We start from the raw sequence: 144179 nt of genomic DNA on the forward strand, positions 1-144179 counted from the left end.
AGATAGATACACTTCTTTCAGCCAGCAAGGAACGCACCGGTGTTGTCTACATGTCCTTTTTCCTCTTGCAACTCGGAACCGATTTCATGACAGTGTTGAAAACATGTCAGACCTTTATGTTATGCCAGGAGAAGAGAGCACACCCAGGGGCAAGTGCTGAAGTCTATTACATAGAGGTAGTGCAGGGATTGACCTTCATGGCCAGGACATAAAAGCGTTTTTAATTTTAATACAGTGTGTTTCAAGGCATCTTGGGAACCTACTCACAGAGAATGCTTCACACCGAGTATCTTTGATAGTTTGTCTCCTTTTTGAGCTCTAAGGTTTTCTCTTTCATCTTTCTCTAGCTTTTATTACCACTTGTTTTGTTTAAAGTATGTATATGAAAGGACAATGATGCCTTCTGAAAAAGAAAAACATGCAATATCTTCAGTTAACTATGCCACATGATCCACAGTTTGCTGTCAGTTTTTCTTCATTGTGCATTTTCCATTTTACCTGTTACATTGTTTTTTGCCATTGATCCTAGCTCAGGCAAGAATTTAAATGACTGCTAATTTAAGAATGTTGTGGGTCTCATTTACTGCAGAATAACAAACATTTGTTGAAACTAAGTATCTGCTAAGTGCTGTCGTGAAGCTGTGTTTGAGGCTGATCTCTTTGTTAGGTTTCTTTTAAATATTACCTAGGAATTCAAACATAGTTCTTTTCATGCAGAAATTTGAGAAACTAAACTCTAATAAATCCAGAATGAGCCAGTGTTCCTGGTAACATGTCTATTAAAAACAAATGGGGACTAATGGAAGCTATTCAGTATCTTAAATTCTTGATGCTAGAAGTCATGGTTTGATGACAGCTTCTGTTAGGATGAGTTTAAATAAAAATATTTATATTGTGGAACTCCCAGCATTATGAGTCCAAAGGCATTACATATATTAGTTGAAAGAAATAAAAGCGGAGAACACTTTATTTTTAAAAATACCGCCACCCACCCCCAATTCTTTCTTGTATGAAAATAGCAGAATTTAAATTTGATGCATATGTCCTATAAAACACACCATCATGTTTGTATGTAACAAGAAGATCAGGCTAGTCTGTTAGTATCATTTATTTTCATCCTCCCTAAACTATGGGATGCAAATACCATTATTCCCTTCTTGTCTTTGGCTTCAAGTGGCTCATTCAGCTTTTTATTATATATTCATTAATTTCTCAGTAAATCAAATCATTCAGTTTTGTGACCCCAGTACTCATTTTCATTCCTTATTCATGCTGTCAACTTCCATTTATCTGTTAGAGAATAGGCAATGAATCAGAAGTCATTTCACCCTTAGAAAAATGAGCCTAGTTCCTTGAGTTCATTTATGATATCTCAGATTTTGAGCAAAATTTAAAGAAGCAAGACAATTAGTGTCCTGGCAGCCAAGAAGTAATTTGAACAGAGGTTGTTTCCAGTCAGCTGGATATCTGAGAAATGCTTCATTACTTCATGACCTCACAAAGCAAGTGATAGTAGTATATTATATTATAAGGGTGTTATAAAATGGCTATTTTTCTATAGTTATTATTTGTTATTATATTAGAGAAATATTGATTTAATGATAGCAAATTTATGCAAGTGTACAAATATTTTGAAAAGGGTGGATTCTTACTACAGCATCTCAAAACTGTATCTGTCTTTATAGAACTTCCTCAAATAGTATAGGTTGCACTCAGCATTCCACTGTGCGAAGTTGATAAAAGATCTTACACTCTTTCTGTTCCTTACACATCTGGAAAGGAAGTCCTTTTGTTTGTAACTCTGCAGAATTAGATTTTAATCTTTTGAGGCAGCAACTATCTCTTACTGCACAGTGGAACTGGGACTACATATCCTGATTACTGTCTGTGAGACATACTGTGGTACAAATAATTTAATAATAAAAATGTATTTTTAATTAAAGCATCTTAATCGTATTTACCTGTACATATTCTATATCATATAAACTGTGGCCCTGAACCATTGCAAAGTGAGGTGATGGGAATGTAAGCATCTGCTAGCATAAACGTAATTCTTAGAATATTGAAACTTACTTGGATAGACTGAGTTCTTTACGCAAAACACTTCAAGCCACATTGGCTGTTCTCACACTGGCAAATAATAGGTGATGAGAACAGGCAATAAAAGGTGGAAAGACATGTGACAAGGACAAGAAAAGAGGGGGAAACAGCTGGGAATTCAATTTGTGAAGGAAAAATACAATGAAAGAGTGTTAATATGAAAGTGTAACCAAGAAAACTAGGACTATCATAGTTAATATGATGCTATGTGTATATTTTTTTATAACATTTTTAAACTTAATTTAAAATCCTTATAACCACTTTTGAAGGAACTCTTGGTCCGTTACAGTTCCACTCTGAATGCACTTGCCAACATTCATGAACGGCAACCAAACCTAATTTCATCGGGCCACATGCTGCTTACATTGAAGAATCTTGTGTTCAGGAAGTCAGTCATGCTCACAGACAAGGCTCAGCAAAAACAAAACCTTTTTTCAGTTCAGCACTGGCAGACTAGTTTTATTCCTTACCAATATATGGTGATACTCCATAAATCAGAGGCAATCAATATATGCATTTTGAGCTGTGTGCAGATCACACAGTGGAAATTTATCATAAGATGGGCATGAGGACACTAGAAAATGAAAACCAAAGCTGCTAGATTGCCTTAGATTCAGAAGCACATCTATCTCAGCCTCATCTTTCAGTGCAGCTTACAAATTTATACATTTTATACCTACAGACCTTCCTCACACACTCTTCGAAGTGCCGTCTCCTGCTTTCTGTCCTGCCAGATTGCTGAAGTATGCTGCACGTGCACTGGGATTCAGAGACGTGGAGGTTGGGACCAGCAAGGGAGAGCAGGGATTGTTTTGTGACCATTTTACTACTAGATAATTTCCTTATTCTGGGGAGGTTATGAGATGATGGACTATTTAGAGCAAGGTGGATTTATGGCAACAGAGGATAGTTTGTGTGAAGATTGTCAGCTGTGTAGATGCTACTTTACCTTGTTATCCTAATGGGGAACCAGAAGCATGAGAGTGTGTGGAAGGGACAAGGGTTCATAAGAGCGTTATTCTTAGAAGCAAAGAGTTTGCAGACAAATTGGGATAAGAAGAGTGAGGAGAGCAGCCAGAGTTCTTAGACTATTATTAATGAATAGATGGCCTATAATTATAATATGTCAGTTAACCTGCACATTGCTGTCTTTAGAAACCATGGAGGAAAGATCTGGGGAAGATAGAAAAGGGATTTGTGCATCCTTCTTTCATAGAATTATGCAGTGTCATCTGCACTATTCACTCTGCCAGCTGCCAGTTCTTGGTAGGGGATAGGGCTTTTTAACGGTCAGTTACTCCTATAGCAGCCATAAAGACGCCCTCTCTGGAACTTATTGGAACTAGGAGCGCATTGTTGGTTGGGGAAATTTGTTGTGAAGGAAAATGAAGAGATGGAGATAGACCAGAATCTGAGATGCATGATGGATACTGGGGAGGAAACTTTTACACTAAGATTTTGTCTCATTTGAAAACTTGTCATGTGAATGAGAGGGTACAATACCTTCTATACATTCAAAATAGGGCACAGTTTTAGTTCAAGGCTCCCATTAGGCAAAGCATCTCTACAAGAAAACATCTAAAGACATGCTTGAAGTACACATTCTGAATAAGAATAAACTTAAACATGTGGTTTATGTGTTTTTTTCTAAATAACAATCTAATTCAATCAGTTTTTATCGGGAAGGAAAATGCTGGTGTTTCTGTTGTTACTTAGTTCAGACTAGGCGTGCCTTATAGTATAATGGAGGTTTGAATGTAAAATGGGAAATGATGGGCATCTGCTGTGGAGGTCCCACTGGGGACAAACTCATAAGAAAGCACAGATTTCTAGCTTCTGCATCTTTCTGAGTTCATATTATAGCAGGAGTGAGAAGCCCCTGCCTTTCACAGAGCTACCAGCCTTTCTCTTTTAGAGGCAGCTGCTTTGGCTCGGAAACATTACGGACTCGAACAGGGTGAAACAAATTGATGTCTGGCCTGAGAAACCACAATGGCTTATAGCTGCAATTGTAAATCCCTTTCCCTTTCTCTCCTCTGCCTTCTGGTGCCTTTTCGTTCTGTTTAACATAGAACAGCTTTCAGAAAGAAAATATGGTGTTTCTCAGCTGAAATACCACAATTAAAGTGTGAGTACTGAGTGAAAGACACCTTTTCTGATAAACAGTCTAAGGCGGCTCTCATATAAACAATGAAACCCCTCATATTTCATTCAGTTTAGGATTCAAGTGAAAGGAAATACCTCTTCTTCAGTCCTCTGAGGTGGCTTTTTTCACTGAAAGGTGAAAAGCCAGGTAGGTTTTACTGCTTTCTTGTGTTCTTGCAGAGGTGAAGATATAGGATGTTGTGGAAAGTATGTTGTGTATGGATTTTCTCATACTACATATACAGTATTCTTATACTACTGTATGCAGTATACAATAGTATGTAGTATTGTATACTTTAGCTCTTCTTTCCTGCATCACAATATATGAAATATTTATTTCAACCTCGTATATACCTTAAAAAATGTCTATACCTGTATTTGTTTTTCTTTTAATTCAAATTCACAGCCTATTTGGAAGATACCACTTATGCAATCATATGTACATTGCATTAAACAATAGTAGATACCATGTAGAATAGGTTTTTACTTTTATAGCCAGTGGTTTTTATTGAGAGTTCAGATGGTAATTTGAGAAGTTTTCAATTTCAGGAGTATTCGGTTTCATTTTTATAGCGATACTTCCTTTTGTAAGTAATGAAGAAGATACTTGAAATTACTGTTGTAGTATTTCTGTCTTTTTTTCTTTTTCAAGGAATACTATGCACAGTTCTTTGTTCCATATAAATTGAAAGACATCCTGTTACTTTTTCATAGCCATACACTAAAGGCAACCACTTATATACATCTAAACAAAATCTATCACAACTAATATTTGTTATGATAGTGGTAGTGAACTGCAAGTGGCATGCTGTTGCAAAAAGATAGCAAGGGTAGGGGAAATGAGCTCCTCAAGACAAAGACTGCAGGGAAAAATCACTATGTAGTGCTCTGTTTCTTGTCAAATGTGTTACTAAATGAGGCTTATAGCAGAAAAGCAGCACTGATTATACGATTTTAGATGGAATTTTTTTAAGAAATAAAGAACAGAGCTAAATTCATGGAGGCTATGATGGGACTGTGGCAAGTGTATTACATGGCACACTCAGTTGTCCTGTTCCCCCAATCACCCCTAGCAAGAATGTGACCGTGCAAAGGCACTGCAGCCCCTTTACAGCTTGCTTGGCTTTCTTCTGATGGAAATCAGGTTGAGAGACAAGGTATGTGGTAGTGCATGCATGTATCTTTGCAGACATTGAGCCGTGATGCCACTGGATCTCATACCTAAATGTGGGAACTAGAAAGAGTTTCCCAGTCCTGTAGTTTAGGCATAGCTAGAGGGACGTAGTCATTGCAACATTTGTTTTAGATTCTTAACAGAATTCACAGTTGGAGTTACTAGTCCTACTCCTGTAGAAGAAATTTGGGGAGATTTGTACAACTATGACCTGGAATCATAACACCCAGCTGGCTGAACAGGGGACTTCTTTTAACCTGTAAGTAATCACAAGTCTTCTTAATGGTGAATGGTATGCTGTATATCTTACATTTAGGCTAAATGAAAGAAGCAATGAAACTCCCACGTGGAGTAAAATAGCTGAAAAAATAAACCAGAGCAAAAAGCTTCTCACAGAAATTAGAGAGAATGGTATCTGAGGAGTGAAAGAAAAGAGTAGTTTTAGTTTGTTACTGTGTTTTCCTGTATGTGTCTACGAGGCAAAAAGTAGAAAGCAAGCAAGAAAAGCCAGTCATTTGTGCTGAAAGGGGGTAAAAGACCATTTCATGTTTGTTCATCCTCTTCAAGGAAGCAGGATTTCATGATGTTTCTTTAATAACAACTGAGAGATCACCAAAAGGGAAATAACAATAACATCCCTTCTTTTTCTCTCTTCTCCAGACTAATTCCCACAGAGAACAGCCCCGCAGGATGTTGGTGGACTGAACAATACCGACCAAGGGTGAGTGCTGAAGAACATGGTTTCAGACTATGCTATCAGGGCTTTGGTCCTCTTAAAAAACCAAACAAAACCAAAACAAAAACCTGTTAATCTCTAACAGACTTATTTATTTGACCATGCTGAGTAACAGTTTATCATTTGTGTGTTCCAAAACACTGTGAAAATTTGACTCATCAGAGAATCAGTTTGATTTTAGAATATTGCAAAGTTAATGCCCCATTACACAATAAACTATAATACCATTATCTCGTTAGTATTTGCAATAAATGACTTTTTTTTTCATTACCCTATTATGAAGCATCTGGTCTCAAGTCAAGAACTTTGCCATAGTGCAAATGTAAGGACTTTTAGAGCTATGTCACACACTGACATACCAAATGTGCTCATTTTTTTATGCTGTTACAGTGAAGCATTAATCGTGTGGCTGTCAGACATCTATGGCAAAATAAGAATTTGCTCGAATAATTTAGCTGTAGTCTTGCCATAAACTGCATGGGAAAGATAGAGTGAGCTCTAAGGGATGTGGCTATTAGCTGCCACTTGTCTTCTAAGGCTAGAAGACTAAAAGAGTAGTGGGTGCTAGTAAAGGCCAGGAGAAGCTCCAGTGCTGGCTTCTGTAGAAACCTTTGGGTTTGCTTTAGGAAAGGAGCTAAACAGAACTGCATTCCAAAACACAAGGAATTGTGAGGGTGAGCCAACAGACTTTGGGTAGGAAGAGCTGAAAATGAGGTCAAAACCTTTCTTGTTTGCTTCAGTACTGATGACCAAAAGTTGTGAGGTTTTATGTCCTGTTTTCACTATACATTTTTGTTGGTTAATGACCAAGAATAGTCTTTATGAAATGGAGTCATTTGCATAGGCCATCATGTGGACCCAGGGCGAGAAACAGATGGACTTAGATACCAGCCATTTGGAGGGAACAGGGAGGCAAATTCAGGCTTGAAGAGAATGACTGTAAATCAGTGACTACTGGAGTACATTTTCGTCCAGTGCTGGAGTGGTCCTGATATACTTGAGTTAACTAAAGCTGCATATATTAGACTGTCTGATGGTAATCAGCATGAGGTTTTTAGGCAGCTGATTTAATTTTGATGTTTATGAAAATTTCTTTCGTTAGTTCATGAAAATAGCCTGCTGGATATATAAACACTTGGGTAAAAGAGTCTGGTCAATCTTCATATCTTATGCCAGAAGGGCTGTTTAATTTAAACTTAATATGAGGTTTGGTTCTGCAAAGTAATTGTGATTCTGTTCAGCAAGGCGTTTCTTTCTGTGTCACTGGAAAGAAAAGTGTATGACTTATTTTATGTTTTTATTTTTCAAGTTACCATAAAATGCCAGTTGTTAAAATACATGTTTTGAACAATAACAGATATCAAGAAGAAAAGTTAAATGCTGTGGTACTCTTCTCTCTAAGTAATTACTGTCTAACTCCAAAGGCGTCGTGTACACTACGCTGTTAGTGGGTTACGGTCCTTTTATAGTCCTAACCAATAGACTGATTCTAGATAACATCAGATTGATCTTTTGGCCTTGTGGTTGCCTTACTAAGAGTAACTAATAATCAGCACCTGATCCCCTTTATTTCTTGGTCAAGAAATTCTTGCAGTCTTTTCCTCTACAGCTTGCCCACATGGAGGGTAACAACCAGGTGTTGCTATCAGATTCCATCAGCAGGTCCACAGAACAAATGTATGAGTTCAGTCATGTTGGTGAATCATGTGGGTGTACAGATGATGCCTATGAGTGGAAAAAGAATCATAGTTTCTTTATAACTACTCAAGAAATTGTACAAGGATATTTAAAAACCCCTCTGTGTAGTATTATTTACAGATACAGGTTGTGGAGTTAACTACTGAAAATTAGGAAATGCCATCATTCAGGGTTTTCTTGATACAGTCTCTTGATATAGCTAAATGCCTTATCTTAGAACATAAATTGTAAATGTCCATCACTGCATTCTCAGTTTAGATTGACTAACACATGATTTTACTTTCCTAGCTTAGACAACGTTGGTTATGTCAAATAGCCAAAATTTTGCCAGTGAACTTTCTTTTCTTGCTACCATCAGTTAAGGTTTTGCTACTGATTTAACTCTGAACCTCTTTACTTTTAGTTAAGTCAATTCAAACAAAAAATGTGCTAGAAAAATGAGGAGCACATCTTTTCTAAATTCCAATAGCTATGCATTAGGAAAAAAAAAAAAAAAAAAAAAAAGTTGATGAAATGGATTATCCTCTATCACAGATATTCAAAAAGAAAAAAAAAAAATTACTTTCCTACTCAGTCTTCCCAAAATGCATGAATGCTTTGTTTCATTATGCAGTATTGAAAAATTAATTTGTAAGCTATATTCCTGCTTATAACAAATAAAATTTCCTTTAATATTCCAATTTTGTTCTTGACAAGATTTCTGTAGTAATATTCTGCATTTTCTGCATCATACATCAGAAAACTTTGTAACTAATATGTAAAGTTCTTTCCTCACATATATTATTTTGTTTGTAGCATTATTCCTTTTAATATTTTAAAGAGTTCTTTGCTTAATAATGGAATACAACATACCAATATAACCTAATTCACTTTATTGTAAATGCTTCTAAAAATCTGCATTTGTGTAGTTTAGTAATGATCAAATATACTATAGATTGCCTCAATACTAATTAATTTCTGCAAGTCAGAATGTATGCTATAAATCATCTTTGCTTTTCAAAGTTCTGATTCAGAAGCTATAAAAAGACTATCTTCTTATCAACTGTATAGAATGATGGTTTCTTCCAGTATTATGTCTCCTGCCTTTCAGTTCTGCTGGAAGTGATTTGTCTATGTAAATACACCCCACCCCCCCGCCCCCCCCACCTCCAATTGGGATGCCATCTGTTAGGTTAGCTAGTGATATATCACTGGACAATGCATTTATTTATGTTTAGTATATCACAGCTCTTGTGAGTATCTGTGGTGAAGCAGATATTTCAAGGAACCTGAACAAAATCAAACTGCTTCTGTTATCAATAAAGAGCTGCCATAGATCTGCAGACCAATGTGATTTTTGAGAATTCACTGGAACAATGGCCTGAATGGAGGGAAAAGTTATGACAACATCAAAGTTTCCCTTTGTGTTTTGTTATTGTACTATGACACCAGTCTCGAAGCATAGCCATAGGCATCGTGAGCAGTTGCCTAGGGCAGTAGATAGTAGTCCAGTGGCAGCCAGATGTTCCTTTTAGTGATTTTGTTAGTTTGAACTGCTTGTCTTTGCTCTATGTCCACTTTCATCTTGGGTACACACTAACATCTTTGGTGCTGGAGCCAGAGATAATACTGCAGTAATTTGCAGTCAGCACATTGATTCAAGATAATTCCTTATTTTTCCCCTTTCTTGCATAGCTAAAGCCAGAGACACATCAAGGAGGTAATAGTTTGTGAAATTCCTGGCTCATTGAGTGAGTCCATGATCTTCGGTGATGAACTGAAGTCTGGTGACTTCTTAAACCCAGCTGTTTGGCTGTCCTATGTGGTCACTCCAGCATGATCTATTGCTTTAAGTTAGCTTTTAAAAAGTATAAAACATCTCCTATCTTAAGTATGTATGAAAGACTGACCTATGTGAACATTACTGCATTTGCAGGAACAGTTTCAACTGACTATTGCAGGTGTCCTATCTTCCTATTTATCTACAGTCTGGTCTATTTTGGAGCAGCAAGCACTCGGGGAGTCTTTAGGATAGCCATATTCTCCATTCAGGATGCAGATTAATAATTGAAGCATGCAGATAATGCTTACCAATTTGTCTAGGCAGAGCAGGAGCTGCCTGGGGGACTCTCCATGACTGTAATAGTTACATCATGTGACATAGTCATGCAAAGGTGGGGAGGAATTCAGTTAATCCTGTCTCAAGTCAGTCCATTGGTTCATCTGTGCAGAAAGTAGCTGTGGAGGTCCTGGACCACCAAGTGAACTCTGGGGTAGCTCTGAGGATTCACTGAGCCTCCTAGGAGTATTCATCAGCTGGTTTATCATATATTTTTGTGCTATTTTGAAGAGCTAGTTTACATGTTGCATCTATTATAATTCTGTTTCAAATCCAGAACTCTAAACTAGCCTGCAGTGTTGGGGTATGGCACATTAAAAAAAAAAAAAAAATATATAGAGTTGCTCACATACAGAGCTACTAGAAGAGATACTCCCCCAAAAGAAGGAAACATTTTCAGTTGCCATTAGTTGAAACTGGCTGTGAAGTTCTGATTTGACATAAGGCGGAAAAATTGCCCACCTTGAACATAATTAAGCATTGGAATGCGTTGCCCGGAGAGACTGTAGAATCTCTGTGCTTGGAGGTTTTTATAGCTGAACTGGACAAAGTCCTGGACAACCTGCTCTAATTCAGTGTTGGCTCTACTTTGGGTAAAAGATTGGATGTGAGGATCTCTTGAAGTCCCTTCCAACCTGATTTATTCTATGATTCTGTGACTCTATGAGAATTGGAGAAAATAAGCATCTGAAGCAAGGAGATAGCCATCTGAAAATATGGGGAAAAAAAAGATTATTTTTAATAGGTTAAATCTAACTTCTCCCCCCACCCCCCCTTATTTTTATTTTAAAATGGGAGCAAACATCCCTGTAGATTCTCTATTATAGCCAAAACTGACTATTACCTAGAATATTGTATGCAAGACTTCTTTTATATCACCAGAGTGGAAGAATTGGTTTAGTCCTTTTTAAAGTACATGTCCACACTGTACACAATGTCATTTGCTCAAGATGAAAAGTAAAAATTAAGAACATCCATCAAAAAGGAAAGAAAAGGGACATAGAAAGTGGCAATAATGCTGTGAAAAGGTTTGACCTTTGTTTACTTCACCTACTTCACTTTAGCAACTTTTTCACAAGCAGTTTCCATGTAATGGAGTTACTTCTGCAGAAAATTGGAATAACATTACAGTGAATCTAGTTCAAAGAAGACTTTTTTATCTACTTTACAGGGCAGAATCAGGTCCATAAATCATAGCAACTCTGGGCTGAAGGGAAAAAAGATTTTCCAATGTCATACACGTTCTTAACAGAATGAATTGCCTAAGGAAGGTATTTATGAAAACAGTAACCAAAAGTGTAAGCCAGGAGAAATCTTCTGGTGAAATTGGGGTAATATATCAAAGTGACAGAAATAAGACAGTAAGGTTTCTTTTAATCAATGAGTTCTGTGTAATTAAATGTGGTGTAACCAAAGAAGACTTTTACTGCAAAGAAATGAAAATATAGACATGTTTACATATTTGTTATCATACATCTTTGGTAAGAGTGAAAAATAAAATTACAAGGGAGGGAAAAGTATACGTTTGCTTCAGAAGTAAAGCATAAAGCCAACAGCTTTGATCAGTGGATGTTGTTAGGGCCAGCCAAAGCTCTTTAAATTAGGAGTTCTCTGGTTACAAAGCAAATCAAGGTAAAGAGGGACCACATCATTTAACTTACTAGGTTATATAAATCAGAATCAGAGCCAGGAGCAGTTGGGAATTTTCACATGTATTTGCTAATTATGCTGCCATTCACAGATAATGTTAAAGTAAACAAAATACGTGGAATATTTCATAGCTACTCTTGAAAGTCAGCAACATATATGAAGAAAAAGTGATTTCCTTCAAAGTGTTAAAAATGCTATGCTTCAAATCATTGCCATTAAAAACTGAATAGTTCAATCATGAGAGCTAAATGACTGTATGGTAGGATGGCAAGCACTGCAGCAGCTGGGTAAAATAGATGCCTGATTTTTTTATAGCATGCTGTCTTGAAAGAAACACAGTTATTGAGGATGTTTCAAATATAGCTTCTTGAATTGATTGTATGCAGTGCGGAAAGTTGATTTATGTCATGAGTTAGCATGTGATATTCATTGCTGCTAAAACAACAACAACAAAACAGCAGAAACTTTTCTATATTCAATATTAAGTTTATAAACCACATTGACATATGCATGGCCCTGAAATGCCATCTGATTTTCATGGACTTCTGAATATATTTCACATCACATTCTATTGTTCTTTCAAGGATGATCTTTTAACCCTCTTTAAAATAATTTAGTTCAAAATTCAGAACTCTCTGTTCAGGGTAAATCCTCAAGTCAATAAGAATTTAGTCTGAAGACTGACTTCAAGATTGAACACCTTCCATTTTAGCTTGCTTACATTGAACACAATTAACTTTCTGCAATGCTGCTAAGTAACCTTTCCTAATTTTTTCCCTTTGCAGCTATCTGTCTGGCTCATCTTATTTTCTCTCCATTGACTTGATTTACGGTGACAAAAGGGAAGGGAGATATACAACATTTTCATGCTGATTCATAGGTAGGTAAGCAAATGTTTTAGCACATTCTCCCAAGGGTTGAAGTCTTTCACCTTTACTTATATCTAGGTCTGTTTGCTGAGTGAGATATCACCCCGGGGAAAGTAATGGTGAAAACGTGAGATAATACAGAAATATAAGCTGTAATTAGTCTGGGTAACTAGTGACAACATTCTCTATTCTGACAACTGTATCAGAATACTGTTGTTTCAGAAAGTCAGCAGTGATGGGATGCCTCTGTTTAACATCTAGCCTGGTGGTTTCTACGTATATTTATAAAGGTGACTGTAGATTTAAACTTAGGATATTATCAGCATTTGGTTGCCTCAAAGCAAACTGTATAGTTCCTGACAAAGGATCATGAAGTTTACATCTCATCAGATTAAAAATTACTTTGGGAATGCTCAAGTACGTAAAGCTGGTGTGTCTCCTACTGTTTGTTCCTTGAAAACTTCTTTATAGCTGAACAAATCCACCAGCTGGTGTGCATAATGCACAGATATAGTGTCCAGTCTCTTTGGATTACTATATGCCAGGATTGTTCATGGACTGTAAAGAGAAGACTCTCTTTAAAACAAACAAAAAAAATTCTACTTCCTGAAATAAAAATTTATGGTTTTCCAAGTCTGAGCAGCAATATCTGCTCTCACAAACATAGACATCTGAAGTAATTTTGTTAACTCTATACACCCCCTCTGGGTATATTTGATGAATGCTGAAAGAAGACTTTTACAGCTTTTAATTAAGAGAATTCTGCCCCATCGGAAAATTGTATAATCAGGTTGGAGCATTTTACCCTTTACCTTGGGACATTTGAGGGGAAAAAAGTCAAACCTTGGGCCTTGATTTAAAGACAGCATGGTCAGGTCTATCAAAAGCCCTGGGAAAGTTGAGTTTCCAGTTGTATATGACCACTAGTGGGAGCTGAACATTTTAAAAATTATATTCCATGCCACAGAAATGACTATAGGTTTTATATTACTTTTTGAGTCACCATTGTGAATCATTGCAGCTTTTTGTTTTCACCTGTGCACTTCCTGCAGCAAGTTAATTATAGCACTCGATGTCTGAATTTAGGTTGCTGTATGCCAGCTTTGCTTGTACTCAGATTTTTTAGTATTGGCATTGAACAGGTAGGTTTTTAGAATTTCATCCAAAAGTTGCATCCGGAGTGGAACTGTCCTGGAAAAAGCTGAACTTAATTATGATCAGGATATAATAGCTTATGAAAATCTCCATCATCTTCAGGTTAAAATGCTAATGTGATATTTATGGGTGATAATCCAGTTTTGCATGAACAGATGCAAAAAATGCCTCACCAGAAATTACATTATTACAGTATCATTTGAGACCACAAGGGAATCAGGATATCTCTCTCTTCTGGCTATCTACTTTGGAATCACCTTCTCTGCAAATACAAACCCAACAAAAAGCCACACAAGTATCGCATCACCACCTGAAGGATCAAATCCACCATCTGGTCAGCGGACCCTACTAACAGCCTCAAGGGAATTGCCTACCAAACCTTGCTGAGACTAGCAAAAAATCCAGAGCCCTTTATTATGTGATCTGTGTGGCAGGAGGAGTGATGCTAAAAATGGAGGAGAGACAATAAAGCAGTAAGAGAAAAGCCAGCATGATGATTTATAGGCCTGATGTGTTAGCTGATCTAAAACCATACATTTCCTTGAATTATTCTGGCAATGACATTCACAATATATTTTTTTAGTGTCTAGATTTTCACCACTTCAATCTCTACTTTAAATCTGCAGATTTTTTTCCTTAAAAAAAATTTTGTTTGTCTTAGTATGTCTACTAGTGGGAAGTTTCTGTTTAGCTGATTTAAATAATGTCATATACATTTTCATAATTGTCCTTTGGATTTAACATCTTGATAGGAAAATTCATGACTCCAAAATAAGTTTTAGTAGCATACCTGCAGGCTACAGTGATGCTTTAAAAACTTAAATCTGAGTAGAAGCATTTTAAAGCTATCAAACATACCCAGTGTCTTCAGTGTTGTCTGTTATTTCTCCTGGTAGTAATATTATGTTGACAAATCATGCAAGAAGCATGCATAAGGAGTTAGCTTCAGTTAAATAATTTAAAAAAATAATACTCTCACTAGTCAACAAAACTTCATCTTAAATTTTATTTTTAAAGAAATGTTATTTCACCCTCTGAAAGCCTAGTTGACTTTCACTAAGAAACACAGCATACTGTAAGAAAGTCTTTATAAGCTTGTTTTCATTAACTGTCACATTCATCAGAAGAGAAAGTGCTTACTGAATATATTTCCATCATAAATTATGTAAGAGGCTTGTTGAGTGTTTAGGAAAGGCGAGGTCTTATTTACTTACTTAAGAAAGCTTTTACATATCCTCAAACACAAACCATAAAAAACATAGACACAGAGGAAAGAAACTTACTTCCTTGTTTGGCACTTCATGAACAATTATTTGTTTAGGTAAGTGTCTGTGGTTCCTTAACATATAAGCATTAACATTTTTTTCTGTGATGCTGTGTGGACTACGACAGAGAAGTAGTAAACATTATCAGTGGAGATTCAAACCCTTTATTTTAAGAAAAAAAGTTTGCATATCACAATTCAGAGCTTTGATAAAGTGGCATTCAGAAAAAGAAGGTGAGATGAAGTCCTATGATGTCTTTTGCTCCCATGTGGATCCTAATCTGGGTGAGGTGGTTCATGGACTTCAGTATGGCAACTGTAGGGTAATCTGTCACAGAGCTGCTTACCTTTTCTCTCCAACAGCCGTGCCTCTGCCAGGACAACTTCAGACTCCTTTTTTCCACGGTTTTCACATCAGCAACTCTTCTCTAATTGGGTCTTCAATACAGTCCCCTTCCAGTCTGCCATTTGTCATCACAAAATCAGGAAAAGAGAGTAGATTAATTGCAGTGCCCTCTCTTGACTTATGGCTTATCCAGTTCATTGCACCGTTAAGTAATTCACACAGAGTATTCCCAGGGTAAAGCTACATATTTTATGAGTCCCTTTTCTGAGATTCCTTTAAAAACTCCTTTTATCAGATTCCTTGCTTATGCTATTTTTTCAGAGACAACAGAAAAGTCTAGATGCTCCATTGTATTCAGGCATAAAAAAAATCCCAAAGTACAATATAAGCACAGAAACGTGGCTCATGCAGATTTTCACATGGCCCAAAGCTTTACATTCTATTAATATATACAATACATGTCTTCTGTGAACATTTCATGAGTTTCATTTTAAATATAAGGCAATGTAAGAATGGCATCAGCTTGGTAGTTTGGTTTTTTTTTTGGAGGGGGGGTGTTGTGGTTTTCTTTTTTTTTTTTTTTTTTTTTTTTTTAGTATTATAGCAGTTTATCATGAATCTTGTTAAAAGTTTTGTTCTCATACAACCTTTATTACTCCCTTTTTTCTATGGTAAAATAATGCATAATAATTTCCCTTCTGTTATTGCCCTCTCTGATCTGACCTTCAAATGTCAGACTTGCTGCTTTTTGATCATGCATATAATATGCACCTTGACTCACTTATGTGAAGCTATATCAGACAAAGGTCCTTTCATGATTCAAGCTTTGAGTGAAGTAATCATATTATATCCGTCATTTACACAAAAAAAGCAGATATTTTAGCCACACAGCATCTTTCCTACTGATGTAAAATAAAATTGACACAAACACACAAAAAAACCCCAGCTTAAAGCACAAAACCAAATGTAATATATGCTTTTTTTCAGACACTAGTGGTTGAGTAAAATTGTATTGGATTGTTTAGAAGGTAAAGTAATTGTCTTACAAGCATACTTCAGTCTTTAGGCTATATTATGTTTCACTCTACAAGTATTTTCAGAACTGGTTCAATGCCTGCATAATGTACTTAGTACCATTAATCTCTCCAATTATTGCATGTAAGCATAAAAACCCCAAGCATTTTCTTCCTTATATAATTATTTAGCGCTAATGTCTGCAAATTATTAAGCAACAGGTATCTTTAATTTACTTCATTATCAGTTGCATTTCTCTTTACCAATAGAAAGCTTTATATAACCCAGTAGGAAATGTTCATTCATTCCCAGGGTAGGTCAGCATAATGTTGTTTCAGATTTTGAAAACTGGAAGACACTAAAGATAGATGGCTAACAAAGGAAACTTATGCATAAAATCCTTTTTTATGAGGAATTTAATATTTTCAGAGCCAATGAAGTCTGTTTAGAGCTCTCTAAATCAGAAAAAAAAATGAGGGAGAGCTTAGAAGGTCTCATTTTCTTCTCCCATTTAGCTATCTAGATCAGAAATTGCATGCTTTACTGAAGTCAAATGAGTTACATAGATGTAATAGGAGTGTGAATAAAACTCAGGTTTTGGAAAGATTTAGATTTGTTAGAATTTGAATTATTACTATTATTACTTCTCTTATAATTTCTTTACATGTGAAATCCATTCCATGAAAGCTTGACAGTTATATTTTTCTTTCATCAGGATGGAACATCAAATTGAAGCATTTTCACAAGTATTTCCAAGGGGACAAAACAATGCCTGAAGGTATATGATCAGTGTTACACTTTTGCCTTATTGGCAGAAAAGGAAACAAAACTTTTCCAACTCCAGTTGCTAAGAAGATTGATCACTTACTTTCTTGACAGAGAAATTGTACTTATTTTACTCTACTTTTTTACACAACTTTGCTATGGAAAAATTTCTATGAAATAAAAGTTCTTCAGCATCACCAAGCTTTACATACTGTGAGAATCCGACAAATTAAAATGCTAACTAACCATAAGAATTATTTATTTATTTATTTATTTTCATTTCAGGTAGAATGTGAGCTATATTGAGAACTGGAGTGCCCTGGGATGAGGCTACATGATGGGACAGAAATACCAGTCCCTGAGTACTTCCAGGTCATTTCCGTGTGGGAAGGAATCTGGGCTATTCACCTCTTGACAAAATCATCATCTTTCTTTTCCAATGAAGCCAAGAGATCCAGGCTGTTGTGATGTGTTTCAGGGAATCTCCTACTGAGGATGCCTGGAAGCCAAGGACTGATATAAGCATCACCCAATGCCCATTCACTACTCGGTAGTCTCTGCTTTTAATGTAGGTAACTAGTGTGCAACAGGATTTCAGAATAAACTCCTACCAGTATAGCCAGCTGATGTAATGCAAAAGTCCACTGAGGTGTAATACTCTTCTTCAACCTGTTTCTTCCAGAATTTGTTGGTTTTGTTGCTCTTTTTATTTGGAACTCTTTTATAACCAGAAACTGTTATTACAGTTGGTTCTTGCAATCTCTACCCCTTTTAAATATGAACATTTTTAAAAAGAAAAAAACAAAACCAAAAACAAATATTTGTTAAGAAGCTAGTTTATTTTGAAAGCATTTGGTATAATTTTTCATTGTTACAATCTTTATTCTTCATATTGTTAACCATTTTTCATTTACATCACTTCAACTAATTACATGCTTGGATTAATGGTCTTCATTAAGAATTATTGTTCAAGTTTTGTGAATGATGATTGATTCCTTTTTCTCTCAGGAAGGTAACTCTGATTGACTTAATCTGAATTTTTACAATCTCTTTTCAAACATATGTGAGTGCCTGTATCATAATAGATGTGTCATTACTCAGTTTGTGGCATATTTATGCTTGAGGAGGACTATGATACCCCAGTGGTTTCATTTTCTGATTCTGATTTCCCAGAATTAATGAACTTGTAAGCAATAAAGTATCTGTAACTATTCCTTTTGTCAGGAAGCCTTCTAGTGGAAGGGTAACCTTAAGGTAAATATAGGAGAAAGAGAGTCCAAATGCGTGTCCTTAGACTACCATGGAGAACTTGTCTGTTTTAAAGTTTTTGTCCTTTCAAGGTATCATGGCCAGGACATTTATTTCACCCTAAACTGGAGAACTGAATGTTTGAAATAAGAGGTGGAGACTCCTCTTTCACAATTTTGGAAACCATCTGTTTTAAAAAAATGGGATTTAGGCAATTTTCTATGAAGCCAGTTTGTAAGACTTAAAAATAACCTCTTACTTCTGATTATCACTGTAAACAGTTCAGACCTGAGTGTTTAACTGGTTTCACAACTATAAAACTAAAAAAAAATATTTGAGTAAAAGGCAGACTTTTAATTGCAACTGATCTAGTTAATCCACAAAACCCTATTTTATTCACATTGTTTCCTAGGAGTTATTAATCGATGGAAAAGAGAATTTGAGTTACACATTGATACTCCTTTTAGGAACAGAACCATGGATCACTGACCCTTGCACCTGGATAAAGCATGTGGATGCATATTTCTCACTGACAACTCACTGGCTTGCATTTTGCACCGTGTCATTTGTCATAGTTTTTTGCAAATAGCATTAGGAGGGGCTGATCTGTGCTACAGCTGCTGACTGGGGGGGGGCATCACCCCAAAACCATCTAGGATGGTGCATGCTATAGCAAACAAAGTATTTGAACACTACCCCTCGCTTGACCGGTGGAAGGTGCTACTTTACAAAAGCCAAAAGAATTGACTATGGCAATGCTTCCAAGTTTGTTATCACAGATTACAATATATATCTGTGTAGGAACATGTGAAAGGCCTGTACAATTGAGAAGGAGCAATAACAAAACAATTAATAGTGTCTCTAACACTCTGGAAATAGTGTGTTTTAATTTCAATAAAACTGGTAATAAGCAGATTGCCTCACCTGGAAAGAATAGATCTAAATCCAGTGAAGACACTGAGGTTTGTCAAACATGAAACTGCCATCTTATCTTTTGATGATGTAATTCCACTATTTGCAAGGTAAACCAGATTCACACATTATACATGCAGATTCAGTTTGCATTACTAAACGTTCAGATTAAAGTGTTACTTCCCTGCAAAATGCATGCTATTTTTAGCAGTGCTCTGAATCTGTCTGCAGGTAAATATCTGACAGGCAAAGTGACAGTAAGTGGCACTTACCTATGTGCTACTTTATTTGTGTGCTTTGTAGACTGAACAAAAATAACAAAGTTGTAAACGGCTTTTTTGGTATTTTTTTACTTTGGCTCTTTTGGAGTTGCATGGATGAGGAAAGTGTATCTGAAGTTTGAGAGACATTTTGCTACATATCTTAGCAATACTAGATGTTAGTTTTCCCTTATTATCAACTAAAAGTTTCCTGCTTTCTTGCTGTATGTGTTCTGAAAAATAATGTGTTAATTTCTTCCTCCACCTTTGATAAACTACGGGTTACACCTTATTGGACTCTATCCTGGGACCTGTCACGTCTGGGATACCATTACAGCACTTCCACTTCTTCAAGATTATTCATGTACCAGGAAGACCAGACCTCTACGTATGAAATACCTGCAGAGAAAAAGGATACCACTAACAGAAAGACACTTATTGTGACCTACAAGGTCTCCCAGGGCATCTGTACCTATAGACAGGGCTCAACAAAAAGCATTATTGGCAGTAGAAGAGGATTGATTCAGAAAGATGTTGAAAAATCTTGATCTACACGTGTGAGACCTGATGAGAGGCATCACAGAGTGCCTAAAGAGCTTTATGTTTGTTTCTTTTGGCTATTCAAACTTAGGAATTCTGGTTCCTTCCTTTGATCCGCTGCACAATGAAATCTAAGGCAAACTCAGCCTGCAGCAGCAGAGGAAATGAAGGGGCTGAGTTCAATACTTCACCTACTGCCCTTAAAGAAGCTGGACACTAAAACTGCTAAACCAAATGTGCTAGAATTCTTGGCACAGTTTTAATAGAATTCTTGTTTATTCATATAAATATGTTGGCTTTTCTTGGAAGTAGGACACTGAGATAAGAGAATTAATATCATAAAACCAGTTTTATTTTATTAAAAGCACATCAATGTGCTATAAGTATTTTTTACTTCCCATGGCAAATTTTTGTACATTGGGACAAACATTGGACAGTGAAGTCATTCATTACTCCTGTCTTACATCACACCATTGTGGATGAGAAAAGGCTTGTTTTCTTAAGCCTTGAACTTTCTATTTCCTTATTAAATAAAACAGGACCTTCAGCTTTACTAATGCAAGCAATATTTATGGCTTTTGCTTAAATGATGACTGACATTTAGAGATCCTAGCAAGTGGTTGGACCTCAAATTAGATAAGATTAGCTAGTATTAGCTAGAAATCCTGTCACATATTCACCTCCCAGTCCTAAACACTGAACAAATTAAAACAAAAATTCTGTTCTGCTCTAAAAAGCTAGTAGGAGAGGTAGACATAACAGGTATATATACACCTTGAAAAGTGCAAGAAAACAATTCTATAATGAAACAATACCTTGAAGATTTTATGTAAATTACTAAATTAGGTTAAGCATCTGTCTGATTTAAATATATTGCAGCTTTTTGGAAGGCTGTATTCTTCTACAACTCCAGTGCATATCTCATCCATATCCCTCACACTACAACATTGTTTCTGCTTTTCCAATAGACTAGTTTAAGCAACTAAAGCGTTGTGGTCTTTGAAAAAAGCCTGCTATAACACTCTCTATTTGACCATATTTTTGTTTAGTTTGGTCTCTTTGGAGGAGAAGAGAGATAAATTAATTTTGAATAATCTGAGAATCACAGGATTATAGTAATTATCTGACCACATTTTGCAGGCTTTTGTTTGAGGCTTATCCAGCAAATGAAATTAATTTTACCAGATATGAAACACATTGTTTTATTAGAACACCATAGAATTTTCCCCATCTTGACTTTCTCTTGAAATATATACGCTGTGAACCATTGATAAAGATCTGTTGGTTAAAATTACACTTTTGTTACTTATTAATCCTCTGTATTTTCAGGAAAACACAAACAATGCTGTAAATAGATATGTTTATTTGGACATAAAAAATTACACGCTGGGCAATTTTTAAGTTTAAGAGGATGCCAGTTTGAATCAAATTGTTCGATCCTTTTAATAATTAAATTTATAAATGAATGCTTAGATCCTTGCAAGCATATGGCAGCATGGGAACTGGGCTCTAATAGAAGGGGCAGCAAATGTTTGTTATGAAAATGATAGAAATGTGAGCTGGGTCAGAGTTGTGGTGCCTACCACAGTGCTTGGTCTCCAGCAGTGATAATGGGATATACTATCTCCGTAAACTCCATGAGCCTGGCCACCGGCCATAACCAGTGGCCCCATACTTCCCAGCAGGGAAGGCAGGCATTATGACTTCCATTGGAGAACTCATCCCTCAGAATAGGTGACTGGTGCTGAGCCTTAAGAATCACCTCCTGAGCTACTGCAAATACTATGCCCTGGTGTCCTGGTTTTGGCCAAGATAGAGTTAATTTTCTTTCTAGTAGCTGGTATAGTGCTGTGATTTGGATTTAGGTTGACAATAATGTTGATAACACACTGATGTTTTCAGTTGTTGCTGGGCAGTTGCAATGCCTACACCAAGTCCAGGACTGTTCAGCTTCCCCCACCCTGCCAGGCGCACAAGAAGCTGGGAGAGCACAGCCAGGACAGCTGGCCCAGGCTGGCCAGAGGGACAGTCCCTACAACAGAACATCCTGCTCCGGATATATATAACTGGGGAAGCGAGCTGGGAGGTGGAATCGCTACTCGGAAACAGACTGGGAATTGGGTTGGGTTTTTTTCCTTCTGTATGCGGTGAGCCATTGCATTTGTGCATCACTTAGGGTTGTTATTATTGTTATGCTCTTCCTTTGCTATCCTATGAAACTGTTTTTATCTCAATCTCAACCTGCAAGGATTTTTTTCTTTCCCCTGTCCTCCTCATCCCCTTTGTGGGACAGAGGGAGAGCAGCTGTGTGGTGTTTAGTTACTGGCTGAGGTTAAACCACTACACCTGATATTAAGGTAAATCAGCTTTGGCTTACATTAATATATAATTTCAGCTGTGAACTAGTAGTTCAGGGGTCAGTTGACAATCAGTTCAGATAGTCTTACATTGATGGTGGTCTTGTCATTTAGAAGGATTGATAATTGGAGGTAATATTGATAATATCTATTAATATTTCTTATGGATGTGGGATAAGCTGTTTTCAGAATACATACAGTTGTCAATGCATTAGTATTTATATCTCATAATCTTCATATGGATTTGTTTAATTTGCTGGGCAGGGTAAACCCTTGTTCAGTCAGGATTAATAAGAAAATGACATATAGGTGACATAATTTATAGTCTAGACAGAAGATTGCTTTTGTTATTACAAATGGTAAAACATTCTAAAACACATAGCCAATAATTCCATTACTATGTTGGTCAATGAATACAACACTACTTAATGAAATATTTAAATTGAAGGAAGTACAGAAAATTCTTTGAAAACACCCTTCAAATGTGTTCTCACGTGTTAATAATACTTTGTTGTCAAATGTTGAGGTCTTTTCTGAGGTGGAGTTTGCCTGAAGGTCACTTTGAAATCTGTTTTTTACATTTTAGTTAAGTATATTTTATCAGGAAGTTTCTTTTGAAGATGAATACTTATTTTGCAGTTTCATTTTTGATAGCTTTTTTCAACAAAACCATCATTTTCTGATGGTTGATGTGTTTTGAATCAATGAACAGATTAAAAAAAAAGTTTCTTTGTCAAAGTCTTGTGATTTCAAGATATCAGACAACTTTTAAACAAAAAACAAAGTAAATTACTTAGCTGGCAGAGAGAACCTTACAAAACTGTCCCAGAATTACTGCTTTTAAAAAGCTGATTAAAAATTAAGATTTTTCATTAAATGTTTCCATAATGTAACCTAATTATAACAAACCCAGACTTTTCCAAGTCCGCTGCCTCCCTCTGTCAAAGGTTTCCATGTGCTCTATGAAGAACCAAATGACACAGGTTAATTTGCAAGCATAACCAAACAACATGACGTAAGGATGAAAAATGCTTTCTTTAACATAATGATGAAGATAAAATTTAAGACACGTTTATTGTTATGTCATGATTCCGTATCATTTAGGTTATACTAAGGGGGCTAGGGTAAATTTCAGTATGGAAACCCAACTGTTAGGTAGACAGAAGCACTATAAATTAATCATCATCTAGAGAAAAACTCAACAAACTAGTCTCTTTATTAGCTGTTTCTTGCTGGTTTTAATCTGGATTTCTGAAGTAAGTGTGCATTCAGCTATCTTCTATTATCTCTGTTTTCTGAATTTTTGTTTAGTGCTTATTTGTGATGTTAGCTCTATGAAAGTTCCCCTTCCCTGTCTCCCCTTTCATCTCATTCATTAGATGACCTAGAATAGGTGAATGATTTGATGTCATTGACTACAGTAAGCCTGCCGTCTAATATGGGGATGATTGTTTGTCAAGATGATGCTGTGCGTGTTTGTTAGCATCCTGTGCGAGAGTACATATCTAGCCTTTGTGAAATAAAGCAGTAGTTAATGACTTTTTCTTTTTTTAAAAATCCAGCCTGTTTTCTAGTTGCATTAGCCCAGCTGCAAAGCTTCAAGTGCATTGATTTGTTTTGTGAGCAGTCTAGTAATTTCAGTGGTGTCCATTTCAGCTGAGATTTGTCATTAGTAGCTGATGGCTTTTTAATGTTTTTATGATCAAGCATTTGTTGGTTACAGTCACAGGCTGCCATTTAATAGAGTGCATTTCATCTTCTTGTTTGTATGCGATGGGGACCATACAGGTAGGCATTAGCCTTTTGCAGCCTTGTTCTTCTCGTAAAGGAAATATTATCTGCTCGCTCACATATTAAAAGGCATTTTATTTCTTTATATGTGCATAAATGGGTTTAAAATTAGAATTTTGAGGTTGACCTTTTCTGCTTCACTGTTTCTTCTATAATCCATCACAATCACATGCTATTTTGTCTAATATAATTTTTTCTGTTGTTCAAAGCATCACAAGTAGTTGGCCCTTGCTTTCCCCAATAACTTATTTGTTTCAGTGACCTTGCCTTTCCATATTGATTATGTGTCACAGGGACACTAAACTGCTGTCCACAGTGGAAGATTTGGATGTACAGAAAAATGAATTCATATGAGCTGAACCTAGACTGGGATTGTGAGGGCAGGAAGAAGTACTAGCAGCAATTGACCTCATCTTAATCTCTGAAGGCTTCTTCATGACTGATGGAGGAAAGAGACACAGGCACACACTCCCAAATCCATGTGCTCCTTCTCTCCATCCCCATTCCTTCTCTCACTTCCAGGAAAACACCTAAATTAGTTCCCTGCTCTGAGGTGCAGTTACAGCTGCCTCACTGACCGTTCAGAGGGCTGGACGGCCTCCTTGAACTGAGGGAGACCTTTCCCCTCCCTCTCTTCTTTTTGCTCTCTGTAGAGGAGCAAAACCTGATCTCACGGAGGCAATAGGCTTAGACCACTCCACTTAAGGCCTGAAATCTAAACACTTTTTTTGCCTTCCTGCCTTCCCTTTAAAAAAAAAAAAAATCAGTATTTTTAAAATCAGTGTTTCTGCATGTAGTCTCTTCCCATCTTCTTTCTCTAAGTATCCATCTCCCCACTGACACAGGCTTACATCTCTGGCTACTTTCCTGAAATTCATGGGAACTTGGCTGTGTTTGATCTTCTAACCTCAGCACTTTAAATGGGGTACTCCTGCCAGTAGGACCTTTTATTTAGATCTGTATTTGCAATAATTTATCTTCTGGCACTCAAGCTCTTGATGTGGGTCAAAGGAAACATACCATATACATGGGGCTAGGAATGTGTTCGTTGTTTTAAAGTAATAATATTCTAGTTAGATACTAAAAGTTTGTTGTAATTTACATTACAGCCCTGTCACTAAAATTATCTTATGTGATGAAAATTTGGGATTTTTTTTCCCCCAGTTTTTGTGTCAAAGTGTTATGAACCCTGCTCTGTGGCCATTCTGGGCTGCATGTACCTGGTTTCAGCAGCTACGCAGTCCTTAGCCTGGCTAGAACTCGGACCAAAGACTACCGAAGAAAACCAAACAATGTTATTACCAGTGATAAGAAAGGAATGAATGACAGAGGCCATGGCAAAGCCTTTGCAAATATGAGCCCACAGAAATCAGTTTAGAGGAAATATTTCATTTAACTGGCTGAGTTGTCCAGATGAGAATGAAAAATAAAAAATTGCCAATATCATAAATTCATGGCTTATGAGGATGGACTCAATTAAATATATAGCTGGTTTGGGAGGGATGGTATTTATCTTTTTTTAAACATCAGTAAATATGAGCTTTTTAATTTGTTCCATGTGATTTAAATACTTTATGTTTACTTTTGATTGAACTGAGTTTTTTTCCCCTGACATTATGACTCAGGAACTGGGACTTAAAAGGTAAGCCAAACAAAATATCTCTTACAAGATTTGAGACAATTCTCGCACTGATTGTGAGGTGGAACGAGCTGGCCTTTCAGACCCAGTTAACGCTACCATCAGTTGTTCGTGCACCTACAGCTGAAGAAAACCATTAGGTTTGGCTCTACAGGTATTTTTTTGTTCTCGTCTTTCCACCAGTTCTAAAAACAACTCCAGGAACACCCTGTGATTCCCTTTCCCCCCATGTTCAGAAGTATAATTTGAGATACAAACTGGAATTAAAATTATGGGAAGCTCTTGTTACCACAAAATCAAATATAACCAAGATTATTGCTGCTAAGGGCAACCATTGCATAGTCCTACCCCTGTATTAGTTAATGTGTATCTAAACAATGAACTAATTAAGACATGATTGTCAAGAAGTAGAAGCGTAACTAATAAAATACTAGTTTGACCAGCAAGCCTTTAAGAACCTTTTGGACTTGCCAAAAGTACCGGGGAAACTAGGGAAAAGGTAATTCTGGCAGGTGGAATCGGGACCACTGACCCTAAATATACCACCTACTCAAAAGATAAAGTCAGAGAAAAGAACTGAGCCTGCATTCTAGTTTACATGCTAGATGAAGAAATCTAAACCAATCATTGCAACTGGGAGTGTACTACCTTGTAACCTTTGTGTATAAATATAATGAAGAAACTAGCATTGGGTGTGCTTGATTTGTGGAAATCCACCAAGCATCCAGGCCTGAATAAAAAACATTATCTCTTCTGTGTGTGTGAGAATTGGCTTATTGCACACCAGGTAATGAATCCGCTTTTCAAACAACAGTCTTACCCCTGTGCAACTTCACTCAGAGCCCCATAAAAACAAACTATAGTATTAGTATATCTGCTTAGGTTTCTTTGCAACGATCTTCAAGCCTGACAAATATGGACTAGTAAAAAAAAAAAAAACCACAAAAGCTCTAGTCTCTGTGCATGGTTTTTTGATGTAGCCTGAGATGTTGACAAGCAGATATTATAATAATAAGCACTTTATTGTAACAACTGTAAAAATAACAGAGGTCTCAAATGGTGCTGCAATTGTTTATTCTCTCTATGATGGGAAACCTGGCAGCTAAACTGGGCATAACAACACTGTGCTAGTTATGTCATCAGTGATATTAACCTTATGTTTGAATAATCAGCACTACAATGTATTTCACTTTTTCTATCCTCTTATCTGTTGGCTTTTTTTTTCCAGCAAGCAAAAGTGATAGTGATAATGAAAACATTTATTCCTTACTTATTTTAAATCACAGTGAGAATGGGACACAACAGGCCAACAACTGCTGAAAATACTAATTGTAAACTATTACTACCAACCTGGTCTAAATGTGGGTAAATAAGAAGAGCTGTTGCCAATTTAATGTTTCTTTTCTGTCTTTGTAAGGAGGTGTGTGCGCTGGCAGCATCTAATTGCTTCCATCTGGTGTTCAACTAGCTGATAAGTGGGTCCAGGTGAAAACTTGGGTGGAATGGGGGTGGAGTTGGGCATGGTTGATGTATGATGTGCCATACAGCTTGTTGACTTCTGAAGGACATCAGCAGTCTCTGTGGTGCCATCAAAAGGTGACATAGTTTGTGATCACTTGGGTGCCTGGTTATTTGTCTGCAGTTAGAGGAGACAGACCTTGCAAATAATGATGTTACAAGAGGTCACATACCAGTAGGAGCTCAGCTAGCCTGGGCACGTGGCCAAGGGAAAAGCTGGGCTCCACAGAGGCGTGTCTTGGTGAAGGACAGAGGGGATGGCTCTGAAATTCTGGATTTGCAGTCTGGGACAAGAGGTTGGTTTCCTTTCTTTTTTGTCCAAGCTCCTGGGGAAAATGCTTTGTTTGTTGGGGCTGGTACTCCACCTAGCAGAAAGAGTGAAATGTACTTGCAAGGAGGTGAGTGCTGCTTTGAGGGCTAAAGGAACTGGTTTCTACATCTACATTTCACATCTATGGTTGTAATTAAGGCTTAAGCACTGGCATGTAACTATCCACGTTGCTTAATTTGTAGCATGTTAATGGATGTGATTTTGGTCCAACTAGCACTCTTGCAAACAATGTCTGGGCATGGTTTTGTGGATAACGTTGGCCTAGGATTGTTCAGGGAAGCAGTATGAACAGGACCGCTTTGAGGAGAGTTTATTGTTCACGCAGGCTCGCCTGCTGCTTGCCTTTGGGGTCAAAGAACAGGCCTGTGCCTTTTTACTTACCTGTACAGATGTAGATCCTGGGCTTGATTTTCCAGGTCTGTGTAGGGACCTAGAGGCTCAGACTCAGATACACAGATGAGAGGGGAAAAAAAATAAAAAAATTAGTTGAAGCCCTCCAAACACTTCTGTACCATTCATAGCTTCAGAATTTGATCAGGGAAACTATATCAGCTCACACATGGTGACATTTTCCAGTAATTAATATATTTCCAAGCCTGATCATTTGCCTGGAGTTGAAAGCAGTACCTTGATTACTTGTGAGCTGCACAAAAATGTTCAGGCTCTGTGAGCTGCAATCATTCCCCATGGTCAATGGGAATTCTGAGCATTGGGGTTTTTTTGGTTTGGTTTTTTTTTTTTTTTTTTTTTTTTTTTTTTTACATTTCAATGTATTGGATCAACATGTCCCTGACCTACTATCCAACATTTATATTATTGTGTTTGCTTTTAGGTAACTTGCAAATAATGCAAACACATTTTAAGAGTGCAATGGAGAGGAGGAAAAGTCTATTTTTGGATTTCTAATGCTTTGAACAGTTCTGCCAATGCCATCTGTGGTTTGTGCATTGGGATTTCAAAACTCAGCAGTGCTGATGGGGATAACTTTCTTCTCTGTTGACCATCTGTCACAGGTACAGGAACCAGAACACATATTATTAATTCTATAGATTAAAACTTCGGTTGGACTGGCATGCTGTTTTATTATTGTCTGCTTGGGCCCATGTCTCTAAATCAACTATATCCAGGGATTTTTTTGTTGTTGTTGTTTTGGGGTTTTTTTGTGACATTCAGAAATGAATTGGTGGATCTCAGTTGTGTCTCTTTAAAAGAGAAGGGAAAATGTTTCATTAGGTTCTCATTGATTTATGAAGCAGAAACGTTTGCAGGAAGAAGTCTTGAACAGCTTGTTTGTTCAGCTCAGCAGCAGGGACAGCCTGCAGACGATTAGTTCTGCTTGTGCCCATATGTGTCATGACAGTAAATACTGATTACTATAAAAGGTTTTATGGGAGATGAGGCTAATTGAGCAAAAGTTAAAAACAAATGTATACTGATTGTTTTAAAGTGTGTAAATAACAAGGGGTCTGGTTCATGTTTGTGTTATTGCCTTTAAAGGAAGCAAAGTTATGCAAATGCATGCAAAAGTCTCTCTAGAGTGTTATTGGTTATAATGTGTCACAGCTTTCCATTTTAATGAGCTGTCTCTTTAAGACAAGACTTAAGGACCCGATTTCCAAAAGTGCTATATACTAGAAAGGCCTCAAGAATGTGACAGATTCATTTCACGGTGCTCTGAGGTTTCAAAATTGTGGATTTATTCCATAATGGAACTAAAATAAAATGTGTTCCAATGCTTTTATTAAAATGGATGGCTGGGAAGAATGGTTTTGTCACCCCTGTACAGGTCCAGTTCCAGTCTCCACTTCAGAGTATTGTTCTCCATCTTTTCAAATGTCCTGAGTCAAAACAGATAGGATTTCTTAGAGAAATGTTTCTTTTCATGATTGCTGTGGTATAGTAACCAAACAACTGGTTTTTTAAGTTGCCATTTCTGTCATCATACAAACAGTCCAAGCTTAGGTATGTATGTAATTTCTAAGAGTGCTTACAATGCACAGGCAATACCTGATTTTTAATCTTTTGATCAGGGCCTTATAATGCAGACTGAAATGCATAAACTATAGAATTTTCCATTTAAAAGCTTAATGGTTTTATTAAGTATAACTACTACTCCACTGTTGTTAACAATTAGCCTTTATCAAGGGCTGAAATACTTGGTAGGAAGTGATGTTAACCTTTGCCTTCTCTCTGTAATTCTCAATAGTTACCATCGCCTTTGTTAATAAAAGGATCTTGTCTCATCACATACTTTGGGAGGATGTCCGCAGTGCAAACAGGCGAGAAGTGTAACGTGTTGCCTCTGAAAAAGTCTTTTGTGCATGTGTTATCTTGAATACTATCTTCAGAAATAGGTTTTTAAAGATGAACCCTGGAGATCTGAGTGTTTATGTCCTCCTGCACCCTCCTTAAGCAACAGAGTTGGCTTGTGTTATTCTGCCTCAGAATTTAGAGGAAAACATAGAGGTAATGTCTGCTTGAGGTCGCAGATAGATGCGTCCAGTTGTTCAGAGATGTATGCGTCCTCTTTCTCTGTGAACCTAACCAGATAATTTAAAGACCAATAACAACACAGGTAAAAGTCAACATTAATTATTTCATCATGGCTCACTTTCATTACTGACCTGGCTGTATGACGGGTTGCAAAAAAAACTAATAGCTTTTTAATAAAGCTGTGAAAAGTTAACAAATGTGTTAAGGGTCTGCAGTTTTAGTGGCTAGAATGTAGTAGCCAGTGTCTAATGGCTATGAATATGTATTAGCTCCACCAAAGATTCACAGCTCTTTCTTAAAATAAATAAATAAATTAATAATGTGGTGTCCCCTGTAACTCTGTTTAATCATATACACGAAAAAAAATCAAACTGTAAACGAGTACAAAGAAGAGTTGTTAGGGTGAATACAGAAATACAGTGTTTATTTTGTATGAGAAAACTGGAGGCACTTGCTTTGTTCAGTCCAGAAAGAAAAATGAAAGGATGAGGGGGTAAATGTCTTTTAGCTGAAAGTATAGAATATTTCCAGATATCTGAAAGAAAATTTAGCTCTTGATTCCAAAGTATTACCCTGGTGAAGAGCAAAGGGTTACCTAGAATATTTCTTAATACTATGTTGGATTGTTTTGTTTGTTTCTGATGGAAGAAACTAAGATTTAATTTTTTAAAAAAAGATTTCAAAAGTGTGGGGAAAGTTTACCAGAAGCTTTCTGGCACATTTGCAAATTCTATAAAAAAAAATTACAAGTAGTTTAACAACCCCCTTTTTTTCTGAGCCTTACTAGAAACCTGTTTCAGAAATGAGGGCTGAGTTTTTAATTCCCAGAAGGCTTTCCTCCCAAATTCCCTGTGACTCACTTCTTCAGTTGTGTTCAATGTTTGGCCAAGGGACTTCCAGCAGTATTTTTCTGTTTGAGGAGGCAAGATGACTACAGAGGAAGGTAGGACTTTTTCATGAAGTGGTATTTGGCTGTGGGACTCTCTTGTGTGGGAGATCAGATGAATATTTGTCTTTTATCATCTTAAAAGCATGAGATAAAAGTCAGTTTGCACTCCTCTTTCCCTCTGCTTAGAATGTGATTGAGTGGTAGGGAAAGTCCACAACTGTATAGCAAACCGCAAAGGTGAAGCAGAAAAAATTTCATGCTCTGTTAAAGACTAACATTTCTAACTATGCTCCGAGATATGATAATGATGCAGTTATATATTACCCTTTTTTAATTTTATTAAAAATTAAATTTTGATATTTCTGAAATGTTGCTTTTTATAATAAAATGAGTGAACTGATTCCTCTATATTAAAAAAGGATTTAATTATCAACTATACTTTCCCTCAATTTCACATCATCAAACTTTGTGTCCCAGGTATTTTCAGTGATTTATGGTGGAACATTTTAAAATTTTTGCTTACTGTAGTCTAATGAATTAATCTGAATTTTTTTGTCTGCCAGTGGCTATTGAGGGAATTTCCTATTTTTTGTTGTGACTAGATAATCATAGAAACATAGAATATCTTAGGCTGGACTCGATCCTTACGGGTCCCTTCCAACTCCCTGCTCCTTGCAGGACTACCTAACATGAAATCATATGACTAAGAGCATTGTTCAGACGTTCCTTGAACTCTGACAGGCTTGGTGCCAATAAAAATTTGTCCTTTATATCTGTCCACATTGACTTGTATAGACCAGTTATTGGCTTTATACCACATCTGTATTCACGCTGACACTTATTTCCCTTCTTACCTGCACTGTCTACCCCCTATATTGGAACAGTTTATAAATGCCACTCTTCTCTCTCTCCTTTCTACAGAATATTGAGTTCAGTAACAAGTAAGACGAGTTACACAAAGCTGTGAGTAGGGAATGTGGTGCTGCGGTCTGTGTCTCGGTAAAAAACCTGGGTACTAAGCAGGCTGCTTGCTGAATTTCCTCTGTGTCTCAGGCATAGTGGGGCAGTTTCAGGGTTGTAGTACGCTAGCAAAACAGCTTAGAAAATGCTTTGGTGCCTGTTGCTATTCCGTAGAAAAACAGTTCAATCAGCAAAACTGTTATTTGCCACTCTATATTGACCGTTTAATGAAATTAATCTTTCTGTAAGGAAAAAACTTCTGGTTTTTATGCTTTGGTTGAAGATTCTTTCTTTCTCTTAACTAATGTAACTATTTTGGGGGGGGGGGGGGGGGGGGGGAGGAAGAAGTGATAGACCTCAACTGTTAGCAGCACTCCCCAACTTTTTTTTGGGGTGGGTGAGACCAGAAAGGCATTGAATTTCCCATGCATAGGTTTTTTCTTCTTTTGTTCTCCTTTTTATGAATAAAGGCATTCCAAAAAGTATGAACTTTCAATTTTTTCACAAAGGCAGATTCTTCAGAAGGTGAAGCATGATGAACTCTTCTTTAATACTTTGTGCTCTGTCTACCTTCCTGATAACAGGTATGTAACAATTTGTGTCGTGTATGAAACCTATGGGAAAGAGCCTGTACCAGCTTCTGAACAGCTGCTGTCAGCCCTCAGCCAAACACCTCTACACCACCATCTCCTCTTCATCTCTGCTGTAGTCTTCACCTGGCCTTTCAGCTTGTTTTATTGCTGGATCAATTTTTCTGTTATCTATTCAATTCATAATGTCTAGACTCCTGTGTGCCCAGAATATTACTGTTTATTTTCCTGCAAATTCAATTTCACTCACAGTGTAAACATGGGGTCTTGACTAATGTAATCCTCTAGGAAGTTCTCAGAATATCACTCCCAAAATAAATTAGGATAAGTTTAATAACTGAAACCCTTGGGTGCTATGCAGAAAATCCTTAGTGTTTATAAAAAGTACCTAACAAGAGATTAACTGCTAATATATCTATTCACAGCCCTAGAGATAGTCTAGTTACAATAAATATACAATAAATAAACAAGAAGTAGTCGTCTATTCCCAGCATAGTTGTTTGTTTTCTTTTTTTTTTTTTTTTTTTTAATAAACTGAGGTTAAGTGTGTACCTTCTATGCTTCAAGTGCTTTCCTGCAGATTGGTCAGTTATTCTAACTGTTAGAGAGGCAACAAAGACTCAGATCTCATGGGGTTTTGAAGTACTAAAACTTATATTATTACTCACTGGAAAGGTTATATGAATCATTGAGAGCACAGTGAACTTTCCTTTATGCAACACCCTCAGTGATTTCACATTATTACTTGAATTTCATCTGAAAATGTATCTTTGGCCTTCCTTCCATTCTTGCTCTTCCTGCTCTTAATAATAATAATAAAGTTCTTTAATGTTGGTTTAACTAGTAATGATATAATAACAAAGAGATACTTTCAAACTGTAAAATAAAACTTTCTTGTGTTATGTTTGACAGGATTAATTACATTTGGGAGAAAAAATTAACGTGAATCCACAGTTTACTTCTACATTTCTGTAATAGATAAATACATGGTTACTCAAGCTTATTCCTTCTAGACAGAGAAATACTTGGAGGTTATATCATCATATGCTTTATAGTAAGTGTGGGAAGGAAATGCAAGAGGGAAGTACTCATATTCACCATACTGTAGAAATAATTAATTCAACTGAGCATCATTATCACTGAATAGTCCCAACTGTTTTCAAATGATATGTCCCAGTGCAGCATCTCTTTATATTTTTCAGCTTTTGTTCAATCTGAGTGGTTAACTTTGCAGTAATACTACTACCACTATGCATATGAACTGAATAATCAATCTGAGAGTTGAAACTTTACATAATAAAGCATCTCATCCACCAACAGGACATCTGTGCTCAGTGATCTCTGCTGGGATCCAATGGCTAGATCAATTAAATGGTTTGCAACTAAATTCTGCCATCTCTGAGTTTATCTTCAACGGAGAGGTTTTGTGTTTAGGGTTTTTTTCTGAGTTGTGAGAAAATGATGAACTGAGAGGTTACAAAGAGAAGAATTTCCAAGGTTTATTAGAGTACTGGCAATGTTTTAGCTACTCTTAGGTAACAGCTGCTGTGGTAGAAGTTAATGTAGTCACAACTATTTCTGACTTCTATTGATATTCTTTTTAAATAGCTGCAAATTAGACACAACTCAGTACTGGCAACATGTTGTGCAGAGGCTATCTGTGTGCTTGATACACCATATTGGCTAAAAGATCAAATGAACTAAAGCTATAAAATAAGTGGTATATGGTACCTCTTTGTTCAGCTCAAAGCATAGAAATCAACTGTGTCATGTATGCAACTTTTTAGCTCAAGGAAAATATCTATCTGTGTCCAGGATGGAACTTTAGCTCTAATGCAATGCTAGGAGGCCAACTTGTTATCAATCTTAACAATAGAAGCAATTGTATTACATTGTGGGAAATAGTTCAACCCTAACAGCTCCTGCAAAGCAGGCTAAAAGAGTATAGGCTATTTATCTGTGCAAGTACAATCAAATATAAGATTCAGCTGGTTTGAAAATCAGCTCTTGTCTTTTTTTTTTTTTTTTTGCATTGCTCTTGTAGGATTAAGAACCTCCTCACTCAATTTGAGGAATATCTCTGGAAATGTAAAATGTTCTAAAAATCTTTATCTGGTTTCTATGTTGATTCACCAGTATGAGACAATTGTCCTCCATAATATCCATCCTTCACTAAAAATAGTTTCCAATCCAGAAATACACTAATATGTGTTGGTGTCTAATCATGAGTAAACTGATACTTCTGAATAATCCAATTGGTACTCACTAGAGCAGGAACCACGTAAAGCTGTTCAATTCTACTGGGGGAAGAAAAAATGAACAAATAAAAACCCCAAAACAAACTACTATCTTTACATCAACACTTTTTCCACAATGAATGTAGTAAGCTATTTGAAGAGAGTCAAATAGTTTTCTAGTCATCTTTCAAAGTCTGTCCTAGGCTATTTTTATTTTATAGCTGTAGGAAGCTATTGTGAATCTGAGAGTTAGCATCAAGACAATCTATGCATCAGTCCAGAAACCTGGAAAAACAAGGAGATGCATTACGTATGGTTCTGTGTGGGTGTAAAGCAGTAACTTACCTGGGGACAAGTTCACCACCTCCTTCATTCCATATTAAACCATATTTCTGTCTTCGTTTCTCTTTGGATTTCCCTGTCTCCTTCCCTTGCTCTATTAGCTTCTAGTTACTCCACAAACCCTCTGCTCTGGTCCACTTATATTTTGTGCTGTTTACCACCTTGTGCTGTTTGGTTTTGTTGGTTTTTTGGTTTTTTTTTCCTGTCAGACACTTAGGTGAGAGAGCAAGACATGATGACTGTCACAGAGAACCATTTATCTCTAACGCACAGCAGCAGTGGGAAGAGCCAGAGCAGAGAGGCTGGTGGAGTCTTGTGCCATGGCAGTGAGGTGTGTGGTGGCTGAAGGGCACCGAGGGGGCAAATGTGCACTAGGCATGCAGAAACATGGTCATGCAGGAAATTGTGAGGGGCATTGGAATAGGGTGGGCTGCTAGAGGTGAAGGAGCATGACTTCTGTTAATGTAGGTTAAGATATGGCCAACCAATGCGACTAGAAAGTAACATTAGCTTCATGTTAGAAAAAAAGAAAAATCCCCCTTGGTCAAGTGGAGAGATTAAGACTGTGCAATACCACTCTAAATAATATTTTTTATTTCATAGAACACTTTATTAACATTCAATATTAGGTCAATATTACACCAAAGGGAAAAAGTGCACTCCTGGTAATTGCTGTCCTATAAACCTAAATGCTAAAGTTAATGGGTAAGTGTTTAACAAGAGTCTAAGGTAATTTAAATTACTTGTTTCTTAAGTAAATGAATACTGGAAACTCAGAATGCCAAAATTCACTGAGTTTGCACACTTCAGGTGAATTGTTTGTCTTATTATAGAAAGGGACAAGGCTGAACATGCTTTTGGACAAACACATTTAAAAATAATGACTAAGAGACAGATCTCAAATCATGCTCAATTTATAGCTCTTTGTATAATCCATTGGTTCCTGTGAGTGATCATTCATTAATAATCAACAAGGCAAACAAATTAATCTGTATATTAATGTAATTACATAAAAGAGGGCATGCATATGTTGTTTTGATATACGCAAGATTAATGCATCTTTTGAGATGTTTTAGTAAGAAGAAATATTACTGTTAAGGAATTACTTAATTGAACTACTTCATCTGTACATTATTAAAGCATTATGTTTTATTTCAGAATAATATTTATTCTCAATAAGCAAATTCTACATGCTATACAAAATTAAGACACTGAAGATGTCATATTTGTATGTTAAATACCCTCAGTGTAGAATGTAACTGTTAACACTAGGAAGTTTATTCTCTACTATGTCATTTTTTTATTCTTATTGCATTTCACACTGTCTAATAACAAACAGGTTTTCAACTGAAATTTTATATTCCTTTTTATACCGCCTTTTTGATCCATTGGGTGTAGATGTCTTCCATCTGAGTGTAATTCTCTATTCAATTTTTAGAAAAGCTGTACTGGAGGAAGATGGTATCCAATCAAACTGCAACACCTTTGAAAATGTGTTGCAAGCAAAGCTTTACACTTTACATTTCAGTTTAATTGTATTGTTTTTTTGAGAGAATCAGTTGCAGTCATGTGTTGTAGCTGATCATAGGTAACGTCCTGTGTCAAGGTCCATTTGGATCTCTCAAATTTACAGTACTGTAAGTCCTCTGTAAATTAAACTTTATTTTATGAGCTCATTAGGACAGTAAACAAATATGACATCCAAGGGCTCAATTCCCTTTGTACAGAGTAGTCTAATATGTGAAATTACCAATTCATCACTTAATTAATGAGGTTTCTAATACACAAGTTCTCTACCGCGCAACTTGTGCACCTATGAGCAACACAGTTACCTAGCTGATGGTGAGAGTGTTCATCCTTCCTCCCCCATGGTGGTGTGGATGTCCCCTGTATCACACTGGGAAGCACAAAAGCCTCAGCAGTTCAGCTGCTGTTGGATCCACTTCAAAAGCTCTTTGGGTAAGCTGATGTATTTATACCTTCCAGCTTGGAAGTTTGGTCTATACCTTTTCCATTAGTTAGCGGGTTCTGAAGAAACTGCCAGGAAATCAATATGCAAGAATTATAGCTGCAGGTGATATTGGCTGCATAATGACCTTTAGCCCTTTCTGGCCACTGCGTCCTGCCTGCATGTTGACGTCGTGTTGACCTAATGGCACTGCTCCCGGCATATGTCAGCCCTTAGCATGAGCTACCTGTTGGCCAAAATCTGAGCTGGAGCTGAGTGAACAGTCACACTCCTGTCACATGATTTCCAAATTCTTGTTTACGTAACAAATCCAACCACAAGGAGATGCAGCTGTTTTTGCAGTATGTTCTTCATGCAAAAGAAAGCCTTCTGGGTCCAAGAACTCACATGCATCTGTCTTGGCTTCTTTTTCAAAGCACCCATCACAATATCACAATTCTTTTTTTCCTCCGACTTTTTTTCATCTGATAAATCAGATGTTTTAAATAAAATCATTCTTTTTTTAGAATCTGGATTTCTAGAGTATTGCATTATCTTTGTACCATATAAACCTGTTAAAATAAAGTTGTCCGTGGAATTAAACTGTTACAAAACTCCAGATTAAAGGATCTGCTCATGAAGACAAATGTCAGCTTTAAGAGGCTGCTAGGCAGCCTTATTTTTCAAAATTTTAAAGTCCCATAGCACCATCAGCAAATTAAAAATCATTAGTCATAATTAGAAAAAGTGTAAGGAGACATAAGGTAAAATACTACTAGGCATTGATTAAGACAAATAATGTCATTCACTTTGTAGGCCACATAAGAAAGAAATGGGAGCTTCTGCTGTCTTTCAAGTTGTACTCAGCTTAACTTTTATTTTTGGGAGCCAAGATGATGATAAAAACTTTTCCTTCAGTTCTTCCTCTCCATATACCTTTATGGCAGATGCCAAACAATCCATTATCCTACATATTCTATGCCAAAATGCTACAAACAATCAAGGCATAAGCGACATGCAGAGATAATCCCAGATAAAATGTCAGATTTGTCCTTTAATCATTAAATTTGTGGGTTGGTTTTGATGATATGGGGTTTTTTTGATGGATTTTTGGCTTTTGGGGTTTGGTTGTTTGGTTTTTTGGGGTTTTTTGTGTGTGCGTAATCATTCTCTCCATGGCACAAAGCCATACAGAAGGAAGTATTTGAATAAGATTGCTGTACAGGTAGGAGCCTGTAGGGTACCGTGTGTCTGGCAGGAAGGTAAAATCTGATTATCTCTTTAAGGTATATACACTACTGTGGCAGTGCAAGTCATCTCGATGTTATGCTAGCATTACCACCCTGAGGAAGCATGGTGGAAAAGATGTATAATATACTGAGCTGGCCAATATTTACACATTAAATTTGTGCTAGAGAGGGGAATTGACCACAGGTTTCCTTGAGTTTCAAATACTCCTCTAGCCCTGATAAATCTTTCCTCCAGACATCAGTTTCCTCTGTCTTTCTGCAATAAAAAGAAGGATGAATTAATTATGCTTTCCTAACCATCAGTAGGAACTTTGAAGATGCACAACTGCAGATTAAAATTGTGCATGCTGAAAAGGGAACTGAGCAGGTGAGAGATTTTGCAACTACAAAGAGAGCATATGAGGTACAAAAAAGCTTCCAGAGTACTTTTCAATATAGGTTACTTTCATGTTTCACTACTTTACTTTTCATACATAAATGACAGTCATATGGGATTACTCAGTGATATTTAATAAGGGATTTCACCCCCAAGTAATTTAATTCAACCTATTTCATTTTCAAAACTTTAGAATGCAAGCTTTCAGTTGTAGCGTTTCACAGATTTCTATGCTTTCTTTGCAAATTTAAAGATAACCATAGTATTTATGAATCGTTTCAACTGTTGCCAGTTGAAGTTGTTCTCACTTTATAGTCAATATTAGTAGTAGATTTACATTTTATTTTCTACTACAGTGATCTACACTTATCTTTTTGTGCTTGACCTGTTAATTTGGAAGAGAGTGTCCTTCAAAAAGCCACTTCAAACTCTATGAAATGCCACTGGCATGGGGACAAGCTTTAACAAGCTGTATCTTTGAGCGTGGAATTCTAATAGACTGAAAATTTCACCTTTTTGAATGCATAAAGAGAAAGTGCAAGGGAAAACCATCCATATGCCTTCCCAAATATTATACATTCAGAATAGCTATTTCATCAAAATGTCTGTGTTGTTTTCTGTAAATTGGGAAAGTAATGGTGTATCTTTTATAAAAAAAATATTCTTTAGGACTTTTTCTAAGCTTAAAAGTAAAGTAGTTCCATATGTACAGTAGTACCACTCACAGAAAACTGTATTAAAAGACAAGTATTAAAATTGCTGTTTCAGGCACTCAAAAGTGCCAAGGAAATTTGCCTGTGGCAAAAGTCATTCTGTGATGCTTCAAATACAGGTTATTGTATAACATGTATAAGCAGTATAAAACTGAATTAAGTTTCCTTGGCAAGTGTAAGTGTATCCTAAGCTTTGGGTATTTGACTTCTCAGTCTCAGTTTTTATCCACTTATTTAGGTACATATTTTCCAAGAATGTACTGCCTTTCTATGACACTGTAATTAATCCAGTTGCTTAGAGCCTCTACACCTGTTACATAGATTTCTGTTAATGTCGTATACTAATGAAGAAACAAAGAAGATTGTTATCCCATGGATGGGCTCTAGGTGGAACAGGATGCATACATAATTACACACATATATATATTATTCTTGTGTAATTATGTATCTAATTCTTTAGTCAAAATGTAAGCCTTAAGATTTGCCTCAGCTTGCATTTGGCCTGCTACTGTCTTGGGACTGGGTCTTGGCTATCCTGATCATGATGTTCAAAACTTGCTGTCCCTTTGACTGCAACCATTTTAACACTGAGGGTAATCTGGTGCTCAGCTCTTTATTCAGTCACACTGGCCTAGCCTATGGTTAACTTATTTAAAGTATCTTCATTCTTGAATTGTTACAGGTTGCTTTTGTTGTGAATTTTCTCTATTTTTTCTGCTTTTTGCTCCACTCTTCCCAATTTACCTCTGGAAAGCACCTAGCTGTCAGTCATGGTAGCACTTATCAGTCATTTCTCAACCTATTGAAGGACCTCTCAAGTACCAAAAACCCCAGACTCTGTAGAGTGTTAGATTCAGTAGGCAAAAACCAAGAGAAAGGGCTTGCTTGTTGTCTGCGCTGGCATACAGCAGTTATTCTGTAGCAGTATGCTGAAGGCATTTGTCAGGTACTTGTAACCAATTAGCAATATTTGCAATTAGTTTGTTTTTACGGATGAATTTTAAAGGTCAATTTCTGTAACTTAAATATAAAATCTGTAATTCTGGACTCAGTTGTTTTGTCATCCATTGTAGTGTGTCAGAGACTTAATGTCTGAGCAGGATTACAGATGTGATAACATACTTCTCCAATAGATTTCACAGATATTTGATGATGGCAGAAGTATGCTAAGGTTTCAAGTGTTGAGTTTCTGGACACATGCTTTACTGTGGATAAACCTGCCCATTACCCTCTGGCTTCTTGTCTCCCGATTGCTCATTTCCTCCTCATTCCTGGCTCCTTTCTCACACACAGGACTTCCCAATCTCTATTATTCTTTTGTTTCTCTTCCGTAGTCTTATCACAGAATCATAGAATGGTTTGGGTTAGAAGGGACATCAAAGATTGTTTAGTTCCCACCCCCCCTGCCATGGGCAGGGACACCCTCCACTAGACCACGTTGCCCAAAGCCTCATCCAACCTGGCCTTGAACACTTCTTAATCTCATTTGGGCTATCTAATTCAGTTCTTATTTATGGGCCCAGGTTGAAAGCATTTGGAATAGCATTTCCAGGTAAATTCTGCCTGGAATTTCAAATCTGTCGTATTTTGCTGGCGAATGAATGCTCATTTTAATCTGTGGGGATGCTCCATATCCTGCACAGTTGCAGACAGAAGCTGCAAAGGGACAGAGCATGCTCTGTGCAGATGGCACCTTCTGAGATCTTTAGAGCTTAGCACCTAACATCTGTGATATCCTGCTAAGAAGATCATGCCACACATTTCAGAGGTTTATACTGAACAATATTTTCAGGGTTGGCAAGAAGCTTATCTTTGTCTGAAAAGGATTTGGCATTTCTTGTAAAGTTCAAGTTCTTGCTCCAATATCCCCACCTCCACTACCTACTATACAAACAAATATTATTGCTTCTCCCCCCCAGAAACAACGAAACACTCTTTTACTCCCACTTCTACCAAACAAAAAATCTGACTTATTAGCTGGCCACTGTGGATAACTGCAGTAAAAATGGATAAAATGACAAGGATGCTAAAAAGGAATACAAAATTAGCATAAAATAGGAAGCTTTTGGATGTTTTTCTACTACTTGTAAGAGCTATACAAGAGAGGAATATTATGATAGTATGGACCAATAATATCTTAACATTATTCTATTATGCAAAAAAAAAAAAAGCTCAACATGTCAGAAAAAGTTTTCCTGTCTTTGATTTTTGTGGTTATCGTTAATGGTATCATACTCATTGCAAACTTCTCATTACCTTCCCTTTCTTTTCTGAACTTTGTAAATATAAAGCTAGTCTGTTCTTTCCTCCTTCTCTCCTTTCTGTTACGGTTAAAAGAACAATGTGCCATGCTCACAGTATTTAGGTTTTATTCTTAGAGGAGTAAATGTTCTCAGTTTTTCCAGCAGTATTGTAGAAGGCTGACAAGTATAAAAATAAGTTTGGTTGTTTTCCCTTCTGCCTTTTGCACTGTTACCCTTCCAGTTTCGAGAGGGATCAAACTGCAGCTGTCTGACAAGGTTTGTTAAAGGGAACACGCGTGAGATATGGGCAGGCAGTACCATAATACCCAAACCCTTACTTAAGCAATCATTGTTCAGAGGCCAGTCCATTCACAGGGGATTGGGATTCCCTTCTTTCAGCATCTTTAATTGTTCTATTCGGATAAATCCAAAGTTTTATGTATTTGCGCTTTGTTATTTGTATGGCAGAGCCAGATAGAAACATTGCCTTTAATGATCAAGTTTCTGATTTATTGAGAGTGTTTCTAAGTTTATTAAATACCTGAAAAAGCATTAGCTGTAGCAACAAAATACGTGCATTAGCAAAAAAATCATTTCATAATTCAATATCTTCTCACATTCTGACTTTCAAAAGCAAGACTTCTGCACTACAGAACTATCCCTGTTTCATCCATTAAATTCTGTAAGCCTTTTTAATATCAGAAAATATTTATGTCAGTAATAACAAAGTTTAGGAAGATATCTGTTGCACTCCTGCTAACTTTTTGTTTCTGAGATGCTGCAAAATAATTTGAGAGATCAAAGTAATCTGTTGAAATAGCAGGAATAATTTAGATTTGCAGTGTAAGGGGTTGGGAGGACAACATTAGCAATATTAAATTAGCGGATTTCTGTTCTCTCTGCTATCTGACTACCATTCCAGAAATGCAGATACAGGGTCTTTTAACTGTTCAGAATTAATAATCATATTTGAATGTCTGTCTTGAAGAACTAGAAGAATTAGAGTGAGGAACCAATGAGATTTTCAACTGATTCTTATTTACAGCTGCTTCTAAACATTTTGCATTTCCCTCTGAGTAAAGACTGTGCTTTGTGATTCTTCATTTTGTTTCATACAGTTCAATCCTCTCTGAAAGCAGTGTCATACAGACCAAAGAGAGAAGAAGGAGTCTAAGAAGAAAAGACTACTGTATATGACAGGGTTCTGTGAGTTTGTGTACTTTCCTCCTCGTAAGTTACTGTGATTAAAAGATCAAAAGGTACCATATCAGATTCGTATCCATTGACAGGCTTATGGAAAAATATTCTGCTGTCAGGCAGGTTTTGTGTCTCACGCTCCTGAGCTGCCTTAAGAACTGCAAGAAGGCAGACTGAAATACGAACCCTATGTGAGCTGATTCCATTTTGGTATCAATACACTTTTGACAGATTTTTTTTCCCCCGTGACCTCTGTATCAGTTAGAGAAGTATTAAATTGGTGGCTTAGATTTTGGTGTAAAATTACACAACAGGTACCTGTATTTTTAAGACAGAATTTGGAATTTGAGTTTGTAACATGACAGAAGCCAACCATAGATGTTAAAATACTGAAGACTTAATTTTTACATCTGTAACACTAGAATTTATATTTGCATATAACTGATGCATGTTCTTTAATATGTAAATTACCTCAGAAATACTAGAAGTCTCCATAATAGTTTGCTGTGTACCTGAATTTTGCTTGTATAGCTTAAAGTCTTAAACTGCAAATTTAAACCACCTCATTTCCGTGGCTGGAAACTCTTAGGAGCATTCTTAATTTGGGTTTAAAAAATACTATGTTGGTTCATTATAAACTAATCTGATACATATGGATAAAAATTCCTTAAAACCTTACCTTCCACTCAGTTTTGTCAATGTCACTAAGAAATCATCTATGAAGTGGCATCTAGTATAGAGCAGTTATCCCTAATCTAGACCCCCGTTGGAGCAATACCTCCACACAGGATGGTGCAGCAGTTTTCAACAGTAGTACATTGGTCTAGAAATAATGAAATTGTTTTAGTGCAGAAACTTGCCTAAGCTGCTAAACTAGAGGCTATTAGGAAATCTCTCAGAGTATTTTTTTCATGTTTCTGGTCCTAGAGGAGACAGTTTGAACTGGAATATGTTATGTAGTAAAACAAACCTAACAGATGTTTAGAATTACTTAAAGTGAATTGATAAGTCATCCCCAAGTGGAGAAGGCCCAAATATTAATTTAAAAAGTATGTATTTTGAAGTACCCTTTTTCTACAGGTGCAGTGTATTTAACAACAAATTTAGTTTGGTTTTTAGATGTAAGAATTAATTATCAGCAGATCTACAGATGGCATGAATCTATATATTCTCCATAGAAGATATGGTGTTCATGTTTCACACGTACTCCGTTTGGGAAAAATTGGTAACTCTGGCAATACATTGTAATCCATAGTAAAGCTTGAACATGACTAGACGTAGTATTCAAACTGAGACTATCTTCATTGCCCAGAGAGGTTGTGGATGCCCCCTCCCTGGAAGTGTTCAAGACCAGGTTGGATGGGGCTTTGGGCAACCTGGTCTAGTGGAGGGTGTCCCTGCCCATGGCAGGGGGGCTGGAACGAGATGATCTTTAAGGTCCCTTCCAACCCAAACCATTCTATGACTCATCCCACTTTCTTTCTCTCTACAGTCTTGAAAGCAATTAAAGAATTGTGACTTCTTGTGAGTTTTATTTACTTATTCTTTTGACTGTTTAAGAAACAACCAACCCACATCCTTTTATCTCTGTATCACGTTTAAAGATATTCTATAGGGTTTGCATGCTTCTTTGTTTCACGGAGTTTAATAATTACTAAAAACTCAAGAGTGGAAATTCGATAGTACATCAGCTGCTAAGTGAGTTAGTTTAGCTGTCTACCTTCTGCATTATAGTATATTTTAAGTTAACATAACACAAACTTTTTTATATATTTCTGTATTCAAATGCACTGGAAATGCATGGTGAACAGGAAGAACTAGAGAAGCTCTTTCAAAGAGACAATAACTGTGTAAGTCTAAATGAGCATTCAGCTTAATTCTGTTACAATACAGTCCACAGACTGACACACAAAGTATCAATAAATTCTATGAAGTCCTGGAAAAGTTGGAGCACTGTAAGAAATTACAGGTTCAAATTTCAAGCCTGCCAGCAGAAGAACAAGGAGGAGGAACCAGGAGAGCAGTGGGCTTTGCATTTCATATTTAGCTGACATCCCTAAAACTGGAGTATGCACATGTAAATGGTCATAGTATTACTCCATGAAGAATTGTTTGTAGTCTACGTATGTACATAATACAGGCAGGACTAAATTAAATTCCACTCTGTATCTGTGTCTTGCCTAAAATAGGAACCTAGACAGACATTTCTAAGATTTAGGAAATTATTGATTAAGAGCAAAATATAAGGTGGTGGAATTAAATTCTCAGTTGCCTCCAACATCCATTATATAGTAAGCGCAAATGAAGGATGGTGTTTACAGTGCCGCCTTTATGAGGCAATTTCTGTTCATGTGCAGGGTCCTTTTAAAATGGGTGTGGGAGCAAATGTTCTGCTGATACTCTCTGTGGGGGTTTCTGCTCTGTTAAAGAACCAATGTGGTGATGATATGTTTAGAAAACACTCATGCTGGATAGGGGCCCACGCTTCAAAATCTACCATAAATTTTTTTGTCTCTTAATCTGCAGTTTTGTTTGCTAATACCTCTGGTAAGATTTCAGGGTCACATTTTCCCTCCCCTAGACACACAGAGATGGTTGCAAAGTGGTCATAATACTTCCATCCCACATTTCATGCTGACACTCAGGAGTAATAACAGTTCAGAAGGAAACATGGAGTAAAGCCAGAAGTTTTGTGTGAATGTTGTAGGGAAAAAGAGGTTGTGCCATAGCTGTGAGTAGGGAGGAAGGAGAAACAATCTTCAGCTATCGGTGAAGATAAAGGTATTAAAAAAGAAAGTCTGCAGAATGAAAGATTTATTTATATTTTTATGTCCTAATTAAAATAAATAAATTAGGGGAGTTTTGTGGTATATGAGTTTAAAAATCCTGAGGCTGGCAAAGCTAAGTAAATGCTAAATTCAAAAAGGAGGTTTCAATAGGATTTTTCTGAGCTTCAGTATTGTGCTATTTTTGGAAGAAAATAGATAAAAGGTGGTTATGTTGGCATATGAAATCTTATCCCTTTGGGAAGAAGGGACCTGAATTAATTGCTTATCCCCTCCCCTTCTTTCTTTTTATGTACAGTTGGATTGGAGAGAAAATTGATCTTAAATGACCTGGGTAAAATGTGAACACATAGTGTTCCTGTGTAAGTGTAGTTCTGTAGCTGGCTGTCATATATAACAGTTTTAAGTTTTAAACATGTTAAAATCATACAGGGTTACAAGAAGAGCTGTGAAGATTATGCAAGTTCTATTTATCAAGAAGTATTCTCAAAAAAAAAAATCAAAGCAAACATAAATTGTATATTTTTAAATGACAAAATGGAAATCTAACAAAATCATTCTATTACAGTTGTCTCAATGTTTCATATTTATTTTCAAAGAATCTCAGAATGGTAGGGGTTGGAAAGGACCTCTGGAGATCATCTAGTCCAACCCCCCTGCTAAAGCAGGATCACCTAGAACAGGTTGCACAGGATCACATCCAGGATGGTTTTGAATATCTCCAGAGAAGGAGACTCCACAACCTCTCTGGCAGCCTGTTCCAGGGCTCTGACACCCACACAGTAAAGTTTTGCTTCATATTTAGGTGGAACTTCCTGTGTTCCAGTTTGTGCCTGTTGCCCCTTGTCCTGTCACTAGGCACCACTGAAGAGAGTCTGGTCTCATCCTCTCAAGGCCTGCCCTTTAGATATTTATAAGCATTGATGAGATCCCCTCTCAGTCTTCTCTTCTCCAACTCTCTCCTAAGAGAGATGCTCCAGTCCCCTCATTATCCTTGCAGCCCTCTGCTGGACTCTCTCCAGTAGTTCCCTGTCTGTCTTGAACTGGGGAGCCCAGAACTGGACACAGAACTCCAGATGTGGCCTCACCAGGGCAGAGTAGAGGAGGAGGCCCTTGACCTGCTGGCCACACTCTTCTTCATGCCCCCCAGGAAACCGTTGGCCTTCTTGGCCACATGGAAACACTGCTGGCTCATGGATAACTTCTTGTCCACCAGGACTCCCAGGTCCTTCTCTGCAGAGCTGCTTCCCAGCAGGTCAACCCCTAACCTGTACTGGTGCTTGGGGTTATTCCTCCCTAGGTGCAGGACCCCACACTTGCCCTTCTTGAATTTCATTTCGTTCATCTCTGCCCAACTCTTGAGCTTGTGCAGGTTTCACAGCACAGCCTTCTGGTGTGTCGGCCAGTCCTTCCAGTTTTGTATCATCAGCAAACTTGCTGAGGGTACGCTCTGTCCCCTTGTCCAGGTCATTGATGAACATGTTGAATAGGACCAGACCAAGCACTGACCCCTGGGGCACACTGCTAGCTACAGGCCTCCAGCTAGACTCTGCGTTGCTTATCACAACCCTCTGAGGTCTGCCATTCAGCCAGTTCTTAACCCATCTCACTGTCCTCATCTAACTTCTTAAGCTTGCCTATGAGGATGATATGAGAGATGGTGTCAAAAGCCTTGCTGAAGTTGAGGTAGACAACATCTACTGCTCTCCCTTCATCCACTCAGCCAGTCATGCCATCACAGAAGGCTCTCAGATTGGTCAGGCATGATTTCCCCTTGGCAAATCCATGCTGACCACTCCTGATAACCTTCTGTTCCTCCACATGCTTATTGATGAGCCCCAGAGTGAGCTGTTCAATCGCCTTTCCAGGGACGGAGGTGAGGCTGACTGGCCTGTAGTTTCCCAGGTCCTCCTTCTTGCCCTGTATGAAGACCAGAGTAACACTGGCTTTCCTCCAGTCCTCAGGCACCTCTCCTGTTCTCCATGACCATTCAAAGATGATGGAGAGTGGCATAGCAATAACATCTGCCAGCTCCTTCAGCACTCATGGGTGCATCCCATCAGGGCCCGTGGATCTGTGGGTGTCAAGTTTGCCTAAATGGTCTCTGAACCTATCCTCCTCAACCAAGGCAAGGTCTTCCTTTCTCCAGGCTTTCTCTCCTACCTCTAGGGTCCGGGATTCCTGAGGTCCAGCCTTAGCAGGCAAGACTGAAGCTAAGGCGGCATTCACTAACTCCACCTCCTCTGTATCCTCCCTCACCAGGGCACCCACCTCATTCAGCAGTAGGCCCGCATTTTCCCAAGTCTTCCTCTTGCTGCTGATGTATTTAAAAAAGCCCTGCTTCTTGTCCTTGACATCCCCTGCCAAATTTAATTCCAAGTGGGCCTTAGCCTGCCTTGCTGTATTCCTGCATACTCTGACAACATTCCTATATTCCTCCCAAGTGGCCAGTCCCTTTTTCCACATGCTCTAAACTTCCTTCTTCCCTTTGAGATTTTCCAGGAGCTCCTTGCTCATCCATGCAGCTCTCCTGCCTCCTTTGCTTGGTTTCTTACTCTTCAGGATATACACCGATCTTGAGCTAGAAGGGAGTGGTGCTTGAATATTGACCAGCTCTCTTGGACCCCCCCTACCTTCTACAGCCCTAACCCATGGGATGCTCCCAAGCAGGTCTTTGAAGAGGTCAAAGTTAGCGTTCCTGAAGCCCAGGGCTGCAATCCGACTTGTTGCCCTGCTCCTTCCATGCAGGATCCTGAACTCCACCATCTCACGGTCACTGCAGCCAAGGCTGCCCCCCAACTTCACATCCCCATCCAGTCCTTCTTTGTTTGTCAGTACAAGGTCCAGCAGCACCCCTCTCCTTGTGGGCTCGTCCAGCATCTGTGCCAAAAAGTTATCATCAGTGCTCTGCAGGAACCTCCTGGACTGTGTGTGCCTGGCTGTGTTGCTTTTCCAGCAAATACCAGGATGGTTGATGTCCCCCATGAGAACCAGGGCCTGTGACTGTGAGGCTACTTCCAGCTGTCTGTAGAAGGCCTCATCAACTTCCTCTTCCTGATCAGGTGGCCTGTAGTAAACACCCACAACAGTGTCTCCCATATTAGCCTGCCCCTTAATTCTTACCCATAACCTCTTGACTTATTCTTTATCCACCCCTACGCAGAGCTTGACACAGTCCAGTTGCTCTCTCACATAAAAAGCAACTCCGCCACCTCGCCTTTTGCTGGCCTGTCTTTCCTAAAGAGTATGTAGCCACCCATGACTGCATTCCAGTCATGTGAGCTATCCCACCATATCTCTAATTGCAATGAGATCATGGCCCTGTGACCGCACACAGATCTCCAGTTCCTCCTCTTTATTCCCCATCCTGCGTGCATTGGTGTACAGGCATTTCAGAGAGGTAATCGAGCATGCAGGTTTCCCTGAAGGAGTGCAAGAGCGTCCACCACAGCCATACACCCCCTTGAGGTGGCTGGCCTTCTGGTTCTTGTCTTGGGAGGCAGCTAAGGAACATTTGTCACTGCTCTGGTTGGCCTGGCTTATTCCCCAGTTGGATGCAACGATATGAGCATTGCCACTTTCACCCTGTCCCCAAATCCTTCAGTTTAAAGCCTGCTTCACCAAGCTTGCCAGCCTGCTGCCAAAGATTCCCTTGCCACTTCTAGACAGGTGGATCCCATCCCTCCCTAACAGGTTATAGTCATCAAAGAATGTCCTGTTGTTGTAAAAGCCAAAACCCTTGCGAGGTCATCAGCCACATAGCCAGGAATTGATATGCATTATATTTCTATTTCTGGTTGGCCCCTTTCCTCTAACTGATAAAACGGAGGAAACAATAACTTTTTTTTTTTTATATTTTTTTTCCATTGGCCACAGCTGGCATCATATTCTGTTAGTTTTTGCTTTGGGTTTTTTTTTTCTGCTTTTTTGTGAATTGATTTTTCCATTGGGAAGAAGCTTATAGAGTGCAAAGTGTATTCTGAGCAAACTGTTAAATCCTTTACTTTTTATCTTAATTACTCTACAAATCTAGTTAAAGAGTTAAGAGGAAAATCCCAACTTTTTATACCTTTCATTGGAATTTTTCATTTTTTGTGAACTGGCCTGAACTTTGGGGCCTGATGGACTGGTTGGCTTTCTGAAGAGGTGTCTGTTGGTTTGAAGACATCACCAGAAAGAAACAATTGTTTTTGAAGTGTATTTCAACTTTTATCTTTCCTTTAAAGATTTTAAACTAGTATATGTTTCATGTTTTATTTTTTCTGTAATGCTAAACATGGAGACCTTCAACTTCAAAGTGAGGTTTTGGTTTTCCCTTCCATACTGTCGGAGACTGTTTTGCCCCTCTTTGTTCTCGAAGGTTGCCTGGCAGAATTTCTGTGTGTTCCTGAGTGTGCTGTGCACTGTGTGGACCCAGCTGTTTGCTGCTTCTGCCTTCTGCTGTAGACTAATCATCACTTTGAGAAATGTTTGCTATCTTTGCTCTTTCTAGATATAAAACTGAGATGCCAGGAGTTTATAAAGTCATTTAACTTCAGTGCATTTCAAACAACTGTGCCAATTCTGGCAGAAAAGGGAGATCTCCTGTCCAGGAAATTAACAGTACTAGTGGCAGGCTTATGCAGTGAGTGCAAAGTCAGTGCAGTAACAAGCTTCTAACAAAAGATGTGTGCAGGTGTTTACCATGTTTGTATACAAGAAAGAGAGTAAGTACTAATTACGTAGCTTGAAAACTCCTCTTGTATTTGCAAACCATCAGTTAATATACTTGGCAATCTTCAATCTATATATTTCCAAAAATGCTTGAACTGACTTGAATAGTGACCTTACAATGGTAATGTGCTATAAAGGTCCATCATGGAAGTATTTAAAATAAAACTGACTTCCTTTTCCATTTTTCTGCAGTCTGTTATGAGGAAATGGACCTCCAAAGAGCGGCATTCTGGAGCACTGTTATACAGGTGAAACACTTACTTTGTTCTGTGAAGCTCCACAGTAGTTACTAAGATGGCAAATGGGTCAGCTGTCAAATAAAGTTATGGTAGCTCTTCACCCAAAATTCAATGGACATTAATACATATCCTTATTTCAGTTTATCTTCTGAGGCCCATTTTGTGTATAAGGTGCAGTAAACAAAATATCAGATTGGACTATTTTTCATAAGCAAGCCATAATATTCTGCCTGACCCAGGAGAGGTCATGACTTCTCAAAACATTTGTGAAATGGCTTCTAACTTTTCTGTTTCTATCTTGGTGTCTCCACATAGGTTCCTAATTATTTAATGCTCTTGCTGAAACCGCTTCTAAGCAATTTGAATGTTATGCCCTCTATTTGTAGACACAGCCAGTTAGGTATCACTTCAATATCTGATCTTTGAATCCAGAGACTGAATGTTCTGTGAAGTTGTCTGCTGATTTCCTTCATGTATTTGTTCTGCCTCCAGACACTTCCTGGCTTTCTAGGAACTGTCTCTGCCAAATTTCAGTTTGAACATCTTTACTCTTAGGTGTAGACTTAAACTAGACTTAAACTTTTGAGAGCCTTGGATATAAAGATTTAGGCCTGTGCAATAGGTGTCAGTTTCCTTCACTAAAGCTGTAAGTTCTTAACATTGGCTCTGCTCTTGTTAAAAAGGCTACAATTTTTTTTTTTTTTCTTTTCAGGTTTCTACCTTTGGCACCTGAAAACCTTCTCTACACAGAACTTGCAAAACTGCTCTTCTTTCCAGGGATATTTTGATGTGCAACATGCCAGTTCCCACTGATGGCTCAGTATGTGTGAGCCTACAGCAGCTGTGGCACTTTCATCAACATTTGCCATAAATTTGGAAATCGCAGGCACAAGCACCACCTGTCTGTGCAAGGTACTCTTGTAAGCTGGGCAAAGCCCAAGTAGCTCGGTCACTGTGGTGGGTTGACCCTGGCTGAGGGCCAGGTGCCCACCAGAGCCGCTCTATCACTCCCCTCTTTCATTAGACAGGGGAGAAAAGGTACAATGAAAAAAACTTACGGGTCGAGATAAGGACAGGGAGAGATCATTCTCTAATTATCATCACGAGCAAAACAGACCGAACTTAGAGAGGGAATTCATCTTATTTATTACTAAGCAAAACAGAGCAGAGGAATGAGAAATAAAACCAAAATCTTAAAACACCTCCCCCCACCCCTCCCATCTTCCCGGGCTCAACTTCACTCCCGGCTTCAACCTCCGCCCCCCCAGCGGCACAGGGGGACGGGGAGTGGGGGTTACGGTCAGTTCATCACGCGGTGTTTCTGCCGCTTCTTCATCCTCAGGGGGAGGACTCATTGTTCCCCCGCTCCAGCGTGGGGTCCCTCTCACGGGAGACAGTCCTTCACGGCCTTCTCCAACGTGAGTCTCCTCCACGGGGTGCAGACCTTCGGGAGCAAACTGCTCCAGCGTGGGTCCCCCACGGGGTCACAAGTCCTGTCAGCAAACCTGCTCTGGCGTGGGCTCCTCTCTCCACGGATCCACAGGTCCTGCCAGGAGCTTGCTCCAGCGCGGGCTTCCCACGGGGCCACAGCCTCCTTCAGGTGTCTCCACCTGCTCCGGCGTGGGGTCCTCCACGGGCTGCAGGTGGAATCTCTACACCCCCTCATCCTCCCTCCATGGGCTGCAGGGGGACAGCCTGCTTCACCATGGTCTTCACCACGGGCTGCAGGGGAATCTTGCTCCGGCGCCTGGAGCACCTCCTCCCCCTCCTTCTTCACTGACCTTGGTGTCTGCAGATGTTCTTACATCTTCTCACTCCTCTCTCTGGCTGCAAAAGCGCTCTCTAACTGTTTTTGTCTTTCTTAAATATGTTATCACAGAGGCGCTGATTGGCTTGGCCTTGGCCAGCGGCGGGTCCGTCTTGGAGCCGGCTGGCATTGGCTCTATCAGACACAGGGGAAGCTTCTAGCAGCTTCTCACAGAAGCCACCCCTGTAGCCCCCCCGCTACCAAAACCTTGCCACGCAAAACCAACACAGTCACTGTGGACACATACAAAAAGATCCATGCTTGTGAAAGCACTAGGGTTACTGAAGAAGAGCTAAATAGCTTATGTCCAAGGCAATCTTTTATAATACTAACTTAAGTACATGTTTAATTTTAAACATGAGCAGTCTAGTTATCTTTTTATATGATGCATTAATACTTTGCTAAAGTAGGAATAATACAAGAAGAGTTTAGCCTGAATGTAGTTCTGTGCTGAAAAGTCCTTGTCAAAAAAGGTAACTTGCATTCATTCAGTAAATTAACTCATAGATATTCATAATAACAATAATCTTGAAAAGACATCCTGTGGTCTGGCTGAAAGTTTTTTCTGCTTTTGACATCATCATAGTGCACTACAGGGAAGTAGCAGATGCTATGAAGCTATTCCTTACCGTGCTCTGTCTGCTGTTTAAACATATTTATCAATAACTCACTGCATGGGTAACTAAAATATTTCTAATGTAGATCAGTTGATAGATGTTCTCATTAACAAAAAGCTGCAGGCCATGTCATTATCATCATCATCATTCTTCTTTCCAGCATTACTAACTGCGTAGGTTTGCTATGCATATGTATATGTTTGGGAGAGAGGAGGGTTCTGCTCAGCAATTCCTTTTATCAGTTCATGTTCCTGATGATTTGCCCCTCCTTTCTTTTCCTTTTCCTCTTTTAGATTGTGATGGTGCAGCAGAATTCTAATTAAATTACATTTAGGACAGTAGATCTAGACAGAGATTGTTTGACAGAGAACTGTGTTAAAAGATGTTGTCCGTGAATACAATGATGATAGATTTACTTTGTCTCCTGGTGTTATTCAAACAGAAATAAAAAGCTATAAGGTTAAATCTGGTTTCTTAAAGATCCTGAAGATAGCTAGCTGAATGCTGATGTAAAAATTATTCATGAATATTTGCTCAAATTTCAAACAGCTGGTTTTGGTGCTGTGGGGTTTGTCCGGCTTCTCTTTTTAATACAGAGACTGTTGCTTTACTTACCCTTTGTAACTACTGTTTATGAGCATTTGTGAGAATGGCTGCACTCCTTCAGAATGTATATATTGCTATGCATACAGAAAAGGTTTATTGTTGACTATTCTTCTAAATAACTTTTAAGTCAACCAAGCCAGAAAACAAAACAATATCACTTTGCCCATAATACATCCCCATTAATGAGCACTGCATACTTTTAATCTGTTAAGGTCTACTCACCTATATATGCTTCTACAGTCAATACAGGCAGAACAATTCTGTGTTGAGTACAGAGAAAGCCTGCGGAAAAATTAATTTGAAATGACCAGTTTGAAAGGAATTAAAAAACTCAAAGTTGTTGTTCAGATTACTTCATGAACAGGTTGTTGTAGCTCAATAGAACAATAGTTAGAGATGTTCCACGTCTCAGTATTAAAGCAACATGGCCACTTGACATTTTGCGGGAGAGGGAGTTTGGCAGAATCAGAAGTCTGCAAACAATTGAGGAGGAGGAAGCAGTGGAACAACACCTTCTGGAATACTGATAAGGATTGATTCTTTTAGAGGATTTGAACAACCTGGCTTCCTGTTAAATTCAATTTCCTTAAAAAATGTCAGGCCTTAATTACTTCTTTGACATGAAGGGAAGTTCAGATAAAACATAAGGATTTTAGGATATCTTTTCCTTTTTCTGGGTACATCTTTGAAACATCAAACCTGTTGGAGTTTGTTAGATAATTTCTACATTTGTAAGCTCATCAGTAGTAATGAATTTTACTCCAAACTGGTGAATTCCCTACAGATTAATATAAGCTATTTGAAAATATTTATTTGAAACTTGCTAATCAAAAAGGAAATGTGTTTAAAATTTTCTTAAACTAATGTCCTTTCTGAATAATTTAAATCTGTAATCATAAAATCCAATGACTTCTGCTACCTCTGGCTCCTCTAGCTTTTCTTTGATTCTTGTCAAGTCTTATTAAACCATTTCAATTGCTCAATCAAAGTTTTATACTTAAGCTTAGCAGTAGGACCTAATTCTGTTTTTTGGCAAAGTTCCAGCTTCATATTCTTGATGCAGAACAGCACTACTTATACTAAGGTTCTGTGGCACTGATTTAAATTGCTGTGTCTTCAACAGGTCAATATCCTTTACACACATAATTTTGTCTGAAGTAGAGATATAAAAAATGATTGCAAAAAAAAAAAAAGTAATTTTTTTCTTTTTAAATACAAAACTTTAATTAAATTCAGGAGAAGTAGAAACAGGTTTGGCATCTCTTGTTAGAGATTAGGTCAAGGTTCCTAAAACAGTAAATTCTGACTTTCTTTTTCTTAAATCAAGGTAATTGCACAGAAGATAGGATATACATGAAATAACTCAAAACTGTATATTGAAAGCAATAACATTAAGAATTCACCTCTTATCAGTCTGCTGTACTTCTTACCCTGACATACACCAATCAGTCTGTAGAAAGCACTAGTAACTCTGATAAATATCTGCAAAGCTTCTGATGAAAGCACTTTGCTACTGTTTACAATTTCAAAATTGCCAATAAAGCTATAGCAGAAAGAGAACAAACTGGATATGTCGCAGATGAAGGTGTTTGACAAGGTTAAAATTTAGTCAATTCAAAATTTATTAATAGTATAAGGTAAATCAGAGGTTAAATTTTAGCAGTGCTTAATGGTTGATTAATTTTAAAGATTTACAAGTAATTCAGTAAAATATACTATGATTAAACCAGTGACTTGATTACAGATTCAAAGATGACAAGATCCACACTAACTCACTATAAGGTATCTTAAATCAAAGTGTATAGATACATATATATTAAAAAAACCCATAAAACATAAGACAAACAGATACAAACAAATAAACAGAAATATATATTCCAGTGATATATATCACCCACACTCATAAAGGCAAAGGTATGTATTTAAACTTATATATAAGTAGAGAGATGGATGAAGGATGCTAGTTTATAGTTAAAATTTCCCTCTTCAAGTTTAGAGTAAATACTCACAATGCATCAGCATTCCTCAACAGTTGAGACTCAAGAACGCTGGTTTTGTCCTGGTCTTCCATCAGCAGATGATGCTTACAAAGTTTATGCCTGCGAGGTGTCTCAGCTCAGGGGGGGGATACAGGCCACAGCCTGCCACAATCCAGCAGAGCTCTAAAGGTTTTGACTTAGAATTGCTGTTTATAGGGTCTGAGATAATTGACTTTTGTCAGGTACTTTTCCACTCCAGTCCGGCTCAGATGGTGAAATATTCTGGTACTTTCCACCAGCTGTGCAGAGTCAGAACTTTTCTGGCATCTCCCCCTTTTGGGCCATGGCTCACGTGCAGGTGTACTAGGTTGTCAGAAGGTGATCAATTTTCATTATTCTTACCAAGTAATGAGGGAACAAGAATGTCACAGGTTGAGCACAGATGTACCAGGCCATTCTTGCTACCAAGTGGCAAGAACGAGACACATTAAGGGGGTGCCGCGACGCTCTGGTCTGCTGCTCAGGTATGTGGCTCAAAAAAAAAAGGGAGAAATTGCACCAAGTACTGAGCGGCTCAAGAGAAGGGGGATTGCACCACCACAGGATAAAGGGGCAGAATTTTTTCTACAGAATTTTTGAAAACCTCAGCTGTGGGAATCATGTGAATCTCTGCACATATTTAAAAATATAAGGGTGATTTCCAGTGACTTGTGGGAAAAGAATAAAACTGTTAACTTTCCCAGCTAAAATGACAAAAGATTTAAACCCCTAATTCTTCATATTGTTTAAACATAAAACATTTGAAATAATTTCATAAGTTTTGAATCCATTGCGGTGCAATGATATTTTTAGCCTGCAGAACCAATATCAACAATAAAACATACGCTATAGTCATGCCTCAGATATTATAACACTTTCAGCTACATCCTTTCCTATAGAATTGCTATGTAAATGGTTTTTTCATGTCATGGATAATGTCATTTTCTGAAATGACAAGGGCATATAGGCCATATTTTTAGATATACAGGTTTACCATTTCACACTGTACAAAACCGTAGAGCATATTGCTTGCTTTGCTTTGCTGTGCTGCTTGCTTCCTGTATGGGTCTGATCCCAAGCCAAGCCTGAGGTGTGAGAAAAAAATGCTTTCCCTGCCTTACTGTGGAATGACTACAAATACAGAACTTGTAAAGAAGGACTACTCCTGAAAGAATATAAGAGAACTTGTTTTCAAGGTTTTTTTTCTGTTTTCCCCACTCGGCAGAGATGTGTTTCTTCTGGAAAGCTGCAGTATATGTGACTTCAGTGTTCTAATAAAACATAGATTTAAAATGCTTACTGTCTTTTGACATACTGTAAGGAAGAGGGAGCACAGCTGATCCTCATGACCTGTCTGGGACTTCATCACTAGTTTTGTAGTCACATTCAGTGAATTTTTTTAAGCTTATCAGCTATAAAAGCAACCCAAAATCTGTCTTGCAATTCATTATCAGATCATAAATGTAACAGCATGAAGCATACAAATGAAATCTTTTGAGTTTCAGATATGAAATAAAAATAACTTTTCCTGATCACTGAAATAGATTAAAACCCTAGAAAACCAACCTTCTCTGTATTCCCTACAACGCTTTGCTGATATAGGCCATTGCCTGCAGGAAGCAATGAACTATCAAAAACTTTTGCATATGTTACTGATCAGTAACCACTCTATCCTGCTTATGTTAAAGAAAATGACAATCATAGAAGTACATTTGCATTTTTACAGTAAAAAATTTGTAACCTGGGCATACCAACATTACATGAATGTAACTTTCAACTTAAACATCTCACATTCCAGCAGTAGTGCACATGAAAAGAAACAAGTGTCATGAGTGAAATCAGCCCCATATTTTGGCAATTTACTGATTAGAGCTCTCTAGCTCAGCAGGGTTAAGAATCACTGATTCAGATCACTGACTACAATTTGGATGAATGAGCTGGTGTCAAAATCAGTCATCATTCTGTCCAAATCACTGCAAAGCTGGAGACTTGAATGCATGAAAACTTACCAGATTTTGGATATGACAGATCTCTGTCCTTCTGTGCAGTCATTCTTGAATGGGTTGAGTTTTTCTTACTTTGTCACGAAAACAAACTTTTGATGCCATTGACAGATAAAGTAATTGTGCAGTATCTTGGGATCACATAAATTTGTTCCTCTGCTGGGATAGCTGAGTTTCTTTACTATTTGCCTTTTTTTTTTTTTTTTTTTTTTTAATTAATCAAAGAGGAAAGAGTGTCTGGAGGCTACATTTCCAAAATCCAAGGAACAGCTCATGACCCCTGGTTTGCTCTCTCAAGACACCAACTACTTGGGTATAAATTCACAAAAGAAATTAAGCGTTACAAACTTCTGCTTGAAGTTGTAGATTACTTTTACCATAGTTATCAGTCAGGTACTGCATGGCCTGTATAATATTTTGGACCACAGTGAGATGCGTGAGTGCAAGTACTCTGATTGGGGGACATAGTCAATGACAAATCTTGTGCAAATGAATGTCTTAAATTCTATTCGTTTCTGCCAGGTAGTGCTCTTTCCTAGTCTCCAGGGAGCACTAGGAGCACTTCTGTTCTCTTGGGAATCAGAGTCTACATCTTGTCCTGGAGCTGATGCTTGAAGTTTGCTTGTCATCTTGTTTTCTGAAAGAAGTATGTACTTGTAATGCTGCCACTTGGACTGTTTTTATTAAATAGTTTGAGTGTTTGGGCATTTGATTATGATGAATGTATAACTACTTATTATTCTCCCCTGTGTAAGCATGGAATAAATTTGTATCACTGTTACTCCTACAGATCATTTAACCTCAAAGAATAGGTGAGAATACCTTCCCTTCTTTCTGTTGAAACCACCTTCTGGCCCGGAGAGATTTTCCCAGATCTAGCAAAGTGGTCAGGCTTGACACACCCTTTCCCACACCAGGTGGGGTTTTTTCAGTCTTCATGTAAAGCTCCTCAGAAGCTAAACCTGACAAATCTTGAAAGAATTTTGTAAATCAGTATTTCTCACGCCATCTAATTTGAGAAGTTATACTACTATGTTTTATTTGGCCTGCATGCGGAGGGAAACTGCCTCAGGCCAGATGCAAGGATGAGTCTAATTGGAATACAAAATTAAATGTTAATTAAGAGTTCTTCAGGAGTAAAGGAGAGGGGAAAAGGAAATAACAGAATCCTCTGCACTGCCATGTGTTCCAGCACTGCCCAGTAACAGTGCTGCTTTTCCCCATCTCTTCTGAAGGCCAAATGAGTTAGGGTATGTCATTGCTTTTTGGGATAAAGCAAAGGCATATCACACAAGGTAGCTCTATGAGGTAGTCTTTTGTCGCTATGAGCACAGGAAATGTTTAGAACTATTCAGGACATTCCAGCTTGGTATGACTTCTTGAGCTAGTAATACAGCCTCACAAACATATCAAGCTGCTAGATTAGGAAACTGAAAGGCTTTAAATTTAAATCTTAATCATATGTTTCTAACTGTTATTGCATTATTATAACTGTTTTACACATTTTCTTTAATCCTATCATCTTGCCTCATTGTAAAACTAATTCTTAGTAATGTGACAAACTCTGCGGAGAGCCAAATCCATTATGGTAGACTGTGCTAGGCAGCTATTTGAGTGCCTGCTGTGCATGGAGTTGTGGACTTCCAGAAAGCCTGTAAAACAGCTCACCCTTGTGCTGCCAAAGCCTTGTCATACATAAGCATGACATGTTTTCCCAAATATGAGGTTGCTTTTGTCATTAATAAGAGACCTGTTGGCTAGCAAAAAGATAATATGAAAGGAGACCAAAACTTTGACTCTTCAGAGGCTGCTGGCACACCATTGTCCAGGTACAACATATTTAAAATTATTAAAGGTCATTGGCCTGGATAAAAAAAAAAGTGAAAAGGATCATGACTTTGAAACCTAGTGATTACAGCACTCATGAGAAAGTGCTCACATCTTGCTTGACTGACTACTTAGCATATTAGCCAAGGGCTGTTTAATGTATAATAACTGAAAATTTATTGGAGCAAAGACTGCAGCTCAGCTCCCTGGTGAATGCCCTATAACAAGACTAGATAATCAAGATCACTTATGTCTCTCTGACCCTCTCAGTCCAACAAATCACTAATGGTTCACTCCAACGTCAAGTAGCCTTAAGACTCCTCCTCCCATTACAGCATATGGTCTGAACACAGCTCTTGTTGTAATGCCTCTTGAATTCCTTTCTGGCACAGCACAAATCTATTGTATGGAGAGTTATTAACCCATGACAGCCTAAATTCTGGAGTTTAGCATACTTCACAGGAAATTTGGAGCTGGGGTTGGAGTGGGGAGGTTGGCTCCTTGGAGCTGAATTGTGAATCAAAGTCAACATTTAAGGGCACACAGTCTATGGGTTACTGTCCTCAGAGTTAGACAGTAGTGGAGTTGTAGTTGTGAATATGAAAATGAGTGTTCCTAAATACCTGGTGCTAGAGTAAAGGGTACTAGGCTGAACTTAAAGCCTGAGGATTTTTTTAATGGTATAATTCCTTGGTCCTCAAAACAGAAAGACTACTCCTCTTTTCCTACTATGAGAAAGTGTAAAAAATTGTTGCTAACATCAGTGGCGATCGGTTTGGATCCCATTTTAATCCTTTTGAAACCAATGACAAAATTCCACTGAGGTGAATATTATGAGGTACATAAGAGGACACAAAGGGAGGGCATCCTTGCAGACAGACTACGTAGTTCATCTGTACCGGTGCTCAGCATTGCCCCATGACTGGTGTATGTCCCACTAAGGAGTCATTACTAGCTTATTGAGGTGCCTAACACTACCTTTTCAATTATTATTATTACCATTATTATTTATATTTTATATCAGTTCTTAATACTAATTCAAGAAAGGCCTGGCATAATCCAGAAAGAAAATTATAATATTTGAATTGTATAAGGGCCTGGGTTTCATAGATTAGGACAAGACTGACTGATTAAAAAAAAAAAAAGAATTTGTATACATGGTTAGCTTCTACCTGGACTGAAGGAAAGCTCTTTTCTTTTGACAACTGGCGTCAGTGTTAGTTTGCACAAAGCATTTTGGCCCCTAACAGTCAAAATGTTGTTTTCCTCTTGTGACAGACCCCTGTGATTGCAACAGTGTGCAACTGTCACTGTGAGAAACAGAGAGAACTGAGAGTCGCGTTTGCCTTCTGAGTGCCAAGTTGGCAACTAACTTTGGCTCGTGAGCGTGTTCCTGACAGCATGTGAGAGCCAGCTCCGAGCCGAGATGGCACCTGCAGCGCGCAGAGAGCCAACTGCTATTAAGAAATGAACAAAGGTATGCTTTAGGATTTTAAATATACTTTGGCTAATTGGAGGTTTTTTTCTCCATTAAGCACTCACAGAAAAGATGCCTACTTTAGTATGTGACACAGGTTATAAGGGGCTCAAAAACCATTTGCTTAACTTGGCCTTGGTGATGACAGCAAATCAAACCACCAGTTTATGATGCATATGAAAATGAACAAAAAGCCAGGAAATGGAGAGGATTAGGTTATCCAAACCTGGAGTTATTGTGAGGAAAGACTCAGGCTGATAGATAGTTCTACTAGGCAGCTCATCTTAGGATCTGTCTTTGCTTTCTGCCACACTCACTTTCCCTGGGAATTTTACTTTTTTAAAGTAATTGTCACGTGTGCCTCATTCTCTTGTAATGATGGCATATTCTAAATACAAATATTCTACAATTTGCAAAGTTACCAGTTCCTTTTGTAACCAGTTTTAGTTAAAGGAAGAAAATAAACAAGAAGTAATAATAATTTTTTGGATGAAATAATACCTAAGTTTCCATAATAACTGTTCAAGTTCCTTCCCTATAGTTACAAAGCAACTTTCTGTAAGTCACTTCTTGGATTCTCTCCGAATGCAAATCTTTCATCCATATGCCCTTGGTTTCTGAAATCCAGGACTAGGTCCAGGCTGCTTACAAACTTGGGCTTCCATCCCATGGAACAGCTAATTGCCCGCTTAACTTTGAGACATGAATAATCTCATCTGAGAGGTATACAAAATCGGGGATTATTGCAACATGAAACAAACTAAATTCATGCCATATATAGAGACATCTAAATCTGGCCTAAAACCATAAGGAACTATGCATCTGTAATTCTTTACTACCTAAATAGGTGTCTGTCACCCGCACTCCTAAATTTAAGTTTCTGACACAAAGGGCCATGTAATGGGAAATAAGCGTACAGTTTTCTGGCATAGGTGCCACAAGCTAATACAATTCCTACTCAGATTTAGAGCTTTTAACTACTAATCCTGTTTTAGCTTGTCTCAGCACCAACAGGAGTGGCTGAAATACTCTGGCTCTATTTCTCCTTTACCACTCTTGTGACTGCAGGATCGCAGGATATCCCTTATAGCGGTCTGTGTCTGACATCATTACCATGTAGCTTATTCCTTCTCATCTTCTCAAAGAAAGAATTATGAATAAAGGCAGACCTTCCCTTTGGTAAGTTTTGGATGATCTGCTCCTATTCTTAGGGGTAAAACATGTTTCTCTGATTTGAAGAAGGCAGGTGAAATGGGCTTGGAACATGAGAGCACCTTGTAGTGATCACCACAGCTTTGTGGCAGTTTTTAGTACTTGACGGCAGATTCATTTAACAGTTTTGGACAGTCTGCCTGTGAGTCTTACTCTGATGATAGAAATCTCTATTGCATTACATGGTGGCAGCACTGGGGCTTGAGTCCCAGAGCTCTTAGATGTTCTGGGCTCAGCCCAGAGTTTGTTAAGTAAAAAATCTCATTTATGTGCAAGATTACAGTACTTCTACATGGAACAATATCAGTAATAATACAATTAAAAAGGTAACACACACACTTTCTTAGTTTCTATTCCCTTTTTTGGGGTTATACTCACCCTTCTTTTATTTCTCTGGGAACACACAGTTGGAGAGGTCAACAACCTAAGTCATCAGCAACCCTCTACTCCGCTCTTGTGAGACCCCACCTGGAGTACTGCATCCAGCTCTGGGGACTCCAGTACAGGAGAGACATGGAGCTGTTGGAGCGAGTCCAGAGGAGGCCACGAAGCTGGTTGGAGGGCTGGAGCACTTCTCCTATGAGGACAGGCTGAGAGAGTTGGGGTTGTTCAGCCTGGAGAAAAGAAGGCTCCGGGGAGATCTAATTGTGGCTTACCTGTACCTGAAGGGGCCTACAGGAAAGATGGTGAGGGACTGTTTATCAGGGAGTGTAGTGACAGGACAAGGGGTAATGGGTTTAAGCTGAAGGATGGTCAATTTAGATTAGATGTTAGAAAGAAATTCTTCACTGTGAGAGTGGTGAGGCACTGGAACAGGTTGCCCAGAGAAGCTGTGGATGCCCCCTCCCTGGAAGTGTTTAAGACCAGGCTGGATGGGGCTTTGGGCAACCTGGTCTAGTGCAGGGTGTCCCTGCCCACAGCAGGGGGTTTGGAACTAGATGATCTTTGAGGTCTCTTCCAACCCAAACCAGTCTATGCTTCTATGATTCTGTGATCTGGAGTCCTTTATTGCGACAAATATAATGATGCTGCTGGTATTTTCTTCCACCCCTGAGATCCACTTGATGTTATTTTTCATTTGCTGACATGCTTTTACACCTTTCTCTTTCTTCATTGCTCTGCAGCTCCATGTTACATCTAAATTTACTATATATATCTATGGCTTTTATGCACGTTAGATTCTACTTCTTTGTTCTCTTTCTTTCCTGTGCAACAGATTTTGCCTAGCTCCACCTCCGCATTTCTTAAGCTGCAAATTGTTTATAGCCATGGGGTCTCCACTGCCAAGCCTATGCCTCATCTCTTCTCATCCCATGCCTGTAGTCCTCTGTGCCACATCCTGTGTCTCCACTTCTCAATGGAGAACTGCTATTGTCACAGGCCCATGTTTCTCTACATCATTCTGTTAGAGATAAAAGTATTTCCTTCTACACAGAACAACTGCTTATTCCTGCCATCTATATAAAAATGTGGTCATACCACACAAAGATAAACAAAACCAAAACAAATTAGCTATAGACACCTGGTCAATTAGAGAAATTGCTGTCACAGCTAAACCAAGTAAAACCAAGTTGCAGGCAGGTCAAGAAAAGTTCAGGCAGAGCAAGTCTGACCAACCTCAGTCCTAAGGCCTCATAAATTTAGTGCCAAGCTTGTAGCCTGTTACTGTCAATGGCAGGACTGTATTATAGGGCTATGTGATTACAAGCTTCACTCCATTATTCTATAATACAGCCGTGAAAAAAATACCTGGAGTCCATTCCATAGCACTTCATCAGTCTCAGTCCAAAGTTCCTGTGACTTTATCTTTTTGAGTGAAGTATTTGTGCCAAGTTTGATGGTAACATAAAGCATACTTTTAAAACAGAAACTTCTAAAGATTTTAGTGACAATCACATAATGAACCACCTAGAATAATATATTTAAAAGGAATATCTACTTTGTGTTCCAAATACAGCACTACACTGTCAGAGCATGGACAGAGAGTGTCTGTCACTTCACATCAGAAAAGTATGTGATCTTCCAATTTATCCTCTATTATTTATTTAGTGAATTAGGAGCAGTATTTGTGTGTTTCCATTACACAGGTAATAAATTTCCTACTCCATGTTAGTTTTTGAGATTCCTAAATTTTTTTTAATAATAGTTGAATAGAAACAAAATTTAAAGGCATATTCAACATCCAACAGATGTAAGATGTTTTGAGGAAGATTAAATTGTTTAACTTTGATCATAGAAGCATAGACTGGTTTGGGTTGGAAGGGACGTCAAAGATCATCTAGTTCCAACCCCCCTGCCATGGGCAGGGACACCTTCCACTAGACCACGTTGCCCAAAGCCCCATCCAATCTGGTCTTGAAAACTTCCAGGGAGGGGACATCCACAGCTTCTCTGGGCAACTGTCCTGGTTTCAGCTGAGAAGGTTAATTTTTTTCATAGTAGCTAGTATGGGGATATGTTTTGGATTTGTGCTGGAAACAGCATTGGTAATATAGAGATGTTTTTCTTATATGGCAGTGCTCACACATGGCCAAGGCCTTTTCTGCTTCTCACACTGCCCTGCCAGCGGGATGGCTGGGGGTGCACAAGGAGTTGGGAGGGGACACAGCCAGGACAGGTGACCCAAACTGACCAAAGGGATATTCCATACCATATGACGTCATGCTCAGTTTATAAGGAGCTTGGGGGAAGAGGAAGAGGGGGTCAGCCACGAACTTTCTCACTTTAACTTTTCCAATTCTCTCCCCCATCCAGATGGGGGGGGGGAGTGAGTGAAAGGCTGCGTGGTGCTCAGCTGCCGGCTGGGGTAAAACCACGACAGCAGCCTGTTCCAGTGCCTTGCCGCCCTCATAGAGAAGAATTTCTTATTTACATCTAATCTAAATCTACCCTGTTTCAGTTTAAAACCATTACTCCTCATTCTATCATTACACTCCCTGATAAAGAGTCCCTCACCAGCTTTTCTGCAGAACCCCTTTAGGTACTGGAAGGCTGCTATAAGGTCTCCCTGGAGCCTTCTCTTCTCCAGGTTGAACACCAACTCTCTCAGTCAGTACCCATAGGGGAGATATTCCAGCCCACTGATCATCTTTGTGGCCACTTAAAGAGATCCATGTCTGTCTTGTACTGGGGACCCCAGAACTGAATATAGTACTCTGCGTGGGGTCTCACCTCCCTTGACCTCTCACATGTCCCTTGACCTGGGATCCACTTGTCTAGAAGTGGCAAGGGAATCTTTGGCAGCAGGCTGGCAAGCTTGGTGAAGCAGGCTTTAAACTGAAGGATTTGGGGACAGGGTGAAAGTGGCAATGCTCATATCGTTGCATCCAACTGGGGAATAAGCCAGGCCAACCAGAGCAGTGACAAATGTTCCTTAGCTGCCTCCCAAGACAAGAACCAGAAGGCCAGCCACCTCAAGGGGGTGTATGGCTGTGGTGGACGCTCTTGCACTCCTTCAGGGAAACCTGCATGCTCGATTACCTCTCTGAAATGCCTGTACACCAATGCACGCAGGATGGGGAATAAAGAGGAGGAACTGGAGATCTGTGTGCGGTCACAGGGCCATGATCTCATTGCAATTAGAGATATGGTGGGATAGCTCACATGACTGGAATGCAGTCATGGGTGGCTACGTACTCTTTAGGAAAGACAGGCCAGCAAAAGGCGAGGTGGCGGAGTTGCTTTTTATGTGAGAGAGCAACTGGACTGTGTCAAGCTCTGCGTAGGGGTGGATAAAGAATAAGTCAAGAGGTTATGGGTAAGAATTAAGGGGCAGGCTAATATGGGAGACACTGTTGTGGGTGTTTACTACAGGCCACCTGATCAGGAAGAGGAAGTTGATGAGGCCTTCTACAGACAGCTGGAAGTAGCCTCACAGTCACAGGCCCTGGTTCTCATGGGGGACATCAACCATCCTGGTATTTGCTGGAAAAGCAACACAGCCAGGCACACACAGTCCAGGAGGTTCCTGCAGAGCACTGATGATAACTTTTTGGCACAGATGCTGGACGAGCCCACAAGGAGAGGGGTGCTGCTGGACCTTGTACTGACAAACAAAGAAGGACTGGATGGGGATGTGAAGTTGGGGGGCAGCCTTGGCTGCAGTGACCGTGAGATGGTGGAGTTCAGGATCCTGCATGGAAGGAGCAGGGCAACAAGTCGGATTGCAGCCCTGGGCTTCAGGAACGCTAACTTTGACCTCTTCAAAGACCTGCTTGGGAGCATCCCATGGGTTAGGGCTGTAGAAGGTAGGGGGGGTCCAAGAGAGCTGGTCAATATTCAAGCACCACTCCCTTCTAGCTCAAGATCGGTGTATATCCTGAAGAGTAAGAAACCAAGCAAAGGAGGCAGGAGAGCTGCATGGATGAGCAAGGAGCTCCTGGAAAATCTCAAAGGGAAGAAGGAAGTTTAGAGCATGTGGAAAAAGGGACTGGCCACTTGGGAGGAATATAGGAATGTTGTCAGAGTATGCAGGAATACAGCAAGGCAGGCTAAGGCCCACTTGGAATTAAATTTGGCAGGGGATGTCAAGGACAAGAAGCAGGGCTTTTTTAAATACATCAGCAGCAAGAGGAAGACTTGGGAAAATGTGGGCCTACTGCTGAATGAGGTGGGTGCCCTGGTGAGGGAGGATACAGAGGAGGTGGAGTTAGTGAATGCCGCCTTAGCTTCAGTCTTGCCTGCTAAGGCTGGACCTCAGGAATCCCGGACCCTGGAGGTAGGAGAGAAAGCCTGGAGAAAGGAAGACCTTGCCTTGGTTGAGGAGGATAGGTTCAGAGACCATTTAGGCAAACTTGACACCCACAGATCCACGGGCCCTGATGGGATGCACCCATGAGTGCTGAAGGAGCTGGCAGATGTTATTGCTATGCCACTCTCCATCATCTTTGAATGGTCATGGAGAACAGGAGAGGTGCCTGAGGACTGGAGGAAAGCCAGTGTTACTCTGGTCTTCTTACAGGGCAAGAAGGAGGACCTGGGAAACTACAGGCCAGTCAGCCTCACCTCCGTCCCTGGAAAGGCGATTGAACAGCTCACTCTGGGGCTCATCAATAAGCATGTGGAGGAACAGAAGGTTATCAGGAGTGGTCAGCATGGATTTGCCAAGGGGAAATCATGCCTGACCAATCTGAGAGCCTTCTGTGATGGCATGACTGGCTGACCATCCAGCCAATTCCTTACCCACCAAGTGGTACACTTGTCAAATCCATGTATCTCCATTTTAGAGACAAGGGTGTTGTGTGGAACAGTATCAAATGCTTTGCATAAGTCCAGGTCGACAATGTCAGGCGCTCTTCCCTTATCCACCGATGCTGTAATCCCATTGTAGGAGGTGAACAAATTTGTCAGGCACAATTTGCCCTTAGTGAAGCCATGCTGGTGGTCACAAATCACCTCTTTTGTTTTGTTGGGGTTTTTTTAGGTAAAATAAACAGAAATAGTAAATTGCAGTCAACTGTAGGTATAGTACTCTGCACCATGTAAGGTCTGAGTCACTGCTGAGATGACTAGGGTAGTAGCTTTGGTTTCATTAGAGATACTCAAGCATAGGAGTGGAAAAATGCAACAGCCCAATGCTTTTAGTTGAATAAGTTTGAAATTTAGTTGAATAATTTCTTCCACACCTGGACTTCTCACAAAGTAAGTGTCTAACCCTTCAGCAGGTGTAAGCCATTATAGTTCAGTGGATATTAATGATATTCTTCCCATTTTACACCGGTTTAGGACAAACAGTTGGATGAAATGTAAAAGAAATGACAAAGTCTTAGGAACGACAAAGTGATAAAATAAAATAGCAGCTAGGATGAAAAGCGACAATAAAGGGATAACTCTTCTTAGTTAGACTTTTAATACTGTTAGCTCTTAAAGCTTTTTTTTTTTCCTTTGGATGAAATTTCAAAGAAAATTCCTAACTGCTTGACTTAAACCAAGTTCTGACTAATGTATTATACAGTGCAATGCTACAAGAACAACCATTCTGATAGCGTGGAAAGTAGTTGATGCTTTCATTAATTCTTATTGTTTGACACTACTAGTTCATGCAAAAGAGCCTTTTACTAAACAGTACTTGCTAAGAAATCTCCACAAACTCTTAAGCTCCTATTTTAAAAGATGACGTGTTTCTTTTTATATATGTTATTATAAAGTATAACAAAAAGGTTTAAAATAAGTCATTTTGTGAATTGGTTACACTTACTGGATTTCATATCCTCAGTTAATGTTAATATTTTCATCAACGAGAACTATTGGAGTTTTCTGTTTGAATCAACTTTGCTATTAAAGCAGGTCATTAGAAACACAAAGGAAAATTGCTCCTCTTAGGTAAGTGTATAGCAGGAGGATTTTATAAAGGAGGATTATAGGGAGAAAGTTAAAGGCACTAAGTTCTTAAGAGCTAAAAGCAAGTGATCCTGATTAAAATTTCTGTTCTAAAGTGGAGTTATTAAGATTACATCCATATTTTCAACCAGAACTAGAAGTAGGACATATCATTTAGATATTGAACATTGACATTATTTTTTAAACTGTCTTACCTTCTTTCTTTTTTCTCATCCATTGAGTGCTCTCTTTTTACTCTTTGTAAGTAAGTCGTGTGCAGTCATTATGCCAAAGGTTTACATACTTTCCCCTTTTTTTCATGACACATAGTGACCATATTCTCAGAGAGAATACATCAGTTTTTAAGTAAGTGCACTGTCAGTACATTCTAGCTGCTGTGGACACAGATTCAGAGTCCCAGTTCATCAGAATACCTAGATTTATGTAAAACTCATGCATTTTCCTAAGCTGTTCATTCATTTTTGCCAGGATTGTTCTACCATACAGTCACATATTTCTTTAAAGACCTAGGAGAGATATCAGATACATATCCTTCTGGTTGGTAAGAGGGATGAATAGAAGAAAGAGTGGAAAGAACATAATTTCCCAGAACACCACCAACTCTGCATCTGGTTCTACAAATTGATGTTGTGCTGACAGAGCCATTGGGAAGCACTTTTTCACCTTAAGAGTCTAGAATTGGGGTAGTGCAAGACCATTTTGTATAACTATATATACGTGTGCCCTGGTGTCTGTTAAATGCTGACAGAAAACCTGAGATTAGGCCTGGTGTTAATCCTAGAGTTGAGATATCTGCATGTACTGAAAGGAGTGTTCGTCTTCATTATTTTTTAGTCTATATTTCTTATTCCTGCACTTTTTTCTCAATGCTACAGTGGATTTTCACTGTTGTTTCCTTTCTAGGAAGTTTGTCTTTTTATCACTTGATGGTATCCAGGCCTGGTGGCTGCTCATTTTATTTGATGTCTCTTCTGTGGCTCTTTATCTCTACATTTTGAGAAAAGAAAAAAGACGCAAAACCCTGAGCCAAGGAACAGATTGACAGTCACTGCTGTTGTTGTCAGCCATTTTCAAACAGCACGGCAGGACAGCATTATTAGACTCAGGTCGACTGAAGTGATTATGCCTTACCATCAGTCATTTCTCGACCTCTCCATTTTTTTCTTGTCTCTTCTTTTGTCAAAGACTGGTGGATGATTGCAGCTTATGATCTTCTCCCACTATGCTCTTGCAAAATAGCTTGACATGTGTTTGCTCTTCTGCTACTTCTTTCGCTCTTTGTTATGTACCCTGCAGGATTTGTCTTGTCTCTTTTACTTTTCCTGCTTTTTCGGGTTCAGATTTTATGTAATATTTTTCTTTCTCCATTTCTTTTGTAAAGCAAATGTGAGAAGCAGGTGGCCCTTGTTAGTACAACAGGACCTAAGTCCTCAAAATATAGCTTAATAGAGGGGAAAAAAAATAAAAAGAAAAAAAAAGCAAGCAAACAACCTACCTGTATTTCCCCCAAAACAACTCTTCCCTACAACCCCACATCCCAGACTCACCTTGCATACCTTACATATTGCATACTTATGTGGAAGAAAGGCTGAACAATAAAAATGTGAGCCCATTGCTCAGTGCTGTGGGTGACCTGGTGACCACAGACAGAGATAAGATTGAGGTACACTCATCTTCACCAACAAGGTCTCTCAAGCTTCTGTACTTAAGAGACTGAATTCAGGGAAGAGAAGAACTACAAGTAGTGTGCGAGGTTCGAGTCAGGGATTAACTGCAAGAATTTGACCCACACAAGTCCTTGGGACCCAACGGTTTTCATCCAAGGTGCTGAGAGAGATGGCCAATATCTTTCCAAAGCTGCTTTCTATCATCTTTGAAAGGTTGTGGAGATCAGGGGAGGCCACCAACAACTGCAGGAAGGTAAATGTCACACCCATCTTCAAAAAGGGCAAAACAATCAACCCATGGAGCTACAGGCTGGTTGTCTGACTTCATTGTCTGGAGCGAGTCCTCATGAAACCCATTTCTGGGCACAGGCAGGAGAAGGTGATTGGATTTACTGAAGGGTAAATCATGCCTTACCAACCTGATTGCCTTTTGTGATCAAATGATTAAATATGTGGGTAAGGTAAAACAGTGGCTATCTTTTATTTGGACTTCAGCATGGCTTTTGGCATTGTCGATTACTATATTCTTGTATCTGAGTTAGGATGCTATGGACAGGTAAAAAAAAGGGTGGATGATCAGGCTCAGAGGGTTGTACTTAGTAGGCTGTAGTCTAACTGGAGTCTGGTGTCAATCAGAGTACCAGGTAAGCCTGTCCTGGAACTGATCATGTTTAACATATTTTTCACTGGACTGGAGGAGGCGAAGAGCACTCTTTTTGAGTTTGCAAATGACACCAAACTGGAGGGGACTCTCAAGAGCAGTGCTGCTGTTCAGAGGGACCTAGACAGGCTGGAGGAACAGACCAACAGGAACCTCATGAAGTTCAACAACACCAAAGCCAAATGTTGCCCCTGGGCAGGGAGCACCTGTGCAAGCCACACAAAAGCAGTGTCTTCTCATTACACAGTGCCTATAGTGGGGGAAAGCTCTGGTTTCTGATAGGAGTAACATACCTAACATTGACATACCACTAAGTAATGGACAGTCACACTAATAAAAGATAAGTGTGTGTCAGTTTCCATAATATAGTTTCAACCTACCTAAAATCAAAATTGATCTCAAACATAGCAGCTCGTCTTCCACTGTTAAAGAATATGGCCTAATAGATACACATAAATGGAATGACATAGAAGGTATTTAAAAAATAATACTAAAGAATTTCTTATAAGTAAATTAGAGGAACAAATAGAATATATTGCTATATAAGCTTTAAACATTTAGGAATTAGTTTTCTGGATTTTTTTTTTTTAAATCTTCTTGCCTCATCCAGAAAAATGCTGGTAATAATATGGTCTTAGGAACTTTTGTTAAACTTTGTAATAACAATTTACAAAAATAAAGGTCTTGAAGAACTACTTTGAATTGGCTACTGCCCCAGTTCCTCTGGCATTCAAACATTACTGTTCTGTTTTTGTCATCTGAAGTGTTAAAAAAGGTTGAAATTAATTTTATGGCTCTTATTACAGAAACACTATGACAGACTGGATTTCAGACAGGATGTCTTCTGAGTAAACATGAATGAATGTTTTGTTTCTTTGCCAGCTATGTACACAGTTAGAGGCTGGTGTAGAACAGTAAATTGTCACAGGGAGGAAAAGTTCAGCATAAAACATAGGCAAAAAAGTCAGTGGAAGCACAGTAACGTCTCATGTATGTTAGAGAAAGAAATGTTATTTTTTTTACAGAGATTCACAGATTGGTAGGGGTTGGAAAGGACCTCTGGAGATCATCTAGTCCAACCCCCCTGCTAAGGCAGGATCACCTAGAGCAGGTTGCACAGGATCATGTCCAGGAGGGTTTTGAATATCTCCAGAGAAGGAGACTCCACAACCTCTCTGGGCAGCCTGTTCCAGGGCTCGGTCACCCTCAAAGGGAAGTAGTTTTTCCTAATTTTCAGACAGAACTTCCTGTGTTCCAGTTTGTGCCCATTGCCCCTTGTCCTGGCACTGGGCACCACTGAAAAAAGCCTGGCCTCATCCTCTCAACACCTGCCCTTTAGATATTTATAAGCATTGATGAGATCCCCTCTCAGTCTTCTCTTCTCCAGGCTAAACAGACCCAGCTCTCTCAGCCTTTCCTCACAAAAGAGATGCTCCAGTCCCTTCATCATCCTCACAGCCCTCCGCTGGACTCTCTCCAGTAGTTCCCTGTCTGTCTTGAACTGGGGAGCCCAGAACTGGACACAGAACTCCAGATGTGGCCTCACCAGGGCAGAGAAGAGGGGGAGGATAACCTCCCTCAATCTGCTGGCCACACTCTTCTCAATGCACCCCAGGAAACCGTTGGCCTTCTTGGCCACAAGGGCACATTGCTGGCTCATGGATAACTTGTTGTCCACCGGGACTCCCAGGTCCTTCTCCACAGAGCTGCTTCCCAGCAGGTCAACCCCTAACCTGTACTGGTGCTTGGGGTTGTTCTTCCCTCGGTGCAGGACCCCACACTTGCCCTTCTTGAATTTCATTCCTCTCTGCCCAACTCTCCAGCCTGTCCAGGTGTCACTGAATGGCAGCGCAGCCTTCTGGTGTGTCGGCCAGTCCTTCCAGTTTTGTATCATCAGCAAACTTGCTGAGGGTACGCTCTGTCCCCTTGTCCAGGTCATTGATGAACATGTTGAATAGGACCAGACCAAGCACTGACCCCTGGGGCACACTGCTAGCTACAGGCCTCCAGCTAGACTCTGCGTTGCTTATCACAACCCTCTGAGGTCTGCCATTCAGCCAGTTCTTAACCCATCTCACTGTCCTCATCTAACTTCTTAAGCTTGCCTATGAGGATGATATGAGAGATGGTGTCAAAAGCCTTGCTGAAGTTGAGGTAGACAACATCTACTGCTCTCCCTTCATCCACTCAGCCAGTCATGCCATCACAGAAGGCTATCAGATTGGTCAAGCATGATTTCCCCTTGGTGAATTTAACCCTTTTTTGTGTAACTAGAAAGACACAGAAAAAAAAGCAGGACTTGTGGGGGCATTGGGAGGAGAAAATTGTCTTTTCAATAGAATAACCTCTATTGCCCACACGTTTCACAGAGGCATAAATCATGTTAACACACATGCACACCTAGTTTAGATTTACAAACATCTGGTATGTGAAAACCTTGTTTGGGTGAAAATTTATAAGCTCCATTTGAGCAAAACTCATAAAAACAAAACAAAACAAAACCAAAACCACCCCCAAAACAAAATAAAAAGAACTCAAAAGCAACCAACAAAGCAACCCTAAATAGTATATCTTTTTCTTCCAAGTGGCTTGATATAAATGTATTTCAGTGGAATCTAACTGATGCTCAGAATCCTGTATTACACTAACTTTCTTTTTTAGAAAAGAATAAAGGCTTAAAGTGTTAGCGAGTCTAGAAAGAAAGACCCAGGCCATTTTTTCACTGTTTTATATCACTCTCTCATACTGAAGATAAACTTCAAAAATTTTGGCTGACTCTGTAAAACTTGAAGAAAGAGGCAACATGGTAGCCATTTCTTACTCTATGAAATCATTCTCCTGAGTCTGTGCTGTACTATAATTACATTAAAACTTTGTAGAATCACCAGAAGACTTATCCCTTCTGAATATAATCCCTCTAGAAAGCAGTTAACAACACAACCCTACGCCAGCTTCAGCTGGTAAAAGAGAAATGGAAGATTATTGGGTGTGGAGTATCTGCATCTAGATGCTAAAAAGCTGTGGGGTTATCCAGATTGTTGACAAGGCAGTGAAGTCCTGAGATAATGGGTTTCTTCTGGAACTAGAGAAATGCTAGATGTTTTGGACTTTGTGGTGGACACCCTATCCAGTGCCTAGCAGCACATACTCCTATTTCCCTTGCTTGCCAACATGCCTTACTACTGATGGACACATTGTTCTAGACTTAACTGCAAAAGGGAAAAAAGTAATTTATGAGACTACACCTCTAACATTGGTGAGCATGAACTGTATAAATTGATTTTGGGGGAGCTGTGCTAATTTTTTTATTCAGGAGCTGGCCCTACATGTTTCTCAAAGACATTAGAATAAAAGCTGTGTCCTGTTACATGTGCCATCTTTTAACATGGTTACCTGAGAGTGGTTGGCACTTCAATATGTACAGAGGATTGGTTCATAAATCTAATCTATGGATACCTGTTTTGTAAAGGAAATTTGTACTTGTCTTCTACCATAGTCCACAATTATTAAGAGATTAATTATGCCAGAATTTTTAAATTTAAAATTAAATAAATAAAATTTAAATAAATGGTTTATAGCTCAGAACTAGATGGAGTTTTGAATAGCTCCTCTATCATTTTTTTTTTGTACCCCAGAGTACTTCTTATTCTTAGAACTATATTCAAAGCTTGGCCATAAACAAGAAGGTAAACTATATATTTGATCTTTGCAAAGCTCTATTTAGGCAATGGAAGCCTTTAAGTCCTTCTCATGGCACCATCAGAACTTAGAAAACTGCAGTCAACCTAACACAAAATTGGCAGCTGTTTACCATCTTTACAATTCTTCTTGCAACATAGATTTTCTGATGCCTCACGAGGGCTTCTTTTGTAGCTAAACACAATTTCTGATTGAAAACGCTGTTGCTGTCCTTAAAGCCATTCATAGATTGGCAGCATTCTTTGAAAGACCCATCTCAACCATTGGAACAGGCTGCCCAGGGAAGTGTTTGAGTCACTATCCCTGGAGGTATTTAAAAGACGCATAGATGTGGTGCTTAGGGACATGGTTTAGTGTTTGGACTTGGCAGTGCTAGGTTAATGGTTGGACTTGATGATCTTAAGGGTCTTTTCCAACCTTAATGATTCTATGATTCATCTGAGTTATAGTTCAACAGACTTCAAGTTAAATATGCCAACGTGATTCCAATCTCCCAGGATTATTACACTGTCTTTTTGAAGAAACTTTGCTGTTATGCATGATGTCTAATCTAACCAGCCACTGGTCTAATAAGCAGTGGCTCCTGATATAATTCACTGGAGCCATAAAAAATGTAATTTACATGTTGCTCATGCTGTAACATTCAGAAATTCTTCTTTGTGCTCCCTCTGTCCTGCGCAATAAATGCTCTTTTGTAACACTAGATTACTGTTTAGTGAAGCATGGATGGAAAGGGGACAGAGAAGAATCTGCAAGACATGCTGAAGAAGGCTCCATAGTTTTGAGCAACTACTAGGGATGCAAAAATCAGAGAGTTGCAAAGAAAATATCAGCATTACCTTTACTCAGAGTTAGAGGCCTGTGCTCTTTCCTTCACTTGATGATCAGCTCAGACCTTTTCACAATGCTTTAAAACTATGAGCAGAATAGCACATAAGATGGAAGGGAGTGAGAATGATAGATCAATTCAAGGTACTCACTCATTTATGGCTGTGGATTGTGGTTCCACAGTAAGTAAACTAGATCTGCACTTCTCAAATCTGCCATCTCTCCCCTACTTGATCAGTGAGCAAGTGTTTTTAGATGAAGGCTAGCGAGACTAAAAGGGCTGAAGAAAAACTGATGCTAATGCTGAACTATACTTTGAATACTGACAACAAAAAGACTAAGAGAGTCTCTGATGCTATGACAGCTGTTTCTTGGAAGACTGAAAGTGAGCAAGAGGGTTAGTAAGCTTTTTAATCACATAGCTATAGTAATCAAACTGATTAATGAAGATTTTCTTCCACTTAAATCAGAATTAATTGGGGTGAATATAATGGTTGTATATCACACTGCCATCTGGTGTCAAAAGACTGAGAAACAGGAAAATTAAAGCCTATTTTCTGAAGATGCTTCTCCACATGAAACACCACCATATTTGCATAGAGTGAGCATTTCTAATTACGTGAGAGTTGATGAGACCCATGAATATTTCCAAATTTGGAAATTCTTTTTATCTATATCATACTTATATATGCTGCACTACTTTTCCAAAATTTTTGAATTTCAGGATACTGTATAACTCAGAAATAAGTAGCATTCCTACCTTCATATAATGTGCCACAACAGTACGTGGAACTTAGAGATTAATAATCATAAATTATTATAAATTGTGCAATAAAGATTACATTAGACATTTCAAAACCTTATTTTGAAAGTTTTGTGGTTTTTTTCATCTGCACTGATGCTCACTAACATAGCAATAGAAAGGACAAGGTTTTCAAATTCAGTTTTCTTTTTAAGGTGTTTTTTCTCTCATCATACAGAGTCCTAATTCCCTATAATTTAAATTAATGAGTCATTCCCATGACACTATCTGAAAATGCATACCATGAAGTTAAAATAGTGCTGTGTCTGACTCAATATAATGACTCAGCTGTCTCCCTCCCACCTTGACTTCATTATGGCCACATTACTGGACGTACAGCTGTATCATACACAAGGTGTAAGCAGAACCTATCTAGAAGTATGTACTTGTGCATAGGCTACCTAGGAGTACATGTATGGCTATTTGTATTATAATAACTTATGCATACGTGGCTATTTGCATTAAAATATTTGCTCTTTTGTCCCCGCACCGAGACAAGCTGATGGAAGCTGGTTGTACCCTGAAGCAGTGCAATAAGGGCGGTGCGCTGTGTTGAGCCAGAACCCCAGACCACAACCCATAGCAGTATGTTTGAACAGCTTCCAGCCACCTCTGAGCATAAGTGGAGCCAATGTACAGATGTTTGCAGCTGTCCATCTAGACATGGCCTCCGAGATGAGTTCTTCTGTAAAATTTTGTAGCTGTAGTATTGTAGGCTAACATCCTCAAATAATTAGTGGTTTTAGCAGTTTAGTTTACTCTTAAAACCTGCAAAGACCAACTTGGATTGCTGTTCTCTTATAAACTAGTAATTGAGGAGATTCTATCTCTATTAAATGTGCACAATAGTAATAGCTGTATAGCATACAATATTATAGAGGTTTGTAATGGCTGTGTGCTTAGGCTAGAGGAAAGGAGATGAATGGCTGGACCAAGTAAGAGATTTCAACAACAAAAAGCTACCAGAAAAGGAAGGGAATAAACTATTCTTCACATCCTCTGGGAAAAGTCATGATGGACTTAAACTGCAGTAAAAGAGATTCAGACCTGACATTAATAATAGCTTTTTAATGGTAAGGATAGACAAGCACTGTAGCAGATTGACTAGGGGTCTGGGAATCTCTTTCTTTTAGAGGCTATTATAGAGACGTTAGACAAATATCTCACAAGCACTTTTGAGATATAGTTGATCCTGCATTGGAGCAGAAGGAATGTACTGACTTGTTGAGCTAACTTCTTTCATCTCAAATCTTCTAGGCTTTTGTGATTCACAGATCTAAAAGGAAGCAGATATAATAGTCACTGATAAAGATTTGCAGCCTGTGTCAATGTTACCTTATGAATCATACTTTTCTAGGAGAGATCTAAAGATCCATTTTTGATGGTAGAGTTACTGTCAATGAAATGAGATGCTCAGTCTGTTTTATATAGATTCTCATCATCCTGATCACCATCTGTGCACGTTCAAAAAGCCTGAAACGTGTTCTCTAGCATTGCTAGTCTTACTCAGATTGTTTTTATCTTCCCGCTACTGCCAAAGGTGAAAAGAAAGGAAAATAAAAGGATTGTGTAAAACTGAGTACTGTGTTTTATCAGAGGGGGAATTTATTATATTTATGTGCTGTATGCACTATAATTTTGAAATTAATTTAACCACTGATACGTAAAAAATCTGGGAGTTTTAGAAGATAGACCTGCTTTGAAAATTTGTGGTAAAGCAAGATTTCAGTAAAAAATGCTTCTTGGACAGGACTGAAATATTTAAAGAACCAGATGATAGCTTTTAGCCTCCATAACTGTTTTCTGACGGCTTGCCCACTGGAAATTAGGTCAGAAACTCTAATTTTCTAATGTGGTATGTTGTCTAATCCATTAGTGAATATTCCCTTGAAATAAGGTTACCAGTGCTTCAGGCTTAGCAGCCTTACTGTAAGAAACCCTGACATGTGAATGACCTAGAAATCAGTGCTTTCTGGCTCCTTTTTGTGGATTCAGCAGTCAATTTGGGAATAAAGTACCCCAAGTGTTTAAATAGACTTCAAAGTGCATTACGACGGTTGTGTTAGAAATGCAAATGCCGAGTGGCTTTCAGAGCATGTAGGACCAGATAGATATCAGAGGAGCCAGGGTTTGGGGTTTCTTCACTGTGACTCATAGGAAAGGAGCTCTACTTCTGTTGTTATTCTTTACATTTAAATTATTACCAAAGCAGGGTCGAAAAGATTAATATTTTCTGTGCATAGTGGTTACATTCACTTTAATATGCACAGAACTTTTCACAAATGTTCTTGCCTATTGAACATCCTCTATGAGAGTCCTTTCTTTCCCAAGTTCCGTACTTGTGCTTTTGCTTTACCATGGATTGACATCTAAAGAGATTTCCCCACCACAGCGTGCATGAATTATAGCTGTGAGACCCTCGAAGGGCTATTAATATATAAGATGCCTCATCAAGGTCATACCAAAAGACAACTAGAGAGCAAGGAATTCAGCTTGCATTGTCAGCAAGCTGATTCACTGCCATATGCGCAGAACTACCTTTCTGCTCTGTAGCTGTGTCATGATTTTCAAGTTGTGCCAGAAGGCAAAAACACTCTGAATGACTTGCTCTCATTCTTAGCTTCACTTATATCTCCAAGCGCCATTTGTAAATAACTTCTTCTTAGCTTCTAGAGCAGTATCTTTAATCCTTCTCAGTGTTTTTATGCCATCTACAGGTCTCTTCAAACTGCTGAATTTTTTAAACATTTTTCAAACCAGGCTTGATGGCAGGAAGCTTTATTTTCAAATCAGTTTTCATTATTTTGTAAATTGATACAATACTTAAACTTTTTTTTTTTTTTTGTAAATTCCTTATTACTTATGAAATCCAGATCAGAGAAATTAGTTAAAACGGCAGGAAAGCTTCAAAACCCCTGAAGTTTTCAATATTATTTTTGCTTTAGTTTTTCAGTGCAGCATAAATTTGTGGTGCTTTATGATATAAAAAACCTTTGTCTTAAATCCTTGTATCAACAATTTTGTTAAAATAGTATTTTTTTCTAGGAAAACCTAGGAAACCTAAGGTTTCAGGAAAGATTCAACTTTTAAATTGTAGTCCAATAAATATTATAAATGTATCTATAATATGTACATATTAAATGCTGTTTTCATTTAAGAATTAAAAGAAAAAGCAGAATAGGATACTTTTTCAAACAAAAATTTGATTAATGAGAATAATTTTGTACTTAAAGGGATACAATAAACAAGTTTCCTTCAATATACTTTGCTCACCAAAATATCCCACAGTTTAATTCAATACATGATCAGACAAGTTGTGGTGACAAGACGTAAGGTGGAATTATGGTATAAGGAAGTACAGAGATTTGTGACAACAGGATTACATGCATTTCTTGAAAATGATACAGCCCTTCAATCATTTTTGTGCCGGGTACAGTTAAAGAATCCACTGGTGCCTTTAGCTGATGAGAATTCTACACGTGTTGTCAAGGACAAAACTTGTTTTAACTCTAAAAACCTCTTCAGCGAGGTTCATTGTGCTCCCTATAGATAAGGCAAACCACTTAACACTGACAAAAATGTCACAGTGTACTTCCAGACATTAGTACAAATAAATGAATGCATGAAAATCAAAATACAACAAGAGAAATGTAAGAGTAAGTACGAGTAGCTGACTCTTAGATGGAGATTAATCTATGTCATAAATATTCAAGTAAGGCATATTAGGATATAAAATATGGTTGAAAAGCATTTGTACTGAGAGATACTCTTTCCTACAAGCCAGACATAATCTATCATTCTTTTTTCCTTGTGTTCCACTGCATGCAGGAAAGTTCAGTCATGGAAATTTGTCTGCTAATACTTCACTTGTGATTCAGCTAAAGGTACAGAGCCAGAAACCTTTTTACGTGCACAGATGATTTGCAGAAAACATGCTGCATAGAACCCCAGTCGTGAATGCAATTTCCACTAAAAAAAAGAAACTGTGATGCACAATAAACCCCTACTGTAGACAGAACCAATGGTTTTGTCTAAACATTCAAACACTTTTTTAAGTCCCAAGAAAAAAGAAGTAATCTTAATTGTACTGTTGAATATTTCATTTTTTTACAAAATGCAATGCCATTCCCATCTGATATCTGAGGGAGAAGTGTTGAAGTGACCTTGTTTCCCAGTGGACTTATGATAAGTTTTCCAGCCAAGAGAAAAGGGAGTTCAAAACTACAGCTGCAGTTATGCGAACTATAACTAATGTATTGCACAGATTGAATGAAATGATAGGTGAACGACTGACCGATTCCTTGGGGCGTTTTACCTTTGAAAAGAGGCCAGCATTGTGCATGTTTACAGGATTGCCAGGGGAAAATGAAGAAGCAGGTAGGTTAATTGATTTGCCCGGGCAGCAGTGTGGTCTAATGTATTAAGTTCGGGACTGGGCCTCAGAAGACATGGAGCTAAAACCTAAGACCTTCTGTCTCACAAGGGTTTTATAAGACTTAATTAGGGCTTGCAATTTGCTTTGAAAACAGTTTTCAGACATGCAGTCCAGCTTCAGCTGTAAATATATATTTGTAGCTGAAAGACACAGGGAAGAAATTTAGACAATGGAGTTTGTTAATTTAACATAATATAATTGTTTTTCCCAATTACTTAATTCTGTATTGACCTATTAGTTATCAGGGTCAATTAGGTATCAGGGTGACCTTCTTACAGCGTGTATTCTCATCATCAATACATACACATTTATCCATCTCATAAAATAAAAAATAAAAATAAAAAAAAATCCTGGACTTGCAGTTTCAGCTATGTTAGGACTGTATTTTACCATTTAAAACATCATATTGCTCACAGAAGTGAGAAGAATTCCCCAAAATAAAGAGAAAGCATAGATAGAAAATACTATAAACATAAGAATAGCTTTAAAGAAGCTATTTTTCATGTATTGGTGCCAGTCCAAAACTTTACCAGTTGAACCTTATTCAACAGTAACGATCTTCTGCATTTTACTGATGCAAAAGGACCTCAGAAAAAGGAAACAGCTTGACTTGACGATCACTCCTCTACTGCATTTTCAGATTTGTAAGCAAGAGGGAGATGAGAGGAAGGGAGCCACGAGCAGAGTCTCTGTTTGCAATTCCCAGTTACAAGGGCACGCGGGCACCTTCGACTAGAACCATGACCTGAAGCACTCTTAGAACTGTCCTGACTTTAAATTGCCCCATCAGTTTAATAGTCAGTAGATCACCAAAATACTATGCAACTGTATGCAAAATAACAGCCTAGGCAATAGAAGCAAGTGTTTGTTGTCTCATCAAATGCTTTTTAAAAGTTTTTAAGCTGCTCATGCCTGTGCAATCTACTATATACAAAGGAACCAATTTTCTGCATTACCTTTACATTGTTTGGTTTTTGTTTGTTTGTTTGTTTGTTTTGCTTTGTTTTCTACAAAATTTTATGGACAATTTGGTACTCTGCAGGTCCTTTCATCCAGGCTGACCTTAGGGTCTTTTGTTATGACAGTCTAGCATAGCCAAGTTGAAAAACTTCAGTATCCACTTCAGTATCCAGATAGAAACGCTGGATATTAAATGTAGAGGAAGCAACTGCTGGATTATGAAGATTCAGTGATGCAGTGCTACTAATCTTACTAATCTGACAGTGGACAAGAAGCTGAATATATGCAGAAATTTACTTCAGTTGAATCAAGTATTGCCACCACCTCCAACTTTTCTAGTAATTTCTAGTAGTTTTTTCTACCACTCATGTGCATGCTGCCTTTATGAAGTATTTTAAAGTTAAAGACTTGTAATACTTGGGTTTCTTTTGCCTGAAAAGAAATTTGACTTTTGGAATTCAACTTACCAAAATTCTGAAGAGCAAATGTAATTTTATGAATGTAAGCAGCACCATAGACTATCATTGAAGCTTCTTATGCTTATAAGAACATTCTGTTGCTGTGATGTATATCTCTGAAGGGGAGAATACTATTAGTATAATCCTGCAAGAAGAAATATTTCTGTGAGTTATTTGAACACCTGTTTAGCTAACACAGGACAGGCATAAAAAGGTCTTAGTAAGAAAAACCTTCTCTGACTTGGGAATCCAAATAAAAAAGTTATATAAATGAAGGACTGTCATCTTTCTATGTAGAGCAGAATACTTTAACAGTTATTTGCCACTTTTAAGGTAGACTAGTTTTGACCTGTGACTCAATTAGCTGTAGTGAAATGGTACATGGGAATCACACTAAACTATATCTGGTAGCACACGGACTATAATCTGAAACTCTATATGAAACTCAAGGTCTTCTAACATGCTGCAGGTAGCTAAAATGAGATACAGAAAAAACACGTTTATCATGCATACACATACACACTTTGTGATTGCAATCAGAGCTTTCACCAATAGGCACACTACCCTGTTTAATTAATGTCAGTTACAGGACAACATATTAATAGAATTTAATAATTCATTTGGGGGCCACAGTATGGGTGAAAAAAAGAGAAATCTGTAATCATACTGAAAGAATTCAGTCAATAGAAGAGTGAATATAACTTGTATGGAGTCTTTTTTCTGTGTTTGTAAACAGGATTCACCAGCACAAATGTATTGAAAAGATTGCAGTCTTTCTCAGAGTATTTAATAACAAATTCTTGCTAAAAGCTTGTCAGGTCTATGCACCCATGTGAGGCTGGATCTAAACCACATGATAGATAGCTTTATATAGGATTGGATGTTGTTGTTTTTCCCCAGGGTTCTTAAATAGCTACTAAAAGTATAGTAATATTTCTAAGTTGTTTTACGCTGCTTATGAGTTTTAATTAACCTTTCTGTGAGTCAGGTTATGTATCTTAGGTTAGTATTACAGAAAGAAAACTTTTATCTATACCATGTATTTTTGGTATGTGGTTAAGAATATTTGGAGCCAACTCTGCTATTATTTTTATAAATGTAATAATCCATTAAAAGGAAAAAAACTCTGCTAATTTTCAGATAAATGGGAATTTAACAGTCTGCAATGTGCAGAGCTACTGCTACCCTCTAGTATCTTTCCTTGCCATTTTGTTGTTTTACTGAATAGTAATACACATGCCTGACTAATAATGCCATGTGCTATATTGATTCAAGGTACTATAACTGCCAAGATGATTGAAATGCTGTCTCCAATGGTCCTTGACAGCTCATAGATCCAGATCATGATTTGCATTTATTCCCATGGGATTTAGTGATTGCCTATGTCTGTATGCCCTTTGAGACGGATGTACTTTAGATCTCTAAGTAGAAGAAATCGGTGTGGGTGATGAATCATTTTATTCATAGCCCAGTGGGAATCCATAAACATAATTTGTCCTTCGCTGTCAGTTCATTGGCTCCTAACTACAACTTGCTATTTCTTCCTTCCAGGTCACAACATGTTTTGTGAGAAAATTAAAAAGTAAAAAACAATGAAGTTTGAAACATCAGTTTAAAAATCATATTCTGAATCAGGGTTGTAAATAATGTTCTGAAGTTCTCTATACCATGGGTGTGCTGAAAAGAAGGAAGACTTTTGTCTTCTGCTGCAGCAGTCATCTGGAAACGTTGCAAGTGTTTGATGAGGCAGTAATTTCAGGTTCATATGAAATCGGTACTTTTCTATTTTGTGTTTTGAATTCATTTCTGACTTACTGTGTTTTGGTTAATTAATACACAGTTCTGTTTTCTGTTCCTCATGGTTGATTTAGGTAAGATGATGAGTCAATGTCTTGCGTTGGTGAAGATTTGTCAATACCTCTAGAAGAAAGTGTTTGTTTTATACATATATATGCATGTATGTATGTGTGTATGTTTATATACATATATATACTTTTTTTTTTATTTTTTAGACATCACTTTACCACCTATTTCCCTATTACATTTAACAGCTCATGAAACAAATGGAACTAAAGTGTGAGTTGAACCATACTATTACTCAAGACTATCAATCAGAATTGTTTCCAGTGGACACTATTGGAAAAAGAAGGTATATTGCTAAGACTACTCTCCGTAAGATTTCAGATCAAGCTCTGTTACTATTGTGGATTTGTGATCTATTCTTAGACAAGGACCAAGCTTCTGTATTATCAACTTTTCACTGCTTTTGATAAATTTTATAGGTAGAATTTTGTTACAGAGCTAGTCTCCCTAATAATTTTCACCTTACTGTGAAGTAAATATGTGTTATGTTGAGTAATATATATTGCCCTTTAGATATAAAGAGGTTTCTGGGTGGTTTTTTTTTTCAGTATGAGACTATTATTAGGAAAATTACATGACTAAGCACAGTTTGCCCAGAAATACTGGTGTGTCTTTAATCTTGAAAAGATGCCTTGGTATCTTTTCCTTGATAAAACCCCTCACGTACAGGTTTCTTAAATAACTTATTTAAATTTTAAAAGCTGACTATAATGTAGCTGATTCTCACAAGACCTATATCTCACAGAAATTGTTCTAAACCAGGATAAAAATGATTACGTAAAACAAAGCTGTCTAATAAAATCGGACTTGGTGAATTATTCTTACAAGATGCTTCCATTTGTGTAAAAATGCAGATGTCTCTATTAGAAAGTTGGAAGCCATATGGATCCCAATCGTGCATAACACTTGCTGAAAAATGCATTTATACATGGGAACTTTGCTTAGAGGGCAGATTTTGTTCTTATTGTCTAGCACAGCAGAATTTATCTGACTTTGGTACTTTGCTTTACCTGCATAGATTTGTACTGACTTCAGCATGCATGAGCTGTGTCCTCCAGATCTGTACGCTTAGTATCAAGATTTGTCTTGTGAATTTAGGATAATATATTCTTTTTTCTGGAGAAAAAATACCTCAGCTTTAGCTGGTATGAGAAGTATCCTTGTATCTATTTAGATGAAGTTTGTGCTGCTGGTATTGCACCAGTTCCTTTCAAAATCTGAAAAAAATTTCCATGACACCAACCAAAAGTGTTCTACAGAGGCTATTCTTCCCTCTATTGCACCACATGGATTACATCCTCATTACATCACTGAACATGTTCTTCAGGAACAATGTGATAGTCAGTTTGTAGTATGATTACTTTTATCACATTTATAATGGATTAATAATTGTGTTTTCTAGACATGAAAATTATTTGATTGCCACATCCATTCTACATAAGAAGATATTGCAGGTTGTTAATAATCTATTAACCTATTAAAAACTGTAAAAACAGAACTGAATTTCATAGACTGTAAGCAGGCATCATTGTCCTGTTCATATAGAAACTTCTTCTGTGGAATTCTTTTACAGTTATGCAGACATTGACAAATGATTGCTGATGCTCATTGTAGAATATTGTTGTCCAAAGAAAATGTCATCAGTGAGTCTCTTAAAACTTGGGCCAAATTTGCAAATGATATCAGTGGATGCAAAATCATTCATCCAAAGAGGTTATGTGGAGGGTCATTGTTGTTTTGGTTTTTTTCTGCAAAAGTAAATAAGGCCTTTGGTCTTTAGAAAAAGTTTGTCAAGGTTTGAACTTCCACAGGAAATTATTTATTCCTTTCCAATTGCAAGAAGCCAAAACTGAACAATTTAGGGCATTATCAATTATGCTATTTTCTTTTTTTCCCCAATTCATCACTGTCAAGGGGGAAAAAAGACTTGTTACAATGAAATTCATCTTTATTATTCTACCACTTTTAGTCTGGGCTGATTGTGATCAAACATGGTCCTAAAACTGGTATAGATTCATTTGATGAGTTTTTGCTTTAATTTCCCAACTCCAGTTTATATTAGGGCATGCACGATTTTGGCATTAAACTGCCTGCCACACAAGACTGCCAGAAATAAGAAATCTTGAGGTTACACAAAATATTTCTTTTTTTTTTTTTTTTTTAATTCATCTTTCAAAATTCATGATAGAGAATATCTGCTGCTAATAGTGCCTTTTAGGGTCAATTGCTTTAGCCTTTTATTTGGTACAGATTGTGTATTAATGCAATAAATTTGGGGAGTGGAGTCTTCCCATAAGAGACTGTGGAGAAGTGCATAAGAATTCCAGCTTGACTCATGCTTTGTATCAAGGATGGCAGTCATAGTATGAGTTGGCTCACTGTTAATCAGAAATATCTGTCTATGAAAACATAATGTTGAAATGAACTTTGCAACCTTTACTCTGGCTGCTGTGGAATAAAGCTATCTTTAATCTTGTTAGAAAGATAAATACTATTGAAAATTACAGATGATACTGACTTTCTAGGCAAACCTTAGAGAACAAATTTTATTAATAACAACCTTGGATCAATCTGGATTAGGTTAATTTTAGTTTAAATTAAATTAATGGATGCACTAACAAAAGTAAGTCTAACTATTGCACTGAATTTCAAAAGACAAAGAATGATGAACTAGGGGATATAGATAGGGGAATGCATTAAGCTGCTCAAAAATATGAATGTGGTAGCGGTCTTTATTTCTATAGAACTAGACCTATCAAAATTGATACCATAAAAAAGAGATTGTGTGCAGAAATTGGTAGAAACAGCCTCCAAATCATGGGATTCTTGTGCATCAGACAGGAGTTCTATTTAACATACTTGTCCTGGTTTCAGCTGAGAGGATTGATTTTCTTCATAGTAGCTAGTGTGGGGATACGTTTTGGATTTGTGCTGGAGACAGCATTGATAATATAGAGATGTTTTTGTTCTATGGACTTATTGTTGAGCAGTGTTTACACGGGGCCAAGGCCTTTTCTGCTTCTCACACTGCCCTGCCAGCGGGATGGCTGGCGGTGGACGAGAAGTTGGGAGGAGATACAGACAGGACAGGTGACCCAAACTGACCAAAGGGGTATTCCATACTATATGACGTCATGCTCAGTTTATAAGGAGCTTGGGGGAAGAGAGAGGGGGGGCGGCAGCGTTCGGAGCAATGGCGTTTGTCTTCCCAAGTAACCATTACGCGTGACGGAGCCCTGCTTTCCTGGAGATGGCTGAACACCTGCCTGCCCATGGGAAGTGGTGAATGAATTCCTTGCTTTGCTTTGCTTGTGCGCGCGGCTTTTGCTTTACCTATTAAACTGTCTTTATCTCAACCCACGAGTTTTCTCACTTTAACTCTTCCAATTCTCTCCCCCATCCCGATGGGGAGGGAGTGAACGAGCAGCTGCGTGGTACTCAGCTGCCGGCTGGGGTAAAACCACGACAGTCTTTTTTGGTGCCCAACGTGGGGCTCGAAGGGTTCGAGATAATGACAGATTTGATCGGAATGTGCTAGATTGAATTTATAGCTGCTATTAGCTATTTAGTATTAGCTGTTTAGCTATTAATTGGCAGGCTCCTGTGCTTGCCATAGGGCTTGCTTGCCTTACTATCTATTAGAGTCTAGTGCTCGTTAGTGGCTGCTTTGTGCTTTTGCTGCTCGCTGTACTGCTGTACTTCTTATCATTTTACTGTGCTGTGCCTGGGAACATTTTGATAACAGCAATGGCGATGCGCCTGGGCTGGCAGATGGCCAGGGCATTGCTGCTGTTTTTGTGTTGCCATCCTGGACAGGCTGGAACTCCTGTGTGCACTCGAGTCGAAGGGACTGTGACCTGTGGATGATTCCACGTCAGAGCAGGACACCCCAAAGCGTCCGTGGCTGTGGTGGCATCTGTGCCACAGCAGGTGTATCTCGAAGTGTCTGGGGCCGTGGTTGCGTCTGTGCCGCAGCAGGTATATCTCGAAGCGTCTGGGGCCGTGGTTACATCTGTGCCGCAGCAGGTATATCTCGAAGTGTCTGGGGCCGTGGTTGTGTCTGTGCTGCAGCAGGTATACCTCTGGAAGGATTGTGAGCCAAGGATAAGTCCACCCTGGAGAAGGTACACCTCGGAGCATCTGTGGCAAGGATAAGTCCGTGCTACAGCAGGTACACCTTGGAGCATCAGTGGCTGTGCATGGGTCATGCTGGAACATTTCAAAGTGTGTGGCCATGGACGAGCCCATGATAGGGCAGGTTTATTTCTGAGGACTGAAGCGACTGTGACTGTGGGCAAGGCCACGCTGGAGCAAGTGTATCTATGAAGGCATTGTGGCTCATGGAGAAGGCCATGCTGGAACAGGTGCACCTCGAAGTGACTGTGGCTGTGGATAAGTATATGCCACAGCAGGTGTACCCCTGGAGAAACTGTGGTCCCAGTCCAGCAGTTGGATTTAGATAGGCAGATATGCTCATACTGAACTATCTTCACTGACTGGGTAGATACAGTATTATGTGGGGCTAAAGAGATTTACCATCCTGATTTGTTGCAGGTTTGAGTTCAAAAAGGGAAATTCACCTGTCTTCTGAGCACTTAATTCACATTGTATACAGCTTGTTGCTTACCTGAGATGTGGGCTTGTGGGGATGGAGGAAGCATTCTTTTCTAGACAGGGAAAAGTAGAAGGAACCGGCAACTTTGTAAAATATTCTCTAATCCAAAGTATCAAGGTATTTTTGTAATTTTGGGTATTGCCTCATCTATAAAACAAGTTCTGTAGGCATTATTCTGTGTAGCTTCTAAACTCATCGACATATTATGGATTTTCATTGTCAAGTGACTCTGCAGCTAAGACTACAGGGTCAGGGGAGGAATCAATTTCTATCTGTAGCAATGAGTTGACTCTAAAATATACCCAAGAGAATATCTTGAGGAACTCTATTGTCAAATCATATTTTCATAATATTTTGTCCTCTGACTCAATTTCACAATATTTTAGAAGTAGCTATCTTATATGTTTTTGTTCTTGGCTTTCAATCTTGCCTGTTTGTTTACTTTTGAGGCCTTTTTTTTTTTTTTTTTTTTTTTAATAAAGGACAAGTACCAAGAGCTTTCCTTCACATTTTGTATGTATAGTTATATTTTCTGTGTAGTGATACTTGGCATTTTAGTTCAAAGCAAGGGTAGCCCTCAGTCTCTTTTGTCTCTTGTGGTGTTTAGCTAAAGTTAGTGGTGATTCTTTCCTTAAAGCCTTCTCCTGGAGTTCTCTGCGCTTATGAGTGCAGGTATGATTGCTCCCAGATGGCTCCTGCATACACTGGATGAGACTGTGCTTTGTGAGGGGTGCCTCTTTTATATATTGTATTTTCATTCTGTTTCAGTTAACTTCCTCTTTAGGTAAACTCCTGAAATGGTGTGACACCTTCTCTTCTGTTGTCTCTGACAATGCATTTAAAGCTCCTTTTATTTCCTGACTCTGAAAGAGTTACTGTGGCTGCATGTGTAATTTTCCCTCAGGCCAGGTTCTAGAATGAGACCATAAGCTTCTTGCATCCTCTATAAGTATCTGTTCCTCTGTAGTATTAAGAGGTACAAAGATTTTATACAGGAATTAATTTTACTGAGAAACAGTTTGGAAGCCTATGTTTTTCAGCAAAATACATTTTTCTCTCCCTGAGGTGTGTTGATCTCAGCCAACATCTAAGTACCCACCTAGTTGCCTGCTCACTCCCCCCACAGCAGAACAGAGGAGAGAATCAGAAGAGCAAAAGCTGAAAACTCATGGGTCAAGATAAAGAGAGTTTAACAGGTGAAGGAAAGCTGCATATGCAAACAAAGTAAAATTAGAAATTCATTCACGGCTTCCCATCAGTGGGCAGATATTCAGCCACTCCCTGGGAAGCAGGGCCTCAGTATGCATAGCGGTTGCTTGGGAAGACAAACACGATAACCATCAACATCCTCTCTCCCTCCTCGTTTCCTTGAAACTTTATTGCTGATCATGATATCATACAGCATGGAATATCCTTTTAGTCCACTGGAGTCAGATGTCCTGACTGTTTCCTCTCCCAAACTCTTGCCTACCCCCCCAGCCTACTCGCTGGGGGACAGAGTGGGAAAAAGAAAAGCTTGACTGTTCGCTCACTGATTGTCCCTGCTACCTGTGCTTTGGCTCATGTCGTGGAGGAGCCCTGGAGCAGCTGAAACTGAATTCCTTTCAGATGAAACTGAAGCAGAAGATGCACCCAAGAAGCACGGATCACGCACCCGGCTGACAGCAAACACGCAGGACCTAACTGAGTCTGCAGAGCAAAACTGCCTGTCTGCGATACAGATCATGCAAACATTGTGACCTCAGCACCAGCTGTCTGGCTTTACAGCTCTGCTCTTGCTGTTCCGCACTACTTGCTAACGTTGGCATAAGATGCGATTACTCAAATGCAAGAAAACATTATCTACAGCACAATGCAATGTTAAAATTATCTAAGCTAGCATGGAAAACCAGGTGCACTGTCTGAGAATAGTGCAAACAGGCATATCAAATTGTATCTGGCGAAATGAATAGTTGCCTCAATGGGATGCTGCATCCTAACTAATTGGTACCACTTCTCAATGCCACACAGATGCAGGTTCAAACTGCCTCAGACTTGAGAACTAGTTTGGTCTCAGCTAAGGTAGCTCAGGATGGTGCTGCGCTGCACAATAAAAAAGAACTCCTGGGTTTGTAAATGGTGCTGATGAAAGGACAAAAGAGAACTTCTGGTCTGTTCTTCTCGAACAATACAGAAATTCACCAGGAATACTGGCTTTTTAAAGATATACAATAGCCATAGCACTTTTTTTTTTTTTAATGTGGCTATTTGTACTCCTTATTAGCTGTTAGCAGAACTCTGCTGTCTAATCCTTCCACAAAGTCTAGATAGGCAACAACAAGGGCTGAATTTAAAGTCAAGCAGGTTGCTAGTAAGGCATCAGTTCAGAACATCTGATAAGCCAGGAAAATTAACTCAAGCTTTCTGGGGCTTAATAAACTAGCTTTTCCCCATTTATAAATGTGGATCTTATGACTTAAACTATTTTTATTTAAGGAGCAAAAAATGTAAGAAGACAGAGTAAAAATAACTAATTGTGGAAGTGTAACACTATATTTTTTATGGGCTTTTTCTTTTGTGAGGCAACCTCTAGACCAGATAGGTTTATTTTTCTTGCAGTCCCACAGTAAAATTAATTAATGGTTTAATATTGTAAGTAGTGACATTCTTATTGTACCAGTAGGTCTGGTTTAAGCTGCACTCAGGTTGGTGTGACCTGGTTCTGCCAGTTGCTTCTCGCTCTCCTACGCTTCTCTCATCTACCAGCTGTCTTCCCTTGCCCAATTTAAAGCAGCCTTTCCCTCTCATCAGCCGTCCTGAAAGTACCTTTTACAGCCTTTTCCTACACTGGCTGCTTCTATTAGCCTTGAATTGCTCCACTGTCTGCACTTTGCCACTCCTTGCTGCCATCTCCAGCAGCTTTGCTAGCATTTCTTTATTTTCCAACAGTTGGAAAACTGCATGTGGCACTGAAAACAAAACACAGAAAGTCCTTCAACAGCCCCCCTTGTTCTCTCTTTAAGTGATGAGACATCTTTTGTTGTTGTTGGTTTGGTTTACTCCACTCTAAATCAAACTCCATCACTCCAGAGCTGGAAAACATTGCTTTAACTCAGCGTGACATCTCTCTCTAGGCACATTCAGAAGCCGTTGGCCTACGCTTCTGTACAATATTACAAATGTAAAATTTCTCCATTTGTAAGTGACATCTCACTCAAACATAATAAAACAGCATGTGCAAGCCAAAAACGGTTCCAGACTAGCAATTGGTCTTTTCAATTTATCTCTTTTTTTTTTATTCTCAGATACCATCCAAGGACACCTGGGTTTGGGTTCCTATCACCTCTGGAGTTATTGGAGGAAAGGCTGCTTTCAAACTAGGACTTAGACATCTGCTTTGCACATGTTTACGCCATAAAACCAAATTATTAGCCGGATTCAGATACTCAAATTTAAAATGTAAACTTTTGGGTTTTTTCCCCCTCAACTAAATCCCCCAAGCCCTAACAGTATTATTCAGTATGCAGTTTTATTTTCTGAGGGAAATATGATGAGAAGGGTGTAGTGGTACAAAGACAAGGATCTCCTTCTTCACCTCATTCATATCACAGAAACAATCTCCTTCAAAATAATGAAAACATGATTAAGCTCTAAGGTCAACTGAATGAAACATTTAATTCTAGATAATGAGACAAAGGGATCCAGCAAATACAACACCTGTGTTTCTTCTTTTGTCTCCACAGTAAAACTATATAAAGACAGGGACATACCAATGTAAAATTCAACACTTGAAATACTACTGTTGAAAAAAAAACAACAATGAAACCCACAAGAAAAAAAGGATGCGTGAACTGAAGCTGAGGCGGCAGAGTGTCAGCTGCACTTCATGGTGGTTAACTAAGAAACAGAAACCAAGGCGGGGGGGGCCTGCAAGAATTTCAGCAGTTAATTAGTACTTCCGCTGTTAATCACAAATTCAGTTAAATTATGATCACAGACCTACCAATGCCCTGATGAAGTACCTGTTAAAAAAGTGTATTCTTAAAGTTATTTATAAAGTATTGCATGACTTTGAGACTTGTTATGGTCTTAGTACAGCTGAACTTAAGGAAGTCTGAATGGTCTGTTGGATTCCTTTATGGAAGTGAACACAATTAAGTTAATAAACCCAGCATTCTTAGTTTGGATAAAACATGCAAGCCTTTTTATCTTCCATAGGTAGTGTATATTTTATGATTTTTTTTAAACTGTATTATGTCTGTATAATATACTACAAACAGTAATTTTAAAAGTGATAAGTGATAGAATGACACTACCATCCACTTTCATCTCATATACTTAAATAAAATCTATTCTTCAAAAAAACTTAGGCAAACATATGTAGGTTGATTTGAATCCACCAAAGTTACGTGGGTTTGCAGTCATCATGACATAGTCTAATACTTTTATATCAGTACTTTTAAGAAGAATCCCTGTTGTCCCCTGATCATTCTTCCAAAGCTCATGCTTCAGTATTAATGGACCTCTCTAGAAGAGCAGAAATATACTTCCAGTCTTTAGAGGAACTATTTGTTGTACCCTGTCATGACCATTCCCATGCTGTTCCCAGCCCAGTCATCCTCCTGCAGGAACATAGCTCCTGCAATTTCTCCAGGCCACTACAAGTAATTATTGCAGGAGATCTGGAAGAGGGGAGTATTGGGGCAAGAAGCGATGAAGATCCTGGTGGAGTTGGATGGGCAGCAGGACAGGAGTTTTCCCTAGATGAGATGACTCAGAAAATGTGGATTTTGAAACATTCCTACCTTTACTCTTGAGCTGACATTTGCCAAAATTGCATTAGAAAAATTCTCTTTCTGTATGCAGTTTGTATAATGTGCCTCAATTTTCAAACATCTCAGCTAATTTACATCCATTTTGATTAAACATTTGTGCTCATGGCAGCAAAGGACAATTGGAATTGCCATCACAGGTCAAACCACTGATCTGCTAATCCAATGTGCTCTTCCTGTCAGCAGTCAATACCAGCTGCTTCAGGGAAAGAAAACACAGAGTAAACAATTATGGAATAACCTGCCCAGAGGCAAATCATCTTCCTAATCTTATCTACCTCTGTGTGTGTTTCACTAATTGTGAAACTTAGAATGTACAGAAACTTAGAGAGATAGCTGGAGGAGCAGGGAATTGCTAGGGAGGACTGATTTTATGGCAATAAGGGATCAGTAAAATCAGAGTCTTTAACATAGTAGCATTTTATAACAGTTTTCATATTAATAATTGTAAACAAAATATATACGTGGTCTTACCTTCCTAATATCTGCCTGCGTATAAAGAATGGTCCCTAAATAAACAAGAATGATTGTATATCCTGCTTCTATTATCTTTGGGTTTAGGATGTTCTGGCTCTCAAGATCAGAATTTTGCTGAGGGGCGGGGGAGGGCTCTCTCCTGCCCACATGGGGAGCGTGGGATCACATAACAAAACCTAATGTTTAAATTCATCTCATGTACACTTTGCTTGAATGAGAATGAGCACTCCAGACGAAATTTCAGGGTTGGGTTTTAGAAAAAATAATTTTCCCTGACTCCATTCACATTGAATAAATATACAGAATAAGATTGTATCTATATATGAAAGAGTAAAGTATATCACTTAACAAAATATACATGGACATATGTTTTGCTCTTCACTAGCATTCTACCGAGATGTGTTTAAAACCATTGCCTTTTAGTATTCTGTACTTTATGGGTTAGAGAGAGGGAGCTCTGGAGCAAAAGAAGCTACTATACAAAAGTGGTTTCAGTTTGAATAACCCCAATGATTGTAATGGTCTCTGGATAGAGATGATCTGAATTAAATGAAGCCTCATTTTTAAGAATTCAACACAAATTCTAAACTTTTGTTTCTGTAATATAATACAATAGAAACCAAGATGCCTGATGAATTTTAGGGTGTCCTACAGAGACAACATATGGCTCATACTTGCAAGTGCCTTTGTGCATCAACAGCTCTTTGTTTTTGTTGCTAAGCTGGGACTTTCAAAGCTGCCTAGTAGATTTAATTTTAATAGGAACTGGGCATCCAAATCTCTCAGGTGGCTTTGGCAAAAAATTCAGCCAAAAAAATTTTCTTCCTGATGGCTGAATATGCATCATAAATAGATGCCAAAGATTTTTCACCTTGCCCAAGTGAGGAAAGTCCTTCAAAGGCAAATAGACCTTGGCAACAAGCAAACAGATCTTTTCCCTGTTGTGCATCTGATGCAGCACAGCTATATGTCACCACAGGACTCACTTTATATCAGACCTGGTTGACAAAACAAAATTTATTACTAACAGACAAAACATTTAATGGGTGATTATCACTCTTAATTTTCTTTCTGTTCTGGTTTTATTTGTTTTGTGTTACACTGGAAAAAGAATATAATTTGATTAATTACAGAAAATAGATAAAAAAGTGAGGAAAAATAGATTAACAGCACTTCATGATTTTTGATTCTACGCTGAACTTTCTCTGAAACTTTATAGAGCAAAGAATGATTGTTTGAGATCAATGTTGTGTGTTGCAACAAGAAAATTCCACTCAGGGTCAGCTTCTGTTTTAATGGTTTTTCAACCTCTTTTCAGTTTGTAGAAACTTAAAAGTTTATAATATGGTGATTTTCTGTTACCATGGACTGCTGTATAATATTTATGAATTTCTTTTTGGAGTAACAAGCTGGAGACCCTTTAGCACTTTTCTGCAAAACCCTCCTGTTGTGTTATGTGCAATTGCTTTATATCAACTTCTACTTATGGTCTTTTAAGCAGCTTTCGGTATTCTTGCCTCAGATGCTTTGAATTCATTTTCAAGTATTTCAGACAATGGGGTATATAAACCAAAGACCAAGAAGATTTCCAGGTTTCCTGATGCATGGCAGCTTCATAAACCAAACCTTAGTAAATTTGTTGTGGAACTTCGGCATGAAGGAGACCATCATTCTGCCTCTTTCATTCAGCCTTCTACCTTCGTGGGATTTAAGCTAGTTGTTCACTAGGTGATAGCATTAGTTATCTTCCAATCTTAGAGGTTGTAAATATTCATTACAACAGGGAATGGTATGTTATGGACTTGTCTAATTTAGGGAAGCCTCAAAGAACACATATTTTAAGTGGAACAGCTGGCCACAGCACAACAAAATGAGCCCCGCTATAAGCTGCTTATCACCTTTAGGGGAATCAGAGAAAAGTTATTGAGGTACAGCCAAAGGAGAAGATGAGTCCAGAAGCAATGCTTTGATTTGTTTGGGATGTGAAGAAGCTGTGAAAAGGCTGTAAGCAAATTAGAGGAATAGGGGTAAAAAGTAAGAGCAGGATTTGCTGGAGTTTGTATGCTTCCCAATCCTGTCCCTAGCAATTCAGAGACTTAACAGAAAGACTGATCTATTGAAATTCTGTTCTCAGCCAATTTTAATTTACTTTCCATATCTTCGAAAAAAATATTTTACTGACTGTGGTTACCTTCCTAACTGCATGGTATGAGAAACCTTCCTCTTTCATTAGTGGGATGTAATTAGTGTACTGACGCATCTTGTACCCAAAATTTGGAAGAGACCTGTTGGTCATTTAAGCCATCCTCAGCACAAGCCTGGTTTCCCCTGTGTGTTCAGAGAATTGCTGCAATTAAGCCCTTAGTACACAATGGAGGTTTATCCACGGCTATCATTCTCATTAGCAACAATTCGTTTCTCATATTCTGTCTACATTTTACCATCTTAATTTAGTCTACTTTTCCTGCTTGTCCTAATTGCTAAACCATAAATACTTTCTCTGTCACTAAGCATTAATTTCATAGCAGTCATAGATATATAAACATAGTAAGGGATATTTTCTATTACAAAGAATTCCCAGCGCAAAGAAAGCACCATTATAAGCACAGTACAGGATCACAGCAGGATTATGTACTGTGTCTAAATAAAACAGGAAATTGGTAAGAGCACTTGGAATTAAAATGAGGTCTTCTGAATGCCATCCCATTGTTTGCAACTGTTTTTGTCTGCTCCTTTATCCTTACGTTAGCTAAGAAACAGAGTTGGCAGAGCAACAACAGGTGTAGCAGCGCTTCACAGAAATTGCTGGCACTATGCTGGTGTTGCACGCATTTCAGATCAGGCTCATTGCTTAAAGCGTTCATTCTTTCTGTATAATTTAGTAATTTGAGCTCTCTGAAATGTGTTGTTTTCTTTTGAACTTGCAAAATGTCTTTATCTTTATGATAGTCTGATGTTCATAATACAATAAAATATCTCCAGTGCAATAAGAAGAGCCATATTGGAACAATATCTCTGAGCTTAATGATGCATTGTCTTTGTGTTCAGTATTGGACTGAACACACTTGTATCGGACTATTCTTACTGCCATATCATAGTCAAACAAATGTATAATTTAATATTCATTACCAACTATTCATCCATCTGCCTTTTATTTTCTATACATTTAGAAAGTGTATTAACATGAATGGTGTTTTAGGCAGGGATAAGTAGATATAGTCTATACTGTCTGAATTAGACCTAGGTAAACTGCATACCTCATTTTATCCTTTGCTAAACTCCATTCTCAAAAAAGTAGTAGTGTCTATTTCCATAGGTGTATTTGATTACGTTATATTTCCCAAAAAGTATTAGGTTCCCTTACTCCAAACTGAATATAATTTTGCCTTCATTTTCTATTCTCTCAGAATTCCATAGTACTACAGCTTTGTTCCAAGTGTTTTCTGCAGTTCCTCTGTCTAGTGAGTTTTATTTTGAAATATTTCATGAAATGTTTTATCAAAGTCTAAATCATTGCAATTTCCACTTTTCTTCTATGGGGACAATGCCTCATTTTTAGAATCTAATCTTATCCAAGCCTCTTCATCGACCCAGCTACCATTCTCATTTTAACAATGGCAGTTATTTCCATACAGATGGCATCCAGTACCATGGCTTAGCAGTTTACAGAGAAGACTTATGTTCCAAAATGAACAACTGGCACTAGCAAGGTTCAGCTTGGAGGATATACTCCTCACCTGAGTAGCAGGTGAGGAGTAGCACTCAGAATATCTCTTTGTGGGGTGAAGTATGATGGGAGTGTACTGGATCCGACAGCAACAGTCTTGGTAAAGAATCTCATCTGGACATCAATATATGATATTTCAGAAAACATTAATGAATGTATACATGAGAGGTCAGATCAGTGCAAAAATGATTAACATAGTCACCTGACACACTAATGATCACTACACCTTTTCCCAGGTGAAAAAGTGGTGGATAACCCCCTATGAATCAATATTTTGAGATTTGTGATAAAGAAGAGAGCTTTTTCATTGGCATAAAGTATATTTGGGTTAAAAAAAATTCTGAAGGAAGGACACTTTTAAATTAGAAATATTTTGAAAAAATGTGATATGCAAGTAATTCAACATCAGAAAACTCAGTGAAATGAAAGCATCTCAACTTATGTGCAAGTTTTAAACATAAAAGATCTGCTAACAATAGAAACAATTAATGAAAGAAGTTCCATGTCTTGGGCTATCATCTGTTGGATCTGCAATTGCAATACTTTTTTATTTTTGTCTCTGAGTGCAGTCTACTGCCATGAACACACAAAAAATAAAAGATTAAAACTCATTAATTTCCTGGATAATTTTTTTGGTTTTTTCTTCCCTGGAGGAGAAGGGCTATAATGTCAGACTTCTAATAATTCACTTTACCTTGCCAATAACTACATTTTATTTGGATATCTCAATTTGGAATTGTGTCACTTCTTTGATTTTTCTTATCTAAGGAAAACAGGAACGGATACAGTTATTAGTGTCAAAAGGCGTTAATGCATGTAAATATGTGCCTGAAGTTGAACAGCAGTAGAACCAAAGTCAATGTTAAGGATTTGATTAGAGAAAGCATCTCTATCTAGACCACCTTTTTAGTATATCCTTGGATTGGAATTTTCTAAAAACCCACAAAGGTGTTTAAAAATGTACAAACAAGAATTATGGATCACAAGAGAAAAAGAAAAAGCAGGTAAACTTAGATCAAGTTAAATTAATTCTTTCTTCAGAGAGTGTGTACTCAGTCTTTGGAACATGCTGTCAGAGAAGACTGTGAACTTGAATGCAGAAGAGTGGATGGATTTATAAAAGCGATGAATAAATTTATTATCTGTAGTAACATTGCATTTTGTGCATGTAAGCAAGTGGTAATGAAAATTCATAGCTGAAAATTTAAGCTGGTCACTCCATCTGTCAGGTTGGATTGTTTCCTAGGTCCTCCTGCTCTTCCTCTCCATGCCATCTTTTGAGGCATGAGGTTATCCAGTACTTTTAAATGTATACTGAACTTGATGGACAACCAATTTTTTCAAGGATGGCACATTCTGTGTTTTCCTGTAAGCAACATATATCAAGGTTCTTAGAACTGATCCCAGTAGCATGACTGAAATGGGGAAATTTGTAGCAAAAGAGGCATAATGCAGTAGAGAGGACAATGAAAATCATGATAAGTTTCTGAGCCTTTAACTGGATAGACTACACACTAGGTTTGTTTACTGACCAGACTAGGAAATTATTAAAAAATAGTAAGGGTGTTCTTCAGCTGTACAATGATCTCTTGTACAGAATTGCAGATATCTGGAGATAGGAAGACTAGCTAAGTTTCATTCTAGTTTGTTGCTTTGCCAGTTCATGACTCTTTGCTTTAACCCGAGTGTATTTTCTAGAAGTTTGTCCAGTATCAATTTTGAATGGATTTCTGTCACTTTCAAGCATAGAATATTGCAAAGATCTCTGGCATTCTTTTTGTGAAAGATTTCCTGACATTTAGCTTATATTTTTATTTTCATCACGCCATTACATTTTGGCTTTATATAACAATGCAAAAAATAAAATTTTGTATCTCAAGAAATCATTCTAAACCAAAATAATCAAATGGAATTTGGACATCATGCAACACTACAGGATAATGCTACCATTCTTTTTCTCATTCATCAATAGTAAGAAAAAAACAGTTCTGATATGTGTCCAAATTAGTTTTAAGCTATGGGACACCCCTATTTATAATTACAGTTTAGGGATGAGGAAAGCTGCATATCTTTAAATAAGAGATTCAGATTAGAGAAACATTTAAAATGTTTTATCAATTTAAGCTTGGAAAGTTGTATTAGGTTGCACCAGTTTGAAATCTATTGTATAGGCTAGTTCGTGGATGGATTTCTATGTAATCCATAAGAAGATTCAGTTCTTAAGCCACGAGCATGCTTAGCTTATTTTGAACGTATTACAAATGCTTGTTGAAAACAGTAGGTCTGAAGGAATGCTTTCAACCATACTTACCAATTTGGGCTGCACTTTAGGTATGTTAGTCATTCTTGTAGCAGTGAGAGCAGTTTTACACTTATTTCAACCCAGTAAAATGTGATAGTGTCTGTTAACTTGCATGGATCGTAAATCAGCACACAGTGTGATATGTCACCTAATAGTTTGGTTTAAATTAAAACATCCAAAATCTTGGGTTTTCTTTCTGACAAACAGGAAAGTTTTTGAATACAGTATTTAAATATTTAATGTTCATCATGACCAAATAGTATATAAATAAAATATTTACTATCACGGTACTGTATTAAATGTAGTTTAGTGAAATTCTGAATTTAGGGCTCACTGGGATAACCAAATTGCACTTATATCTATATGAGCAAGAAATCTAATAAAATAGCAAAAAATTGTTTCCAAATCAGATAGGAACAAAAAAACAAAAGACTCCAGCTACGAGGCATTTTAAGTTTGAAGCTGGACAGTGAAAGGATAATTGGCCATGAAGGAAACGCCATGATCTCTAGCACTCTTTCCCTGAAGTTGGGCATTAGTCATTGCAGCACAAAGCTCCTTACTACCTTTCAACAATGAAAGCAGTAATTTCTAGTATGTTCCTTAGAAGTAAAAAGCTCCCTTGTCAGTATAACCATTGGTAAGTGCATCAGTACCAGTGATATCTGGGTTTCAGGAAAGTGGTTTTCATCCATAGAATTGGATGAAAGTAGCTACCAGTCATCAATAAAACTCAATTTCTCTAGACACTGCAATGAAAACACCCTCTTTAGTTAAAACTTGTGGATTAGACTGCTTATTAAGTGAGTTACCTCCCTCCCTCTCTCTCTCTAACAGATTCTGGTTACAGAATAGCAGCTGGTACCAAACTGAATACCTACTTCGGCTAACACAGGAAAAATTACAACTAAAATGTTAATAAAAAAAACCCAAAACCCAACAACAAAACCCCAACAGAATAAAGGATTGTTCTGTACTGTACACTTTGAGAATATTGTAACCCTTGCCAGAAGCTCAGTTTGGAACATTCCTGATCACAACACTGTCAACAGAAGCAGTGCCACGCAAACAGGAGTCAATTGTTTCAGTTATAGGTCAATCACACCTATAGACCGGATTATTCCTGTTGCATGTAGTCTTTCATTGTGATGCCTTTGAGGCCCTCTGCTGTTCAAGGTGGTTACCTCAAAAGACAGCAAAATTAATCTGTTGTTAAAATGGATTTCTACATTCCTAGCAACTTACATATACTCAAACCATCTGTTTCACTGGTACTAGGATTTAATTTTGCCTTTTGGTTTGCTCAATACCGCTTCCCCTGGGAGAATTTCAGAATATTTTTATTGTGGGTATGAGATATATAGCTAAGATCTATATCTGAAATGAAGATTCTATTTCAAAATCCAGTTCACTTTTGGTATAGATTTGTTACTTTGATATCAGTTCAATGCACCTTTCAGGCAGATGATAATAAAGTCCTCGTAAACTCAAGTGAAACTCATGGTTAAAGGCACTGTCCTGAACAGTCTGAAAAACTTTTTTCTTCAGCACTTCAGAGCTGTTATTCAAATAGATACACCACAGACACCACACGCATTCTCACACATCCCACTTAAGCTCCCAACAATGGAATAAGACCAGGTTTTACCCTGATAGATATTATACAGCCAGCCAGGCCAACTGGCGGGGAAGAACCGGGGCACAGACCAGAGGAAAATTTCCCCTCTAGCAGGGCTTTTTTGACTGCTGAGCCCCTCTGAGTGGCACACCTTTCCTCAAATGCATCTGACACCTGCGGTCTCAGAATACATGATATGCTGCCTGCATGCAGGCTGTTGAGGGAAAACGAGGTGAAGGACATTACTGACTGAAAATCAGAGTGGAAGACTTGGTAGATGTCTGGATTATGGCAGGTCTCTGAGGTATTTATGGGCATAAGTGGGATTCATTCATAAGGGGCATGCAGATGCCCCTTGGCAAACATTCCTTTGATACTTCAGCCCTTTCTTTTTCAAAATTCATTATCAAAACCAAAAAGTAGCTTAGTTTTTCATCTAACAGTCATTATTTTGAGAATGAAGTGTTAGGAGCTGTCAAAACATAATGTATTCAGTCCTAGTTAAGGTCCTTCTTCCCTCAGCAGTTTCTTGTGGTGACAGTAGGCCAAGTTTCCTGCCAGCCATTTTCTGTCCGATTCAGCCGGTGAGTTCCCATTCACTCTGAGTATCATTAGGTAAAGCGAGTGGAGCGATGTATATGTCAGGCACGGGGAATTCCACGGTCCAGTTCACAGAAGAGAATGGTGATTGTCGGTGCATCTGCAATGAAGTCAAAGTATGGTCGTCTTTTACCTGCCTGCTAGACAGGCATGAATGAGGCAGAAATTCAAATCTTTTATTCAGGTTCCCCTCCCAGAGAAGTGAATATTATTTTTTTATTTTAATTTCAGGATACTTAACTGGGACTGGCCTAATTTTTTTCAGCCAACAATGTTATTAAATTCTGCACACCTCAATGGTCATAGAGATCCAAATAAAAGAAAGCATTTGATATTATTCATGGCCACCCTGAACAGATTCAGCTATCCTATGAGTTCCCCTTTCATTCCTTGGAGGGAAAAAGTTTTTAAACTGTTAGTTTATTAGATTAAACTTTAGTTTATTTAGCTTCGGAAATTCAGAACAAGTTGAGCAACAACAGAGAGCAGACATCTTTTTACTTGTGTTATCTTTTCTCTGTTCCACATAAGTAACTTGCCTTTGATCAAGCCAGTTAATAAAAAAACTGGTGAGAATTAGTTGTCTTGATAATTCAGGGGTTTTTAAGGCTAGGAATAAGAAATCGAAGTGTCCTTCAGTCACAAAATTAGATGAAACAGGAAAAGAAGTGTTTACATATAAAAAAAAGTTGGAGGAAAACAAAGCAAGCTTTAAAAACACCAATGTTTTTAATATATGTATAGCATAATCTTTCCTTCTCTTTCTGTAATTGATTTCCTTAGGGTATTCACTATGGCAAACGTGTTCACATTGCAGAAATGAAGATCTAGTTCAGCCTTGAAACATGAATGAAGTTATGCTTTCAGCTCTGAGATATTTCACTTACTCTGATTCATCCTTATTAAAGTCTGTGGTTTTGTTTATTAGGTCTGTTGCAGAATGTGCTAATTCCTCAGTTTGCACCGCATTCTCAGTAGTAAACATTTGTAGCGCAAAAATGGCATTTCTGGTTTCCTTAAAACTCTACAACATTTATGCATTAAATAAGCACTGTAAATTCAATGTGTCTGTTGTCGTTGATCATGTTCTTGCTAATGCTGTAACAAACAGTCTGTTACAGTATTTCTGAGGGTTGTAATACATCAGGCCCTAAGGAGAGGCGCACATCCCTCACTGTGATAACGCATGGCAAGTTACTGTCTTGCTGCCGCTGGGTTGCAATTTGTCAAGCTGCGGTGCAATGGACAGAGTGGCTGTGACCTGTACCTGCTGTTTCTCAGCTACTCTGCAGAAAGGTCAGCTAAACACCAGCAGGTGATGCTTGGAGATAACCAGTGCAGCCTTGCTGCCCACAGGTCTGTAGTCTGACAAGAACTACATGCACTTCTGAAATCATGTAATTTGTTTTACTCGTGCAGCGAAGTAGGATTCCAAGGCTGGCTCTCTGGGACTATCTTAAAGCAAGTATTATTTGTAATGTACTTTGCCAGTGTGGAGCCCCCTTAGCTGAACATGCTGTACAGAAAGTAACCGTTTAAAAAGATTGTGATTCTCTGCACTAGGTGGTTAAGAATAGTCCCTAGTATCCATAAATGGTTAAGAAAGAAACTTTAACATTAAATGAATATGTCTAAGGCCTTCAAGAGGAAAAGCAGTAGAATACTGACCTGATAAATGAATGTACTCTCCATGCATTACACATGACTGTATTTCATAAAAACCCTAGGGCCATCATAAATTAATACCTGTTTAAAGAGCAGGTCTTTTTAAAAAAATACATTGCCACGTAAGTATTAGCTTGACAGGTTTTTATATTTTATTTATAAGTTAGAAACCTTGTTATATACAAAGCTGATAGTGACTTTGGGCAGAATAGAAAGGAAATTTGGAAGACTTCGAGGCAAAAAAGAGACAAATCTGCAGAAGAGCCTAAGTGCTTATGAATTCCATCATTTTTAACCAACCTGCGCATGCTTGGCACATCTGAAAACAAAGCCCAGTCACTTAAGTTTTGCCTAAAGTTGCGCAATCCTAATTTTGGAATAATGAGTGTCTACATGGTACTCCTTTTTTAATTTACTTACACAGAGATCCACATTAAGTTCAGAGCTTCCTTAAGGCCAACTGACGGATAAATAAATACATGTTGTGAAACACTCCTTGCCCCAAAAGTTTGCAGTTCAAGCAGAATAGACAGGAAAACAAATGCTCCAAGTTGAGGTTCATGAGTCTGCACAGCGCAGCAGAGGTTTCTGGTCTCCTAAGTTCCAGTCCTGTAGTCTATATATTGGTGTATGTGGTGCTTTCAAGGCAGTAAAAGCTTGCTACTTGCACAGTGCTGAACTCCAGTCGAGAAAAACATTTAGAACTACGCTGTGTTGGTTTTGCGTGGCAAGGTTGTGGTAGCTGGGGGGGCTACAGGGGTGGCTTCTGTGAGAAGCTGCCAGAAGCTTCCTCTGTGTCTGACAGAGCCAATGCCAGCCGGCTCCAAGACGGACCCACTGCTGGCCAAGGCTAAGCCAATCAGCACCTCTGTGATAACATAGTTAAGAAAGAGAAAAAACAGTTAGGGAGCGCTTTTTTGCAGCCAGAGAGAGGAGTGAGAAGATGTAAGAACATCTGCAGACAGGTGCAGAAGGAGGGGCAGGAGGTGCTCCAGGCGCCGGAGCAAGATTCCCCTGCAGCCCGTGGTGAAGACCATGGTGAAGCAGGCTGTCCCCCTGCAGCCCATGGAGGGAGGATGAGGGGGTGTAGAGATACCACCTGCAGCCCGTTGAGGACCCCACGCTGGAGCAGGTGGAGACACCTGAAGGAGGCTGTGACCCTGTGGGAAGCCCGCACTGGAGCAAGCTCCTGGCAGGACCTGTGGATCCGTGGAGAGAGGAGCCCACGCCAGGGCAGGTTTGCTGACAGGACTTGTGACCCCGTGGGGGACCCACGCTGGAGCAGTTTGCTCCTGAAGGTCTGCACCCCGTGGGAGAGACTCACGTTGGAGAAGGTCGTGAAGGACTGTCTCCCGTGAGAGGGACCCCATGCTGGAGCGGGGGAACGATGAGTCCTCCCCCGGAGGATGAAGAAGCAGCAGAAACACCGTGTGAGGAACTGACCGTAACCCCCACTCCCCGTCCCCCTGTGCCACTGGGGGGGCGGAGGTTGAAGCTGGGAGTGAAGTTGAGCCCGGGAAGATGGGAGGGGTGGGGGGAGGTGTTTTTAAGATTTGGTTTTATTTCTCATTCCTCTACTCTGTTTTGCTTGGTAATAAATAAGATGAATTCCCTCTCTAAGTTTGGTCTGTTTTGCTCGTGATGATAATTAGAGAATGATCTCTCCGTGTCCTTATCTCGACCCGTAAGTTTTTTTTCATTGTACCTTTTCTCCCCTGTCTAATGAAAGAGGGGAGTGATAGAGCGGCTCTGGTGGGCACCTGGCCCTCAGCCAGGGTCAACCCACCACATACGCTTAGAAGTAAGCAGATAAATAATCCAATTTAACTATTCCCGTGCTTAAACGTGTGGACATGTGTATGTGAACAGCTTTTTTGGATCAGGACCAAAAGGCTTTGCGATTGCCACAATATAAATCAATGCAATACCGCAGACTGTGCCTCATGGAGCAGTCTCCGAATTCTGATCACCTTCTCTTCTTGTCAGTTAGATATTTCTCACTGATTAGATAAAAATTGTTTCTGATGTTTCTTTTCTTAATTAAGATAATGTTCTTTTAAAGTGGTTTTTAGTACTGATGTTCTCTGCTGTCTATTCTCATTCCTTCAAATGATACTTGCATGGTAGATGCAGAGTGAAAACAATCAGCGTTCTTTCTGGATAAGTGTAAACAACTCCTACACTACTCTGCTAATATTAATTTCATTGTTATGTTGCCTGAAGACACACATAACTGGCTCATAAAACCACTGCTGCCAGAAAATACTTGCTATCTCTCTCTTGCAAAAAAATTCAGTGATTTTCCTACATGGCTCATCTATTTTTCTCTCTCTAGACTGTTCTTTTTTGAAAAAAAATCTAAAGCTAATAACTTTTCCTTGTTCCTTGCTTCCCATCTTTCTATCTTTCATTCATTAGACTCCATAATGTTGATCCTGTCTACCTCCACTAAGTTATTAGCATACTTTTCATTTAAAACCTATTCCAAATTATTCAGTTTATCTGGTGAACATAAACTCTGTTCTTATTCCTGGACTGTGAAGAAAGAAGAACCAAGAAGTGAATGGCAAAAATCCCACTGGAGGAAATAAGGTCAAGTTACATGTGTGATGTTCAAAAACAAACTGAATTTTTGCATTCTTGTTTGTTATTCAGAATTGGTTCAGGCTATTTTATATAAAAATGCATGGGACCCATACAGTCAGAAGATCCAACAACTGTCACTTTTGATCCCTCTAAGGAAGAAGGTGAGAATGATTTTTGTTCCTTTTTATGCCATGTCTTAAGTCTTTTGAGTTTTTAAGGGATTTATATTTTCATCTGTAAAGGTCATAAGTATTCTTAATGGGGAAAAAAAAAAAAAAAGCATACAAAAAGTGTATCAAGTGTACCTGATCTGTAGAACACTTTGATTGAAAAAAGCTGAAACATGGGCACAAAGATATAGCAACGGAAATCATTGTGCATCCTACGGCTTAAATTGTTAGCGTTTAAGTGGAGAGCTGTAGTAGCAACATCTGCTCATAGTGAAGAGTGAGAAAACCCTGTCTGAAAATTCCTGGAGGGACAGAACTTTCATAGAGGTGGGAAATCTCTCCTGGTACAAATAGGGAAAAAAACCAAAAACCAAACAAACAAACAAACAAACCACCAACAAAAAAACCCCTAGGGCCTCAATTGTAAGAGTACTAAATAATAAACAGTGAAGTTTTGAGTCTAAGGATAATAAACCCTTGTAAACATGAAGACAGAAAATTTTCCCAAGTGTATCCTCAATAGAAGGTCATCTTGTCTACAGTGGCAAGCTAGCACGGTTCAATAATAAAGCGAAGTTAAGGGAAATGAGAAGAGTGTTCATTCAGTGGGAATACACCTGAAGATTTAATGCAGTGCCAAGTCACCTTGGTATGAATCTGCAGAGATCAGTGACCTAGTGAGAGACTCACATCAGGGGCTGTTATATGGCTGCAAGTTTATGAGCCTGCAGTCATGAGTAGATGGTAGAAGCCCCACAGTAAGCAGCACTTTACCCAAGGCTGGCAGCAAAATTCTTTGCGTTTTGGACTGTGCCAGCCCTGGAAAACGAATGGGCACAGAGTAGGACGGTTCATTCTAAAGTGCTTTGGCTTTTTAACCACTGTCAGCTCTGAGAGGAAAACTGAGGAAAGGCAGACACCTTTGACATCTGTCTGTCAAACATCACTAAACATGTCTTCTTCTAGTTAACTCTTCTCAGAAGAGTCCCTTGACATCTGGGTTGTGCAAATGGGGAAACATACCCTGTCAAAGGAAACTGGGAAATATACTTTGCTTTTCTTGGGTTTCATGTCAGATCTTCAGCACATCTGTACTTCTAAAGCTATTTCTGTCTCTGCAGACAGTTCCCAAGGTTACTTTCATCACTACTATTTAAGATTTCGTATTCTTTATATCTTTCCTTTCAGAGACTCCTGGTATGTGTCGCTACAGTTCCTGCTATCCCTGGTACACATCCTGATTTCTCTACAGTGGAAGCATCAGGTAGATAATTGAGAAGTTTGCTTCTCACCTTTTTGATGGTGTTATAGTTGTAGAAAGCAGCAAGCATATTCTTGTCTTTGCAAAGCACATTCTGGAATCAGAAGATGGAAAGGAAGTAGCATAGTTGCCTTTCTGTGATGAACACCATCCATTTCTTTCTTAATTTCAAAAGTTTCAGATCGGGCTTATTTCTATGTGTTTTACATATGAAGAATGACAACCTGAAGACCAGTGTCATAGGAGACTACAGGCACAACAGAAAGACAATACCTTTGCATCAGCTGTAGAGCACACATCAGACTTTAATTGAAACATCTTGTCTTTTCCCATTATGTTTTTATTTTCTGACAGGATTCAGTGCTGATGTTACACCTTCATTTCACTTTTTCTAAGAGAAATTTACATATAGTTGCAATTGTAGGTAGTTCAGAATCTTTTTAAGTGCAATATTGTTTGATCACGTTAGTTCTTCTGTGTGCTTTTCATGTTATAATTTTATATCAGAGTAATACTGTTAGTTCCTTTGGTATGAAGTTTTGACAACTGAGCTTGAAAGCTCATGAAAGGTGAGAGACATTTGTACAATAAAGGTCACATGTAAAGGCAGGGAAGTAAAAGTTTTCCATTTAGAATGTTGAGTTCTTTGATTTATAATACTGACCTAAGTGAAGAGCCTGTGGGGACACCGTTTAACCCACACAATCAGATTCAGTCTGTTGTGGAAGCTGCATGATCACTGCATGTTCCAGCGGTGCTTAGAGCTACCTCTGACAAGCAGAAACTATGAGCAAAGTGGAAGGGTAGCTAGTAGAGCCCTCTGCCAGCTGGCTTGGAGTGTGAGTGTGCTTCTGTAGCATTTTTGGTGCCACCTTGGGAAAATAAAACTTCAAGCTCTTCCACTGCACATATTCACGAGTGAAGAAAAATGCTTTATAGCCTCAAATACTTTTGATTAAGACATCATCTCCTGAGTTTAAAATCAGCTCAAATTGTTCAAAGAACTTCATTACACAAACAGTCGTGACTGAAGCACAATTTCCTGCGGATTAATAATGAGTGAGAGAACCTGAACATCATTAAATTCCTGGAAATGCCCTATGCTTCAGTCAGTATTTGAGAAAAAGAAGAAAACCAGGTTCTGTTGTATTCTGGCATAAATTTGGATCATTCTATTGACTTTGAATTTATTTTGATTTATCAGACAGTAGAAATCGAATTTCTTCATTATGAGACTCAACTACTTAATTTACCATGCCATTCATCTTAGTATGCAATGTACAGTACTGCTACATGAGTAAGTAATTTTATTGTTATTTAGATTATTGGAGGAAATAATATGAAATAAAACCATTCTTACCCATAATTGGGAGAAAAATGTAAGATAATAAAAAACTAGTTACTGCTTGATCTAAGCAAGCCATTGAACCATATGGAAAATGTATAACGAAACTTAAATGTTATGTGCAATTAGTTTTTAATTAATTGGCTGTTATGTGTGATCAGTCACCTGTAGTATTATTGTTTAATGTAGTGTCGTCAGCTCTAAACTTCTATTTTCTGGTGAGATGTGACTCTTCATCCGGTAGTATGCTTTGTTATTTTATTGTGACAGTAGGCCAGAAATTGTTGCCTGTCAAAGCAAGAACGACAAATCCAATTGAAGATCTGGCTGTTGTTTCAGGAATGGGTTTAAATACCAGTAGACTAGAAAAGTAGTCTATAACTATGAGTGCCATATATTCCTACTCTTTCCCTCTTCCCTTATCCATTCTAAATAAAGGATGACTTAGTAAAGTTGAGAAAAATATTACCTTAGATTTGGTTAGGATTTCAATTAAGTAATTTACAATACTATAATACAGCAGAAATGGGCTTCCTGTCTTTTTAATTCACAAATATGCCTCTGTGTTTAGATAACAAGGCAAATTCCTTTTCTTAGGAAGGCTTTCCTAAGTGTAGCATTCCTGGACTGTATGTTAAGACAGAGAAAAATGGAAAAGTTCTGAACCATTTCAATTATTTTGCCACAAGATTTGTAGAAGGCAAAAAGAGCCAAGCCAGAAAATACAGAAAATCTGGTACTCGAGGAAATAGAGAGAGGATAACATGGCCCCTGCGATAATATGTTAACTGAAAAGATTGAGTGGAACAGGAAAGGATTTGCTACATACGGGGCGGGGGGGGGGGGGGGGGGGGGGGGGGGGAGAAAAAAAAGAAAAAAAGAGAAGAAAAAAGAAAGGGAAGGAAGGAGACATTTCAAGGTTTTCATAGTTAAGCTCAGTGAATTGAAGCAGCTAACAGCTTTTTTAAAATTAGTAAAAAAAAGTCACAGAAAATATAAGCAGTGAAATATAATGAGGGACTTGTAATTACAGTTCTAGAACTAAAAAAGATGACAATTTGGCAAAATGAGAAAATACACATCAATAAATAAATAAATCCAGCAGCTAGAACAGTCACAACTTAGGCTGTTAAAATGTAACTGCTTTGCAGCTAGAAAAGCAGATCTCCTTTTTTAAAAAAAAAAATAAATTAAGACACTTTATGGGAGATTATATATGATGAATGTATATTAATTCATTCAATTCACATTAATATATTTTAGCACTGTAAATATTTTTGAGTTAACAGGAATACAAGCAGATCATGCTGAATTCACTTTTAGGTCATTCATCATCAACAACCAATAAAAGATCTGATTCTAAAATCTTTGTACTGATGAATTGCTGCAGCAGAAAGAAACAGGGATAAATTAACAAAGATTAACAGGAGTACAAGGTAGAAAGAATAAATTATCTTTCCTTCATCCCAAAAATAACTAGCATAACAAATAAATTACTTTTTCTGGTTGTTAGATTTTAACTGAGAATAACTGGAGGAAGAAAAGGAATAAATGGTTTAAAAATGAGGGACAGTTTGAAACACAGGTATGAACACACACCCAGCTTGTCCGTAAGACAGCCAGACCTCCAGCCCCAGCTCACGCGAGGGCTTTAGCCAAGGTCCTGTGCCACGTTGTAGATTTTATGGTGTTGCCTTGATCCACCACTGTGCCCCTTAGTCGTAGCAGGAAAATCAAACGTGCTAATGCCTCAGCTCATACAACAGTAAAACATCAGAAACTGCTGAGGAACGAGTTTTAAGGCTCATATTTGCTTGTACTGCAACACATTTATTTCTGTTATAGTTCACTGTGCACAGCATTAGCTAAAACTGACAAAGAGCGTGGCTCAGGTGAACGTATTGACTGCAAGCTGGAGCAGCTGACGAGCCAGAACAACTGGACTCCACCGACACTGCTGTGGCAAATTTCCGATGGAGAGGGAGGGTAGACACCAAGGGTGGCAATGTTATAAATCAACAAATCTATGCATGCCAGAGCTTGTAAGTTTGGACTAAAGAAAATATAAACCTCCAAATTTATACTTAGATACTTAGATCATGATGGAAAAAGGAAATTTAATCATATTTGAAAACATTAGTTACCACTGCTGTAGACCATATTGCCAAAAAAGTAATTTTTGATTATCTCAAAAATTTTCAGATTCTCTGGTCTTCCCCCAGCCATCCATTCTAGGGAGAATAAAAAAAGCTGTACGCAGCTATAGATACCTGTTATAGGTACCTGTTCGTTTTGGTGGCAGCTCTATCGGAGTAAAGAGTAGCTTAGATTAGCCAACATGTTATCCTTCCAAATATCTTGTGCAGATGCATCCTCTCAGCAGCCTTTATTAATGTGATTATTATGCATTCTCCTTGCCTTATTTTGGGGTCAGTTTCTGCCTCTCAAAGCATACAATGCATTCATAACAGAAAATCAACAGTGGTACCTCCCAACAGCTAGCAAGACAAGTTCATAATACCTTTTCTGTTACTCTATCACATTTTCTCCTTCAAGAGAAGAATGTTTTATAAACATATTATTACCTTGATATTTAAATTCATTTACCTTTTTGGTTGTAGCTAAGACTATAGTAGAAAGGATCACATTTACAGCTAGGCGTTACACAAGTTTTCAGAATAAGTTATAGTTTTACAGAGATCAAATTCTCCAAAATGTTACTGAACTAAAATTTATCTCATTTTATTGTGTTCTTTTCCACCTAGACTAAATGCAAGCTTTGGAAAGAAGTCAATGTTATTACAAAAAGTAATTACTGACATTTTAATAGAAGTTTCTATTAGCCTTTCTATTCTTTGGTCACAAAGCCCCATAGCAGAGAAAGTATTTCAACCTTATTCTGAATTCTTTGCACAAATTTACAAAACGGCAAATATTAAGCAGAATGTCATAGGTTAAGCTGATTTTGCTAGCCTTCTGTTGAGCTAATATAGAGACTGGTATCTGATAAAGAAAATATCCTGCCTGTCTTTAAGTAGCTCAATTCTTCATCTTATCTTTTTGGCATTTAATGCTGTTGCAATACTACCTGGAATCAAATGTGAAAGTTTCCTCTGGTGTACAATAAAAAGCTTCCTTTAAGTCTTGTGATGCCCATTTCAGCATTAAAGTAGCAATATTAAGCAGTCTGGTCCTGGAAAAGCAATAGTAATACAAATAAAAACAGCTGCAGAATACAAAATAGAGGAAATATCAGTTGCTGCACATAGAGACCAGCTCAGAATAGGTTACCATATAACCTGCACTCATAAATATCTGCTCCAAGGGACCAATAGTGCAGAGCAAGAAATCATGTCTAGGAGCTGTGTTTGCCTATGGCAGGAGAATGATAACTGTTGTTCAGAAGGATGGACTTCTCTAAACGATACCAAGTGCACTGAATAAAGCACATGTGCCATGTGTCTGTTTTCTTGATTTAGCGAGTGTAAAGCACCGGGTGCTATCTGGATGCTGACCCCCCAGATAGTGCCCTTATGGGCATATGGAGACCTGCTTAGCATCATCTACCACACATGACACCCACTAATATTTCATTTCTTCTGACCTACCTCAATGTGAGGCACCCCTTTCAACTCCAAAGTTGGAAGGTCACAAGTTTTTGATGGATGAAGGGTAATTGAAGGTGACATGAAGGGTAATTGTGGCATCCACTAGGAAAGCAGCCAAATGAGCTGTTTCTAGTGATTTCTGTCATGTCCGGCATTTCTCAGTGTCGTAAGAAAGATAATATTTTAACCATCATTGCCTCACCTATAGCAACAGGAAAGGGCTGATGGAATAAACACAGATAGTAGCAAGAGCTCAGGAAAAGATAGGTAGAACAGCAAGAATTATGGTTAAGAAAGAAACAAAGATGGAGAGCCCAATTAATAAAAAGAAAGATAGCAAGAAATCAGAAATGTTGGGAAGAGGCTGTTAACAATTCATAGCACTTTTCCCTTCCCCAGTGTCATTTCAGTTGGCCCCAGCTACCTTTTTGCCTAGCAGCCATGCTCCTTGTAGTCTCCTTGGTTTATACCCCACTTGCCTTCCACTTTTAGGGCTTGCAGGGTTTGTGGTCCATCCACCCTGCAGTTATTGTCAGGAACTTGTCACTAACAATTCTCTGTTTTTCATATGCAGTGAATGCTTACCCAAATAAATGAACACATCTACAAATACAGGATAATTATGAATTCTGGCTTTACCTTTCATAAACAAGCAAAACTAGCCTGTTTTCACAAGGTGCTTCTGGGAGTTTAGCATTTGTCTACAATAGCAAATTATTAACAGGGCCTAGGCAGGTCTGGGAGAGTGATAAATGGCACAAACTATAACTGTCCCAGAAAACATGCTAACAATAAAGCAATGCTGCAGTTGCAGACAGCTCATAGTCAGGCCCTTTTGAGCTTTCTGGTACAACCTAATATATTAAGCGTGCTCCTTGCTATATTGTGCTTGCCTTGTGTGGGGAGCTTTCCTGGCTATCAGTGCTCACCAGAAGACTCTTCTTCATCCTGGAATGATGCTGTGGGGAACCAGACACTTCTAGAGCATCTTAGAATCCATTTTTATGAATCGCTACTTTCCTCTTCTCACTCCAATAATTATAGGTAACTCCTCACCAAACTGAAAATTCTCGGCATGGTTTTGTAGAGATAGAAACCTCTACAGAAGGTTAATAAGGAAAGAAATTATAAGAATTAATAATAAAAGTTTATTAGTGTTTCAGTTAGCTTTGAATGTTTCTTTTGGCATCTAAGAGTTGGCTAGAAATTAATAGGTGCTTCACAGTCTTCCTAACAAAAGATTGGTTCTTCTGCAGCCATTAGACATCAGATTTTCTTCAAAAAACTGAGTCTAGACTTGAGGCAATCTCATTTTTCATTATATTCCATAATCCTCTTCAGGTTGAGGTAATGGTTGGAAAAGAGAGGAATAGTTTTTAAGACTCCACATACTTTTCCTTTGTCTCCATCTCTCCTTCTATTGGAAAATGTTTAGCCCGCATTCCAGAAAAAAACATTCTGTAAATTGATATGTATATTTATATATAAAGGTATAATTTGACAACCATTCTTTTTAAAGAGTAGACGAAAATGGAGTTCATGGGTATGGTTTATTACTTACCTTTTCATTGTGACCACAAGAAAAAAAAAAAGAGTCATGCTGGGGTAATGAAGTGCTTGAGGTGACCTGGTCATTCTGACTTTAAGGAATACTCTTTAATATATTTACTTCACTTTAATAAATACCTGCAGAATGAAAATGTGACATCTCAGGTGCTTCAGCAAGAACCTCGTGGCGGGTGACGGGGAGGGGGAGGACACGACACAGGATCATAGAATGGTTTGGGTTGGAAAGGCCCTAAAAGATCACCTAGTTCCAACCCCCCTGCTGCAGGCAGGGACACCCTCCACTAGACCACGTTGCCCAAAGCCCCATCCAACCTGGCCTTGAACACTTCCAGGGAGGGGGCAGCCACAACCTCTCTGGGCAACCTGCTCCAGTGCCTCACCACTCTCACAGTGAAGAATTTTTTCCTAATATCAAATCTATATTTACCCTCCATCTTAAAGCCATTACCCCTTGTTCTGTCACTCCATGCCCTTGTAACCAGTCCCTCTCCAGCTTTCCTGTAGGCCCCCTTCAGGTACTGGAAGGCTGCTAAAGGTCTCCCTGGAGCCTTCTCTTCTCCAGGCTGAATAACCCCAGGATGGAGGGATAGGATTGGTGGGAGGGGAGATGGAGACAAGAATTTTTTTCCCCAACTTTCTTTTTCTCTGCAGCCAGTTCACTGCTTTATTTCACTGTAGAAATCCTTTTCAGTATCTTTTTCTCCGTAAAAGTGGAAAGTTGCCTGTGTTAAAGTGGCCATTTAGCATCTGACTCTGTGAAAAGTACTTCCCCTCGGCCTGATGAGTATTTTATTTCCATTTAAATTTTCACTGATATGGCACTCTCTTAAATACCTAGGGAAATTGAAAGCCCCACATCTTGACACAGAACTCTGTGACTGCTCACAAACAATTTGACTCTAGGAGTGATTTTTAAAAATATTGCTTCCAGACAGAATGTGAAGTGTATTTTTCTTCTGGAATCTAAAAGTGTAGGTAGGCCCTTTAAAGATGACATGCCACATTCTCACACATAGTTAGTGGATGAAATATTAAATGGGCTAATTAGTTATCAGAGGAATAACCCTGTAATTCTGAAAGAAATTCAGCTTCCTGTGTTTCCTTTGCATGGCAAAGGGTCTTCAAAATCAAGACTTTTGGTAGCATGGTGCAAGCGTCTCCCCACCTGTGGCTGTGAGCTTTCTCCTTTCAGCAGTAACCTTATGCTGACTGGTGTTGTCTTCTCTATTTAATACAATCAAAAATTCTTAGTTTCATGTAAAGGTGAAGTTCTCTTTTCTCTTAACAAGAAATACATAGTAATGTAGAATCAACCTAATGAGTCAAAACACTGATTTGATATTTTAAGAACATGTGTTAGAGTATTTTTGGCCTCAAGGAATGAATTAAGCTGCTCTATTTCATATATTCCACTAATAAGAATTTACTATTTTAATATAGTAAGCAAAGCAAACATTACTTCCCTTCCTCCTTTTCTCTTATGATAGGAGACTGTGCATATTAACTATGACCTTAGTTGAAGTGATATGCTACCATCTGACAGAGGTAATCCTGGAATAACGCAGGGACTTTACTTGAAACTTTCACCTTTCTACCAAAAAGCCTGACAATACTACTTTTTTCATCACAGACAAGAAGAGATTTCAAATCAGCTTATGTTGGGAGCTTCAAAGTCTTCTAATATGCACAGTTTAGGGTAGTAGAGTTTCTTTCATGTGGTTTCTCAGGTGGCTTTGCATTTTTATATTTCAGAATGTCAGAGCAACTAAGCTATGCTTACACTGAATGCTCCAGCTGTCAAACTAATGTCAGCTCCTAATTATGAGATTTTCAGTTGATCCCATGTGACTGGATTTTCAAACCAGAACAGAGGTAACGGGGTACTGAAGTTCAGCAAGTCATTTTGTGATGGTCAGAAAAGAGCAACACAAATGGTCATTGTTGAAATATAATCTAAATATAAAGTCTTTTTCTCTCATCAAGCATTCAGTGTGTGCTCTGTACTCCAGAGCATAACACTTAATTAAAAAAAATCAAAGAATGTTATTTGCATAATTTATTCTGGTTTGCATAACTTTCTGTATGATTTATGCTCACATTTTAGAAAAAAGATTTCTTGTATATATATGAAAATATTATTATGTTGAAGCAGTTTAGAATAATTTTACTAGTGTATTATTAAATGCTTCCAGTAGCAATCTAATACAGTTGTATCTATACACAAAAATAAGTTTTTCTGCCTTACATATTCATAAGAAGTATGCAGAAGATACCCAGGCTCTGTACCTTAGTTCAGCCTAACAATATGAGCAGGATAAGCCTCTTCATAAAATAATACATATCTTAAGTGAAGTGAAATCAACCTTTGGAGGTGCCTGCCTCTCTTTTCTAACTTAAAGACAGCATTTTAGATATCTCTGGGAAGTGCATAAAATTAAGTGTGTAGCATCTGGGCCTGTACCATCAGCTTTGCAGTTATGATTTTACTGCTGGAAATGAGGGAGGATGGTGAATTTTGGATGTCACATTCCCTGGCAGCCGCTCAGACCTGTGAGTGCTTCTTTGTCATGTGAGCTGGTGTGAACCTCCCCTCCTGGAACTGCACCTACTCAGGAGGGCCCTTCCTGCAAATGGGCGAGTGAACTGGGTGCTGTACATTGGCAGTCTCCTAAATTGGCTTGGAAAGGTGTGGGATATCATCCTAATGTAGTTAAGTCAAGAAAACTACTGCTTGGAAATGCGCACTCACATGAATCAAAATTTTAGTTACTCATGAACCAATAGTGCTGCATTAAGCTGTCATTCACATCTCCAGGCAGAACGCAGAGAAGGCTGCTGTCATCTCCTTTTACAAAGCCAGAGGTGCGAGCTCTCCAAATGACCTGGCCAGATGCACAAAACTGGCAGAGCCAGAAGAACTCTGACCGGGTCACTCCTGCATGTTACGCTTGGGATGCTCTTTCCTCAGCCACGGTGTCTCTGCACAGAAAAGGAGGACTATGCACTATGGTAACGGTGATCATCTGTGCCAAAGACAGACAGTTGCATAGCCTGTCCCGCAGATCTGCTGACCTGCTCCATCTGCCTCTGTGGGATCACAGAGGAGTAGAAAGGTCTGTGTCCTGGGCCGCACGCTTGGAGGAACCCAGCAAGAAGTTACATTTTCCTACAGCAGGGATGAGCCACAGCATTGCCTCTACCATGTGGCCAATGGTCTCCTCTCTCCTTGTGTGATCTGCTATGTAAGGTCGCACAAGCTGGTCCAGAAAAAAAATGAGGCACCTGTGCATACTGTCAGCACAAATACAGACAACAACTGAGAATATACAAGAAATCTGTGTTTGCTGAGTGTTTAGATTAACAGTCCCAAAGTACCTTTGTTTCTAATAAATACTTTAAAAAGTCTCAAACTTTGAAAAGTTATGAAATACCATATTTTCAATGCAGACAAACTTTAGTAACAACGTATCCTATGAAATACCAAACGAAAAGGGAAGGGTTTTGTTTGTTTAGCCAGAAAAATAGTTACCTCCCCCAGTCATTCCCTCCCCAACATTTTTAAGACTGAGGAATTCTTTTCCTTGCTGTGTTACCTTATATATGTGTCTGGATTTTGCCTGTCAGATTGTAATGTGAGGAGCTATGAACTACTTGACAACTCCACATGATGAACTTAAAGTTCAATACAGCGCTGTTCAGTTCTTTCTTCCATACCTGAGAATACAAGGCAGGACTGCAGGGGAAAGGACCAGTGGCCTTTGAAGTCTCTTGGCAGCAGGAGGCTGATATCGGTGACAGCTTCAAAAGCCCCCTACTAATAACCTCAAGACCCTAACTGCCACTCAGCAATATTTTGTGGCCTTTGCCCCCTCACATTCATTTCATCCTTATTTTTATGATAAAGAATGAATGTCCTTCAATCCACAAGTTACATCTTAGAGGACAGCCAGGCTTATACAAAAGAAATAATCAAACAACACCCCTAAACTCCAATCTTCAAACCCCAAATTCTTTTAAGATAGGAAGATTTATTATTTTTTAAAATAAGTTATATATGCATTCAGATAGTATCAAAATTGGTTTTATAATTCTATCTACTTGATGCATTGCAATAATTCTTTAATACAGAATATATTCTAAAATATTCTGTTGGTTGTTTTTTTTCTTTAAACTGTTGGCAAAACATATATATGTATTTCTGCTTATCAGTATGTAGAAAGTGAGGTCCTGTACCTTTAACAGCAGATTCTACTCATACAGAATTGTGCCAAATGGTCGTCCTACTCCTTAATGTGCAAAAGGCAGACACTCAGTGAGGCTTAAAACAATAAAATGACTAAGCAGAAATGATGGCGAAATGTTGTAAAGCTGGCAACGATATTTCGTTTCATGGGAAGTTCATATATTTTATGGTCTCATGACAGTTATCTGAGTTTGGAGCTGAACCAGAAACATACAGAGCATAAAATTCAAGAATAGCAACCCAAACCAAAAAAGCAAAGCAAGAAAGAAAGTAGCACAAAACAATCCAAAAAGCTTTTTCCAGCTTGATATTGAAGGCTAAATATAAATAGGTTGGAACTATCAAAGACTTCCCCTTAGTGGAGAGACTATGAACTAAAAAATTTTTTTAGATACACTTCTTTGATATTAACATCTGAGGCATAATTGTAACGCCTTGCTAAATCATTCTGATGGTTTCAGTTAAGGTCAAGACTCTGGGAATGGCTTTCAGATTCTGCAGCATTTCATTGCAACAAAGGAACAATTCTGTAGCAAAACTGGTGGAATTTTTTAAAACTCATTTATATTTCAGAATTAATAGCTACTCTCTAGATAACTAACTTTTTAGTGAAGTGAAATAAATTTATGGTTTCAGGTTTTCTGAAGACTTGGGAAAATTATACAGAGATGGATTTATCCTTTGCACTTTTGGTTTTTTGCTTTTTATTTCAGCACCCATTCATATTAGAATTTTTTTCCTTTTTTCTCTGTCTTCTTTCTTTATTTGAAAGCTTGGATTCTCATGTAATGAGAAGGTCTTTGTAACAAGGTATTTCTTAACCTATTGTTTGGGAAAAGTGTAAGTCTGGTGTGTCTTACCACATAGTATTGCTTCTGGTGGCAGCTGGTTGGGTCATCATACATTTTTTCCATCTTTTGTGTGGAGGCCAGATACCTAAATTAATTTAACCACAGAATAAAAATGTGCTCAGTTCTGATGCTTACCTGTTATTTACTGTCCATATAGCATCATACCCTAATTTTGGTTGTGAACACTGGTGAAGAATAGACATTCTAAAGTAAGTGGCAGCTCTTCAGTAGACATTTTAAGATACCTGAAATGTGAATCACATTCTACCTCTCATTATTGATCAGTTTTGTTCATCCTGCATTCTATATTCTCAGCCCTGGTGGGTTATCTTTGTGGCCTTCCATGGAACAGAGCTAAAAAGCGGTAGTTTGAAAGGAAAAATGTATATTTGTATAGTTTTGTTCCACTGTGCTGCTTATCAATTGTTCCATTTCAATGACAAGGTAATGCAGATTCTAATGAAATTATTTGTTCTCAGTCACTGGTGGTGGATATAAATCTCGCCAAGCAAAAAACTTTTCCCACTGTTCTCTCATCTGTATCCAGTATTCCTGATAGCAAGAAAAAAAATAAGGAATATAGTGGGATAACTGTTAAACAGCTAAAGCACAGTTTGCATCCTACAGTGGTCATGATTTAGATTATGGGAAGACATAACAAATATTAAACATGAAAAATCAGAGATTTGTCCTGCAAGTGCCTGTAGTACTTGTAAAATTAATATAACTTTGCACAGGAAAAAGGGATTAATGGCTTGAGGATAGCTTGGTGAGGATAAATGATCAGGACATCTTTAAAAATAATATTTTCAGAATTCATTTAAGGAAATTTCTCACTCATGAGAAGAGGCAAGAGGCAATAGAAATATATGAAGTTTGAAACAAGAGTAATGCTTGCTTGGCCTGCTATCCCCCCTCCGCCTCCTCCAACACAGAAGGAAGAATGTAGCACCAAGATCTGGCTCTTAGGAGAGCCTTAAGGTGCAGCAATCCCAGTGCAATAAAAATATTTCAAGCCAAAGAAATGGGAAAGAGGAAACTAGTCATTTTATCTGCATTTTAAAATATTTGGAGTCTAAAAAGACAGCAAGCTATATGGAGAATAACAAGCATAGAAGAAATAGCGTCCTAAGGTGTAATGAGAATGAAAAGGCTGAAGTCTTGAAAATCTTGCATTGCTTATTTTCAGGATCAGGCCTAAGGTAAGCATCTGGCAGTACTAAAGAAGGCATACATATATATATGCATGCACAGATATATATACATATATATATATATAAACCAGTTGTTGCAGAAGGAAGCTGGCTTCTGGATTAGGTTACAGAAGGTGCCATGTATCATCAAGCTGTGCATGGTGAAACTGGTTCTTGTTACAGTGCCAGACTCTGATGTCCTTATTTGCATGATGACTAGAAATGGAATACTGTTATATTGTACAAGTCAACAGAACTGTATTTCTGAGGCTGAGCAATGGTACATAAACTTGTTCAAAAACTTTATTTGAAATCTCATTCTAATGGTTATTCTAAGTAAGAAGATTTCTGTTAATAAGTGCCAACATGCTCTAATAAAAACCAAAAAACCAGTTATGCTTTATAAAGACAATTAGTGATGAAAATTATTAATTTGCCTTTAATGACTATTTCAAGCAACTAAACTGTTTGCATTGTAGATGTACTCTGATTTTTAGCTTATTTTAAAATTTATCTTGTTGTGGTCTTTGATGAAGATTAAGCTGTTCTTATTCCTTTATATTTTAAATAACAGGTCACTGCCTCTCTTCAGTGTTTTCCTTTCGTGTTCTGATTTCACACAACAGGGATTTCTTTTTAAAATTAGAAATTACATTCTAATTTTAAATACTGTCTTTAGTCACAGTTTTCTGTACTAGCAGGTGTAATTGCTAGAGCAGAAGAACAATTGCTTGGGTATATTTTATTTTTGCTAAATCTCTAATTCACGATACATTCTGAAATCCTTTGCAAAATTTTTGAAAAAAAAGGAAGCACAATCCATAAAATCATACTGTTGCTCGTTTTTCTTTTTCAACACCTCTACAAAATACATACACGATAATATGGAAAATTTCTTTCCTGACTCTTAGCAGTCATTTATTTTGCCTGAGTCAGTCAGTGCTTGCAGAGTTGCGTGTCAAGGCCTCCTCAGCGTGGCGTGGTTGCTCAGGGGTCAGAAGCACCTGGACACAAACAGGTGTGTCAGCTCTGACACACACCATTCCGCTTTTCACACTCGATTGAATCAGGGGTATCAATTTCCCTTTCATTCGTATTCTGTTGTTAAAGTATGATCCTTTATGCTGATGTAAGAAAGGGACAAGAAACACTCTAAAATCTAGTTCAGAAATACTATTCACAAAGTAGTATTACTCCTGAAAAGGAAAATTACTTTTTCTTATTCAGTGTGAATAGTCCCTGAGCCTTTATTCAAAACTGCTTACTTAACTATGAAACGTTTTCCATTTACTTCTGTTTGGCCCCGAGTCCTCTGCAAAGGGGGTTTCTACTCCCTGAGGCGCCCGCCCGTGGCTGAGGGGCTCAGCTGTGCCCTGCGGTGGGGCCCTTGGAGCCGGCTGGAACCGGCTGTGTCCGGCACCGGGCAGCCCCGGCCGCTCCACACAGGGGCTGCACCTGCAGGCTCGGCTGCTGCCAGCGCCTGGGCACCCGCACCCGACACAAAGGCATGAGATGAGTCCTTCAACGTAGCCTCTGATTCCAATACCGGCAAAGTCCTCCCAGGTCCCACCCGTCCTACCACATCCAGGTGGACAAATCTCAAATGATTTATGAGGTAAGCTCAGGGTGTGGAAGACGATAGAAAATGGGTTGAAATCTTTTGCCCTGCTGCAGAGGGTGTCAATAACTGATGAAGCGTCTGGAACAACCCTCTGCTCAATGAACAGCACCTGTACACGCCCACGTGGTTACTCCAAATTCTCCAGAGTAACATGTCTTGCTGTCCAGGGTTGTACAGCCACTATTTTTCACAGCTGTTTCACTGGAACACCATGCGAGTCTTCTTCTTGGAAGCTGACTGGTGATATGACTGAATTCCAGGTATTTTAGCTCATTGATACACTTGGATTTTTATTTTTTTTAACTTCTCTTTGAAAATGTTTGCTAATGAGTATGTTCTTCCTGCCAGGGCTGACCTTCCTTACTGGTACCTTCCCATTAGTACTTCATGCTTTCTTCCCAGGAATCACCAGTTTTTTCTCATTTAATTCCTGGAGAGAGTCAAAAAGGCTTTTAATCATCTCTGAAATGGTTTCCAAAGCTAGTTTTCTCTGTGGACCTGCAGGGAAAGACATCGGGCGAAGTTGTCACGTCCCTGGAGTTTCTTCTTGTGGAAATGTTCATTAACGGTGGCAGCACAGGGAAAAGCTGACACTGCCATTATTTTGCTCTAACATATCAAGGACAAACAAGATTATCAAATAAGTAAACATAATGCAAAACAAAAGAAAACTGCATGACGTAGTAGTTGTCTCTCTCCAACATGCCTCCCCACCTTGTTTCTTTATTCCTACTGCAACATTACAAACCCAGGCACCAGTACACTCTGTGACGTGGAAAGGTCCCTGCTCCCAACCATGTTCCCAAACCTGCCAAGTTCCCAAAGCCTGCGGGAAGTCAGCCTCACAGAAGTCAGAAACCAAACAAATATGATTCCTCTGGTGTTTTTATTTTTTGACCTAATTTTGAAGAGGATCTCAATGCATCACTACATTAAAAAAACCCCAAAACTCTAGGTCTGTCTGACTCTTACTAACACTTAAGCATGTGCCTAAAAGGTATTCTGAAATCAAGACAGTCTGGAGACAGTGGAGTGATTGTAATACTGATGAAAGCAAATGCAATTCTTATTAAATTTCTCAGGAACAAATTAATGCCTGACTTAAGTGATGCTAAAAATGACATATTGAGTCTAAGAAGGTCTAAAATGCAAACCAGAGTTATTTTCATGACTCAAAAGGTACGTAAAACAAAGACATTGTTTTGGCTTGATGGTTACAATCATACCACAAAAAGCAACCTGGTTTTGCTCATGATGCTGTGATAATTTATATTATAAGGGGCTAGAAAGAAGTCATTAACCACCTATAGTTCTAATCAAAATGAATAAAAATCAATTATCTTTTATTTTTCAACATATGCTTCTGAAATTTTGAATGCAAACGCCTTGGTGAAAGTCACTACCTAAGCACATTCACTATAAGTGCTAAAGTAGCTTTGAGAAACAGTAGCCTCTGCTGCATATGCAAAGAGAATATTTTCTTGATTTCAATTTATTCAGTTAATTAAAATAGATTACTAGGTCATTCACAGAAGGACAAAGCTTTTTTTTTTTTCCTTCTTGTTTTCACTATTTATATAGAAGTGAGGTAAAATCTACAGGTCAAAATCTTACAGGTACTTCTGACTAGGAACAATCAGTTTAATCCACTCACCAAAAAGACTACTTTGCTTAATGTCAGATTAAATTCAAAATATTTTATGATAAATGAACTTTTATATTTATTGGGAACATCTGAAGTCTTTTCTTCTTTTGTATATGTTAATATTATCAGTGAGCCCTTAGACTATCAGACAGAGCAGAAGTTGCTGCCTGATAATTCATATTTTACAGTCTTTTTCAACTGGGTTTCCTATAGTTTCAGCTACAAATTAAAATTACTTAAGTCAACACTTTCACTGCCCTCCTCTGAGGTTCTTGCTCATTTCCATTTCTGTGCTATATAGGACTTTGTGCTGTCTGGGCAACGAACAAAGCTGTGGGTTGATTTGGATTAAAATAGACATTTAAATATATACACAGAGTGATTATACGTATATATGTATATGTTTCTGGATTTATCTAGATCAACATAAATTCACTGTTTGACCATAGAACTATAGTTAAAGACTGCAGATAAATGGCTGAATCTATGTGAAGGTAGGAGGGAAACCAACTTACTTCTTTTTGTGGCAACACCATCTTTCCTGACATAAAAAGTATGTTAAATTGTAACCTTAAGCTGTCTCTTCACTGCAAAGAGATGTGTGCTGTTGTTTCAAAGTAAAAAACAGAGATCACAAATCTGCTCTATAGAAAGGCATATACATACAGTTTTTGCTTTGGTATAACTAAGTCAATGCCAATAAGATAGCCTCTGATTTGGAGCCTACCTAGAGTTGCTAATACGAGCAGAAACTAGTGCCTCTCTTCCACTAAAATGCTTACTTAGAAGAACATACACTCAATAATTGATTTATCTTAATGAGATAATTCAGCTGATTTTACTTAAGGTAAAAGTATCTGGGTTTTTTTTTTTTTTTTTGTTAATTCCAGAGGGTGTAGAAAGCTGACCTGGAAATTCTAGCTTTAGTTAATAAAAAATAAAAATCCTACTTTGCTATTTTCCAGACAATATTATGAAATTGTCAAAGTATCCTCCTTCTGTTTAAATCAACTTCTTATTTTTAGATGTTAAGCTTAACGTAAGGTTAAAAAAAAAAAAAAAAAAACAAACAAAAAAACCCAAAAAACTACAGAAAACCTGAACCAGAAGAGCAACTGAGAGTAACTCACTAATGTGAGCTGAATTTTGGGAAGCAAACTAGGAGAGTTTTCAGTTGCTAAAATTTTAAAAGGTATTACTTTTTGTTATCATATGGAACAAGAATGTTTTTGAATAGTTCACATTCTTTTATTATGGGAAGAAGCTATTTACAATTCTTTGCATATTTATAAGAAAGAATGTACATGTGCATCATATAACTTAGGAAACATTTATCAGGCATTCGGCTAAAATATTTAGATATTGGCCCTTACAGAAGTAGTTTGAAAGCAGAATACTTGACTTTTATAACATTTTGCACTGCATATTTCAAAGCAACAGCTATCTATGAGGTGGATAATGAAGTGTAGCCCCACTGTTTCACATACTGGTGAGTATGTAAACAGGGAGCTCAGCTGTCTATAATATTTTTTAAAGCATGATTCTGCAAGTATTTTTTTTAGCAGCAAAGCAGACATGCGGTTACCACCTACTCTGCTTATTCCCATATCCACCACCACATGACTCCTTCCAAGCAGACACCACCGTGAAATTTTCTTTTGAATGAACTGTGAACTGTCTGGATTTAAAAGAACACTCCAAGAACCTTACAAATTATTCCAATATATGCTTTCTAATTTCACTAAATCTTTTCTTAAGTTTCTTTAGCATTTTAAAAATATAGGAGGAAAACGAAATCCCATATGTACACAGATACACTGACCTCCATCTTTCTTAACAGGTTCTTATCAAGTTGAGCCATGAGCTGCTCAAGGCAATTCAGAAAAGATGCATCAAGGGCCTATCAAATGCTTGTTCAGCTCTAAGAGTATAATTGTTGGTAACTGCGTGTTACACAGTTGTATCACTACAGTTATATGCACCTGCACTGTCTCTGATCTCTTTGGCTACAGCTGGCAGTTTGTTTGACGGTCACTTCACAGCCCTGATTCACTGTTTTTGTGGGTATGGGATTGCGGCCATTTGTAATTTGGTTTATTCACTATGGTAAAGCTAAAAATGGATGCCTTGAAGTGTTATAAAATTATTTTGTTGCTCTTCCAGCATTTATAAATAAAGGATTTAATATTTCAGAGAGCTATAACCCTTATGATCACTGTAATATTTGAAACAAACCGATGAGATAAGGTTGTGGAGATCAAGAAGCAAAATTTCATGCAGGGAATTACTTCACAGACAGTAGCTGAGCAGCTAAAACTTCTATATATTGCACTTTACACCAATAGTTCAAAGCACTTTTAGATTAATTTCTTTTTACATTGAATTCCAATTATAAATGGTACTGCAGAATATTTTTAGAAAGCTTTTTAAAAATCATTGGTTTTGCACACCTCCAAATTTATGGACATAAAATTACTGAAGCAATTCATTAAAAGATCATACTAAGGAAAAAAAGAGCTTCTTGTGACCTCTGATTCCTCAAAGCACTGAGGCATGCAGCTAACTTCAATTGAAATGGATGGAAATTTAGTACTTTTGTACGAACTGAAGGGTCTTGAGACAAAGGCATGAATTGAGTGCCTGCGTAGACATGCACACACACACACACACACGCTGTTGACGGAATAAGTCCAAGTGCTTTGCTCAGCTGGCACCTAACAGAGCCCCTTGTGAGGAGGGCAGGGTGATTAATTCTAAAACTATATCAATGTTTTCAAAGTTAGGGACATCAGACAGAAATTTTATTTTGCATAAGTTGTTTCACTGGAAATGAAACAACTTTCCCCACTTCAGAAGCAAAGAGTTTTCTTCTCCTCACCCATTCATTTTATTAGATCTTACTATGTGGGGGTTTTTGAGACACATAGTAAGAACATATGGAAATGGATAGGATTTGAGGGGGCACGTACTGTTCCTGTTTGTGCTGTTGTATGAGAAATCTGCAGAGAAAGTAACATGGACTGAGTCAGGGTGAACTATTCTTATTTCCATAATGATGGAAAAGAAGAAAGGGAGCAAGAATATCTATGGCAACTGAAGTTTAATAGAAAGACTTCTATGTTCTTAGTGTTAGCTCTGCTCTGTACCCTATGCCAGCAATTTCACCAGTTTGGGAAGATGACCATTCTTTTCCCATCTTGCCATAATTGGAAGTTGTAAAATAAGCCAAGACATTCAGTCCTCAAAGAACATTTTCATTAAATTATTTGAGGATAACTTTATTTTCTTTCTTCTCTTCTCCCCTCTTCCCTCCTTCCCTCCTCCCCCTCTCCTCTCCCTTTCTCTTCTCCCCTTCCCCCTATTTAATTTGGGGGAAGGGAGGAAAAAAAATCAGTTTTACTCCATATGGTGCAAATAAAGAATTTTTTCAGGTCACTTTAGTAGTAGTTTTGATACTGGGTAGACTGCTACAAGCAGCAAGGATGAAAGAATTGATTACAATAATAATTTTGGAGATGTACCTGTAGAGTTAGTGATGTCCAATTTTTTTAATCAAGGATCAACCACTAGTCTTTAGTGGCAGTACAGGTTTTTTATAACTTCTTAACTTCTTTGTAGGTTTGTTTTTTTTTTTGGATGACATTACATTAGAATATTATAGATTAGTTGTTATTGTACATAGCCCTAACTGCACACAATAGCAAATATAGTCTGCTAGTTGTGCTCGGAAAAAGTGTTGGGTGGGAAAATTTCAGACAACTTGCCTCCTCTTTACTGATGCTAATTCACTGAAACTAATTGTTGGTATGATTGGTTAAGTTTTGACAAATCTGTCAAATTGATGTTTTCTCAAAAGTCTTGAAATTTTTAATTATTGATTAAGTTTTTAAATGGAACAAAATCCATTCTTTCAATTCAAAATTCATAGGCTTATGTGATCGAGCCTATTGTGGTAGAGAATAGTCAGATCAAATATAAGAAGTAACTGTAGTCAGAATAGCAAATTCTGTCTTTTCAAGAGAGGAGTATTTACAACAAAACTGTTTTTAAGATGTTGCATTTTATTCTCAGTTTGTAAAAGAATTACTTTTAAATATCATATTTTTAGTGTGCACGTAATCTGTTGGCCAATTTTGCCGCTCCTGTTCCTTGCCGTGTATGATTTCAGTCTTTTCCCCGTATCAGTGCATGATGAAGGTAGTTCAATATCCTGTCTCTGAAACAGGTCTAACAGATGCAGCACTGATTTTTCATCATCATCTTCTGTCTACCCATATTCAGAGTGTCATGCACATGTGAAGAAAAAATAAATCCCATTGAATTGTCCATGTTGGATGTGACATAGTTTGAGATCCTCTTGTTGTCATACTGCCGGAACAGCTAATTATATTTTGTGGACTGTTAATCTTTGGTATATAAGCAACAAAAAAAATTCATCTATCTTTCATTTATCGACATTGAAAAACGGGATAGAAAATTAAAGTTCAAGCTCAACAGAAACGTCAGAATTCTGAATGAGTGTTGTTACATTTGTGTTATGTCACTACATCAATTTTCTGTTGGGTTTTCTTTTAAATGGAGGCTTTGAAATTGAGTAGAACTTTATTGTGATGTATATAAGTGTGAAGATCCAAGAGAAATTTAAACTTGTGAGTTAAACTCTGAATTAGTAATTGAGGAGAAAACTAGAGATCTCACAAATGGAGCTTGAATAAATCAGTGTCAGCACTGTGAAAAAAAAAATGTGAATTTTAAATTTGTTCCCCCTCCTCTAGAGAAAAACACAACAAAGAGGCAATCACTCACAAAGCTTAGTCAGTCTATTTATTATTGACTTAATATATATATATATATAAGCGTGTGTATGTATTACCTTAGTTCAGCTGACAGCTCCAGTTTTGTAGCATTTACTTTAACACACACAACACTGTTAAATCTAAAAAAATGTATTTTTTGCTCTGATGTACTCTGCAGATTGTATGAAAATGACATCTGGTGGACAATTGTTCTTGAAGATAACTGCTTCAAACTGTAAGCTAAGGTAGTCATTTAAGATCACAATTGTATATCACAATATTTCTGTCTAAAAGAGTCAATCAATGATAGATTCTCAGCAATCAGTAAAGCAAAGATTAAAGCCTTTTGCTATGTAAACCAAAACTCATTTCAGCTTTACAGTTCTTCAGGCTTTTTATAATGCTCTCTATATCTTTAAATTTCTACATATAATATCCTATTTTTGTCTCTACATGTAATTCTAACTTGTCGTTCTTCAGGCAAATTGAATATGAATCAACAGTGTGACCTGGCAGCCAAAAGGGCCAACGGTGTCCTGGGGAGGCTGTGACCCTCTGGGAAGCCCACATGGAGAGAGGAGCCCACGCCAGAGCACGTTTGCTGGCAGGACTTGTGACCCCATGGAGGACCCACGCTGGAGCAGTCTGTTCCTGAAGGACTGCACCCCATGGAAGGGACCCATGCTGGAGCAGTTTGGAGAAGTTCATGGAGGACCCCACACTGGAGCAGGGGCAGAGTGTGAGGAGTCCTCCCTCTAAGGAGGAAGGAGCAGCAGAGACAATGTGTGATGAACTGACCGCAACTCCCATTCCCTGTCCCCCTGTGCCGCTCAGGGGAAGGCGGTAGAGAAAATCGTGAGTGATGTTGAGCCCAGAAAGAAGGGAGAGGCGGAGGGAGGTGTTTTAAGATTTGGGTTTATTTCTCATTACTCGACTCTGATTTGATTTGTAAGAAATTAAACTAATTTCCCCAAGTGGAGTCTGTTTTGCCCATGACAGTAATTGCTGCGTGATCTCTCCTTGTCCTTATCTTGACCCAGGAGCCTTTCGTTATATTTCCTCTCCCCTGCCCAGCTGAGGAGGGCAGTGACAGAGCGGCTTTGGGGGGCACCTGGCCTCCAGCCTGGGTCAACCCGCCACACTAGTTTTCAGACTTTTTGATTTTTCTGTTTATCTTTCTAATCATATTTAACCATGTATATGATTACTTTCAATTCAGGACACCTGCAGTTGTTTTAGAAATAAACAAAAGCTATAAGTATGCAACAATTCTGAAAACCTTATTACTATTTTATGTAGCTGTTGTAGCTAACTTTAGGACAGTTTCATAGGATAAGACTTCTGCTTTTTAAAAAGCAAACACTGAATCTAATCTGTGAAGACACAGCTGTGAGTTATACAGGCAGCTTCTTAAATGAGGAACACCCAAGACATTGCTTCCCAGGAAAAATATATAAAGAACCAAATAAAGTTGCTCTTTCTGGCAGAGTATAAAAATGCAGTTAACTGGTATTTGGAAGAACTTCATAGCAAAATGGAACACACTATAAATATAGCCAGATACTTCAAATTGTGAGTACTACAAAATATTTTAAGAGAAAGAAGAAATTGGTTTATGGTTATTACTTCATCTTATTTTTATTTTCATTATTGTATTTCCTTGCTACATTTATAAATCAGCAACAGTTTTTCCAAGAGCTGATACTGAACTTAAGTTTCCCAATCTGTTTACAATAACCATTTACATAATGCTCATCTGTCAACGTGAATTTTTTTTTTCTTTTTTGCCTTCTTTTGTGTAAATTTTCTGTACAAAGTGTAAGAAAGATTACACTGAAACAACAGATTCAGGAAAGACATTTCACTGTAATTACAGGCTCAGGAGTATTTGCATACAACCGAACTGTGGAAACAGGACAGAACTGAACTATGTAGCGTGGCCTCCCTCTTGATAGAACGTATGCTGTCTCAGCCAGAGGATATAAATTAGCCCAGAAGTAAATTAATAAGATTTTCAAACAGAATATTGTTAAACAAAGCTCTTTCTGAATATGGCTCTCCCCTAATAAGGGAAAAATAACTTGAATTAATTACACAGTAATTAATGTACTGTTTAAAAAAACAATACGGGTAATAATCTGCTTATTTTCAGTAGTGTACTTCATCTCCTCAGTGACCTTCACTGATTTTCCAGGTCATTACTCATTTCATTTTTATTTCAACTAACTCCCATGTACATCTATATATTTGACTCTATTTTTTACTAAGAACAGAATGAAAAGTGTTGCCTCAGGGTTTTATCAACAAGATTGTTTGTATTAGTAGTACACAACTCGTTATTAAATAATATTACTTGATTGGTTTTGTCTGTCTCAAGAGCTAAGGAAGTGAATAACAGAGTTAGCTTTAAGACGTGCAGACTGTTGCACACATTCCGCATATATCAATTACATTTTTGCTGTTCTCATCTCTGGGATTCCCAGAACTGTATTCTAATGGCTTTAAAGAATACTACATGCTTTAGTATCCAAATATTTTTTATAACAAAACATATAGCCAAAATACCACTGATTTTTAGCTATAAAGAAAATGTCTAGAGAGCAGATGAAAAGATGGTTTGGTAGCTAAGACTTGCCTTATTTAGGGACAGGGTAGAACCAAAAAGCTGAACTTGTGCTGCTAAGGAAATACGGGTAGCTGTGCTGGTGGTCGGTGACCTCCACAGCCAATTCTTGGAGTAACGCCACATGTTCTTGTCCCAGCACAGGGGATATACACGGACAGGGCTGAAACTCACCTTTATTACACTCTTTAGCTTGTCCCTAGATTAATCGCACTGATGTAGACATAGGCTCTAGTCTGGGCCAACCCAGAAAATCAGAGAGTCTTCCTAAGTCCTCCTTCTCTCTTTTGCAGACACTAGTATTTTATTTATTTATTCTTTAATACTAGATTCACCATGGATGGCTAGACAAACACATTCTAACGATGGGCTAAAATAAATGCACTTCTGTACTGTGGGGGACTGATACTTGTCCTTAGTCCACCAGCTTCTTTTTGTCATTATTCTTCTATGTTGTAAGAGTTTGTTTTCACATAGGTCACCTAAACTATCCTGCAGACAAAGTTCAAGCACTGACACTGGAAATAAATAGCTGGAACACGTTGTCCCAAGAAGCTGATACTGTATTCTCTGCCAAAGTTACCAGCCTGAAGGTGGCCAACCCTGTTTATCAAATCCTCTTGATCCCTGGGGAGTTACAGGTGCATTGGTAGCATAAAAACAAATAAGAAAGAGTTCAGGAAGGAAAAACAGAAATTATTATTTACATTTAGAAGAAGCAAAAGAATACCCAAACTACCTAATCAGTAAGAGCTGAGAAGGAAAAGGGTCTGAACTTTTTTTGTGGACAGAAAGTTTGGTGTTTCATTAAAGATGTGAAAGAGAAGCACAGACAGTCTTTGTTATGAAAATAAAGTATAATTTAGAGAAGACCACATTGTAAGAGGTTTGCAGTGTAGTTATATTTCAAAGTCCCCAAGCACTCTAGGAACCACAGATGCCTGTGCTGGACTTTCAGCCGTCTGCTCTGGACATTTGTAAACTCCTCTTCTAGATATGCACTGCCTACAGTTGCCTCTGCGGGTGATTTTGCTCATCTGGTATTACCATTCACAGAAGACAATTCAGAAGCTATTGCCACTTTAAATACAGGGCTGCTAGCTGACCTAGCAGTGTTAGCTGAAAAAAGCTTTATGTCTGCACTTTACAACAGCATGGTTTCTTGTCTGTTCTAATGCCTTAAGCATTTTCATTCAAGCTAGATACATACACGATGGTGGATGCAGTGGCCTCAGTCAGGAGCGAGCTGCATCACGCACCAGGCACAGGAGGGTTTCAGCCCTGGAAGATTCAAGAATCTAACCCTGCACTCCTGCAAAGGCCTCTGCAAATGCCTGGGTGTAGAAGTGGTGCATAGCATTGCAATGGATATGAAAGACAGGAAAGGATGACTGGAGCAATGATGACACCAGCTAGTTACACAGGCTAAATACTGTGTACCTTGCTGGTTTCAGATTCATTTAAAAGGTTTAAGAGAGCTGCCTCCTCTTCTGTTTATTTTTATTTGTATGTTTTAGTGGAGAGTCTGGTTTTACTCCTGTAAATGTTATTTATTATTTTATTTGCTTTGCTTTTTTTTTTTCAAAATCATTGCTCATGCTTTTTTTTTCAGTTTATATAAATATCCATAAATTTCCAATATTGCTTAATATGATAGATGTAGTAAAAATGCAGTGATGGCTAACAGTACAATGATTTCTCCTGCACAAATCCATAGTCAGGTTTCTCACTTGAATTTTAGTAACTTAAAGGGACTGTATCATGGAGATACAGTCTCCTATTATGTTAAGTAAAATTTCTCATTCATCTTTTAGGTTGGCCATATTTGTCATAAGTTGCTATTTAACAATAGAGCAATGATGATGATCCGTGAGGAAGGAATAAGATGGAGAGAGGAATTGTAGGCATATTGGGGACAGCATCTAATTCTTTTGAACTATTGCCGCTCCTCTTCCTTTCAAGACCATAAATTAATTTTATAGCTTATAGGTCTACAGTGAAAAGGTTTGTAAACATAACCATGACCACAGATAGAAATAGAGAGTTAGAACTAAAAACCCTTTCCTGGGAAAGGAGTCTTGAAACTCCATAATTCAGTTTGCATGGTAGGAAACAAATTCTTTCAAACACCGAGGGACATAAATATGTGATTTCCTGGATTCAAAAGACAAATCACAGCTTGTTACTGGGGAATGGAGTGAATGTAATCATTTTGTGTTGCTACCTACATAAGCAATGCCTAAGAGTATTCTCTTTTTTTTAACTGTTAATATAAATGCTCTCAAGCATTAACACAAGCACTCTTTTACACTCTCTCTTGGTATCTGCCACCTTTATGGGCTTGCTTGAAAGAATATGCTCTCTGAAAGATGCCACAGGTGGCATTGACAGGCAGCTATTCAGAGTATGGCAGACAGCCAGTAAATCACTCAGTGGAGTTTTCTGTCCTTCCAGCCATATCTTACAGAATCTACAATTTCTGCCTTCGTCATATACTTCAATGTCAGAGTTTATGTTCTCTTTAAACTTTTATATGTGAAAGTGACAAAAAAGATACACATTCTCTTGCTAATTGATTTTTCTATCCTTTCAGAGCTCAAGTGCACAAATCCCAGCATGTGTTAACAAGTCTCTCACAGTCTTTTCAAGTAGTCTGAGTGCAAAGCAGGTTTTTTCTTCTCAAGGAGGGGAAAAGAAAAAAGAAAAAAAAAAAGAAGTTTTTTTACAAACGAGGTCTTTGGGTCATCCATACTACTAGCAGTTTATTTGACATCTGTGAAAAACCTTCATACCTGAAATGAAATTTTCAGTTCTTAACAGAGTATAAACTGATAGGAAAAAATAGGTAACCTGTGCCTATTTCATGTACATTCATTTTTTCAGCTGTTCAAATGTTTTTGGCAGTGAACCAACTCTTCTAAGAGAAGCTGCCTCAAAGAGTGCATTAAAAAACCTAGTAAAACTTGTGTGTGTGTGTGTCTGTATATTAAAATTGTAATAAAACACAACCAGTACTACCTGTTCTGCCAAAGTCTAGCCTGGAAATTTCCTACATCAGTGAATATACATGAACATCCAAGAAAGAGTAAGAAAAGTACTAGTGCATATAATACCTACTCTATGAATGTTTATATTAAGACCACATAAATCAATCTCAGTAAACAGCACTTTCAGCTGTGATGGAGCCTGTTTTCAAAAACCACTGATCTCTGCCCCTCTGAAATTTCAGATGTCTGTCGGATGGCTCAGATTGACTGGATTCACCCAGTTTTAGAGGATCTAAATCTTTATCACATAACTTTATATTTAAATCTCAGGAATGCAAATCTATTATTATATAAATGTGAATGCATTCGAAACAAGATGATAAATTTAAATGTAGCGTGTAGACCATAGGGAAGTTTGAGCTGCGGCTGTTTCAGAGTCTCACATACACTCTATAACTGCTTAATTCTGGGCTGACCTTAAAAGACAGGGTATCGTAGTCCCTGTTCTTTCTCCAATATAATTTTATGTAAAATAGTACCAGTATGTGACAAAATACTAATTTCTGAGCACCTTTTGTTTTGCACAGTGGTTTCTGATGGATGTTCTGATCTCCAAACAGGATCTGTTTATTTTCCCTTGTCTCAGCTATAGATGGCTTTAGAAAATATTTTTCTTATGCAAACTCAAATGTGTTAGAGTGAGATCCAGATTTGTTAATCCTCTTGCCTTCTTTGCTACTTCAGGGACACAGAGCATTGTGCATATTTTCTGGCTGTCCAGAGCCAGGGGTACGTGGGGTTACTGAGGCATCTCGCTCAGGGAGCCTGCGCAGGGCCAGCCAGCAGATATGGGAAACACACACGCCCCACCTCTCCCGGGCTCTAAACCAGATTTGAACTCAGTGGGATTTGTTTTGCCTTCACTGTAGGAAACACATCAGCCTTAGGGGTGCTGGGAAGTGCTGTGGGTGAGCTCGTGCCCGGCAGCCACAGCCTCTGGGTCCCACCGCGGCCTGTGACTAGGCTGGGCTGGGGGGGAGCTTGGGGCACAGGCCGCAGGGCAGTGGGAGGTGCTGGGGCCCCGCCATGCACCAGGGCCCTGAGAGTTGCAATCCCTTTTTCTTTCAGGAAAACTGGTTTAGCTAAAGGCCAGAGCTAATAATCCGTTTGTCTTCAGAGCTGGCTATGGAGTTTTAATAGCTCCTGACTGTGTATACATGAAATATGACCACTCCCATGCGATTTTACTCATACACACTGCCGTGGCTCAGCCCCACCCGCAGCTGAGCCCCATGCAGCCGCTCACTCAGCCCTCCCGCGGTGAGATGGGGAGAAGAATGGGAAGGAAAAGGCAAAGCCCCATGGGTTGGGATAAGGGCAGGTTACTGGGACAGCAAAGGGAGAAGGAAAAAAAGCTACAACAGTGCTGATAACAAAATGTACACAACGGGTGACACACAATGCAGTTTCTCCCCCAACAACCGTACAGCCCAGACCACACGCTCAGACCCATCCCAAAGCTGGACCATCCCCAAGCCACGTGTCCTGGAGCAGTGCCGCCCCTCCCCAACCAGCCCCCCTTCTATGCTGAGCATGACATCATATGGTATGGCACATCCCTTTGGTCAGTTTGGGTCACCTGTCCTGTCTGTGGCCCCTCCCAACTCCTTGTGCACCCCAGCCATCCCACTGGCAGGGTGGTATGAGAAGCAGAAAAGGCCTTGGCTCTGTGTGAGCACTGCTCAGCAACAACGGGTCCATATAATAAAAACATGCCTGCATTATCAATGCTGTTTCCAGCACAAATCCAAAACATAGCCCCATACTAGCTACTATGAAGAAAATTAACCTTCTCAGCTGAAACCAGGACAACACTGAAAAGTGAGGGACTGGAAATCCTTATAAAAATAAAGAAATTAATTGTCTTAATAACTGTTACAATTGCAGTATAGACGAAACTAAGCCAAATAATAATGCCTCTTCCATGTCTTGTAAGAAGATACAGAAAGTCTCGTGGGTTGGGTTAATTTTACATTGCGGAAGCATAGAAGATTTTCAGTGAAGATGAAAATCAAACAGAATGACAGCTCCTACTATTTGTAGCAGATGTCCAAGAAAAAAAACCAACACCACCAAAACCAACAAAACAACATCCGAAACCTCTAATCAAATGACTACAAGTCCGTATTTGCCTTTGGCAGATTTTTTGGTAGAGAGTAGGACAGTCTAACCAACAACCTGTCATCATCTAGTTACCTTCAGGTGCTACCACTTGAAATGGTACAGATTCTTTAGCAGGCCCCTTCCCTTACTGGTTTAATTGATGGTGTGTTGCAGTATGGCAGCAGGTTTCAACAGTTTTTACCTGTAACTGTGACCTGGGAAATCTGGACGTGCTGCATTCAGTTATTAATTGCCAAATATATTGTCTCGAAACAGCTAAAGAATCCTCGTGAGTCTTTTCCAGAGATGAAATCATCTTCAGCAAGTTTTTCTTCTGAGACTTCAGAAGTAAAACGTTAAACCAAATATTCACAACAAAATAAATATCTCTCTGTCTGGCAGGAAAAGTGGAAATGGTCCCAAGGTGATATGCAACAACCCTCAGTAACAGTAAATAGAGTTACAGCTTCCTTTTGTCAGTTTTATCTTCAACTCTGATTTAATTCTATTTTGTCATTTTCAGCACTGTTCAGTGTTTTGATTCTGAGATTAATGGATTTAGATAAAATGTGGTTTGAATGAAGGAAAAATGTTCTACAGTGTGTTTTTAGAAGAATCAGGCTTTGGAGAAGGGGGAATTCTGCTAGAGGAAGGGATTGACTTCTCCAGGGTTTCCTGGCAAGCTGCTGGCAGGACAAGAAATAGGATCTTGGTCTCCTGGGACTGCGCTTGCTGTTCTGTCCAGCGGCCGCCACGGCTGCTTTTCGTAAGTAACAGTCACAAAAAGCAGGGCCAGGAAAATACCTTCATCGTAAACCAATAAGCAAGATGTATTCAAATGCTTCCAGCAATTGTTGAGCCATTGATTCACAGTCATCCCTCAAAACAGCGAGCATGAAGAGCAGCAACTCTTCTCATTCCTGCGGTGCCTATCTCCACGGCACAGGCATTAGGCAGAAAAGGATCTGCCTAATTAGAAGGGCTTGTCCTGGCTTTAATGCAGCAGCTTAAGAACAGCTGCTTTAAGTTGCATTATTGGCCTGTGGATGCCACTAAAGATGCTTTCTCCCCTTCAAAATGGATCTGTTCTGCAGCCTTTAGCAAATCAATAAATCTACTTAAATAGGATGGAAATACTCTCATCTGGGAAGTGCCTTGCGTAAGGTGTGCCAGCAAGTTACCGGCTGCCTGTTGTTACCTCTTAATCCAAAAGGAGTTGTCACCATTTAAAATGACATACTGCACTATTTGTAGCATTTTCTAAAAGGCTGCTTAGCCAGGTGCAACTCTGATCTCACAGGGGCAGGAGCCACAGCTGCGAATGGATGGAAATTCGGAATTTTGTAGTGCCAGTGAGAGAGGATCACCAGATGGGAAATTTAGCAGGAAATCTCAGTGCCATTATGAATCTCCCCCCTCTGCATTTCCAAGTGAAAATCAATGCTTGAATGCTGAAAATTATGACATATCAAACAATTACTGTGAATTGCAGATAGCTGTTTCAGATATACCTGAGGTTCTGGAATTACAGGTGGCAAATTTAACAAAGCGTTGTGATGTGATTATGCTGCAGATATTTGGGGAGCAGAGAAAAGTGCACAGAATGCCTGATGATGGCTTCCAATGGTATTGGGAAACCCAAACAAAGGCAAAGAGGGAATTAACACACAGAAGCTTGTCGATGTGCTCTGTTCAGAATAACGCAATCTACTGCTTCTGCCGTCAGCTGTTTAGTAATAAAAAATATCCAGCAAGTATTGAAGGTCTGTCCTTATAGCAAAAAGAGCTGCACACAAGCATATAGATGTTGTATTAGATTAGTCAGATCACTGGAATGTTTTTAATGAGCACTTTTTTGTGTGTGAGGCACACCGTCCTGCAGACGAGTTGCTAAGGGGAAGGTAGAAGGGAGGAAGCTGTTAGAAATTACCTGCATTTACAATGGGAATTATCTAGCTTTTTGAGGAATGATGAACAATTTTCCACAAAATGACAGCTTCCTAAAACGTATTGGTAATAGTAGGCAAATTTGATCATCACCAAAAATCATATGTAACATACATTGATAGATGATAAAAGTCAGCGTACTGCATGGGAAAACAGCAAACAAACTGAGGCATTAAGCACTTACTCTTTCCATAAGGCTTTCTTTTGCATGTTTGCATGCAAATATTTCAAGGCATGTGGAATTAAGTAGAGATATGCCAGGAAAGTTTTTTGTCTTCATTTCTAGTTGGACAGTCACACAGATAAATACTCTCAGCTTTTATTATTCATGTGAAAATAATAGAATATTTTTATATCTGCCATAGTATAAGAATATTTTTTTAAATTATAACTGTTTAGATAAGATTTTAGCTTCCTGTATTGAGATCTCAATGGCATAGCAACATTAAGGGTAGAAAGTACTAGCTTTATCATTTGCCAAAGAGGTGGAATAAGGATACCTACCCAAACATTTTCTTGTGTGCCTTCTGAGGATTCTTCTGACTTGGTCTGATAACAGTCAAGTTTGCTGAAGGAACTTCAGTAAATATATGTTATATAGATTAAATACTCAGTGATGAAATACATGTTTCCTGGTCTTAGAGCTACATCATTTGAGAAACAGTGTACTGAGCATTGACCTAGAAATCAGGAGTCCAGGTTTCCTTGTTGTGCCATAGACTCCTCTGTCAGGGGCTGACTTTGGATGTCTGGGACCTAAAGACGAATGTAGCAATTGATGGGATTTATGGAAGTACCAGATCTTAATTCACGCTTAACCTATATGAAGACCAACTCTGAAGGTACAAGCTGTGGATTGAGTTGAGGGAGGTCTGGCTGCAGAACAGATTACTCTGTCACTTTGAAACTAGCCTCTCTTTTGAATGAAGAGCACGTCTTGAAAGTGGAGATAGCAGCGTGATATTGGAAGAAAGAGAAATTTTAAGTTCTGAGGGGATCTGAAAGGAATAACTTGATAAGTAGGCAATAAAAAAGTACAATTTCTAGAATCTGGCATCTTCTTCTAAGCTAGTGGGAATATATTTATTTTGTTTTGGATAGTCAATGACCCTGGAAAAATATAGAGAAAGAAATGGAAAAATTGCAACTGTGTACTTGAAAAATCAGCCTTCCTTAAAAAAAAAAAAAAAAAGAGTAATTTTGCCTTGAAATTATTTCATCACCTTCATATGCAAATTATAGAAACTAGATACATGCTTTGGGATAAACACAGAAAACTAGTATCCCTGGTTAGCCTTTGCAGATACTATCGAAGTTGCTTAAAACACATGGCTGAGACACAATAAGACAATTCAGTGTTGATATTTAAAAATATTATTCATTATTGTAAGAAGTTTAAATAAATGTACTATTATATTTTTTATAGAAAACTTTTAATTAATTGTATTTTTAAAATATGCTTCTCAGAACTGTTCCAGTGAAGCAAGCAAGAAACATTAACACAAGCAAAATAGTATTCCAGTCTATTCTAGTGCTTTTTTGTGTGAGTAGTGCTTACTCCTTGCTAGTAAGTCTTATTAACATGATAAATACTGATGTTCCACAAACTTAGTTACAAATGTGTGCCATGACAATGAAGTAATGAAAATTACAGATCTCAAAAAAAACCTTTGCTGGGACAACAGCCCTGCAGTGAAACTAAGAACACAATACAGCTGTCTTATTGCTCCACACCACTGTACAGTTAGATGACTGGTGGACATAGAAACCTGAGACAGCTGATGGAGGAACTCAGGATTTTATGCCATGTATAGCATATACACATGCATGCAAGAAAGCCTGTATGTAATGCTTGGTTGAAAGTATTCTGTCAAAACTGTTTTCTCAGTAACCAGTGAACTTATAAAGTAAACTGATATTTTTTACAAAATATTCCTATTTTCCCAGATTTTTTTAATGAAAAACTTACAGTATATAAAAAAAGGCCTTTATTGAGGTCGTAGATGTTGCCATCCCAAGGTAACAAGACTCAGAGTAGTTTATGCCAATATCACGTTTCTGACAGAGGCCAATAGGCCACTACCAAACAATGAGGATAAAATAAGATGTAATAGGACTAAAAAGAATAGCTGTTTGTTAATATTTTTCCAAGTACTTCTAAACCTATTCTCAAATAACAGGAGCTTCATTTTATTCCAAAAGCACAGAATCCAGAAATTCTTTGAACACTGAATATTCTTGAGGTGTCTATTAATATTAAATGACATTAGAAGTCTTGTCAAGTTTCACAGTCAACTTTGCAATTAAATTATAGATGCAGAAGTTCATTTGTCACTTAACAAATATTCCCAGTCTAGTTTCTCTAGACTATTTTACTTAATAGCTTGTCTTCATTTTTCTAACATGAGCAGTCTCAGACCTTTGGCTGTCTTTGGGTAAGACATTCTCCAAGGTCTTCATTTTTTCACATGCCTCGTTGCATTGCTTATATATCCTGTTATTTTACTTGCCCCATTGCCCATAACTGCCTTTTGAGAAGTGGTAAACAAAGTTATGCATGTTCATTTAGGAAAACTGCATTTTTCTTTTCTACAAATTCTTTCTTCAGTAAAATAATTTTATTGGCTTTATATCATATATATCAGTATATACAATAGTAAAAAAAAAAGGAAGGGAGAAAGTCTCTGAAGACAACCAATTTCTTCAGCATATGGATGAGGAGTAAAAGCCAAGATATTCTTTTGATTGAGACATGTCAGTAGCATGTAAATGAAATATATGTACTTAAAATCTTTAATTTTGTCAGAAGGCAAGACAGGCAATAATGCTATACAGTGTTTTGAACATTAGCTCGTTGTGGGAACTAAGGAATGTAGGAGACCAGCTTGAAAGGGCTGGGTCAAATGTGAGAAACTGCAAGGACTCTCTGCAGTCATTCAGGAGCTCAGACCTTTTGGATCCAAAAGATGTAGATGAATCAGACAGATCCTCCTGCGTATCCAAGCACATTCAATGCAGCTGCCCTGAAAAAGAGCAGCCAAAGCAGAAAATGGGTGATCTGGCATTAACAGCAGTTTGAGAAATTAGTATAGCACCTACCAAAACTTTTGCTTTTCCTGGCTTCAAAATTTTCGCTGCTGCACAACAAGGGCTACATTCAGGCACCGTGAAAGTGAGTACGATGTTTGAAGGATGTGCTGCAGCCTTAATGATAATTGTTTCTTCAATTTCTGTGCCCTAGCCAAAGACTGCAGAAGGTTATTCTGTTCTCTAAAATTGCTTAATTTGGCTATGACAACTTACCTAAGAAAATAGTCTGCAATCACTAGGAAAGATCAATAGGCATCAGCACTTCAGCTTCCAAACCTTAAGATGTCATGCCATTTGGGCCTTTATTACCACTATTCGTCTTATTTATTATCTGGATCAATTTTATTTAAGACCAAGACTCTGAATGAGACACTATCACTTCAGAATGGCATTTTCTCAGAAAGCGCACTTCTGAAAAAGGTCAAGTGGACTGAATCACAAAGAATTTGGCTTTCTTCCCTATATGACTTACATAAAAAGTAATTAGAAATGGCAGCTCTAGATTGTTAGGAAACAGCTCCATTCCACACACAATCAATTCAAGTGCATGGTTGAAAATAATAAGACAGCAAAGAGTTGATAAATCTTTTTGTCTCTGTTTTGCTCTATACTTGTATTATTCCCATTCTTTTCACAGAATTTTGAAATCAAAGAGGACTGTTGTGATCATCTCATCCAACGGGCCATAGAGTTTCATTAATGAACTCCTGCATCAGACTTGGAATTCCTGCCTGAGCAAGAGTAGGTGCCATTCAGGCAAACACTTAATCTTGGTTCAAACACTTCAAATAATGGAATATCCCTCACAGACATGGTAAATTACTCCAGCTGCTAGTCATTCACACTTATTTCTCATTGGAACTTGTCTAGAGTAATTTCCAGTATTTCATTGTGCTTTTCCCTGCTAAAGTTTCAAATCTTCTCTTATCTTAAACATCTAAGTTCTCTTTGGTGATGGGAAAGCTATCCTTAAACATTTGTGGATAAAATAGATAGCTTTAAGTCTTTTTCGTGTGAGGCCAATTTTTTAGATGACCAGTTCTACTTATTGGGACTTTTTGCTACAGTATCCTAAACAACAGCCTTATTTTGAATAGCATTACAGTCACTGGCTGTAAATCCATCCCCAAACATGGCTGGAAATTCTTTCAAAATTTGGTCATAAATGTCTCAGAAAAATACTTGTGACACTTCTGTTTACTCAATTCTACTAAAAAGAACAAATATTACTAGCCATTTTTTCTTGCTAGTTGCCATAGTAAGATTTCAAAGTGACAATGAGGATCTTATACTTTTCATTTGTATTGTTGAAAATACCAGTAATAGCCCATTTATTTTAAATTTGCCTTAAGCAATACCAAAGACAATTTTTCAATAAGTATGGTCTACTTACCAAGATCAAAAAGACTACATATTCATCTATTACAAAGAAGCATAAGTCTATGGAGTTCTGTCAAACTACACTGATTTACATCAGCCTATGGTATGACCTAGAGCTTTCCTTCTCAGTGATAAAGTAGATATGTTCAAACTCACTCTTTTTACAGCTGCTGGACTCTCCGGCATTTACTGAAGAGTAGAAATCTTACCATATTAAATAGAATTTTAATTTAAAATAAGAGCTGATCTGTTATCACAGATAATTAAATGCAAATCATTTGATGATACAGCTATGCAATCCATCTGAGGTGGTTTAGGCCCAGCCGGCAGCTGAGTGCCATGCACCGCTCGCTCACCCCTCCCCCGGCGGGATGGGGAGGAGAACGGAAAAACAAGGGCAAAGCCTCGAGGGTTGGGATAAGGGCAGTTTACTGGGACAGCAAGGGAGAGGGAAACAATCAACAACAGTGCTGATAACAGATAGTAACAATGGGTGATAACAGAGAACGATTTTACCGATCCGACGACTGACCGACCGGACGCTCGACCCGTCCCGGAGCCACGCCGACACGCCGAACCCGCCCCTCCCCGCCTGGCCCCCGTTTATGGTGAGCATGATGTCACATGGTATGGAATATCCCCCGGCCAGCTTGGCTCACCTGTCCTGGCTCCTTGGGAAATTAACTCTATCCTTGCCAGAACTAGGACACCATCTTAAACCAGCAATGAACAAAATATAACCAAAAGTAACTCTGAACACTTATAATAAATTAAATCAGGAAAAGGCTTGAATCTGCCATTTATTTGGGGAGGGCGATGACAAACAAAAAAACCAAACCTTGTGTACATATACATATGTTATTATAAACTTTGAATTATAAAATACAGCTGTGCTTCAGACTTACAAAGAACCAATTATTGTCTTTGGTTAGCTGATTAAGTGAGATCATTCTCTTTGTTATGTCCTGCTAAAGGCTTTTTCTTGTTCTCGGGAAGGTCTTGAATTCAAGAGGATGGCTTATAGCTACATGCATGCAGAAAGGCTTGTCAGAGTATCTCAGAATTCCCTTTTTTCTACTGCAAATAAGTTGTAACAAATATTTTAATATTTTATATAAAACATGCATGTGTACATATAACACATATGCACATACTTTATGTACTTATACACACATACGTAACCTTCCTAAAGAAAGAGTTGAACTCTCAACTCCTCAATGTGGGGTGGATTCTTGAATGAGGACATTATTGCACAAAGGAGACAAACCTCATCATCTTTGAGCTGTAATCTCTGCAGTTTCATCCTCAAGGTCTGTGCCTTGAACTAGGCTAAGACATAAAAACAATATTAAGTTAGCCAAGGATGATCAAACTGAGGCAGATCTGGCCATGCTAAGTTGCCTGAGAAAGTTTCTCAGTTG

This window comes from Balearica regulorum, chromosome 2 (assembly GCF_011004875.1).
Source record: "Balearica regulorum gibbericeps isolate bBalReg1 chromosome 2, bBalReg1.pri, whole genome shotgun sequence".
Lineage (NCBI taxonomy): Eukaryota > Metazoa > Chordata > Aves > Gruiformes > Gruidae > Balearica > Balearica regulorum.